General features: G+C 52.6%; 3 protein-coding genes and 2 long non-coding RNA genes across 8 annotated transcripts; 4 read left to right on the top strand and 1 right to left on the bottom strand.

Moving 5' to 3' along the window:
• The first annotated feature begins 55,776 nt into the window (after positions 1–55,776).
• On the top strand, positions 55,777–61,605 carry Duxa (double homeobox A). The gene is made up of 6 exons (XM_027921220.2): positions 55,777–55,801; positions 58,872–59,026; positions 59,745–59,859; positions 60,115–60,260; positions 60,891–60,996; positions 61,469–61,605. The coding sequence occupies exons 1-6, from the start codon at positions 55,777–55,779 to the stop codon at positions 61,603–61,605; spliced, it is 684 nt and encodes a 227-aa protein (XP_027777021.2).
• Positions 61,606–67,996: 6,391 nt separating this feature from the next.
• Zim3 (zinc finger imprinted 3) lies at positions 67,997–75,104 on the top strand. The gene is made up of 5 exons (XM_071604893.1): positions 67,997–68,027; positions 68,575–68,768; positions 71,812–71,986; positions 72,899–72,997; positions 73,900–75,104. Exons 1-5 carry the CDS (start codon positions 67,997–67,999, stop codon positions 75,102–75,104), a joined length of 1,704 nt encoding a protein of 567 aa, XP_071460994.1.
• Positions 75,105–80,079: 4,975 nt separating this feature from the next.
• On the bottom strand, positions 80,080–101,833 carry Usp29 (ubiquitin specific peptidase 29). The gene is given in 4 exon segments (XM_071604894.1): positions 80,080–81,819; positions 81,933–82,068; positions 82,196–82,535; positions 101,632–101,833. Coding segments are annotated over 4 exon segments (2,418 nt in total).
• A 14,732-nt stretch (positions 101,834–116,565) lies between these two features.
• Positions 116,566–120,945, top strand: LOC139702706 (uncharacterized). 4 transcript variants are annotated; one of them, XR_011705274.1, is made up of 5 exons: positions 116,566–116,716; positions 117,091–117,995; positions 118,621–118,780; positions 119,074–120,256; positions 120,440–120,945. It is a non-coding gene; the product is annotated as an uncharacterized lncRNA (long non-coding RNA). The 4 variants fall into 4 exon arrangements; XR_011705272.1 differs by having other exon boundaries at positions 119,074–119,221; positions 119,380–120,945; XR_011705271.1 differs by having other exon boundaries at positions 119,074–120,945.
• A 2,828-nt stretch (positions 120,946–123,773) lies between these two features.
• LOC139702707 (uncharacterized) lies at positions 123,774–126,377 on the top strand. Its single transcript, XR_011705275.1, has 3 exons — positions 123,774–123,947; positions 124,051–124,132; positions 125,523–126,377. It is a non-coding gene; the product is annotated as an uncharacterized lncRNA (long non-coding RNA).
• The last annotated feature ends 12,192 nt before the right edge of the window (positions 126,378–138,569 follow it).

Consider the following 138,569-nt stretch of genomic DNA (forward strand, 5'->3'; position numbering starts at 1 on the left):
TGCAGATGTCCAGGCTGAGCGACTTACATGCACACACAGAGGAGAAACAAAGGCAGGTCCAGCAAAACATACATGCTGGCGATTGTGGGGTAGTCGAATATGGGCTCATAGCGGTGTTGTTGGAACCTTGGGAAGGACATGGTTTCCACACTGAAAACATGGCCCTAAAACTACGCTTTCCTCGAGCACCTGACCTGAATGCCACCCAAGGGTTTTAAACAGGAAAGTTTGGATATGAACCCCATTAATTTAATTTCTTGCCACATTTATACAGTCTAGACCTGGATCAACATCCAGAGAGAGCTATGGAGAGATGGAAGAAGGCAGCAGATGGGGTAGGTGCCCAGTGGTTCTGGGATTCAGTGGCCCTCCGGCTGTGACTGCTGTCTGCCACCCTTTCAAGACTCGGCTTCTCATTTTCTGTGGAATGCCATCTTCTCTAGTTTGTGTGACTCTCAATTTTACTACCAGGGATTAAACTGAGGGGTACTCTACCACTGAGCCACATCTCTAGCCCTTGTTACTTTTTATTTTGAGACAGGGTCTTGCTAAGTTGCTGAGGCTGGCCTTGATCCTCCTTCCTCATTTTCACGAGCCACTGGGATTACAGGCGGGCACTAGTGCCTGGCTAGTTTATGTTATTCTTACTGGCACAATCAACATTTGGGGCAAAGCCTTCCAGGTTACATGATAATCGCTTATGCACCACTGAAGTCTTCCTTTGGGCAATGGGGTCAAAACCAGGCTTAGGCACAAAGAGGTACTTCCTGGGGCATCAGGGTCTGCCCTGATGTCCTGGCTGCAGGGCCCAAGGCTGAGGTCTCCTCCCCAGATGGCTGTTGGGAGCCATTCTGGACAGTAGCTAGGCACACATGTTTAAGTCCTGAGTAAAGGGGTACTACATAGTTATTGTACCTCACAATACATTGGATTTTTAGCCCCACTTGAATAATGAGGTGTGGTTCCAGGTGTGGGTGTCACCTGGTGAGGTTAAGTTACACTCACCTGCTCCTTTGCAATCCTAACCCTTTGCCCTTTTGGGATAGAATGTTCCATGGAATCTCCCCTTATGAGCTTAGGGGACTTTGGAAAGGTACTTCTGTGTGTTTGTGCACTTTCTTTGCTGTTTTCTTAAGTTATTGGAATAGTCGGATTCTGTGAACCCAGCATTGGATCTCCAGCTTGGATCATGGCAATAGATGGCTCCTGCCCTGTACAGCAGAGAAGCCGTGGGCTTCCTGAGCACTGGGGTTAGGGTTTACCTGAGATGTCCCCCAAAGCTCATATGTGAGATCATGCAAGAAAGTTTAGATATAAATGATCGTGTTTAATCCCCTACAGAGATTAAATAGGTGGTAACTGTAGGAAGGTAGGGTGTAGCTGGTGGAAGGGGGTCCCTGGGAGTGTGCTAATGGGGTTTATATTCTGTCCTTGTTGAGCAGAGCGCTCTCTCTCTCTCTCTCTCTCTCCCTCCCTCCTGATCATTATGTCCTGAGCTACTTTCATCCACCACACTCATCCCCCATGATGTTCTGCCTTACCTGGAGCCCTGAGGAATGGAGCCTGCTGTGTATGGACTGAGACCCCTGAAACCTACCCTGAGTGACTCCGTGGTGTACAGGACAGCAGTTATCAGGCTGCGCCTAACCCTGAGTGACTCCGTGGTGTACAGGACAGCAGTTATCAGGCTGCGCCTCCCTGAGTGACTTCCTGGTGTGTAGAACAGAACTTCTCAGGCTGCGCTTCCCCGAGTGACTCCATGGTGGATATAATAGCAGTTCTCTGGCTGTACCTCATCTGAGTGACTCCATGGTGGATAGAGAAGCAGCTCTCAGGCAATGACTCCTCTGAGTGACTCCATGGTGCGTAGAACAGAAGTTATTAGGCTGCGCCTCCCTGAGTGATTCCCTGGTGTGTAGGACAACACTTCTCAGGCTGCGCCTCCCTGAGTGGCTCTATGATGTCAGAACAGCATTTCTCAAGCTGTGGCCTGCTCATGGTGTCAGCAGGTCTCAGGTCTGAGCCTGCTCTAAGTGACTCCCTGCTGTGTAGAACAGCAGTACTCAGGCTGCCCCTGTGGTGAATGACTCCAGGGTGTGTAGAAAAGCATTTCTTTCTTTTTTAAAATCTTAATTTATTATATATGACAACAGAATGCATTACAATTCATATTACATATATAGAGCACAAATTTTCATATCTCTGGTTGTACACAAAGTAGACTCACATCATTCATGTCTTCATACATGTACTTAGGTAATGATGACCATTCCCGTCCGCCATCTTTCCTACCCCTGTGTCCCCTTGCTTTCACTCCCTCCCATTTTCCCCTTTGCCCTGTCTAGAGTTCATTTAATCCTCCCATCCCCACCCGACTCCCACAGCATATTGTGAATGAGCATCTTTAAATCAGAGAAATCATTAGGCATTTGATTTAGGGGGATTGGCCAGTTTCACTTAGCATTATATTCTCCAGCTCCATCTATTTACCTGCAAATGCCATGATTTTATTTTATAATGCTGAATAATCTTCCATTGTGTACATATGCCACATTTTCTTTATCCATTTATCTACTGACGGGCATCAAGGTTGGCACCACAGTTTAGCTACTGTGAATTGTGTTGCTATAAACATTGATGTGGCTGTGTCCCTGTAGTATGCTGTTTTTAAGTCCTTTGGGTATAGATGGAGGAGTGGGATAGCTGGGTCAAATGGTGGTTCCATTCCCAGAATTCCAAGGAATCTCCATACTGCTTTCCATATTGGCTGCACCAATTTGCAGTCCCACCAGCAGTGTATGAGTGCACCTTTTTCCCACATCCTCACCAACACTATTGTAGTTTGTGTTCTTAATAGCTGCCATTCTGACCGGAGTGAGATGAAATCTTAGAGAAGTTTGGTTTTGCATTTCTCTAATTGCTAGAGATGTTGAACATTTTTTTCATATATTTGTTGATTGATTGCATATCCTTTTCTGAAAAGTGTCTGTTCAGTTCCTTGGCCCATTTATTGATTGGGTTATTTGGTGTGGTTTTGTGTGTGTGTGTGTGTGTGTGTTAAAGTTTTTGAGTTCTTTATATACCCTAGAGATTAGTGTTCTATCTGATGTGCTTGTGGCAAAGATTTGCTCCCATCCTGTAGGCTCTCTATTCACCTCACTGATTGTTTCTTATACTGAGAAGAAGCTTTTTAGTTTGAATCCATTCAATTTATTGATTCTTGATTTTAATTCTTGTGCTACAAGAGTTTCATTAAGAAAGTTGGGGCCTAATCCAACATAATGGAGAATTGGGCCTACTTTTTTTTCCATTAGGTGCAGGGTCTCTGGTTTAATTCCTAGGTCCTTGATCCACTTTGAGTTGAGTTTTGTGCATGGTGAGAGATAGAGGTTTGATTTTATTTTGTTACATGTGGATTTCCAGTTCTCCTTGAAGAGGCTATCTTCTCTCCAATGTATATTTTTGGTACCTTTGTCTAATATAAGATAACTGAAGTTAGGTGGGTTAGACTCAGTGTCCTCTATTCTGTACCATTGGTCTACAGGTCTATTTTGGTGTCAATACCATGCTGTTTTTGTTACTATTGCTCTGTAGTATAGTTTCTGGAAGAGTAATGCCACCTTCATTCTTCTTGCTAAGGATTGCTTTGGCTATTATGGGTCTCTTATTTTTCCAGATGAATATTTTTAATTGCTTTTATTTTTAAAATACATAACAGCGTAATGCATCACGATTCTTATTACACACATACAGCACATTTTTTCATATCTCTGTTTGTATATAAAGTATGTTCACACCAATTCGTGTTTTCATACATGTACTTTGGATAATGATGTCCATCATATTACACCATTATTGCTAATCCCCTGCCCCTTCCCTTTCCCTCCCACTCCTCTGCCCTATCTAGACTTCATCTATTCCTCCCATGCTTCCTCTCCCTACCCTACTATGAGTCAGTCACCTTATATCAGAGAAAACATTCACCATTTGTTTTTTTGGGGGATTGGCTAACTTTACTTAGCATTATCTTCTCCAATACCATCCATTTACCTGCAAATGCCATGATTTTATTCTCTTTTATTGCTGAGTAAAATTCCATTGTTTATATATGCCACATTTTTAAATCCATTTATCTACTGAAGGGCATCTAGTTTGGTTCCACAGTTTAGCTATTTGAATTGTGCTGTTACAAACATTGATGTGACTGTGTCCCTGTAGGATGCTGTTTTTAAGTCCTTTGGGTATCCAAAAACATGTATTGGAGAAAAGAAAGCCTTTTCAACAAATGGTGCTGGGAAAACTGGAAATCATATGCAACAAAATAAAATTAAACCCCTATCTCTCACTGTGCACAAAACTCAACTCAAAGTGGATCAAGGACCTAGGAATGAAACCAGAGACTCTCCATCTAATAGAAGAAAAAGTAGGCCCTAATCTTCATCATATGGGATTAGGCCCCAACTTCCTTAATAAGACTCCTATAGCACAAGAATTAAAGCCAAGAATCAATAAATGGGATAGACTCAAACTAAAAAGTTTTTTTCTCAGCAAAAGAAACAATCTGTGAGGTGAACAGAGAGCCTACATCCTGGGAGCAAATCTTTACCCCTCACACATCAGATAGAATTCTAATCTCTAGGGTATATAAAGAACTCAAAAAGCTAAGCACCAAAAAACAAACAAAACAAAACAAACAAAAAAACCCAAATAACCCAACCAATAAATGGGCCAAGGACATGAACAGACACGTCTCAGAAGAGGATATTTAATCAATCAACAAATATATGAAAAAAATGTTCAACATCTTTGGCAATTAAAGAAATGCAAATCAAAACTACTCTAAGATTTCATCTCACTCCAGTCAGAATGGCAGCTATTAAGAATACAAATAACAATAAGTGTTGGTGAAGATGTGGGGTAAAAAACACACTCGTACATTGCTGGTGGGACTGCAAATTGGTGTAGCTAATATAGAAAGCAGTATGGAGATTCCTTGGAAAACTTGGAATGGAACCACCATTTGACCCAGCTATCCCTCTCCAGATGAATTTCATGATTACTTTTTCTATTTCTATAAGGAATTCCATAGAGATTTTGATTGGGATTGCATTGAATCTGTTTAGTGCTTTTGGTATATGGTCATTTTGACAATATTACTTCTGCCTATTCAAGAACAAGGTATATCTTTTAATCTTCTAAGATCTTCTTCAATTTCTTTCTTTAGTGTGTTGTAGTTTTCATTGTAGAGGTCTTTCACCTCTTTTGTTAAATTTATTACCAAGTATTTTTTGAGGTTATTGTAAATGGGGTGATTTTCCTTGTTTCACTTTCAGTGGATTTGTCACTGATGTACAGAAATGCCTTTGATTTATGGGTGTTGATTTTATATCCAGCTCTGTTACTGAATTCATTTATTAGTTCTAGGAGATTCCTGGTGGAATATTTTGGATCTTCTAGGTATAGAATCATATTGTGTGCAAATAGTGATAATTTGTGTTCTTCTTTTTCTATCCCTTTAATTTCTTTCATCTGTCTGATTGTTCTGGATAGAATTTCAAGAACAGTGTTAAATAGAAGTGGTGACATAAATCAGCATACTACAGAGATTTAGCCACACCAATGTTTATAGCAGCACAATTCACAGTACCTAGATGCCCTTCAGTGGATGAATGGGCAAAAAAAAACGTGGCATATATACACAATGCAATTTTACTCAGCAATAAAAGAGAATAAAATCATGGCATTTGCAGGTAAATGGATGGCGTTGGAAAAGATAATGCTAAGTGAAGTTAGCCAATCCCAGAAAAACAAATGGTGAATGTTTTCTCTGATATAAGGAGGCTAACTCATAGTGGGATAGCAAGGGGGATCATGGGAGGAATAGATGAACTCTAGATAGGTCAGAGAGTTGGGGGGAAAGGGGGGTAGGGGGTTACAAGAATGGTGGAATGGAATAGACATTATCCAAAGTACATGTATGAAGACATGAATTGGTGTCAACATACTTTATATACAACCAGAGATATGAAAAATTGTGCTGTATATGTGTTATAAGAATTAATACATTCTGCTGTCATTTATTTTTTTTAAATTTATTTTTCTTTAAAAAATGCTCAAATTAAAAAAAAAGTGGTGACAAAGAGTTTCCCTGTCTTGTTCCAGTTTTTAGAGAGAATGCTTTCAATTTTTCTTCATTTAGAATGAGGTTGGCCTAGAGCTTAGCGTAGATAGCCTTTAAAATGCTGAGGTATATTCCTGTTATCCCTTGTTTTTCAAGCATTTTGAACATGAAGGGATGCTGTATTTTATCAAATGCTTTCTCAGCATCTATTGAGATGATCATAAGATTTTTATCTTTGAGTCTATTTATGTGATGAATTACATTTATTGATTTCCGTGTGTTGAACCAACCTTGCATTCCTTGGATGATGGTGATGCACTATCTTTTTGATATGTATTTGTATTAAATTTTCCAGAATTTTATTGAGAATTTTTGCATCTATATTCATTAGAGATATTAGTCTGGCATTTTCTTTCTTTGATGTGTCTTTGTCTGGTTTTGGATTCAGGGTGATATTGGCCTCATAGGATGTGTTTGGAAGTGTTTCCTCTTTTCCTATTTTATGAAATAGTTTGAGAAGTATTGGTGTTAGTTCTTCTTTAAAGATCTTGTAGAACTCAATTATGTATCCCTCTGGTCTGGACTTTTCTTGGTTGGTAGACTTCTGATGGCATCCTCTATTTCCTTGCTTGAAATTGATCTGTAGAACAGCATTTCTAAGGTTGTTCCTGCACTGAGTGACTCAATGGTGTGTAGAACAGTAGTACTCAGGCTGTGCCTGTCCTGAGTGACTTCAGAGTGTATAGAACAGCAGTTCTAAGGCTGTGCCTTTCATGAGTGACTGCATGGTGTACAGAACAGCAGTTCATAGATTGTGCATGTCCTGAGTAACTAGATGTTGGGTACAACAGCAGCTCTCAGTCTGCACCTTCCCTGAGTGATTCCATGGTGTGTAGAACAATAGTCCCAAAGCAGTGCATGGTCAGAGTGGCTGAATGGTGTGTAGAACTTAAGTTCTTAGGCTGCAACTGCCCTGAGTAACTACATGGTTTAAAGAACAGCATTTCTCTGGCTGTGCCTACTGTGGTGACTTCATGGTGTGTAGAACAGCAGTATTTAGTCCATACCTAATCTTAGTGACTCCTTGGTGTACAGAACAGCATTTTTCAGGATGTGCCTATTCTGAGTAACTCCATGGTGTGTAAAGCAACAGTTCTCAGGCTGTGTCTGCTCTTATGACTCCAGAGCATACAGCACAGCTATCCTTGGGCTGTGAGTGACTTCTTGGTTTATAGAACAGCAGTTCTCAGTCTGCATCTTCTCTGAAGTGACTCAGTGGTGGGTAGAAAAGCAGTTCTCTGGATGTGCATCCCACGAGTGACTCCATGCTCTGTAGAACACCAGTTATCAGGCTGTGCCTGAATGTAGTAATGTAATGGTGTGGAGAACAGAACTTCTCGGGCTGTGCCTGCCCTGAGAGAATTCATGGTGCACACAGCAGCAGTTCTGTGGCTGCTCCTCCCCTGAGTGAGTACATGGTGTGTACAACAGAAGCTCTCATGCTATGTCTGGCTTGAGTGAATCCATGGCATGTAGAACAGCAGTTCTCAGGCTGTGCCTGCCCTGAGTGACTCCATGGTGTGTAGAACAGCAGTCCTCAGGATGCTTCTGCCCTGAGAGACTACAAGGTATATAGAACAACAGTTTCAATTTGAAACTAACTTGAGTGATTTCATGTTGTGTAGAACAGCAGTTCTCATTTCTATGCCTCACCCAAGTGACTCCATGGTGTACATACCAGCATTAATGAGTCTGCGCCTCCTTTGAATTACTCCCTGTGTAGTAGAACAGAAGCTTTCAGGCTGTGCCTGCCCTGAGTGACTCCATCATGTGTAGAACAGAAGTACTCAGGCTGTGTCTGCCCTGAGTTACTTTATGTTTTGTAGAACAAAAGTGCTCATGCTGCATCTCCCCTGAGTAATTCATGGTGTACAGAACAACAATTCTCAGGCTGCACCTGCCCTGAGTGACTCCATGGTGTACAGAACAGTAGCTCTCATGGTGTGCCTACCCTGACTGACTCCATGGTGTACAGGACCACAACTCTCACTTTGGACCAGCCCTGAGTGACTCCATGTGTGTGGAACAGCACTTCTCAGGCTGCACTTCCTTGAGTGACTCCGTGGTGAATACAAGAGCAATTCTCTGGCAGCTCCTTCCCTAAGAGACTCCATGGTATACAGAACAGCAGTTCTTATGCTGTGCCTTCACTGAATGACTCCATGGTGGGTAGAACAGCAGTTCTCAGACTGTGCCTCACCTGAGTGACTCCCTGGTATACAGACAGCCATACTCAGACTGCACCTTCCCTGAATGATTTCATGGTGTGTACAACAGCATTTCTCAGGCTGTGCCTTCCATGAGTTGCTCCATGGTTTGTAGAACAGCAGTCTGCAGTCTGTGCCTTCAGTCTGTGCCTGCATGTTCTACATAGTGTGTAAACAGATGTAGTCAGTGTATGCTTGCGGTAAGTAACTCCAGAGTGTGTAGAACAGCATTTTTAAGGATGTGCCTGTGCTGAGTGACTCTACAGTGTGTAGAAGAGCACTTCTCAGGAAGCTCCTGCCCTGAGTGACTCCAAGGTATCTAAAACAGCAGCTCTCAAGCTGCGCCCACACTGAGTGATTCCATGGTGTATAGAACAGCAGTACTCAGGCTGTGCCTGTCCTGAGTGACTCAGGGTATGTAGAACAGCAGTTCTCAAGATGTGCCTCCCTGGGGTGTATCCATGGTGTGTAGAAGAGAAGTTTTCAGGCTGTGACCTGCCCTGAATAGTGTCCTGGTGTGTGTAGAACAGCAGTTCTCAGGCTGTGCCTGTCCTAAAAGACTCCATGGAGTGTAGAACAGCACTTCTCAGGCAGCACGGGTCTTGAGTGTCTCCATGGTGTACAGAAAAGCATTTCTCCTGATGCAAATAGCCTGAGTGACTCCATGGTTTGTAGGACAGAACTCTCAGGTGCACCTGCCCTGAGTGACTCCATAGTGCACAGAACAATAGTTCTCAGGATGTGCCTGCCTTGGATGACTCTATGGTTTTTAGGACAGCTGTGCCTCTCCTGAGTGATTCTATCATATGTAGAACAGTGATTCTCAAGCAGTGCCTCCCCTGAGTGGCTCTGGTGTGTAGAACAGCAGTACTCAGGCTGTGCCTGTATTGAGTGACTTCATGGTGTGTAGAACAGCAGTTCTCAGGCAGCGCCTTCCCTGAGTGACTTCATGGTGTACTTAATAGCTGTTGTCAGGCTGTGCCTGCCTGAGTGACTCCATGGTGTACAGAACAGTAGTTCTCAGATTGTGCCTGCCCTCAGTGCCTCCATGGTGTACAGAGGTGTAGTTACAGGCTGCTACCTGCTCCGAGTGACTTGGTGATGTTTAGAACAGCAGTTCTCAGGCTATGCCTCCCTTAAGGGAATCCAAAGTGTGTAGAACTCAGTTTTCAGGCTGATCTTGCCCTGAGTTACTCTATGGTAGGTAGAAAAAGCAGTTTTCAGGCTGATTTTTCCCTGAGAAACTCACTCTATGGTATACAGAACTGCAGTTCTCAGGCTATGCCTACCCAGAGTAACTCCATGTTGTATAGAACAGCAGTTCTCATGCTGTCTCTCAATCAAGTAACTCCATGGTGTACAGACCAGCATGACTGAGTTTGTGCTTCTTGTGAATTACATCATGGTTTTTATTATGGAAGCTCTCAGGTTGTTTTTGCCTTGAGTGACTCCATGATGTGTAGAGTAGTAGTATTCAGGCTGTGTCTGACCTGAGAGACTTTATGGTGGGTAGAACAGCAGTACACAGGCTGTGCCTCCCCTGAATAACTCCATTGTGTACAGAACATCAGTTCCCAGGCTGTGCCTGTCCTGAGTGACTCCACGGTGTACAGAACAGTAGTTCTCAGGCTGCACCTGCCTTGAGTGACTCTAAGTTTGTAGGACAGCATTGCTCAGGCTGTCACTGCTCTGAGTGACTGCATGGTGTACAGAACAGCAGGCCTCAGGATTCATCTGCCATGATGACTCCATGATGAATAGAATATCAGTTATCAGGCTGAGCCTACCGTGAGTGACTACATAGTACGTACAACAGTGGTCATCAGGCTGTGCCTGCCCAGAATGACTTCATGGTGTGTAGAACAGCATTTCTCAGGCTGCACATGACCTGAGCGACTGTGTGGTGTACAGAACAGTAGTACTCATGGCTATGCCTACCTTGGGTGACTCCTTGGCGTGCAGAAGAGCAGCTCTCAGTCTATGCCTGCCCTGAGTGACTCCATGGTGTACAGAATAGTAGTTCTCAGGATGCACCTGCTTTAGGTGCCTCCATTGTTTTAAGACAGCATTTTTTCAAGCAGCTTTCAGTCTATGCCTGTACTGAGTGACTCCATGGCTGTAGAACAACAGTTTTCAAACTATACCTGCACTGTATGACTCCATGTATGTAGGAGAGCAGGTCTTATGCTGTGCCTGTCCTGAGTGACTCTATGTTGTACAGAAGAGCAGTTCCCAGGCTGGGTCTTCCCTGAGTGACTCCTTGGTGTAAAGACCAGCAGTACCCAGGCTTTACCTGTCCTGAGTGATTCCGTGGTGCATAGAATGGCAGTACTCAGGCTGTGTCTGCCATGAATTACTCCATGGTGTATAGAAGAGCAGTCTGCAGTCTGTGCCTACCTTGTGTGACTCCATGGTGTGTAGACAGCACCTCTCAGGTTGCACCTTTCCTGAGTGACTCCATGGTGTCTAGAACAGGAGTTCTCAAGCTGTGCTTGCCCTGAATGACTTCATGTTGTGTAGAATGGCAGTACTCAGGGAGTTCCTGTCCTGAGTAACTCCGTGGTGTGCCAAACAGCAGTTTTCAAGCTGTGCTGCCCTGAGTGACATCTTCATGTACAGAACAGTGGTTGTCAGGCTGCACTTGTCCTGAGTGACTCCATGGTGTGTATCACAGCAGTTCTCTGGCTGCACCTGCCCTGAGTGACTCTATTGTGTGTACATTAGCACATCTAAGGCTGGGCCTGCCTTGTTGGTGCTATGGTGTAAGTACAGCAGTTCTCTGACTGTGCCTGCCCTGACTGAATCCAGGGGGGGTAGAAGAACAGTTCTCAGGTTGCTCCTGCCCTTAGAAACTCCATAATGTACAGAATAGCATTTCTTATTCTGTTCTTGTTTTCAGTGACTCCATGGAACACAAGTGCTTATGTTGTTCCTAATGCTAAGTATCTCATTGTGTGTAGAAGAGTATTTCTCAGGCTGCACCTACTTGAGTGATTCTCTGGTGTACAGATCAGCAGTTCACAGGCTGCACCTGACCCTAGTACCTCTATGGTGTGTAAGAAAGCACGCTTCACCTGTCCTCAGTGCATCTATAATGTTCCAAACAGCAGCTCTCTGTTTGTGCCTTCCCTGAGAAACTCCATGGGGTGTAGAACACTAGCTATCCAGTTGCCCCTGCCCTGAGTGACTCCCTGGTGTTCAGAATAGAAATTCTCTGGATACACCTGTCCTGAATGATCTGTAATGTATACGGAGTATGCTGTCCCTGTTCTGAGTTGCTCCATGGTGTGTAGAAGAGCAAGTGCCAGTTTGCACCTCCCCTGAGAGATTCCATGGTTTGTAGGACAGCAGTTCTGAAGCTGCACCTGCTCTGAGTGACTGCATGGTGTGTAGAATAGCAGCTTTCAGTTGGTGCCTACTCTGACAAACTTTCTGGTGTGTAGAATATCAGTTCACAGGCTGTGCCTGCCCCGATGACTCACTCCATGGTATATAGAACAGCCGTTCTCAGGCTGTGCCCTCCTCTGAGTGACTCCATCCTGCATAGAACAGCAGTCATTAGGGTGCACCTGAACTGAGTGACTCCTTGATATGTAGAACAGCAGTCCTCAGGCTGTGCCTGCCTGAGTGACTCCATGGTGTGTAGAACAGCACTTCTCAGGCTATGCCTGCCATGAATGACTTCATGGTTTACAGAGCAGCAGTTCTCTGGCTGCGCCTGCCCTGAGTAACTCCATGGTGGGAAGAACAGCAGTTCTCAGGCTGAGTCTGCCCTCAGAGACTCCATGTTGTGTAGAAGAGCAATCCTCAGACTGTGCCTGTACTGAGTGACATTGTGGTGTGCAGAATGGTACTTCTCTGGCTACACCTGCCCTGAAATTCTTCATGGTGTATGAAGCAGCAGTTCACAGGCTGTGTCTCCCCGTGTGACTCTATGGTGCAGAGAACAGCAGTACTAAGGCTGTGTCTTTCCTGAGTGACTTTATGGTGTATAGATGAGCAGTCTTAGGCTGCACCTCCCTTGATTGACTTTATTGTGTGTTGAACTGCAAATCTCAACTGTTCCTGCCCTGAGTGAATCCATGATGTGTAGAACAGCAGTATTCAAACTAGGCCTGTCCTGAGTGACTCCATGAAATACAGAGCAGCAGTTACAGGCTGTATCCTGCTCTGAGGGACTTGATGATGTGTAGAACAGTAGTTTTCAGGCTATGACCTACCCTGAGGGTCTTCAAAGTGTGTAGAATTGCAGTCCTCAGGCTGTTCCTGCCCTAAGTGACTCCATGTTGTGTAGAAGCGCATTTCTCAGACTGCACCTGCCCTGAGTAACCTCATTGAGTACAGAATAGCAAAAGTTCTCAGCCTGTGCCTGATCTAAGTGTCCCCATGGTGTGTAGAAAATCAGCATTCAGGCTGTGCCTTCCTCAAGTAACTCTATGGTGTACACAATAGAACTTCTCAGGCAGTGCCTGCCCTAACTGATTTCATTGTGTGTAGAACAGCAGTCCTCAGGCTATGCCTGTCATGAGTGACTCCATGGTATGCAGAACAGCAGTTCTCAGGTTGCACCTCCCCTGAGTGACTTCATGGTCACTGCTGTCATTCTGTGCCTGCCCTGAGTGACTCCACTGTGTACAGAACAGCAGTTTTCAAGATGTTTCCTGCCCTGATTGTTTCCATGGTTTATATTACAGCAGTTCTCAGGCTACCTATGACCCTAGTGACTCTAATGTGTGTTGAATAGCTTTTCTATGGCTGGGCCTGCCCTGAGTGACTCTATGGTGTACAGAAGAGTAGTTCTCAGGCTGCACCTGACCTGGCTGACTCCCTGGTGGATAGAGGAGCATTTCTCAGATTGTTCCTACACTTAAAGAATCCATAATGTCCAGAATAGTATTTCTCAGGCTGTGCCTATGCTCAGTGACTCCATGGTGTAGAGAAGAGCAGTTTTTAGGCTGTGCCTGCTCTGAGTGACTCCATGGTGTATAGAAATAGAACAGCACTTCTCAGGCTGCACCTTCTGGAAAGGACTCCATTGTGTATGAAACAGCATTTCTCAGGTTTCACCTTTCTGAGTGTCTCCATGGCACTCAGGATGTACCTTTTCTGTGTGCCTCATTGTTGTGTAGAATAGCAGTACTCAGGTGGTGCCTGTTCTCAGTGACTCCATGGTGTATAGAACAGCAGTTCTCAGGGTACACTTACCCTGAGGGACTCCATGGCTTGTAGTGTATCGGTTCTCAGGCTGCCCGTGTGCCCAAGTGACTTCATTGTGTTTAGAAAAACAGCTCTCAATCTGTACCTCTCCTGTATGACTCAATGGTGTGTAGAACATCAATTCTCAAGCTGTTCCTGCCCCCAATGACTCCATTATATGTAGGAAAGTAGGTCTTAGGCTGCACCTGCCCTGAGTGATGGCATGGCATATAGAACAGCACTTTTCTGGCTTTGCTTTCCCGAGCGTCTCCATGGTGTATTGACCACCAGTACCCAGGCTTTGCCTGCCATGAGTGAACTAATGGTGTGTAGAAGAGTAGTTCTTGAGCTGTGCCTGCCCTGAATGGATCCATGTTGTGTAGAACATCAATACTCACACTTTGCCTGTTATTAATGACTATATCATGTTTATAATAGCATTTTTCAGGCTGCTCCTGTTCCCAGTGACTTTATAGAGTTCTCAACAGCAACTCTCAGTTTGTGCCTGCCCTGAAAGACTCCATGATGTGTAGAACAGCAGCTCTCCAGTTGTTCCTACCATGAGTTACTGCAAAAGGTGTAGGACAGCAGTACTCAGAATGTGCACCTGCTGAGTGATTCCGTGGTGTGTAGGACAGGAGTTCTCAGGCTACACCTCCTCTGAGTGACTCCACAGAATGTAGACAGAAGTTCTGAAGCTAAGCCTGCTCTGCTCTGAATGACTCCATAGTGTGTAGAACAGCAGTTTTCAGACTGCACCTGCCCTGACTAACTTCATGTTTTACAGAATAGCAGTTTTCAAGCTGCACCTGCCGTGATGTCTCCATGGTGTACAGAACAGCAGTTCTCAGCCTGTGCCTGTCCTGAGTAACTTTATGTTGTGTAGAACAGCAACTGTCAGGCTTCTCCTGCACCAAGTGACTCCATGTTGTGTTAAACATCAGTTCTCAGTCTACACATGCCCTGAGTGACTGTATGGTGTGTAGAACTAAAATTCTCAGGCTGGGCCAGTCCTGAATTACTTCATGTTGTACAGGACAGCAGTTCTCAGGCTGCACCTATTCTGTATACCTCCGTGGTGTTTAGAACAGCAGTTCTTAGGTTGGGCTTGCACTGTGTGACACCATGGTGTGTAGAACAGCAGCTCTCAGGCCTTGCCTGCCCTGAGTGACTATATGGACTGTAGAATGGCAGTTCATAGGCTGTGTCTGTACTGAGTGACTCCATGGTGTACACAACAGCAGTTCTCATGCCAAGCTTGCCTTGACTAACTCCAGAGTGTGTAGAACAGCACTTCTCAGGCTTTACCATAGTTTATAAAACAGCAGTTCTCAGGATGAGCCTGTCATGTTTTGTAGAAAAGCAGTCCTCAGGCTGCACCTGCACTGAGTGATATTATGGTGTGCAGAACGGTACTCCTAAGGCCACTTGAGAGGTTTCATAGTATACAGAGCAGCAGTTCATAGTCTCTCCTCCCTTGCATGACTCTATGGTGTGTAGAAAACAGTTCTAAGACTGTGCCTCTCCAGAGTTACTTCATAGTGTACAGATGAGCAGTACTCAGGCACGCCTCCCTTGAGTGACTCTATGGTGTGTCTAACAGCAAGTCTCAGGCTATTTCTTCCCTGAGTGAATCCATGGTGTGTAGAATACCACTACTCAAACTGTGGTTGTCCTGAGTGACTCCATGGTATACAGAGCAGCATTTATAGGCTGTGCCCTGCCCTGAGAGACTCAGTCAGATGTAGAGTGATGGTTTTCAGGCTTCACCTTCTCTGAGAGACTCCATGGTGTGTAGAACTGCTGTCCTCAGGTTGCTCTTGCGCTGAGTGACTCGATGATGTGCAGAACATCAGCTCTCAGGCTGCACCTTTCTTGACTCCATGTGAACATAATAGCAGTTCTCAGGCTGCGCCTTCCCTGGGTGACTCCATGGTTTATAGGAGAGCATGTCTCAGGCTTCGCCTTCCCTGAGTGATTCCACTGTGTATAGAATAGCAGTTCTTATACTGTGCCTGACCTGAGAGACGTCATGGTGTGTAGAACAGCAGTTCTCAGGCTGCGCCTCCCCTGAGTGACTTCATGGTGTAAAGAACATCAGTACTCAAGCTTTTCCTTTTCTGAGTGAACCCATGGTGTGTAGAACAGCAGTTCTCAGGCTGCTCTTTTCCTCAGTGACTATGGCATTTTGAACAGCAGCTCTCGGTTTGTGCCTTCCCTAAGAGGCTCCATAGTATGTAGAACAGCAGCACTCCAGTTGTGCCTTCCCTGATTGACTCCATGGTGTTCAGAATAGTGGTTCTCAGGCTGTGCCTACCCACACTTATGGTATAATGTGCAGGACAGCAGTACTCAGGATGTACCTCCACTGAGTGACTCCATGGTGTGTACAACAATAGTTCTGAAGTTGCATCTGATGTGAGTGACTCCATGGTGTGTAGAACAAAAATCACTGGACTGTGCCTGAACTGAGATACTCCATGGTGTGTAGGGCAGCATTTTGAAGCTGCACCAGTCCTGAGTGATTCCATGGTATATGGAACAGTCATTCTCATGCAGCACTTTTCCTGAGGAAAACAGAACAACATTTCTCAGGCTGTGCATGTCCTGAGTAACTTGATGTTTTGTAGAACAGCAGTCCTCATGCTGTGCCTTTCCTGAGTGACTCCAGGGTGTGTAGAATAGCACTTATTAGGCTACTTCTCCCCTGAGTGACTCCATGGTGTACATAATAGCAGTTCTCAGACTTGCCTGCCCTGAGTGACTCCATGGTGTTTAGAACAGCAGTTCTCAGGCTGTGCCTATCCTATGGGACTCCATGGTGTTCAGAATTGCAGTTCTGAAGCTGCACCTGGCCTAAGTAGTCCATAATGTGTAGGACAGCAATACTCAGGATGTTCCTTCCCTGAGTGACTTCATGGTGTGTAGAACAGTAATTCTCAGGATTCCCGTAAGAGAGTTCATAGTGTGTTGGACAGCATTCTGAAGCTACACCCATCCTGAGTGACTCCAAGGTGTACAGAAAAGTACTTCTCATGCAGTACTTCCCCTGAGTAACTCCATGATGTGTTGAAAAGCAGCTTTCATGCTGTGCCTACACTCAGTGATTATATGGTATATAGAATAGCAGTACTCAGTACCCCACTATAAGTCAGCCTCCTTATATAAGAGAAAAGATTCAGCATTTATTTTTGGGGGGGATTGACTAATTTCACTTAGCACTATCTTCTCCAATGCCATCCATTTACCTGCAAATGCCATGATTTTATTCTCTTTTATTGCTGAGTAAAATTCCATTGTGTATATATGCCACATTTTCATGGTGGGGTAGGAGGGAGCATGGGAGGAATAGATGAATTCTAGATAGGGTTGGGGGGAGGAAAAGAGAGGGGGCAGAGGATTAGCAAGGATGGTGGAATGTGATAGATATCATTACCCAAAGTACATGTATGAAGACACGAATTGGTGTCAACATACTTTATATACAACAGAGATATGAAAAATTGTGCTGTATATATGTAATAAGAATTGTAATGCATTCCACTGCCATTTATTTTTTTAAAAAAAGAATAGCAGTTCTCATGCCGAGCCTATCTTGAGTGACTCCAGGGTAGTAGAACAGCTTTTCTCAGACTGCACCTCCCTTGAGTGACTCCATTGTGTACAGAACAGCAGTTCTCAGGCCATGCATGTCCTGAGTAGCTTGATGTTGTGTAGAACAGCAACTCTCAGGCTGCTCCTGACCTACATGACTCCTTGGTGTATAAGACATCAGTTCTCAGACTGCACAGGCTTTGAGTGACTATATGGTGTGTAGAACTTAAGTTCTGAGGCTGGGTCTGTCCAGAATTACTCCATGGTATACAGAATAGCAGTTCTCAGGCTGTACTTGTTCTGAGTGTCTCCATGGTGTTTAGAGCAGCAGTTCTTGGGCTGGAAATGCCCTGTCTGATGTGTAGAACAGCAGTTGTGAAGCTTCTCTTGTCCTCAGTGACTCTATGGCGTTCCGAACAGGAAGTCTCAGTTTGTGCCTTGCCTGAGAGACTCCATGGTGTGTAGAACAGCAGCTCTCCAGATGTGCCTATACTGAGTGACTCCATATTGTACAGAATAGCAGTTCTCAGTTGCACCTTCCCTGAGTGACTACATAATGTATAGGACAGCAATACTCAGGCTTGTGCCTGTTCTGAGTGACTCCATGGTGAGTAGAAGAGCAGTTCTCAAGCTGCACCTCCTCTCAGAGACTCCATGGTGTATATATAGGATAGCACTTCTGATGCTGTGCCTCCCAATAGTGACTCCAAGATGTAAGAAATGCACTTCTCAGGCTGTGCCTGCCCCGAGGGACTCCATGGTGTGTATTACTGCAATTCTCTGGCTGCACCTGCCTTGAGTGACTCCATAAAATCTAGAATAGTACTTCTAAGACTGGGCATGCCCTAAGTGACTTTACAGTATACAGAATAGCAGTTCTCAGGCTGCACCTGCCCTGACTCTCTGGTAGGTAGATGAGCATTCTCAGGTTAAGCATACCTTTAGAGACTCTATAACACATAGAACAATTTTTCTCAGGCTGCTCTTGTCTTGAATGACCCCGTGGTTTAAGAATAGCCATTCTAAGGCTATGCCTGCCCTGATGACTCCATGGTATGTACAAAGGCATTATTCAGGCTGTACCTGTCCTGAGTGACTTCATGGTTTGTAGGGCAGCAGATCACAGGCTGCACCTCTCCTGAGTGACTTCATGGGATATGGAAGAACAGTTATTATGTTGCACCTGCCTGTAGGACTCCATGGTGTATAGAACATCAGTTATCAGGCTGAGTGACTCCATGATGTAGAGAAAAAGAAGTACTCAGACTCTGCCTTTCCTGAGTAATTCTTTTATGTGTATTACAGCATTTTTTTTGAGGCTGCACCTGCCCTGAATGACTCCATGGTATATAGAGCATCACTCTTCTTGTTGTGCCTGCCAGAAGTGACTCCATGGTGTACAGAGTATCAGTTCTCAGTATTTGCCTTCACTGAGTGACTCCATGGTGTGTAGAACAGCAGCTTTCAGGTTGCACCTGTCCTGAGTGACTCTCTGTTGTACAGCCCAGAAGTACTTAGGATGTGCCTATCCTGAGTGAATCCATGGTGTGTAAAACAGCAGTTCTCAAGCTGTGCCTCCTCTGAGATAATCCATGATGTGTAGAATGGTAGTTTTCAGCTTCACCTCCCCTGGGTGACTTCATGGTGTACAAAATAGAAGTCCTTAGGCTGCACTTTTCCTGAGTGACTCCCTGCTGTACAGCCCCACATTACTCAGGCTATGGCTGTCCTAGGTGAATCCATGGTGTGTAGAACATCAGCTCTCAGGTTGTTCCTGCCTTGAATATCTCCATGTTGTGTAAAACAGCACTTCTCAGGCTTTGCCTCCCCTGAGTGACATCATGGTATACAGACCATCAGTTCTCAGGCAGTACCTGCCCTGAGTGACTCCATGGTGTACAGAATAGCAGTTCTAGGCTGTTCCCTACCCTGAGTTAGTCCTTGATATGCATAACAGCAGTTCTAAGGCTGTGCCATGCCCTTAGTTATTCCATGGTGTTGTATTAGAGCAGTCCTCAGGCTGCGTGTGCCTTGAGTGACTCCATGGGTGATACAACAGCACTTCTGAGACTTCATGGTATACAGAACAGCAGTTCTCAGGTTGCACCTACCTTGAGTGACCCCACATTGTGTAGGGCAGCACATCTCATGCTGTGAGATGACTCCATGTTGTATACCTCACTCAGGTGACTCCGTGTTGTACAGACCAGCATTATTAAGGCTGCACCACCCCTGAAAGAATGCACAGTTTGTAGAATTGCAGGTCTCAGGCTGTGGCTGCCCTGAGTGACTTTATGGTGTGTAGAACAGGAGTACTCATGCTGTGCCACCCCTGAGTAACTCCGTGGTGTATAGGGCAGCAGTCCTCAGGCTGCACCTACCTTGATGACTCCATGGCATTCAGCACAGCAGTTCTTAGGTGGTGCTCTGCCCTGAGTAACTGCTTGGTGTACAGAATAACACATCTAAGCCAGGGACTTCCCTGAGTGACTCTATGGTGTACATTATAGAAGTTCTCAGACTGCTCCTGCCCTTACTGACTCCCTGGTGGGTTGAAGAACAGTCTCAAGTTGCACCAATCATTAGAAACTTCATAAAGTACAGATCATTGTTTTTCAGACTTGCTCCTGCCTGAGTAACTATATGGTATGTAGAACAACACTTCTCAGGCTATGCCTGCCTTGAGTGAATCCATAATATACAGCAATTCTCAGGAAGCACCTACCCTGAGTGACTCCATGGTGTGTAGAACAGAAGTTCTCAAAATGTGTTTGCCCTGATATCTCCATGGTATAAACAACAGCAATTCTCAGACTTTGCCCTGATTTGAGTGACTCCATAATATATAGAATAGCAGTTTTCATGCTGTGCCTGCTCTGAGACTCCATAGTATATAGAATAGCAGTTCTGAGACTGAACCTACCCTAGGTAACTCAGGGCAGGCACAGCCTGAGAGGTGCTATTTGAACACTATGAAGTACTAATTGAACACTATGAAGTACTATTTTGTACACCATGGACACATTTAGGGTAGATGTATCCTGAGAACTGCTGTTCTTTAAAGTAAAGTTCTCAGGATACATCTACCCTAAATGTGTCCATGGTGTACAAAATAGCAGTTCTCAGGCTGTGCCTGCCCTGAGTGACTCTATGGTGTATAGAACTCCCCTGAGTTACTTCATGGTGTGTGCTGCAGCAGTTCTCAATCGGCACCTCCCCTTAGTGACATCAAGGTATGAAGAACAGCAGTTGTCCAGATGCACCTACACTGAGTGACTTAATTTTGTACAGAACAGCAGTTTTCAGGTGATGCCTGCCCTGAGTGACTCTGTGGTGAGCCGCTTCTGCCATTTCTGCAGACTATGGTCGCCATTACGAGATGGCGCTGGCTCCGCTGTGGTATGTGACAAACAACTCCTTATCTGAGAGAGTTGGCACATGATTTTTCACCACCCTGTGAGAAAGTTCCACGCGGCAGCTTTGCATTGGGGCTTGGGATGCTTTATTAAGGCTGGGAGGGCATCCGGGAAGGAGAGAAGAAGAAAGAATAAGAAATATCAAGGGACCTGAATAAACTGCTGAGAGAAGATTCCTGAGTTGCGTCTTCCTTGCGGGCAAGGGGTCGCGACATGACTCCTTGATATGTATCACAGCGTTTGCTGGCTGCGCTTGTTCTGAGTGACTGCATGGTGTATAGAATAGCACATCAATGCCTGGGCCTGCCTTGAGTGACTCCATGGTGTATAGAACATCAGTTCTCATGCTAATTGTGCTCTGATGACTACATGACATACAGAATAGCTATGCTTGGGATGAGCCCTGCTCTGAGTGACTCCATGGTATGTAGAAAAGCAGTCCACTGGCTGTGTCTCTCCTGAGTGATTCCATGGTGTTTAGAACAGCACTTCTCAGGCTGCACCTGTCCTCAGTTACTCTATGGTGTTTTGAACAGTAGCTGTCAGTTTGTGCCTGCCCTGAGAGACTCCATTTGTGTAGAATATCTGCTCTCATACCGCCTGCCCCGAATGACTCCATGTTGTACAGAATAGCAGTTCACAGGATTGCCTGGTGTGAGTGACTCTATAGTGTGTAGAACAGCAATACTCAGGCTGTGCCTGTTCTGATTCCAGGGTGGGTAGAAGAGCAGTTCTCAGGTTGCACCTCCTGTGAGAGACTCCATGGTGTGTTGGACAGCAGTTCTGAAGTTGTGCCTCTTGTTAGTGACACCACGGTGTACAAAAATGCAGTTCTCAGGCTGCACCTTCTTGAGGGACTTGATGGTGTATGTAATAACAGTTCTAAGGCTACACCTGCCTTTAGTGACTCCATGGTTTGTAGGGTAGCTGATCTCAATCTGAGATTCATGTGTTATGGAAGAGCAATTCATAGTTTGCACCTGCCCTTAGTGACCCCATCGTGTATAGAACATCAGTTCTGTGGCTGTGCCTATTCTGAATGTCTCCATGATGTGTATAACAGCAGTACTCAGGCTGTGCCTTTCCCGAATGACTCTGTTATGTGTATTACACTATTTCTGAGGGTGCATCTAGCCAAATACCTTCATGGTATACAGAACAGCAGTTCTCTGGTTGTGCCTACCAGAAGTGACTCCATTGTATACAGAATAGCAGTTCTCAGTATTTGCCTTCCCTGAGTGATTCCATAGTGTGTATAACAGCAGCTTTCAGGCTGGACCTGCCCTGAGTGTCTTTATAGTACACAGAACAGCTGTTCTTAGACTGTGTCAGTTCTGGGTGACTCTATGTTGTGTAGGATAACAGTACTCATCTTGTGTCTGTCCAGAGTTCCTGAATGGTGGGTAGAACTGAAATTTTCATACTGTGCCTCCCCTGAGTAATTCACTGGTGTGTAGGACAGATGTTCTCAGGCTGCACCTTCCCTGAGTGACTCCATGGTTTACAGAAGAGAAGTTCTTAGTCTGCACCTCCCTTGCATGCCTCTCCATTGTACAGTCCAGCAGTACTCATGCTATGCCTCTCCTGAGTGAATCCATGGTGTATATAACAGCAGTTTCAGGCTGCACCTACTCTAAGATAATCCATGTTGTGGAGAACAGCAGCTCTCAGGTTGTTCCTGCCTTGAGTTTCTCCATGGTGTGCAGAACAGCAGTTCTCAGGATTTACCTTCTGTGAGTGACTCCATGGTGTTTACAACAATAGCTTTCAGGCTGCCTTGCCCTGAGTGCCTCCACAGTGTACAGAATAGCAGTTCTTAGGCTGTGCCAGATCTAGGTAACTCCATAATGTGTAAGACAGTAGTACTCACCTTGTGCCTGTCCAGAGTTCCTGAATGGTGTGTAGAACATGCATTTTCAGGCTCTGCCTCCCCTGAGTGACTCCATGGTGTGTAGGACAGGTATTCTTAGGCTGCGCCTTCCCTGAGTGACTCCATAATGTACAGAGGAGCAGTTCTCAGGCTACACCTCCCTGAGTGACTCTGTTTTTAAGCCCAGCAGTACTCAGGCTATGTCTGTCTGAGTAAATCCGTGGTGTTTAGAACAGCAGTTTTCAGGTTGCACTTCCACTAAGGTAATCCATGATGTGGAGAACACCAGCTCTCATGCTGCTCCTGCCTTGAATGCCTCCATGGTGTGTAGAACAGCACTTCTTAGGCTTTGCTCCCCTGAGTGACATCATGGTTTACATAACTGCAGTTCTCTGGCTGTGCCTGCCCTGACTGACTTTATGGTGTATAGAACAGCAGTTCTCAGGATCCACATGCCCTGAATGACTTCATAGTATGTAGAATAGGAGTATTCAGACTGTGCCTGTCTTGAGTGGCTCCATCCTTTGTAAGGCAGCATGTGGCAGGCTGTCTCCACTGAGTGACTTCATGTGGTATGGAAGGGTCCTGAGTAATTCCATGGTATCTATAAAGAGTTCTCAGGCTGTGCCTGTGCTGAATGACTCTGTCATGCAGAACCACAGCTCTATGACTGAACCTCCCATGAGTTACTTCTTGATATGTACCACAGCAGTTCTAAATCTGCACCTCCCCTTACTGACATCATCATGTGCAGAACAGCAGTTGTCAGGCTGTGTCTGCACTGAGTGAGTTAATTGTGTACAGAACAGCAGTTTTCAGTTGGTTCCTTGCCCTCAGTGACTCCCTGGTGTGTATCACAGCAGTTTGCTGGCTGTACTTGCCCTGAGGGACTGCATAGTGTATAGAATAGCACATCTATGTCTGGGCCTGCCTTGAGTAATTCCATGGTATACAGTGCAGCAGTTTTCAGGCTGTGCCTGCTCTGACTGACTCCCTGCTGAGTAGAAGAGCAGATCTCAGGTTGTTGCAACCCTTAGAAACTCCATAATGTTCAGAATATCTTTTCTTAGGCTGCTCCTGGCCAGAAGAGGACATGGTAGAACAACAATTCTCAGGCTGCACCTACCCTGAGTGACTCCATGGTGTGTAGAAAAGCTGTTCTTAGGATGCGTTTGACCTGATAATCTCCATGGTGTGTTGAAAACCTGTTCTCAGGATGCATTTGACTGATATCTCCATGGCAATCAGAACAGCAGTTATCAGACTGTGCTTTGCTCTGAGTGACTCCATGGTGTTTAGAATAGAACTTCTTAGACTGTGCCTGCCTTGAGTGACTCTATGGTGTATAGAACAGCAGTTCTCAGGCTATGCCTACCTTGAGTGACACCATAGTGTAGGACAGCAATAATAAGGCTGTGTCGGTTCTGAGTGACTCCTAGGTAGGTAGAAGAACAGTTCTCAGGCTGCACCTCCCCAGCCAGCAGTTCTGAAGCTATGCCTCCTGTTAGTGACTCCATGGTGTACAGAATTGCAGTTCTCAGGCTTTGACTTCCTTAGTGAAAAATCTGCTGTTAGCCTAACTGGTTTTCTCCTATATGTAATCTGCTTCCTTTCTCTCATGGCTATGAGTTCAGCTTGTTAGTTGGTGGTATTGGGTGGGAGAGGTTTTGCCTCTGTGATGGATGAGAGGGAAATGAAAGCATACCCCGCTACTTTAACCCCCTCGTGTATAAAGAAGCTACCACCTGAGAACCAGACGAGATCCGAAGAGGGCAGGGGTCCCTCAGAAATGGTGGTAGGGCAGGTTAAAATCATCATGGGCTGCTGCTAGGGCTCTGAGGCATGGGGGTCAGCCCTTGATGGTGGGGTCGAGCTGTTTGGATAGGTAGGCCACTGGTGCAAATGTGGGGCCATATTGCTGACCCAGAACGCCCAGACTTTGTCCCTGTTTCTCATGTACATAGAGGGTGAAGGGTCAGGAGAGGTTGGGGAGATGCAGGACAAGTGCCCAAAGGAGGGCCTTTTTAAAGGGCTTCCCTACCGCTGAGAGTTGGGATTCATCTTGGGGGCCCTTGGCCAGATTATATAGAAATCCAGGTCCTGAAGTACTCAGCCAAACCCAAGAAGGAGAGTCATCTTTGGTCTTTGGTGTAGGTATAGACACAATAAGCTGTTTTCTGTCTACTGTAATGGCCTTTTTCCCTTGAGAGATAGAGAACCCTAGATACATGCTATTTGGGCCTTTTGTGGAGAGGCCCAATATCCCTTTAAGGCCAAGAAATTAAGTAGGAGCACTCTGTCATCTGTTGAGCACCCTTTGGATGGGCTAGAAGAATTTGTTTGCAAGAGGTGCAGAGAGAAGGATTGGATTGGAGCAAGAAGAAAGCCTGGAAGAGACCTCTTAGAATGGAGTGATCCAGGGACCCAAAAAGGGGCCATCTGCTTTGGTTGTCTAAGGGATAAATGGTCCAGGCCTGGGTGCTATATTTGATTCAAGAGGCATTGTAGGGAAGAGTCAACCAGCAGAGAAGACACATTACCCATGTAAGGAGGAGGGAAGAGGACGCAGAGAAGGAGGAAACTGATTTATTGGCAAAAGGGGCATCCCCGCTACAGCCAAAAAATCAGGAGTGCCTAAGTGGCAAGTTCAAGCTGCAGAGATTGGTCATCACCAAATCCTGACAGTCGAAGCTCTCGTCCTGGATGGAGACAGAGCCATGGGAGACCTTGGCCAAGGCTTTTCAAGACCCCTCCTGGAGAGGCCGGATACTCCCAGGGCCAGAAGAAGCGAGAGGAAGGAGCGGGTAAGTGTCTCTCTAGTGGCCAAGTCTTAAGGTGAGAGGACTAGAACTTTTGAATCTGCCCAAGGAAGGAGTCCCTGAGGGCTACCATAGCCTTAAAGGCTGTGGTGGGGTGCTTTCATCCCTGCAGGTGGGCAAAGAGATTTGCCGGATGATAATCAACATATTACAAGAGGGAGGATTTGGGGCACTGTGGGTGAAAAGATTGGAGGTTGGAGGCCAAGGTTTGTCCAAAGAGGTGTGGACTATCTTGAAATCCCTGAGGAAGGACAGTCCAGGTTAAAGGCAAAAAGATATCCTTTAAATCTATGACCGAGAAGTGGATGGCAGTGTGGGGGATCTGAGACAGCAGAGTGTATGGGTTGGGAACCAAAGGATGTATGGGCCTAACGGAGGTGTTGATGAGTCGTAGGTAGGACCCGTTGGGCTTTTTTACTGCTACCCCTTGCTAAGAAGGTCCTGAATAATAGGTTGTAGGCCCAGAAGAGCTTTTGTGGTCAGGGGGTATTGAGCCTGATTTGGGAAGGTGTTAGGATCTTTGAGATAAATGTTAACTGGTGGGTAGTTAACATACAATCGAGTCAACCAGGTTAGTATGGTATTTCATGTCAGCCTCACAAGTGGAGCAGAAATATGGGATCAGAAATTAGTAAAAAACAAACTGAAAGAGTGTTAAGTAAATTGTTAGAGGAAGGAGGCATCCCAGTAAAATCAAGAGCAGTCAGGGCATACGTTGATACAATACAAAAATGTAGCCCATGGCTTTTTAAGGAGGAGTTGTTGAATATATCACAATGGAACCATGATGGTGAAGATTTAAAAAGAATAGAAAAGAAAAGCCCAGGAACTCTGCCAGTTGGCACATTGACATTGTGGGCGTTGGTATCTTGTTTGCTTAGTCCAAAGCCTTCAGTTCAGACAAAGAGGAAGGAGAAGACATATTGATTCAAGTAAAAGAGAAGGTCTCTCAAGTTAGTCAGAAAGAGGAAAAGATTCAAGTAAAAAAGATCTTTCGAGCTAGTCAGACAGAGGAAGGAAGTTTAGAGCAGAAAAAGCCATCAGGGGAAAAGTTACAACAGGAGACTGCTACTAACACCTTTCTATCACCAGAGGGCGTAAGTGTCCAACCAACAGCACCACCTCTACAGGAGACTGCTACTAACACCTTTCTATCACCAGAGGACATAAGTGTCCAACCAACAGCGCCACCTCCATATGCTGGGAGGCCCCCAACCCCCGCAGTTGATAGTTGGGATCCTGAGACAGGATCTCAAGTATTAACATGCCCTGTATTTGAGGCAGGAGGGCAGCGAATTCACCATGCTTTAAATTTCAAAACAGTGAAGCAGCTAAAAGAGGCTGTAACAACCTATGGTCCTCAAGCACCCTTCACTGTAAGCATGGTTGAATCCATTAACAACTTGAACATGACGCCAGCAGATTGGGCTAATATGTGTAAAGCTGTGCTAAATGGAGGTCAATACCTGTTATGGAAGGTTGCCAATGAGGAATTTTGCAAGGAGACGGCTAGGCGAAATGCAGCAGCTGGTTATCCTCAGAGAAATCTAGATATGTTGTTAGGAAAGGGACCTTATGAGGATCAGCAGCAACAAATTGCATATGATCCTGGTGTATATGCACAAATTGCTGTAGAGGCGGTTAGGGCATGGAAGACTTTACAAGGACATGGAGGTTTACAAGGTCAATTATCTAAGGTAATACAAGGAGCTAATGAACCTTATGCTGAATTTGTAGATAGGCTTATTCGAACAGCTACCAGAGTTTTGGGGAATACAGAACAAGCAATGCCATTACTAAAACAACTGGCTTATGAGCAAGTGAATCGTTGGTGCAGAGAAGTCATTAGACCATGGAAACATGAAGATTTAAACACATATATTAAATTATGTAGCGACATTAATGAACAAGGGCAAGTCATGGCAGCTGCAGTAAAACAGGCTTTAGAACAAGGGCAAGTCGTGGCAGCTGCAGTAAAACAGGCTTTAGATGCCAGGCCAAGAACATGCTACAATTGTGAACAAACAGGACATTTTAAAAGGAATTGCCTCATAGGAGGAGGGTTTAACAAAACTAGGTATCAAAGGAGTAGAATACCGGGTATTTGCCCACGATGCCATAGAGGGAGACATTGGGCTAATGAATGCTGCAGTCTGGCTGGGCACAATTCAGGAGCCACTTGTCAAAAGAAACGAACTTTATTTTTAGAACCACACACGCCAAACAAAACAGCTCCTCAGGAAAAACCTTCAGAACCCAACTGCCACCACTGGCTTCCCACAAGCCTCTCCACCTCCCCCACTCCTCCTGCTCTTGAGGCTGATTGGCTGGGTCACATGGGCAGAGCCAAAAAAGTCCCCCAATGAGCAGCTCCGTGGTCTGAAAGGGCAGGGAAACAGCCCAATGAGCATCACCGCAGAGGAGCCAATCAGTTGGCAGCTAGAAGTTGCTGGGGCCGCTGTGAGCCAATCATCAGCTGGCAGCTGGAAGTTTGCTGGCAGCTGGAAGTTTGCTGGGGCCCCTTCGGCTGTGGCTCTCAACAAGCCTCACAAGTGGAGCAGAATGGCCAGTCTTCTGCCAAAAGGGCCAGAAAAGATGAGCAGGCAGATTCTGGGGCCTGACTGATGCCAGGAGCCCGTATGTTGATTGTTGTATTGAGTTTAGAGAGAATATCTCGGCTGAGCAAAGGAACTGGACATTGGGGCATAACTAGGAACGTCTGAGAGAATGAGAAGTTGTCTATGGAACAGAGTAATAGAGGAGTCCTTTTTAGATAGATGGTCTTTCCTCCTACCCCAACAATAGGAGAGGTGGACAGCACTGTTTGCCCCCAGAATTCTGTCAGGACTGAGAAGGTAGCTCTGGTGTCAAGGAGAAAGTCAACCTTGCACCTATCCACCTGAATCCGCACCCTGGGTTTCTGTCTATTGATCGTTATGGCCGGGTACAAGGACCCAAGGCTCCGTCAATTGATTGCCATGCCCAGAAGGTCAGAGGATTCCCTGGCCATAGGCCTCCTATGGGATCTAGGAAAGACAGAGCCCCAATGACCTTGTTGTTGACATTTAGGGCATGGGGTATGCGGAATGCATGGTGCGGGGCATGCCCTGGCTTAATGTCCCTCCTTGCCACACTTGAAGCAGGCGCCCAGGGGGATTTTGGGTGATGGGCAGCGACCCAAGGAAGCACCCTGCAGGACCTGGGTGAGCATCTGAAATTTCTAAGTCTGGGGGGTGGCAGGGCCTTGTTTGAGCTTTTTTAGTTGGCCCAGATGTTGGGGTAGCTCTGCGAGAGGAAATATGTCATAAGGAAATGATGGCCATCTGGGGTTTTGGGATCTAGGTTACTGCTAAAGGGCCTTTGTAAGCAGATCCAGAAATTCTGATGGGGTCTCTTGTAATTTTTGGAAATTGACGGCCTACATGCCGCTTTTTTGAGCCCAGCAATAATACATATGGAGAATCGGTCCCTACTCTATATGCCAGCTTGTGTATTATAATCCCAGTTGGGAGTTTGATCTGGGGCAGCAAGTGGCCCCAGAGGGTGATTGGGATTAACTCAGTGAGTTTCATCCACATGGGCTCTGGCAAGTTTCCAGACTCTGGTACATTCCTCAAGAAGGAGAGTATTAGCCAATAACATATATATATATATATATATATCTCATGGTGAGTGAGGCTCTAAGCCTGGAGGGCTCATTGAAACTCTCTAATGTAAGTGGTGGGATCTGTAGTGAATGAGCCCAACCTTTGCTCTAGTTGCATGAGGTCATTCATAGAGAACAGAACATGTACCCGGATAATGCCCTCGGGTCCAGCAACCTCTCTTAAAGGGGCCATGGTTTGTGGGACTAGGGGCAGGACCTAGTTTGGAGGGAACTAAAGGTGCCGGCCGAGTCAGGGGGAGCACCTGAGGGGTGGACGGAGCTGACAGGGGAGGTCGGTAGGGAGGGGGTTCATCTGCCAGATAGGTTGGGGTGAGAACGAAGAAGAGAAAAAGCCTCAACATAGGGGAACTCCTTCCACTTTTTTGAGCACTCACAGAAGTTAAACAGATCTCTGTGAATTGCGGGATCTAGGGATCCTCCTGCGGGCCATTGACTTTGATTATCTAATTGATAGTAAGGCCAATCTTTTGTGCAGAATTTAAAAAGGGGGAGTCTGCAGGGAGGGAAGAAGAGGTCCCCACAGGTCAGGAGAGGGACAAGGGTGGTTGAGAGAGAGAGAGAGAGAGAAAGAGAGAGAGGAGTGCCTGTTCTTCCACCCCTCAGTACCTCCCACTCATGAACCGGGTTCCAGAGAGTCCACCGTGACCGTGAAGGTCATGGTGGGGTGCATTCTCTCCTCCAGATTGGGCGTCAGTGGTTTGCCAGACGATCATGGTCAAAGCCCCTGCATAGCCCATCTGAAGTTGGATACCCAATAGGGGAACTCACCTACTGAAGAGCCAGTGTTGTGTGAGTAGCAGCAGCACTCGAAAGAGTGGACCAGGACAGCAAGCCTTGAGAGAGGGGGCCCTCGAGCAGCGAGGCATTCCCCCTCCTGGGTTTCGGCATGAATGAAAGAACCATCAAGCTTGCCATCGGAGAAAATGCCTTTGTGGCAGCTATGAGTATATTGTGTCTATACCTACACCAAAGACCAAAGATAACTCTCTTTCTTGGGTTTGGCTGGGTACTTCAGGGCCTAGATTCCTATATAATCTGGCCAAGGGCCCCCAGGATGAACCCCTACTCTCAGCGGTAGGGAAGCTCTTTAAAAAGGCCCTCCTTCGGGCACTTGTCCTGCATCTCCCGACCTCTCCTGACCCTTCACCCTCTATGTACATGAGAATCAGGGACAAAGTCTTGGTGTTCTGGGTCAGCAATATGGCCCCACATTTACACCAGTGACCTACCTATCCAAACAGCTCGACCCCACCATCAAGGGCTGACCCCCATGCCTCAGAGCCCTAGCAGCAGCCCATGATGATTTTAACCTGCCCTACCACCATTTCTGAGGGACCCCTGCCCTCTTCGGATCTCGTCTGTTTCTCAGATGGTAGCTCGTTTATACACGAAGGGGTTATTTCCCTCTCATCCATCACAGAGGCAAAACCTCTCCCACTCAATACCACCAACCAACAAGCTGAACTCATAGCTGCCACAACTCATAGCTGCCACAAGGGCATTTTCTCCGATGGCAAGCCTTGATGGTTCTTTCACATTTCCTCTTCATGAAATATTTTTCCAAGGATGTTTTGTAGTGCTGGTTTTCTAGCTATAAATTATTTTAACTTTTGTTTATCATGGAAGGTTTTTATTTCATCTTCAAATCTAAAGCTTAATTTTACTGGATACAAGATTCTTAGTTGCACTCATTTTCTTTCAGAGCTTGATATATGTTGTTCCAGGACCTTCTAGCTTTCAGGGTCTGTGTTGAAAAATCTGCTGTTAGCCTAACTGGTTTTCTCCTATATGTAATCTGCTTCCTTTCTCTCATGGCTTTTAAAATTCTCTCCTTTTTCTGTATGTTGGGCATTTTTATTATAATGTGCCTTGGTGTGGGTCTGTTGTTATTTTGAGAGAATTTTTTAAAAATATTTATTTATTTATTTATTTTAGTTATCGGCGGGCACAACATCTTTGTTTTGTATGTGGTTCTGAGGATCGAACCCGGGCCGCATGCATGCCAGGCGAGCGCACTACTGCTTGAGCCACATCCCCAGCCCCCTGTTGTTATTTTGTACATTTGGCATCCTGTAGGCTTTTTGAATTTGGATTTCGAATTCACTCTTCATGTTTGGAAAGTTTTCTGATATTATTTCATTGAATCAATTGTTCTTGGTTTGGACCTCTATGCCTTCCTCTATCCCAATAACTCTTAAATTTGGTCTTTTTTATGCTATCCCATATTTCTTGAATGTTCTGCTCATGGCACTGTGTGGCCTATGTTCTTTTCAAGATTATATATTTTATCTTCTTTGTCTGATGTCCTATCTTCCAAGTGCTATACTCTGTTGGTGATGCTTTCATTTGAGCTTTTAATTTGGTTTATTGTTTCTTTCATTTCAAGGATTTCTGTTTTTTTAAGAACCTATATCTCCCTGTTGAGGTCTTCTTTTGCTTCCTGGATTTGTTTATGTAGCTCCTTGTTGAAGTGATCTTTCAATGCTTGTATTTGCTTTCTTATATCTTCCTTGAGTTCACAGAATATTTAACCATGTACATCCTGAACTCCTTCTCTGTAATTTTTTCTCTTGTGGCTGCCAATGATTCTAATGATGTGGTGTCTTGATTTGTATGGTGTATTTTCTTCCCTTGTCTTTTCATGTTACTCATATGTCTTCCTTTCCAGCTCTGTGGATCTGGTGTGTTATTGTTTTTACCCTATAGATTTATAGTGCTCTTGTAGGGTTCCAATATCCCTCTTTTGTGGGGAAGGACAATGTTAATAGATCCCAATATCAACAATGTATCACCTATGAGCAATTTGTTGTTATTAAGATGTTTACAGTTTAGTCTCAATGTACAGATATGTTGGATTCAATTATTATCAAAAAATCAGTAATTTTGTAAAAAGGTTTAAAGTTTCTGATGCTGGACAATGAACTGGGGGTGGGGTGTAGGATGATATGCTGAGGATGTAGGATGTGAGGATATAGAGTTAATATATCTTAGGAAATGTGAAAGAGAAATCTAATGAAGAGGGTAGTATCAAGAGAATAGACAGGAAGTAATTTAGGGTAGACAAGTATGTGGGAAGACAGTAGAGACATAAAACAAACATGCATATGTATTAAGAAAAATACAGGATGTTAAAATTGTAAAACTTGGAGGGGGAAAGAAAAATGAAAAAAGAAAAAAAGGGCATACACAACATCTCTATATTATATTATTTAGATAACTCAGTCCTCAAAATCCTATTTCATGCAAAGTTCTTGGTTTCGCATATATTGGGTATAAGAGGGCCAGAGGGCAGAGGGGTAGAAGATAAAGAGAAAAAAAAATACTCAAAAGAATAAACCAGGGTTGTAGCTAGTTTTAGAGATCCATATCTTTTCTGTTTCTCTTCTCATCCAATAGGTGGGGTTGTCTGTTTTAAGCTCTTCCCTCCGGATGGTGTAGGTAACCAGGGTGGGAAGACTGGTCCTGGTGTAGAGTATCTGGAAGTGGGGAGTGCCACCCGCCAGTCCCTGCAGAGAGATTGCACTTCATGGGTCTCTTTTTAGGATCGTTCATCTGACTTGATTGCCTGGTTTTATCTCCCTCTGTTGCCTGGAGATTTTCCCAGTTCCTGGTCTCTCTCTTAGGCTCCAAACTTTAGTCCCATCTCCATCTCACTTATCAGTTACCAACTGTGGGACTTCTCACACCAAGACTCACACCAGGTGGGCGGTGGCCTGGTCGCACTGCACACCTGCCCAACTGAGAGTTGTTTTTGTGTTGGGTGGTCACTGTGCTGAGTTATCACCACTGGGGATGGGGGAGTTGGATACCTTGTACCTGGCCAGATGGAGATTCAATCTACTGTACTCAGGCTGCGCATGTCCTGAATGATTCCATACTGTCCAACAGAGCAGTTCTCAGGATGCAGCTGCCCTGAATGTCTCCATGGTGATTAGAATAGCAGTTATCAGGCTGAGCATAACCTGTGTGATTTCATGGTGTACAGAACAAAAGTGTTCAGGCTGCACATGTACTGAATGAATCCATAATGTTCAGAAAAGCAAGCTTAAGGCTATGCCATGTCCCAAGTGACTCCATTTTGTGTATTAGAGCAATTCTCAGACATTTTTAGTCTGAGTGACACCATAATATACAGAACAGGGGTTCTAAGCCTGTGCCTGACCTGAGTGACTCTATGTAGCCTGTTGTTCAATAGTTCTCAAGCTGTGCCTGCATTTTGTAACTCCATAATAGGTAGAACACCATTTCTCAGGCTGCACCTGCCCTAAGTATCTCCATTTTGTATAAAACTGCACTTCCCAGACTGTGCCTGTACTGAGTGTCTTTGAGGTGTACAGAAAAGCAGTTCTCAAAATGCACATGCCTTGAGGACTCCATGGTATACAGAACAAATGTTCTAAGGCTGTGCCTTCCCTGAAGGACTCCATGATATGTAGAATAGCAATTCTCAGTCTGTGCCTTCCCTGTGTAACACCATCATATACTGAACAGCGGTTCTGTAGTTGCAGCTTTTCTGAATGACTCCATGGTGTGTAGGAAAGTAGCTTGTCCTGAATGACTCCATGGTGTACAGAACAGCCATTTTCATGCTACACATTTCCTGATGGACTGTATGGTGTGTAGAAAGACAGCTCTCAGGGGACACCTACCCTGAATGACTCCATGTTGTACAGATCAGTATTTCTCAGGCTGCATTTACCTTAGTGACTTTAGGGTGTGTTGAACAACAGTTATCAGGCTGTTCCTTTCCTGAGTGACTTTATGGTGTACAGAACATAGTAATCAGTCTGTGACTGTCCTGAGTTACTCCATTATGTATATTATAGCCGTTCTGAGGCTACGTTTGTCCTGAGTGACTCCATGGTGCATAGAACAGCAGTAATCAGGCTATGTATCTCCCAAATGACTCCATGGTATATATTCCTGCAGTACTCAGGCTGCACATGCCCTTAATGACTCCATACTATCTAGAAGAGCAGTTCTCAAGTTCTTGAGTGTCACTACAGTGTGAAGAAAAGCTGTTCTCAGGCTGAGCATGCCCTGAGTGACTTTATGGTGTACAGAGCATGTACTGAATGACTCCTTGGTGTACTACAATTCTAAGGCTGTTTTCTGTTCTGAATGACACTATGGTGTGTATTAGAAGAGTTGTCCTATAGTGATGGTTCTGGTGCATCCAGAAAACTGTACAGAATAGGAATGTACAGTTCTGTTGTACAGAAAAGGATGTACAGAATAAGAATTCTAAGCCTGCACTTGCCCTAAGTGACTTCATGGTATTCAGAACAGCAGTTTACAGGCTGTGCCTGCCCTGATTGACTATTTCTTGTGTAGAATAGCAATTCGTTGTTTGTTCCTGCATGGAGTGTCTTCGTGATCTATAGAATGGCAGCTTTCAAGATGTAAATGCTGTGAGTGGCTCCATGGTGAAGAGAACAGACCTTCTAAGGCTGTGCCTGCCCTGACTGACTCCATTATATGTGGAACAATTCTCAGTCTGTGCCTTCCCTGAGTAACACCATCTTATGTAGAACAGAAGTTTTCTGGATGCACCATCTGACTGACTCCGTGCTGTGTAGGACAGCAGCTCTCAAGCTGTGCCCACCCTGAATGACTCCATGGTGTACAGAAGAGCAGTTCTCATGCTGCACCTTTCCTGATAGACTCCAGTGTGTGTAGAACACCATCTCTTAGGTGGCACCTACCTGAGTGACTCCATGGTATACACATCAGCATTTCTCATGCAGCATCTGCCTTAGTGACTCCAGGTTGTGTAGAACAACAGTTTATGGTGTACAGAAGAGCAATAATCAGACTGACTGTCCCAAGTTACTCCATTATGTGTATTACAGTAGTTCTGAGGCTGCACCATCCCTGAGTGACTCCATGGTGCATAGAAGAGCAGTTCTCTGGCTGTGCCTACCCTGAGTAACTCAATTATGTGTAGAACAGCAGTTTCAGACTGTCCACCTTCCAAGTGACTCCATGGTGTACAGACCTGCAGTACTCAGGCTGCGCATGCCCTGAACATCTTTATTCTGTCTAGAAGAGCAGTTCTCAGGCTGCGGCTGCCTTGGCTGTGTTCATAGTGTGTATTAAAAAAATTCTCAGGCTTAGCATGCCCTGAATGAAGTCATGTTTAGTCTGTGTACATTTAAATGACTTTATGGTGTACAGAACAACAATTCAAAGGCTGTGTCCTGCCCTGAGTGACACCATGGGGTTTATTAGAGGAGTTCTCTATAGTGACAGATATGAGTGTAACCATGATGTACAGAACAGATGTTCTAAGCCTACACTTACCCTAAGTGACTCCATGGTATTTAGAACAGGACTACTCAGGCTACACCAACCTTGAGTGATTCCATGCTATATAGAAAAGCTGGTCTCAGGCAGAGCTACCCTGAGTGACTCCATGGTGTATAGAATAGCATGTTCAGGCTGTGAATCTCCCAAGTGACTACATGGTGTACAGATGTGCTCTACTCAGACTGCACACGTCCTGAATGACTTCATACTGTCCTGAAGAGCAGTTCTCAGGCTGCACTTTCCTGAGTGCATCCATGGTGTGTAGAACAGCACATCCCAGACTGTGCCTCTTAGGAGTGACTTCATGGTGTACAAAACAACAGTTCTAAGGTTGTGCATGCCCAGAATAATTATGTAGCAGTTCTCAGGCTGTGCATCACCCAATGACTCCATGGTGTTCAGACCTGCAGTACTCAGTGTGCACATGCCCTAAATGACTCCATACTGTCCAGAAGAGCAGTTCACAGGCTTCAGCTTCCCTGTGTGTCTTCATGGTGTATAGAAAAGCAGTTCTCATGCTGAGCATGCCATTAGTGACTTCATGTTGTACAGAACAGCAGTGTTTAGGCTGCACATGCACTGAATGACTCTATGGTGTACAGAAATACAATTTTGAGGCTGTTGCCCTGTTCTGAGTGACTCCATGGTGTGTATTAGAGCAATTCTCACTTATTGACAGTCTGAGTGACACCATGATGTACAAATGTGACTGCCCAGAGTGACTCTGTGTAGTATTTAGTTAAGTAGTTCTCATGCAGAGCCTGCCTTGAGTAATTCCATGATTTGAAGGACATCATTTCTAAGGCTGCACCTGCCCTAAGTATCTCCATGTTGTATAGAACAGGAGTTCTTAGGCTGTGCCTACCTAGTATCTTGGTGGTATACAGAACAGCAGTTCTCAAGATGTGCATGCCCTGAATGACTCCATGGTGTACAGAACAGATGTTCTAAGGCTGTGCTGCCCTGATTGACTCCATGATATATGGAAAAGCAATTCTAAGTATGTGCCTACCCTGAGTAACTCAATTATGTGTAGAACAGCAGTTTCAGACTGTCCATCTTCCAAGTGACTCCATGGTGTACAGACCTGCAGTGACACCATCATAAATAGAATAGCAGGTCTCCTAATGCACATTCCCTGAGTGACTCAATGGTGTGTAGGACAGTAGCTCTCAAGCTGTGCCTGTCCTGAATGATTCCATGTTGTACAGAATGCAGTTCTCATGCTGCACCTTTCCTGATGGACTGCAGGGTGGTGTGTGTAAAACAACAGCTCTCTACCCTGAGTGACTTTATGGTGTTCAGAATAGCATATCTCAGGCTGCATCTCCCTAGTGACTCGAGGGTGTGTTGAACAACAGTTCTCAGGATGTAACTTTCCTGAGTGACTTTATGGCGTACAGAAGAGCAGCAATCAGACTGTCTTGAATTACTGCATTTTGTGTATGACAGCCCTTCTGAGGCTGTGCCTGCCCTGAGTGACTCCATGGTCTATAGAACAGCAATTCTCAGACTGTACATCTCCCATGTGGTTCCATTGTGTGTATTCCTGCAGTATTCAGGCTGCACAGGCCATGAGTTACTCCATACTGTCCAGAAGACCAGTTCAAGAGGTACAGTTGCCTTGTGTGTCTCTACAGTGTGTAAAAAAGCAGTTCTCTGCTGAGCATCCCTGAATGACTTCAGGGTGTACAGAGCAACAGTGTTCAGACTGCACATGGACTGAACGACTCCAAATGTAGAGAACAACAATTTAAGGCTGTTCCTGGTTCTACATGACTCCACGGTGAGTATTAGAGCAGATCTCCTATAGTAACTGTGCTGAGTGTCACCTGATATAAAGAACAAGAGTTCAAAGCCTATACCTGCCCTGAGTAACACCATGATAAATATATCATTTCTGCCTTGAGAACTCTGTGGTATATAGAACAACAGTTCTCAGGTAGCACCTATCCTTAGTGACTCCACAATTTATGCAACAGCAGCTCTCAAGCTGCACGTACCTTGAGTAACACCATGGTGTAGAGAAAAGCAGCTCTCATGATGCACCCTTCTATCAGACTCCATGGTGTGTAGAACAAAAGCTTTTAGGAGGTACCTAATCTGAGTGACTCCAGGGTGTACAGATCAGCATTTCTCAGGCTGCATCTGCCTTAATGACTCTAGGTAAGTTGAACGGCAGTTCTCAGGCTGTCCCTTTCCTCAGTGACTTTATGTATACAGAACAGCAGTAATCAGACTGTGATTGTCCTGAGTTATTCCATTATGTGTATTCAGCTGTTCTGAGGCTACACATGCCCTGAAGGACTCCAAGGTGTGTAGAACAGAAGTTCTTAGCTGAGCATCTCCCAAGTGACTCCATGTGTACAGACTTGCAGTATTCAGGATGCACAAGAACTGAGAGACTCCATACTGTCCAGAAAGCATTTCTTGGGCTGCAGCTTCCTTGAGTTTCTCCATATTGTTGTAGAAAAGCAGTTCTAAGACTGAGAAGGCCCTGAATGACTTCATGGTGCAAAGAACAGTCATATTCAGTCTGCACATGTACTGAATGACTCCATGGTGTACAGAACAAAAAAATCTAAGGGTGCAACTTGTTCTAATTGACTCATGGTGTGTATTGGAGCAGTTATTTTAGAGTGATGATTCTGAGTGTCATCATGATGTACACAACAAGAGTTCTAAGCCTGTGCCTGCCTCGAGGGACTCCACAGTATTAAGAACAGCAACTCTCAGGCTCTACCTGCCCTAGGAAACTCTATGATACATAGAACATTTCTCATGATGACCTGCCCTGAGTGACTCCATGGTATACAAAACAGCAGTCCACGGGCAGAACATACCCTGAATGACTCCATGGTGTGTAGAGCACCAGTTCTCAGGCTGTGCATCTCCCAAGTGACTCTATGGTGTACAGACCTGCTGCACTCAGGGTGCACATGCCCTGAATGGCTCCATACTGTCCTGGAGAGCAGTTCTCAGGCTGCGGCTTTTCTAAGTTTTCTCATGGTGTGTAGAAGAACACTTTGCAGGCTGTGCCTCCTATGAGTGGCTTTGGTGTTCAGAACAGCAGTTCTAATGTTGAACATGCCTGGAGTGACTTCATGGTGTGCAGAACAGCAGTTCAAAGGCTGTCCATCTCCCAAGTGACTCCATGGTGTATGGTCCTGCAGTATTCAAAATGCACATGCCCAAAATGACTTTATACTGTCCAGAAGTACAGTGCTCAGGCTGCTGCTGCCCTGAGTGTCTATACAATATATTGAAAACCAGCTCTCAGGCTGAGCATAACCTGAGTGAATTCTTGGTGTACAGGACAGCATTGTTCAGACTGTGCAAGGACTGAATGACTCTATGGTGTACAGAATGGCATTTTGAAGGCTGTGCCCTATCTCAAGTGACTTTATGGTGTTGATCAGAACAGTTCTCATACATTGACTGTCAGAGTGACACCATGATGTACAGAACAGAAGTTCTAAGCCTGAGTCTGCCCTCAGTAACTCTATGTAGAATGTTGTTCATAAGTTCTCAGGCTGTGCCTGCCTTGAGTAACTCCATGATATGTAGAACATCATTTCTCAGGCTGCACCTGCCCTGAGTGTGTCCCTGTTGATTAGAACAGTATTCTCAGGCTGTGCCTACCCTACTGTTTTGGTGGTGTACAGAAGAGCACTTCTCAAGATGTGCATGCCCTGAGAGATTCCATGGTGTAGAGAATAGAAGTTCTAAGGTGGCGCCTGTTTTTACTGACTCCATGATATGTGGAACAGCTATTCTCAGTCTGTGCCACCCTGAGTGACACCATCTTATGTAGAACAGCAGATCTCTGGATACACTTTCCCTGAGTGAATTAGTGGTGTGTAGCACAGTAGCTTTCAAGCTGTGACTGACCTGAATGTCTTCATCATGAACAGAACAGCAGTTCTCATGCTGCACCTTTCTTGAGAGACTCCACTGTGTGTGGAAGAGAGATCCTAGGTGGCGACTACCCTGGTTGACTCCATGGAGTCGACATCAGCATTTCTCAGGCTACATCTGCCTTAGTGACTCTAGGGTGCATTGAACGGCAGTTCTCAAGCTGTCCCTTTCCTGGGTGTACAGAACAGCAGTCATCAGATGGTGATGGTCCTGAGTTACTCCATTGTGTGTACTACAGCCTTTCTGAGGCTACGCCTGCCTGAAGGACCCCATGCTGCATAGAAAAGTTCTTAGCTGGGCATGTTACTCCATGGTGTGCTGACCTGCAGTCTTCAGGCTACACATGCCCTGAATGACTCCATACTGTACAGAAGAGCAGTTCTCAGGCTGCGGCCACCTTGAGTGTCTCCACAGTGTTTAGTAAAGCAGCTCTCAGGCTGAACATCCTCTGAATGTCATTATGGTGTAGAGAATAGCAGTTTTCCTTCTGCACATATACTGAATGACTTTATGGTGTACAGAACAGCAATACTAAGGCTGTGTTCTGATTGACTCCATGGTGTGTATTAGAGCAGTTCTCCTATAGAAACAGTTCTGAGTGTCACCATGGTGTACACAACAGCAGTTCTAAGCCTGCATCTGCTCTGAGTGACTCCATGGTATTTAGAATATCAGTTCTCAGGCTGTGCCTTCCCTGAGGGACTCCATGTTATGTAGAATATCATTTCTCATGCTGCTCCTTCCCTGAGTGACTCTATGGTATATAGAACAGCAGTTCTTAGGTAACACCTACCCTGAGTGACTCCATGTTGTGAAGGGTGGCAGTTCTCAGGCTGTGCATCTCCCAAGTGACTCAAGGGTGTACAATCCTGCTTCACTTAGGATGCACCTACCCTGAATGACTCCAAACTGTCCTGAAGAGCAATTCTGGGGCTGCACCTTTCCTGAGTTTCTCCATGGTGTGTGAAACAGCACTTTCAGGCTGTTTCTCCATGAGTGACTCATGATGTACATAACAGCAGTTCAAAGTCTATGCCTCCCATAAGTGACTCATGATGTACATAACAGCAGTTCAACATCTGTGTTCTGTCCTAATCAATTCCATGTTGTGTATTAGAGCAGTTATTATAGTGTTATGTGCCTGTTCTTTGTGACATCTCGGTGTATAGAATAGTAGTTCAAAACTGTGCCTGCCCTGACTGGCTCCATGATATGTAAATCATTAGTTCTTTGGCTATGCCTTTCATAAGTTACTCCATGGTGGGTAGGCCAGCAGCTCTCAGGCTGTGGCTCCCCTGATTGGCTCCATCTTGTGAACCACAATTCTCTCCCTGTACCTTCCATGAGTAACTCCATGGTGTACACAATGATATTTCTCAGGCCCTGCCTTTCCTGAGTGACTCTAGGGAGTGTAGAACAACTCTCAGGTGGTTCCTACCCTTACTGACTTGATTTTCTACAGAAGAGCATTTCTCAGAATGACCTATCCTGAGTAACTTTAACATGTGTAGAACAGCAGTTAGCCTGTGCATTTTCTTTGTGACTCCATGGTATACAGACCTGCATTACTCAGGCTGCACAAGCCCTGAGTGACTTCATGGTGTACTGAAGAGCAGATCTCAGGCTGCAGCTACCCTGATGTCTCCATGGTGTGTAGGAAAGAAATTTTCAGGCTGCAACTCCCCTGAGTGACTTCCTGGTGTACAGAACTGCTGTGTTCAGGTGGCACATATACTGAATGACTCCATGGTATACAGAACAGTAGTCCTAAGGCTGTGCCCTGTCCTGAGTGACTCCCTGGTGTGTATTAGAGTGGTTATCATACTGCGCCTTCTCTGAGTGACACCGCAGTGTACAGAATATCAGTTTAGGGGCTGGGGATGTGGCTCAAGCGGTAGCACGCTCGCCTGGCATGCGTGCGGCCCGGGTTCGATCCTCAGCACCACATACAAACAAAGATGTTGTGTCTGCCGAAAACTAAAAAATAAAAAAAAAATTTAAAAAAAGAATATCAGTTTAAAGGAAGTGCCTACCTTGACTAACTACATGTATGTAGTAGAGCAGTTCTCTGGCTGTGCCTGTCCTGAGTGACTCAATCTTGCGTAAAATAGCAGTTCTCTTGCTGCACCTTCCCTGAGTGACTCCATGGTGGGTAGAACAGCAGCTCTCAGGCTCTACCTGCCCTGAGTGACTCCATTTTGTGTAAAATAGAAGTTCTCTGGCTCTGCCTTCCATGAGTAACTCCATGGTATACAGAATAGCATTTATCAGGCTGCACCTGTTTTTTTTTTTTTAATTGATTTGATTTTTTAAATACATGACAGCGGAATGCACTACAATTCTTATTATACATATACAGCACAATTTTCTATATCTTTTTATATAAAGTATGTTCATGCTAATTCATGTCTTTATACATGTACTTAGTGGGGGTTTTTGTATTACAACTCTTATTACACAAATACCACAATTTTTCATCTCTGATTGTATATAAAGTAGGTTGACACCCAATTCGTGTCTTTATACATGTACTTTGGATAATGATGTCTATTATATTCCACCATCCTTGCTAATTCCCTGCCTCCTCCCTTCCCCTCCTACCCCTCTCCCCTATCTAGAATTTATCTATTTCTCCCATGCTCCTCCTCCCTACCCCACTATGAGTCAGCCTCCTTATATCAGATAAAACATTTGGCATTTGTTTTTTTGGGATTGGCTAACTTCACTTAGCATTATCTTCTCCAACGCCATCCATTTACCTGCAAATGCCATGATTTTATTCTCTTTTAATGATGAGTAAAATTCATTGTGTATATATGCCATATATTTTTTTAATCCATTCTTCCACTGAAGGGCATCTAGGTTAGCTCCAACAACAGTTTAGCTGTTGTGAGTTGTGCTTCTATAAACATTGATGTGGCTGTGTCCCTGAAGTACGCTGTTTTTAAGTTCTTTGAGTATAGTCCAAGGAAAGAGATAGCTGGGTCAAATGGTGGTTCCATTCCCAGATTTCCAAGGAATCTCCATAATGCTTTCCATATTGGCTGCACCAATTTGAAGTCCCACCAGCAATGTATGAGTGCACCTTTTCCTCCCCACATCCTTGCCAACACTTATTGTTGTTTGTCTTCATAATAGCTGCCATTCTGACTGGAGCAAGATGATATCTTCGAGTAGTTTTGATTTGCATTTCTCTAACTGCTAGAGATGATGAGCATTTTTTTCATATATTTGTTGATTGATTGTATGTCCTCATCTGAGAAGTGTCTGTTCAGGTCCTTGGCCCATTTGTTGATCGGGTTATTTGTTTTTTCAGTGTTTAGCTTTTTTGAGTTTTACCCCTCACACATCTATCCGATGTGTGAGGGGTAAAAATTGCTCCCAGAATGTAGGCTCTCTGTTCACCTCTCAGATTTTTTTTTCTTAGAAGAAACTTTTTAATTTGAATCTATCCCATTTATTAATTCTTGGTCTTAATTCTTGCACTATAGGAGTCTTATTAAGGAAGTTGGGGCCTAATCCCACGTGATGAAGGTTAGGGCCTACTTTTTCTTCTATTAGATGCAGAGTCTCTGGTTTAATTCCTAGGTCCTTGATCCATTTTGAGTTAAGTTTTGTGCATGGTGAGAGATATGGGCTTAATTTCATTTTGTTGCATATGGATTTCCAGTTTTCCCAGCACCATTTGTTGAAGATGCTATCTTTTCTCCAGTGCATGTTTTGGGCACCTTTGTCTAATATAAGATAATCGTAATTTTGTGGATTAGTCTCTGTGTCCTCTATTCTGTACCATTGGTCTACCAGTCTGTTTTGGTGCCAATACCATGCTGGTTTTTTAAACTATTGCTCTGTAGTATAGTTTAAGGTCTGGAATAGCAATGCCACCTGCTTTGCTCTTCCTGATAAGGATTGCTTTAGCTATTCTGGGTCTCTTATTTTTCCAGATGAATTTCATGATTGCTTTTTCTATTTCTATGAGGAATGCCATTGGGATTTTGATCAGAATTGCATTAAATCTGTATAGTGCTTTTGGTAGTATGGTCATTTTGATAATATTAATTCTGCCAATCCAGGAGCAAGGTAGATCTTTCCATCTTCTAAGGTCTTCTTTGATTTCTCTCTTTAGGGTTCATAGTTTTTATTGTATAGATCTTTTACCTCTTTGGTTAAATTGATCCCAAGTATCTTTTTTTGAGGTTATTGTGAATGAGTTAGTTTTCCTCATTTCCTTCTCAGAGGCTTTGCCACTGATATACAGAAATGCCTTTGATTTATGGGTGTTTATTTTATATGCTGCTTCTTTGCTGAATTCATTTACTAGTTTTAGAAGTTTTCTGGTGGAGTTTTTTTGGGTCTTCTAGGTATAGAATCATATCATCAGCAAATAGAGGCTGCACCTGTTTTGAGTGACTCCAGGGTATATAGAGCAACAGCACTTGCTTTGACTGACTCAATCATGTACAGAAGAGAATTTCTCTGGCTGCACCTGTCCTAAGTGACTCCAGAGTGTTTGGAACAGTAGTTCTCAGACAGTTTCTCCCATGACTCATATTATGGTACACAGAAGAGCAGTAGTCAGGTTGTGCCTACCCTAAGTTACTCCATTATGTGTATTACAGGAATTCTGTCTTGTGTCTGCCTCGAGTAACTTCATGGTGTGTAAAGCAGCAGTCCTCAGGCTGCACCAGTTCTAAATAACTCCACTGTGTACAGAAGAGCAGTCCTTCAGCTGTGCCTGCCCTGAGTGACTCCATGGTGTGTACAACAGCACTTCTCAGGCTGCACCTGCCCTGAATAACTCCATGGTTACAGAACAGCAGTTCTCAGACTGTGCCTGCCCTGAGTGACTTCATGGTGTATACAACAGCAGTGCTTAGGCTCTAACTAATCCTCAGTGACACCATGGCATGTAGAACAGCAGTTCTCTGCTGTATCTGCCTTCAGTGACTTTATGGTGTGCAGAACTCAGTTATTAGGCTACCCATGCCTTGAGTAACTCCATGGTGTTTAGGACAGCAGTTTCTTGCCCTACATGTTCTGAGTGAGTTCATGGTGTCCAGAACAGGAGATTGCTGGGTTTCTGTTCTCGCAACTAAAAGGCTCAGGGGTCACTCCAGTTAAACTGGGCTAACTGGGCTGCACGAAATAACCACACAAGAGACACAATACCTTTTTCTTTCGGGTCACTGTGATGGCTCCTCTGACCTTAAGGGTCTGCAGAAAGAGAGAGAGCAAGAGCTTGAGCTGACCCCTTTTATTGAGGAGAAGCTATTCAAATGAGGCAAGGGGTCAGGTTTCAGGGGCTGAGTCTATCTTCATGATGTCCACTGTCAGCAGGTTGACTGACACCTGGGTAGGCCACACCCAAGGGCACAGTAAGAGAAGGGGACACACACAAGGCACTTCCATGGAAGATTCTATCCTAAACAGGGCAAGGGATTATATTATAAAGGAACAGTGAGCGTAGCTTCACCCATGGGGCTGTAGGAAGACACATCCATGCACGAGACACCGACCCTCGCACCCGAGAAGGGCGGGGAAAGCTCTGCCACATTTCTGCGACTGAGCACCTCAGCACCCAGCCAGGGAGTGTGACTCAGTCACGTGTAAGGTTGGTCTCCCACAGGAGATCTTAGGCTTCACCTGCCCTGAATAACTCCATAGTGTACAGAACACCAGTTCTCAGGCTTCACCTGCCTTGAGTGACTCCATGGAATGTAGAACATTAATTTTCAGTCTGTGCCTGAATGAGAAACTTAATTATATACAAAACAGCAGTTCTCAGACTACACTTGCCCTAAAGGACTCCGTGATGTACAGCACAGCACTTCTCAGGCTGTGCCTGACCTGAGTGACCCCACAGTGTACCAAACAGCATTTTTGATAGTGCACATGCCCTTGGTGAAGTTCTAAGGCAGCTATCTCCCTGAGTGTCTCAATGGTATGTAGAACAGCAGTTCTCAGACTTAGTCTACCATGAGTGACTCCATACTGTACAGAAGAGGAGTTCTTAGGCTGCACCTGCCTGAGTGACTGCATGGTGTGTTGAAAAGCAGTTCACAGGCTGCACCTGTCCCGAGTGACTCTGTGGAGTACAAAACAGTAGTTCTCAGGCAGCCCTGCTCTCAGTGACTATATAGTGTACAGAACATCCATTCTCTGGCTATGCCTTTTCTGGGTGATGCATGCTCGGGAGAACAGCTGTTCTCAGGCTGCTCTTGCCTTGAATTACACTATGATTACAGAATAGCTGTTCTCAAGCTGAGCCTACCCTGAGATCCTCCATGGTGTACAGTATAGTAGTTCTTGTATGTGTCTGAGCTAATTAACTCCATGGCTAATAGAAAAGCAGCTCTCAGGTTGTGTCTGTCCTGAGTGACTCCATGGTGTGTAGAACAGGAGTTGTCAGCTGCTCCTCTCCTGAGTGACTCCATCATGTGTTGGAGAGCAGTTCTCAGGCTGAGATGTCCTGCTTGACTCAAAGAACAGCCCTTCTCAGACTGCCCTTCCTCTGAGTGACTTCTTTGTGTGTAGAACAGCAGTTCTCAGGCTGGGAATGTTCTCTTTGATTTCATGGTGTACAAAACAGCAGCCATCTGGCTATGCCTGAATGACTCCATGATATGTAAAACATCTTTTCTCAGGTTGAATCCACCCTGAGTGTCTCCATGGTTTGTGAAACATCAGTTTTCAGGCTATGCCTCCCCTGAGTGACTTCACGATGTACAGAACAGCAGTTCTCAGGCTGCACCTTCAGAGTGACTCCATGGTGCACAGAATGGCACTTCTCAAGTTATGTCTGCCCTGAATGACTCCACTGTGTGTAGAACATAAGTACTCAGGCTGTGCCTGCCCATAATGACTCCATGTTGTATAGAACAACACTTCTCAGCTTGTGCCTCCCGTGAGTAAATCCATGGTGTACAGAACAGCAGTTCTCAGGTGTTCCCTGCCTGAGTGAATCTATGGTGTGTATTAGAGAAGTTCTGATGCTGCTCCTGTAGTGAGTGATGTTTGGATGAGTAGAACACCAGTCTTCAGGCTGTGACTGCCCTGAGTGTTTCTATGGTGGGTGGAACAGCATTTTGCAGGCTGCATTTATACTGAGTGATTCCATGGTGTACAGAACAGAATATCTCAGGTACTGCCTACCCTGAGTGGCTCCATGGTGTGTAGAACAGCAGTTCTCAGGCTGTCCATCTCCTGAGTGACTCCATGGTATACAAACCTGCAGTACTCAGGCTGTGCATGCCCTGAGTGACTCCATGGTGTGCAGAACACAGCTCTCAGGCTGCACTCCCCTGAGTGACTCCAGGGTGTATGGAGCAGTAGTTCTTAACATGCACTGCCCTGAATGAATCCACGGTGCATAGAAAAGCAGTTCTCAAGTGCTCCTGCCCTAAATGACTCAACAGTGTGTACACAGCCTTTCTCACTTGGCACCTGACTAGTGACTTTATGTTGACAAAACTAATGTTCTCAGGCTGCACTTGTTCTGTATCACACCATGGGGTACAGGACAGCACTTCTCAGGCTGAGCCTGATCTGAGTTCCTCCATGGTGTACAAAATAGAAGTTTTCAGTGTGCACCTGACCTGGGTTACTACATGGTGTGTAGAAAAGCAGTTCCAAGGCTGCTTCCCCCCTGAGGGACTCAATGGTGTGTAGAACATCAGTTTTATGACTTCACCTGCCCTGAGTGACTCCATGGTGTATAGAAAAGCAATTCACAGGCTGCATCTTCCTGAGTGACTCCATGGTGTATACAACAGCAGTTCTTAGGCTGCACATGCCCTGGATGACTCCATGGGGTGATGGACAGTAATTTTCAGTATGTGCCTGCCCTGAGTAACTCCGTGGTGTGTAGGACAGCAGTTCTCAGGCTACACCTTCCCTGAGTTACTCCATTGTATACAAAAGAGCAGTTCTCAGGATATACCTGGCCTAAATGACACCACAATGATAGAATAGCAGTTTCAGACAGCCCATGACCTGAGTGACTTCATGGTCAGTAGTACAGCAGTTCTCAGGATGCACCTGCATTGAGTGACTCCATGATGTACAGAACAGCGGTTCTCAGGATGCACCTGCCCTGAGTGACTCAGTTATTTGTATAACAGCAGTTCTCAGGTTGAGCTCACTCTGAGTGACTCCATGGTGTGCAGAACTCTAGTAATTAGGCTTCATGGGCCCTGAGTTACTCCAGAGAGTGTAAGAGATCACTTATAAGGCTACACCATTTTTTAATGTTTTCATGGTGTATAGAACAGCAGTTCTCAGTCTTAACCTGCCCTGAGTGACTCCATGGTATGTAGAACAGCATTTCTCAGGATCTATCTAACCCTGAGTAGCTCTATGGTGTGTAGAATATTATTTCTCTTGCTATGCCCACCCTGAGTGACTCTATAATGTACAGAGCAACAGTTCTCAGGCTGCACCTCCCCTGAGTGACTCCAGGGTATATTAAATATAATTTTTCAGGGTGTGCCTGCCCTGTGTGGCTCCATGAAATGTAAAACAACAGTTCTCAGTTTGTGCCTGGCAAACTTCATTGTATACCAAAGAGCAGTTCTCAGGCTGCATTTGCCCTGAATGACTCCATGATGTACAGCACAGCACTTCTCAGGCTGTGCCTCACCTGAGTGACTCCATGGTGTACAGAACAACAGTTTTCAGGATGCATCTTTCCTGAGTGACTCCATGGCATGTAGAAAAGGAGTTTATAGGATACACCTGACCAGAGTGACTCCATTGAATACAGAACCATAGTTCTCAGGCACCCCTGCCCTGAACAACTCCAGGGTGTACAGAAGATCAGTTCTCAGGCTGTGTCTGCCTGATTGACTCCATGGGGTGTAGGAAAGCAGTTCTCAGGATGCATCTGCCCAGAATAACTCCATAGTTTAGATAACAGAAGTTCATAGGCTGTGCCTGCCTGAGTGATTCCATGGTATACAGAATATCCATTCTTAGGTTGCACCTGCACTAAGTGACTCCATGTGTAGAACAGCAGTGTTCAGGCAGTACCTAACCCTGAGTGACTCTGTTTTGTAGAACATCAATTCTCAGGCTTCTTACATCCCAAAACACTCCATGTTGTACAGAACAGAGGTTCTGAGGCTGTGACTGCCCTGGGTGATTACATGGTGTGTCAGACATCAGTTCTCATGCTACATCTGCCCTGAGTAACTCCATGGTAGAACAGCAGTTCTTGGGCCACGCCTGCCCTGAGTGACTTCATGCTGTATTAAGCAGTATATCTCAGGCTGTTTGTGCCCTGAGTGACTCCATAGAATGTAGATAATCAGCTCTCAGGCCATGGTACCCTGAGTGATTCCAAGTGTGTAGAATAGCAGCTCTCAAGCTGTACCTGCCCTGAGTTACTCCATGGTGTGTAGAACAGCAGATCTCCAATTGCACATGACCCAAGTGACTAAATTTTGTGTAGAACAGCAGTTTTCACTCTGATTCTGCGTGGGTGACTCCATGGTGTACAAAACAACACTTCTCAGGCTGCATCTTCCCTGAGTGACTCCATGGTGTGTAGAACAGTAGTGCTCAGGTAGTACCTAACCCTTAGTGACTCCCACACCCTGAATAACTCCATCATGTATAGAACAGAGGTTCTCATGCTGCACCTGCCCTGGGTGACTCCATGGTGTGTAGGACAGCAGTTATCAGGCTACACCTGCTCTGAGTTACTCAACAGTGTAGAGAACAGCAGTTCTCAGGATATGCCTGCCCTAAGTGACACCACATGTGTAGAACAGCAGTTCTCAGACAACCTGTGCCCTGAGTGACTCCATGGTCAATAGTGTAGCAGTTATCAGGCTTAACCTGCCCCCAAGTGACTCCATGGTGTGTAGAATAGCAGTTCTCAGACTGGACCTGCCCTGAATGACTCCAAGGTTTACAGAACAACACTTCTCAGGCTGTGCCTGCCCTGAGTGACTTCATGGTATACAGAACAGAGGTTCTCATACTGCCTTGTTCTGAGTGTCTCCATGATGTGTAGGACAGCAGTCTCATGCTATGCCTGCCTGAGTGACTCCATGGCGTACATAACAGCAGTTCTCAGGATGCACCTGCCCTGAATGACTTTATGGTGTACAGAAAAGCAGCTGTCTGGATGCGCGTGGCCTGAGTGACACCACGGTGTATAGGACAGCTATTTTCAGATTTTACCTGTGCTGAGCGACTCCATGGTGTACAGAACAGCAGTTCTGAGGCCACACTGGCCCTGAGTGACTCAATTGTGTGTATAAAAGCACTTCTCAGGCTAACCTCACACTGAGTGACTCCATGGTGTATAGAACTCTAGTAATTAGGCTACATGGGTCCTGAGTTACTCCTTGGGTGTAGGAGAACACTAATCAGGCTACATTATCTTTTAGTGACTCCATGGTGTATAGAACAGCAGTTCTTGGGCTGCATCAGGCTGACTTCATAGTGTATAGAACAGCAGCTCTCAGGCTGTGCCTGCCATGAGTGATCCATGGTATGTAGAACAGCAGCTCTAAGGCTGCATCTCCCCTGAGTAACTTCAGGGTTTACAGAACAGCAGTTCTTAGTCTGCTCCTAACCCAAGTGACTCCATGGTGTGTAAAAATCCAATCTCAGACTGTGCCTTCCCTGAGTGAGTCAATGGTACATAAATGCACTTCTCAGGCTGCGCCTGCCTCAGTGACTCCATCATGTACAGAGCAGGAGTACTGAGGATGGACCTGTCCTGAGTGACCCCATGTTGTTCAGAATAGCAGTGCTCAGCCTATAACTAACCCTGAGCTACTCTATGGTGTGTAGCAATGAAGGTTGCTGGCTGTGTTTACACTGAATGACTCCATGGTTTAGAGAACAGCAGTTATCAGCCTGCACTTGCACTGAGTGACCCCATGATGTACAGAACAGTAATTCTGAGGCTGTACTGGCCCTGAGTGACTCAATTTTGTATGTAAAAGCAGTTCTCAGGCTGACTTCACACTGAATGATTCCATGGTATACAGAACTCTAGTAATTAGTCTACATGGGCCCTGAGTTGCTTCATGGGTGTATCAGGCTACACCATTTTTTAGTGACTCCATGGTGTATAAAACAGCAGTTCTCAGGCTGCATCAGGCTGACTCCATAGTGTGTAGAACAACACCTTTCAGGTTTTGCCTGCCCTGAGTGATCTATAGTGTGTAGAACAGCACCTCTAAGATTGCACCTTCCCTGAGTGACTCCAGGGTGGACAGAACAGCAGTCTCAGGCTTTTTCTGCCTTGAATGTCTCCATGGTGTGTAGAACACCATTTCTCAGGCTCTACCTAGTCCTGAATAACTCTATGGTGTTTAGAACAGCAGTTCTCTTGCTGTGTCCACCCTGAGTAACACTATGATTTTCAGAGCAGCAGTTCTCAGGCTGCCCCTGCCCTGAGTAACTCCATTTTGTGTAGAACAGAAAAGATCAGGCTGTACCTAACCCTGAGTGACTCCATGGTGTGTAGAACAGCAGTTGTCTGGTTGTGCCTGCCCTCAGTTACTATATGGTGTACAGAACAGCAGTTCTCAGGATGCCCCTGTAATGAGTGACTCCATGGTGTGTAGGACAGCAGTCTGGCTCCACCTGTTCTAAGTGACTGTTCTGCTCCACCTGTTCATGGTGCACAGAACAGCAGTTCTCAAGCTGAACCTTCCCAGAGTGACTCCATGTTTTCTAGAACAGCAGCTCTCAGGCTGCACCTGCCCCAGTGACTCCATATTGTAGAGAACACCAGTTCTCAGACTGTGCCAGCCTTGAGTGACTCTATGGTGTGTAGAACAGCAGCTCTCAGGCTGCAACTCCCCTGAATGACACCAGGGTGTACATAGTAACATAGAACCTGCCCTGAATGGCTTCATGATGTGTAGAACAGCAGTTTCCCATCTGTGTACTCCCCTCCCTGAGTGACTTCAAAGTGTGTAGAAAAGTAGTTCTCATGTTTTATCTGACCCAAGTGACTCTGTGATGTGTAGAATAGCAGTCCTCAGGCTTTATCTGCCCCTATTGACTCCATGTTGTATAGAATAGCCATTTTCAGGCTGCACCTGCCCTGAGTGACTTCATGCTGTACTGAACAGTAGCTCTCTGGCTGTCTTTCCCTGAGTGTCTCCATAGAGTGTATAATATCAGTTCTCAGGCCATTGTGCCCTGAGTGACTCTAAATGTGTAGATCATTAGCTCTCAGGCTGTGCCTGCCCTGATTGATGCTAGGGTGTACAGACAGCAGTTCTCAGGCTGCTTCTACTCTGAGTGACTCCATGGTGTGTAGGACAGAAATTTCAGACTCAGCCAGCCCTGAATGACTCCATGATGTGCAGAACAGATCTCAGGCTGTGCATGCATAGAATGACTCCATGATATGTAGAACAGCAGTTCTCTGGCTGCTCCTTCCCTGAGTGACTCCATTTTGTAGCGAACAGCAGTTCTCAGGTTGTGCCTGCCTGAATAACTCCATGGTATACAGAACAGCACCTCTCAAGTTGCCCCTGCCCTGAGTGACTCTGTTGTGTGTAAAACAGCAGTGCTCAAGCTGTGCCTCCACTGAGTTACTCCAAGGTGTACAGAACAGCCGTTCTCAGGATGTGCTCTTCCTCAGTGACTCCATGGTGTACAAAACAGTGGTTCTTAGGCTGCTTCTGCCCTGAGTGACTTCATGATGTTTAGGACAGCAGTCTCAGGCTACACATGCCCTGTTTGACTCCATAGTGCACAGAATAGTATTTCTCAAGCTACACCTACCCTAAGTGACTCTATGGTATATAGAACAGCATTTCTCAGGCTCCACCTCCCCTGAGTGACTTCAGGGTGTACAGAACAGCAGGTGTCAGGCTGTGCCTGCCTTGAGTGACTTCATGGTGTGTAGAACAACAGTTCTCGGGCTCTATCTAATCCTGAGCAACTCTATGGTGTGTAGAACAGCAGTTCTCTGGCTGTGCCCACACTGAGTGACTCTATGGTGCACAGAGCTGTCAGGGTTCTGTGTTTGGTACTGGGTGTCTGATAGCTTCATGACTGTGGCATGCTTGGTGGCAAAGGACATTACTGTACAAAGGAATAGAATGTCTGGCTGTTGGGAAGTTTCAGTGCAAAGGGACAGAATGCCTGGCTACTAGGAAATGCCTGGCTGCTGAAGAAATGCCTTGCATAAGGAGGCTCTGTGCTAGAGTCTTATCAGCTTTGACCTTGATCTCAGGCATAGAGCTCCTGGGAATAAAGGAACTTGTTATTAGATAACTACAGTGTTTCACCAAGCTCTGGTGCTCCTGAACCTACCCACTAACAGTAACTTTAAACAATGGACTTTCTTGAGAGCTACACAAATCTCCTAACATTGCCGCAGCCCGGCTGGCTGGGCAAACTAACCGGGGGGTGACAAACAACTTGTGTACATTGGTACAGCAGGAGTGGGAGCCGTTTATTGTAGGACAGGAGGGGTATATATACATTCCACGCAGCTTATCTTAATTAACATAAACTACACAGCAGTCAACCAATAAGGAATCTCCACACTTAATGGCTCGCTGGCGTTACTTCACAAACCACTCCCTCTGGCAAAATGCCAGGCGCCATCTTGACTTGCTTACAGACCCTAACATAACATTGCATATTTTAACTATAGAATGAAAATATGGAAAAATCAACCTTACTGATACAATAAACAATCATGTGGTGATGACACTAATTGCCTGATAGAACCTAAAGGTATAAATAAACATGGCCGCTTGGATGAGCAGCCATTTTTCCTGCCTCTGCATCTTGTCTCTGTGTCTCTTCTTATTTTCCTTATACAGAGCAGCAGTTCTCCAGATGCTTCTGCCCTGAGTGACTCCATGGTGTCAAGAGGAGATGTCAGACTATGTCTGCCCTGAGTGCCTGTATTGCATAGAGAACAGCAGTTCTCAGGCTGTGCCTGCCTGAATACCTCCTTAGTGTACAGAGCAACACAACTCAGGCTGTCCCTGCCCTGAGTGACTCCACTGGTGTAGAACAACAGTGCTCAAGCTGTACCTAAACCTGAGTGCCTCAATGGTGTAGAGAGCAGCAGTTCTCAGGCTGCACCTGCCCTGAGTGACTCCATGCTCTGTAGGACAGCAGTCTTAGGCTCCAACTGTTCTGAGTGACTCCATGGAATACAGAACAGCAGTTCTAAGGCTGCGCCTGTCCTGACTGACTCCATGGATTAGAGAATAGCAGTTCTTAGGCTGTGCCCATCCTGCATAACTCCATGGTATACAGAACAGCAGTTCTCAGGCTGTGCCTACCCTGAGTGACTTCATGGTGTGCAACACAGCAGTTCTCATTCTGTGCTTGCATGAGTGACTCCATGGGGTACAGAGCAGCAGTTCTCAGGCTGTGCCTGCCCTGAGTGACTTCGTGGTGTGTAGAACATCAGTTCTCAGGCTTCTCCCTGCTCTGAATGATTTCATCTTATGAATCAGTAGTTTACTATGAGCTACTCCTTTTGAGTTTAAGAATTCAAATGTGTTGACACATTTTCTTAGTACTAGTAAACAACAGCAATCTGTCTGGCATAGGCACAAACTGATAAAGACATTGATCGTGTTAATGATCATGACCACTCATGAGCTTATCAAATTAATCAGAAGGACATGGATGCATGGGCATATGAAACCCACGTCAGTGAAATCAAGCCCATGATCTTTGTCTGTTGGTGTTAATGGGTATCGAACCCAGGGGTGCTTACCACTGACCCACCTTTCAGCACTTTTTATTAAAACGGGATCTCACTAAGTTGCTTTGGAGCCTCACTAAATTGCTGAGGCTGACCTCCATCTTGTGACCCTTCTGCCTCAGGCTCCAGAGCTGCTGGGATTACAGGCGTGTGCCACCACACCCAACCCCATGAGTTTACTGAACATGTCAGACTACCAAATAATGCAGCCCCCTCACTCAAGATCCATAAAAGAAAGAGCACACTGAGACTGGATAGGAGGTACCCTGATCCCGTCACCTGGACACTCATCATGAGCCTTGCTCAGGGAAATCTCCACAGTGACAATCTTGAATCTCTGTCCTCGGACTTTAGCACAGTAGAGTTCCTCCTGCCCATGAAAACTACACAAGTTCCACTCTGAGAGGACACTGTGAAGCTGCTTTTGGTGGGGACATTGGCCTAGAGTAAGCGCTTGTGCTTTGACAGCTGTGCTCCCTGAACAGTACTTGGGCTGCTCCCTGGTGTTATGGGACCAACTCCAGGGACTCTGCTTTCACGTCTGCTCTTGGCCTTTGCTCCAGGTCAGCTTCCTGAAGCCCCATCGCTGCCTCGGCCCTCCCTTAGCCTTTGTGTAACCTACCTATCATTGTGCAAAGTGAGACGTGTGACCCAAGTGCTGTAGATGTTAGAGATCACGATGGGAACAGAAGAGCCTGTGATGACCCGACATGACCACCAGGTCAGTGACTGCCCTGATAAAGCGGTGTGGCCTGAGACTCTGCAGTTAATCAGTAACTTCTGACACTGTGGAAAGAAACACATGCTTCATCTAGGTAACAACATAGCAGGCTCACAAGAACAGCACAATCATAAGACAAACTGATAAACTGAGTCATGCTGATTAAAAAAATGACCACCTGTAGCCAGGTGTGGCGGTGCATGAGTGTGATCCCAGCAGCTCAGGAAGCTTAGGTGGGAGGATGGCAAGTTTGAGACCAGCCCCAGCAACTTGGCAAGACTGGGTCTCAAAATAAAAACTAGAAAGGGCTGGGATGTGGCTCAGTGGTAAAGCACCCCTGGGTTCAATCCCTGTATCAAACAAACACTGTTATCTGACCACCTGCAGTGGCTCTGCATTTGTGTCTGCCTTGCCTCTCGAAGCCCTAGGACGCCCTTGTCCCCACTTAGCCTTTCTGTAACCTGTGCAGCTCATGTGTGATGGGTGACCTGCAGGAGTGTTCTGGATATCAGTGATCATGTTTGGAAAGGAACACGAGAACATGAGACAGCCATAGTCCTGGCCAAGGAGCCGGTGTCCTGTTCAGCGGGCATTAGGGACTTCAGAGGGGGAATGGGTGTCACATTCATCAGCCAGGATGGCCCTAAGAAAGCAACACACAATGCAGGACTTGGCCAGTTTGTCTTCTCGCAGTTCTGAAGCCTGGAAGTCCAAGATCAGACCTTGCACTCAGCCTTTCCCTGGGCTTCCATCCCTCTGGGGCTTACCAGTGGCCCTCTGGGGTCCCAAGGACATCATCCCTGCACAGACACCTTTAAGAGAAGAGGAAATCACTTCCAAACAACTAAAAGGAATATCCTGTGTGTAAGGAACATGTAACACGTGTCGGCACGATAAGCTACTATATGCTAAAATGTTCTTGTGGTGGTTTAGGTGTAGGGATTCCTGTGAATTTGTATAAGATTAAATCCCTATTGATTGGACAGGAATCCTATCTAGACCTTAGATTAAGAGAGAAATGATGAGATTACTAGAGGAGGAACTTGAGAATGATCCAAATGATTAACTTAGGGTGGAGCCATCTGGGTTGACCATATAAAACCCAGCCTCAGCCCAGCGACTCATCTCTTGGATGGATTCTTGGTCATTGAGACTCTCTTCCAACATGGCACAAGACAGCTCTTCAAACAGTAAGTTCACAGCCCACCTGACAGATTATCCTGGTTTGGGGAGGAAATTGGGCCTGTTAGAAGTTATGGAAATTCTGTTGGTTAAGTATTTGAATATCCATCCTGGGGAAAGAAAGAAAAGGCTTCCCTGATGTAGTGTTATGAAGAGACGCCATTTGCTGAGCATGGTGGTGCACACCTGTGATCCCAGCAATTTGGGAGGCTGAGGCAAGAGGACCATGAGTTCAAAGCCAGTCTCAGCAACTTAGGGAGGCCCTCAGCCACGCAGGAGACCCTGTCTCTGAATAAAATACAAAAAAGGGCTGGGGATGTGGCTCAGAGGTTAAGGCCCCTGGGTTCAACCCCTGATATTAAAAAACCTTCCATTTTCTGCGCATTTGAGCATTGGGGTTTTAGGAAGGTGCAAATATTCAAGAGTCCAACAGGACAAACTTGCTTCAGGAAGGAGGAAGGGAAAAGCAAAGGGAGACAGACTCAGTAAAGGAGGGATCTGTGGGGCCTCTCTGAGCTAGGCTCCAAGTGTCGGTTCAGAGCCGCTTCCAGAGCTCTTCTCCTGAACTTTGGTGTGCCCATCTGATGGCCTACTGCTCTCACAGATGTCTCAAACCACGGTGTGCCCAGCCGAGCGCCCCATCTTCTCACTCAACCCATGCTTCAGCCTGCCCTAGCTGGTGTGATGCAATTACACTGTTGGTGGATGGTCACAGCCTTCGGTGACTGCCTGTGTCACCGAATGAAAGTTCCTGTCCCTACCATTGTCCATCTAATTTGGCTCCCTGGAGGGTCTGTGACCTCATATCCTGTCCCTGTGTCCTTCTCCAGACTTTCTCTGGGTCTTTACATTGGCTGCGTCCCTTCTGGAAATGGGTGACTCCCAGATGTCACCACAGCTGTCGATCATCACATCTTTGCACATGTCATTTTCTCAGTGATCCTATTCCTTTTTTGGTGTGTGTGGTGGGGACTGGGTGTTGAGCCCAGGGGTGCTCAACCCCTGAGCCACCTCCCTAGCCCTGATGGTATTTGAGACAAAAGTCCCACCAAGTTGCTTCGGGTCTTGCTAAGTTGCCCAAGCTGGCCTCAAACTTGCCATCTTCTTGCCTCAGCCTCCAGAATCGCTGGGATGGCGGGCGCGCACCACCTCACCAGCTGAATGCAGTGTATTTTAGATGGATCTATCTTGCTAATCTAATTTTCCCCCATGAGTTTGGTCTAATGCATAAAATTCTATCATGCACCACACTTTGTTTATATTCCCTTGGTGATGGTCAACTTAAATTTTGCCAACTGTTTGCTATTACAACATTCTCCTAAATGTACCATGGAGAGAGCCAGCCACAATGGCGCACACCTGTAATCCCATCGGCTGGGGAGGCTGAGGCAGGAGGATCACGAGTTCAAAGCCAGCCTCAGCAACTTAGCAAGATTCTGTCTCAAAAAATAAAAAGGGCTGGGGGAGTGGCTCAGTGGCGAAGTGCTCATGGTTCAATCCCCAGCACCAAAAATAAATGAATAAATGGGTGGGTGCAGTCAAGGCCCCCCAAGATGCAAATGAGGCACAAGATGGGTGTGACCTGTGAGGGGTTTTTTGTTTTTTGAGAGGGGTCTCTGCCGCCCTCTAGGGGTTGCCTAGCTGGTGTTCCAGGCTGGTCTTGAACTCTGGGCTGGAGAAAGCCTCCCTCCAGAGTGCACAGGGCCACAGGGGGGCCCCGCCCACCCCCCCAGGGCTTCCCCCTGCAGGACCCCTGGCAGACGGCTAGGAACCTGTGGTGTCATTGTCCCTGAGTGTCACTCAGCCTCGGTTCACAGGGGCGATATCAGGCGCCACACATTGTCAGGGGACCCTGAGCCCAGAGGGGCCAGGTGCCTGGTTTCATGCTGACTCTGTCTAGTGTTCCCCTTGCCCGGGACTCCAGGCCCAGGCGGGTCCACTGGGATTTCCCCAGCCAGGCAGGGGCCGCCCTGTGGGAGGAGGGAATGCAGACAGGACCCAGGCATCTCAGCTCCGAATCAGGCCAAGGGAGAGGGAAAGGAGGCTGCAGTGAGAGCGCCGCTGGGACACGGTGACCTTAGGAGGGAGGGGGCAGTGCGAGGATGTGCAGCAGCCGGGCCAGCTGGGCTGGGGGCACAGTGTGGAGCCCTGTGGAACAGCAGGCCCGGCAAGGGCTAAGCCGGGCAGGGCATCACCACGGCTCCCCGCAGGGGCCTGGGCCCATGTCAGAGCCCGCGGCATGAGCTCTGGAGGGTGGGCCTCCCTCTGTGAGGCGCAGTGGGCAGGGGGTGGTGGACCAGCATTGGAGGGTCAAATAAAGATGCTCTCAGGCGTGCCCCCAGAACTCCAGTAGCCCAGCAAGGCTTCGCCTCAGTTCACTGCGTCCCATTAGGTTACAAACGGTATGCTCCAAAGACTCTCCAGATTTGGCTACTTCAAGGAGATATCCTGTATCTAAAATCACTTGATGTGGTGTTTTCCTTTTGGAGATTCTGGGCAAAGTATGGAATCCTTTTAGTCCTCCTTTTGGGGGTCCTGGGGGCTCGGTCCAGGGCCTTGCACCTGCTAGGCCAGTACCTCACCACTAAGCTGCATCCCCAACCCCTGGAACTCCTTTTGTGATTAATTTTGTGCACGTAACATTTTTTTGGACTATTTTGGAAATTGATCTAGTTTGCCTGCGATGGTGAGTGATAAGGACAGACCCAGGGATCTTGACCGGAAAACCTGGAATGGCTTAATGGCCCCTGTCGCAGGCTTTGCTTCTGGGTTCAGTTCTTCATCCCCAGATGGACCCGTCGCACATCCTCTTAGCCCATTGCTTATGATCTACACGAAAATAGCGCGACCGTTTTCTATGGGGCTTGAAAACGGGACCCTGCGTGTCGGGTTGCAGCATTTGGGTCAGCTGGAGAAGCTGGAAGATCAGCTGTGTTGACGGGCGTGGTGGGGAGGGAAGGAAGCCCTTCCCTGCTGGGGGCTCTGGGTTCCAAAAGGGGAGAGAAAATGAGAGGCAGGACCGGCGTCTCCAGGTAAGGTTACCCACTTGATGGTGCCTATTTCCTGATCTTTCCACAGGGCCCATGCCAGGGAGCTGTAGGCGTGATCGCACTAAGTTCACCAAAGAGCAGCTGAAAATCCTCATCGACACCTTTAACCAGATGCCATACCCAAATTATGCTACCAAACAGAAACTTGCTGTGGAAGTCAACACTGATGAGTCGAGAATCCAGGTGAGTTACAAATCCTCTCTTTCTTTCTTTCTTCTTCTTTCTTTCTTCTTTCTTTCTAGTACTGGATTGAACCCAAGGGAGCTCTACTACTGAGCTACATCCTCTGCCCTTTCTAGTTTGATCAGGGTTCTTGCTAAGTAACCCAGGCAGGCCTCAAACTTGCCGTCCTCCAGCCTCAGCCTCCTGAGTCACTGAAGTTACAAATTCTGTATCTCCCAAACTGGAATTGGAAAGGAAGAAAGGAAAATCACTGTGACGGCACAGGTTCCAAGCATGCTGAGGGCTATGTGTGGACTCTGCTGGACTCAGAGTCAGCCCAGAGAGCTGTTGCCCTTGGTCTGGCATGGTAGTGTACCACCACAGTTCCCGCAACTCAGAAGGCTGAGGCAGGAGGGTCACAAGTTCAAGGTCTCGGCAATGTAGAAAGACCCTGTCTCGAAATAAAAGATAAAAAGGGCTGGGGATGTGATTCAATAGTACAGCATCCCTGGGTTCCATCCATAATATCACCCAAAAGAAAAAAGGAATGAAGAAATGAAAGGAGACAAAGCAAAGCATGCAAAAATAGGCGCTCTTTTCTCTCCTAAGATGGCATAAAGTTCATCATCTGATCCAGATGGCTGCGTCCAGCTTGGTTGTGGGGTCACGGCCCACCTTGGAGCTGCCAACGTGAACCTTGTGCTGTTCTTCAGGGTCTCGCTTTCTTTTCTCCACATAGGTTTGGTTTCAGAATCGCAGAGCTAGACACAGATTCCAGGAGAGACCAGAACTTAAGGAGGCTTTGGAATCAAGCCAAGGCCCTGGGCGAGATGGACTTCCAGAACAGATGCGAAGTAAGCAGCCTGTGCAGATCTGTCTCCACGGGGAGCCAGCTGCTGCCAGGAGCAGGGACACAGCAGGCCTGCACTGTGGGCCGTGGACACTCCTGCAGGCCAGCTGCCGGGGAGGCCGACCCTGTCTCACACACACACAAACACAAGCAGGAGGGATGCAGCTGGGTGGTAGCCAGGGTCCGGCAAGGCCCTGGAGGTTCTGCCCTGCCCGTGGGTCACCGTGGCCCCCTGCTAATCTTCTCCCACCCACCGTAGGTGAGGAGGCCCGACGGTGCCGCACCACCTACAGCCCCTCTCAGCTGCACACCCTCACCAGGGCCTTCAGGAACAACCCCTACCCCGGGATCCATTGCAGGGAACAGCTTGCGAAGGAAGTCGGAGTTCCTGAGTCGAGAGTCCAGGTGAGTGATGAGGCCTGCGGCTGCTCCGTGTCCCAGAGGGGAGACGTGCAGGAGGACAGCCACGCCAGCCTGGCCACTCCACTCCACCGCAAGGCCCCCAGGGCCAACCGCCTGGTTCTGCCCCCCAGCCCCTGCCCTCGGGGCTGGTCCCTCAGCCCCTGCTGGTAGTTCTTCTTTTTACCCAGCCCCACCCCAGACCTTTTCTAAATTTTATTTCTGGAGGTAGTCTTGATAAGGATCAAACTTGAGGTCCTCCTGCCTCGGCTTCCAGAGCAGCCGGGACTGCGGTGTGCACCACGTGCCTTGCCTAGGACACGCACGGCGAGGGGAGGCGGCGGCCGTGGAGCCAGGGTTCCAGGCCTCGGGAAGGACTGCACCTGTGACGAGGGCCCTGGGGGCTTTCAGGACAAGAGCCTGTCACCAGATCGGGACAGGACTGGATGCCAGGTTCAGAATTGGAGTTTTATTTTCAGGCTTAAGGAACTTTCACAATGTTACAGGAATGGGCAATGGTGATCTGTGATCAGGCCTGCAAGGAATCACCTGTCCCTCTGGTTTGCCTTAAGAAGCAACTGCAAATTTATATGATGTCCACTGTTTTAATCAAAATCCTTTGATTTACTCACTTAGATTTGGTTTCAAAATAGAAGATCTAGATTACGTGTGCAGAAAAAAGAAGAACCCGACGAAACCTTCGAACACGGCCAGGGACGAGATCTCTCACACGGAGTTCAAGGTAGGTGGCTTGTGGGTCCAGCACAGCACAAGGCAGGAGCCCCCTGTGGGTCCATGCCTCCTGAGGGTGGGGCCAGCCACTCCCCCCGGGGAGGCGGAGGACACCCCCACCCCAGCTCTCAGGGCCCAGAATCAGGAGGTTGACACAGACCCTAAAAGTTCTTTCCACCTCTGGGGAGCTGCCAAGGAATTCCACTGCCCACTTGTACAATGAGCCTAGCAACCCCATTTTTTAAAATATGAATTTTGGCCTGGGTGTGGCAGTGCACGCCTGTAATCCCAGCAACTTGAAGACTGAGGCAGGAGGATTGCAAGTACTTGACCCGCCTCAGGAGCTTGGCCAGAGGCAGGCTGCGAGGCGGCTTGCTAAGGCGGTAATAGGCTCCATGTGGGATTTGGAAGGAGCAAGGCTGACCTTCACGTCTGATTGTTAACTGGCCCCCTGTTTTTCCTCCCCTGTCTCTCCTCCTGAGGTCTGGGAGGCACCTCTGAACATGGCACACCAGGAGCCCAGCCTTGCAGGAACCTTCCAGATCTCCACCACAACGGCCATGTTGACGCTGAGCAGCTTCCTTCACCCACTGAAGAGCGCTGTGCTGGTCCCGTATGACAGGCACTGCTGGTGTGCCTCGTCCTCCGCCCTCTCAACCTCTGTTAACCGGCTCTGGAGATGTAAAAGGTGTTTCAGCAAAGACAGGAGCAAGGACAACGCCCGAGAGCCAGGAAGGCAGGAAGCCTGCCTGGGAAGATCCTGGGGGGTCTTGTTCAGGCCAGAGCAGAGCTCAACTCTGACCTCCCGTGGCCAAGGGTCCTGCCACCTGCCTCGGTGGCCACTGAGTGGGGGCAGGCACCAGGGAGGGGCCTGGAGACGCACTTGCAGTACCTGAAGTACCGTGGGCAGCCCTGGAACACTTCCCACAGGAGTCCCACGGCACCGGCTTCCGGCAGCTGGAGCCAGATCTCGGTGGACACAGGCAGACCCAGCTGCCCGGCATCGCCAACATGGCCCCGGGCTCTTCAGTCCTCCTGGGAGTGTCCCCTGCTGCTGGGACTTCCAGCCAAAAATAAACAGTCGTGGTCATTTCTCAATCCTCACAGTCATGACCTGAGGCAAAATCATCAACTCATGTGAAAACCATAAGATGAAAATTTGAAGAATGAAATCTGTACACCATCGGGAAGAAGTTCCTCACTCACCATTTTTTTTTAGTTAAAAATTGAACATGGTTATGGAGGAGCATGTGATTTCAATACGTAGACATTGTGCGATGTTCCAATCAGAGCAACGTCTCTCTGCTTAGACTTTATTGTATTTGTGCTGAAATGTGCACTATCTTTCCTAGTTTTTTAAATATACAGAGCATTATATTTTATTATCAATTATCACCTGTAATTGTCCTACTGTGTCACAGAACACCAGAACTCACCTCCTAACTGGCTCAGCATGCACTGGCCAGCCTACCCACCCACTCCCTTCCCTCCCCAGCCTCAGCTGTCCACCATTCTACTCTCAACGTGTGTGTGTGTGTGTGTGTGTGTGTGTGTGTGTGTGTGTGTGTGGTACAGGAACTGAACCCAGGGGTGCTTAGCCACTGAGTCACATCACCACTCTTTTCTATTTTTTAAAATTGTCTCACTAAGTTGCGGAGGCTGACCTTGAATTGTGATCCTCCTGCCTCAGCCTCCCAAGTAGCTGGGTTTACAGGCGTGTGCATCATACCCAGCTCTACTCTCAACTTTTATGAAGTCAACTCTTTGAGGTCCACGTGAGTGTGGTCATGAGTAGTTTTTCAGAGCCTAGTTTCTTTCACTTGTATAATGACCTCTAGTCCCATCCACGCTGTTTCAAATGGCAGGATTCCCTCCTTTTGTATGGCTGAAATAGCATCCCACTGTATGATCTACCACGTTTTCTCCATTGCCCCATCAACTGGTGGGCGTGAGGCTGGTTTGGTTTCCTGGCTGCTGTGCTAACAGTGCCGCAATGAACACAGAAGGGCAGGTGTCTCTTCAACGAACTGATTCAGCTTTATTTGCACGTACCCTTGGTAGTGGGGTTGCTGGAATACGTGGAAGCTCTATTTTTATTTTAAGGAAATGCCACAGTTTTCCATAAGGGCTGTGGGTTACATTCCTACCCACAGTGGACAGGGGCTCCTTTTCCCCACTCCCCTGTCAGCACTGGTCATCTTTTGGCCACCCTGGGCATCTTTGTGAGACTCTGTTCCCCCAAAAATAATAAAGCTTGGGATATAGATCAGTGGTGGAGTGTTTGTTGGCAAATGTGAAACCCTCAGTTCAATCCCTAGCACAGCAAAATAAAAAAAAAAATACCTAGGAATAAATTTAATCAAAGAGGTAAAATATCTCTATAATAACACTATAAAACATTGAATGAAATTGTGAAGATTACAAAAAAGGAAAGATATACCATTTTCATGCATTGAAAGAATCCATACTATGAAAGTATCCATGACACCCAACGTGATCTAGATGTTCACTGCAGTCTTTCAATGACAGTCTTCATACCCTAAAGCTTGTGTGGAACCACAAAAAATAAATGATGAAAGTGATTTTGTTTTGGGGGGGCATATCAGGGATTGACTTCAGGGGAACTTAACCACTGAGCCACATCCCCAACCCATTTCTGTATTTTATTTAGGGACAGGGTCTCAAAAAATGAGTTGCTTAGGGCCTTGCTAAGTTGCTGAGGCTGGCTTTGAACTTGTGATCTCCCTGCCTCAGCCTACTAAGCATTGGGATTATAGGTGTGCACTGCTGCACATGACCTCAAACTAACCTTGAGCAAAAACATGAAAGTCATCACTCTGCTTGTATTAAAAATATGTCACAAAACACGGCCTCACTATGTTTCCCAGGCTGGTCTTGAACCTGGGCTAAAGTAACTCCGGCCTCAGCCTCCCAGGTTGCTGGGAATAGAGGTGCAGGGCACCACACCTGGTCCTGGGGCCTGAACCCAGGGTCTTGTGCGTGCTACACACTCACCATCCCACTGAGTTACATTCCCAGCCTATAAGGTGTGTGAGGGGAGAGTATGGGTGTGGGGGGGTGGTTGTTTATGTTTCATACTGAGTGTTGAATACAGAGGGGCTTTGCACTGAGACACATCCCCTGTTTATTTTATTTTTTTTAGTTGTATGTCAACACAATACCTTTATTTTATTTTTTATATGTGGTGCTGAGGATGGAACCCAGTGCATCACACATGAGAGTCGAGTGCTCTGTCCCTGAGCCATGTCCAAAGACCTACTTTCAGCAGTTTTTAATATTTATTTCAAAGGAGAGTCTTGCTGAAATTCTGATATGGGACTTGAACTTGGGATCCCATTTCCTCAGCCGTCACCGTCACTGGGATTACAGGTGTGTGCACATATATCCAGCCTCTAATGTCCATGAGAGAACGAAAAAAGCTTGATATCGCTATGAACATTTACAATTTGGGATTAAACAATTCCACACTGAGAGGAAGACCCACTGAATGATGGATTCTTGCTGCCTTGCAGTTTTGGGAATTGACACAGGGTCCATGTGGCTGGCAAGACTCTCCCATGCAGCTACATGTCCAGATCTGAAAGAGGGTTTTAAATTGTAAATCTATATAATATTCAGAAATAAGAGGGCACAGGTGCACACCACAAGTTAGAACTGCTCTGGAATGAAGTACATGGTGTTCATGTTAGAACTGCTTTAAGGTACAGAATAAGGTGTTCATTTTAGAAGTGCTCTGGGGTGAGGTGTAAGGTGTTCATGTCAGACCTGCTCTGAGGTGAGGTGTAAGGTGTTCATGTCAGAACTGCTCTGAGGTGAGGTGTAAGGTGATCATGTCAGAACTGCTCTGAGGTGAGGTTAAGTTGTTCATGTTAGAACTGCTCTGGGATGAGGTGCAAGGTGTTCATGTCAGAACTGCTCTGAGGTGAGGTGTAAGGTGATCATGTCAGAACTGCTCTGGGGTGAGGTGCAAGGTGTTCATGTCAGAACTGCTCTGGGGTGAGGTGCAAGGTGTTCATGTCAGAACTGCTCTGGGGTGAGGTGCAAGGTGTTCATGTCAGAACTGCTCTGGGGTGAGGTGTAAGGTGATCATGTCAGAACTGCTCTGAGGTGAAGTGTAAGGTGTTCATGTCACAAATACTCTGGGGTGAGGTGTAAGGTGTTCATGTCAGAACTGCTCTGAATTGAGGTGTAAGGTGTTCATGTCAGAACTGCTCTGGGGTGAGGTGCAAGGTGTTCATGTCAGAACTGCTCTGGGGTGTGGTGCAAGGTGTTCATGTCAGAACTGCTCTGAGGTGAGGTGTAAGGTGATCATGTTAGGACTGCTCTGAGGTGATGTGTAAGGTGTTCATGTAAGAACTGCTCTGGTTTGAGGAGTAAGGTGTTCATGTTAGAACTGTTCTGTGGTTAGGTATAAGGTGTTCATGTCAGAACTCCTTTGGGGTGAGGTGAAAGGTGTTCATGTCAGAACTGCTCTGGTGTGAGGTGTAAGGTGATCATATCAGAACTGCTCTGGGGTGAGGTGGAAGGTGTTCATGTCAGAACTGCTCTGGTGTGAGGTGTAAGGTGTTCATGTCAGAACTGCTCTGAGGTGAAGTGTAAGGTGTTCATGTCAGAGCTGCTCTGGGGTGAGGTGAAAGGTGTTCATGTCAGAACTGCTCTGGTGTGAGGTGTAAGGTGATCATATCAGAACTGCTTTGGGGTGAGGTGTAAAGGGTCCACGTTAGACCTGCTGTGGGGTAAGTTTGAAGGTGTTCATGTCAGAACTCCTCTGGGGTGAGGTATAAGGTCTTCATGTTAGAACTTGTATGAGGTGAGGTGTAAGGTGTTCATGTTAGACCTGCTCTGGGGTGTGGTGTAAGGTGTTCATGTTAGACCTGCTCTGGGGTGAGGTGCAAGGTGTTCATGTCAGAGCTGCTCTGGGGTGTGGTGTAAGGTGTTCATGTTAGACCTGCTCTGGGGTGTGGTGTAAGGTGATCATGTCAGAGCTGCTCTGGGGTGTGGTGTAAGGTGATCATGTCAGAGCTGCTCTGGGGTGAGGTATATACAGGTTTGGATTGGGTCAAACGTATTTGGGCTTTGAATCTTGGGACAGCCGCAGTGTGGACACAGAAGGTAATGTCCTCCTCACTTGCCGTGAAGCCTCATAATCTGTAGGACGGTATGTGGCCAGGGGAGACCCTTTGGCCTGAGAGCCCCTGGCTGTCCCCCCCACCTGGGGAATGTGTGACAGGACAAGAGGGTCAACAAGGCTGCAGCCGCTCTGCCACAAGGTCTTGCAAGAGCAGAATATGAGCTGAGTGCGGAGGCTATGCCTATGATTCCAGCAACTTCCGAGGGTGTGGCAAGAGGTGTGCACGCCCGAGTTCTGCCTCTCCAAGGTAGTGAGAGCTGGACTCAAAAAATAAAATGGATGGTGGTGTCGCTCAGCGGCTGGGCACTCAATCCCTGGTCCCCCCAAAACAAGAGTGGAATGTTCTACCTGGGCAAGGTGGTCCTCTCCTGTCTTCCCTGAGACTTGAGAGGCTGAGGCAGAAGGATCCCAGGTTCAAGGCCGCCTGGGCAATTTAGCAAGGCTCTCAGCAACCTATAGAGACTCTGTCTCAAAAGAAAAAATAAGAAAGTCTGGGGAGGTGGCTCAATGTTTTAAAGCCCTTGTGACAAGCAAACAGACGCTCAGTGGAGCAGAGTACGGGCTGAATCAAATCTACCTGTAGACTGCTTTGGACAGCATGGAATTTCTCATTTGATATTTTTGTAGCTGTCGATGGACAACATGCCTTTGTTTTATTTGATTATTTTCATGTGGTGCTGGGGACAGAACCTGGTGCCTTACCCATGCCAGGCAAGGGCTTTGCCGCTGAGTCCCAGCCCCAGGCCCTCCTTTTCATTTTTATATAAAAGTTTTTATTAGTTTAACTCAAAACTTTGTTCTCTGTCTCTCTCTCTCCTGGGATTGAGTCCAGTGGTGCTCTACTAGACTGAGCCACACTGCATCTTTTTATTCTGAGACAGGGTGGTGCTAAATGGCTGAGGCTAGTCTCAACCTCGTGATCCTGAGATCATAGACATGAACCACCATCTCCACCTTGTTTTCTGATTTTTTTTTTACGTTAAAAATTAATGTCGATGAGGTTAAAAAACACGACATCTTGTGAGTTTTTCACTTTGCCTTAACTTAATTTCAATGGATTTTCCATTATCTGGATAGATCATGGTTTTCTCCGTTACTATCTTTTGTATTTAAATTTGTTAGGATGAAGCTCTGTGGCTGGGAGGTTCACTGGCACCAAACCCAAACAGACTGAGCCCAAACCCTGAAGCTGCCTACTTCAGCTGAAGATGAGGATTTTTGCTTCCTGGCTTTCTTCACAGGTGCTGAGGACCCCAGGGTCCCCAGGTTGCTCCTGGTACTGGGCTGTGCCCACAGCCAGGATTTCATTTCATGTATTTAGCAGTGTTCGGACTTGTTTGAAGACAGGCCTCTCTAAGTCGCCCCCGCGGGCTCGGAGCTGGTGACCTTGGGGGCTCAGCCTCCCAGCAGCGGGGCTCAGGGGTGTGGGCACCAAGGCCACTTCAACAGAGGCTGCTGAACGGGGTCTCACGGGGCTCCACCACCGAGCCGCACCCCAGCCCCCAGAGCCAGGGGCTGTTTTAAATGCCCAATGAAAATAGGTTGGATGGATTTAAGATCCATCACGGCTCCTAGCCAGGTGCGGTGGGGCCGGCCTCTCATCCCAGCCCCCGGGGAGGCTGAGGCCGGAGGATGGAGTTTGGGGCCAGCCTGGGCAAGTGAGCCGACCCTGTCTCAAAGTAAGTAAAAAGGACTGGGACCGTGGCCCCCGGCAGAGCCCCGCCAGGTTCAAGAAAACCGGAACTCTGGGGGAAGTCTCTGTTTGGGGAAATTGAGGGAAGAATTGGGGCTGGGAGGGGCCGACGGGATCAGGCGGGGCTGGGGCCGGGATCCGGGTGGGACGCAGGGGGAGGGACTGATGGCGCTGGTCTGGGTGGTTCGGCCGCTCGGTGAGCGCACTCACTTCATTTCCCGCCTCCGAGGAGGCTCCACTCCTTCCCCAAGCCCGGAGCCCGCCTTGCAGAGCGCCCCGCGGTTCGGCCAGGTTTTCTGTTTTGTGCTTTGGGTGCGGGATCGACCCAGGGGCGCTCGGCCGCAGGGCCAGTCCCCAGCCCCATTTTGTACTTCGTTTAGAGACCGGTCTCACTGAGCGCTCAGGGCCTCGCTGAATTGCTGAGGCTGGCTTTGAGCTCAAGATCCTCCTGTCTCAGCCTCCCCAGCCGCGGGGGATTACAGGCGTGCGCCCAGGCGCCGGCTTCGTTTCTCTTCGCTACCGGGTCCGGCCCGGTTGCCCGGGATGGCCTCGACTGCAGTCCTCCCTCCCTAGCCTCCGGTCACGGGGGTGGGGGGTCCCAGGCCTGCACCACGGGCCTGCAAATCTGCGCTTGGCAAGGAGCCGCCTTCCGGCCCACTCCGGCTGCCCGGGCCGCGGCGGGGTCTCTGCTCCGAGCTCCCGCGTGCCCCCCCCACCCCCCGTCTTTGCGGGGCTCCCTTCAGAGGAGCGCTGGGCCTCCGCTCGGCCTCCGCGGTTCCGCTGGGCCTCTCCTCCCCGCAGCCGGTCCCCCCCAGGCCCGGCTCACTGTCGCTCTGTCCTGCAGGAGACTCCCCCTCGGAGCCTGGACCGTCCTGCGGCCGTCGAAGCCGGGCGGGCCCACGTCTGCCGGCCGGTGGCCTCCGCTGGGCCTTCCCAGGTGAGACCTCAGCTTTCTGATCCACCTTCTGGGTTCCTTGTCCGTTTTGTGTGTGACCCCCCAGTGTCCCCCCCGGGGAGGCGGCGTGGCGGGCTGGAACCCGACGGTATTCCTAGCTGGGCGTGGCTGGGAATGCCTGGAATGACGGAGGCTGGGAGGCTGGGAGGCTGGGAGGCCGGGAGGGAGGATCAGCAGTTTAAGACCAGCCCCAGCCACTTAAGGAGACCCTGGGTCAGAATACAGCTGACAAAGGGGTGGGATGCAGCTGGTGGTAAGAGCACCCGCGCGTTCAACCCCAGCACACAAAAAAATGTTTTTAGAGGTATTTTTATGTATTCTGTTTTCTATTTTTTCTTGTTTCTTTCTGATTTTTGTTTGATTTTCGGTTTGATTTTCAAATTGTGCTTTTAAGGTCATTGATTTCCATGACAGTTTCGTTTTTAGATTTCTGGAGATATGTCCGTTGATTTTCAAATTTTTACTTATTTCTACTTCTTTTAAAAATGTATTTATTGATATTGGGGATTGAACCCAGGGGTGCTCTACCACTGAGCCACACCCCCAACCCTTTTTATTTTTATTTAGAGACAGGGGCCAAGTTGTCGAGGCTGGCCTTGAACTTGAGATCCTCCTGCCTCAGCCTCCTGAGTCACTGGGATTACAGGTGGGCACCCCCACGCTGGGTTTAGGTCAGTGATTCTTCCATGGTGCTACCTAGGGGGCATCTGCGTTTTCTAGAGACATCTCTGTGGTGACAAGTGGTTTATACACTGGTGGCATGTAGGGGTGTAGGGCAGGGTCACTGCTCAACATTCTACAGTGGACAAGACAGACCCTCACTGCAGAATAGCCCCATCCAAAATCCCAGTAGCCCCAGAGTTGAGAAGTCCTTGTTTACACCCATTGAAAACATCTTCCTTCCATATCCTAAATCATGGATTCTTTTTCTTTATTTTTTTTTCCTACTAAAATACATTAATGAATGAAAATGCAGTTGACCTGTTAGTAAGTGACACTTAGGAGAGATTCGTAAGGACCAGTTCTTTCATTCCTACAGGAAATGCCTGGTTTCCTTCTCCCCGGCCCAAATGCTAGCACATAAAGAGCCTCTAGGTAAAATGCAGTCTCCACAGTGAGCAGGAAGCCCTGGCTTCACCTGGGGGGCCTCAGGGACCCCACCCCTTTGTGCCACGCCCCTGCAGAGCCAGCCTCAGGTCCCTCTGCCACACTGCCCGCACCCTCCAGGGACGAAACCCAACCCCCTGAGCCTGGCAGCTCCTGAGGCAGGCGAGGTGGCTTCTGTTCTCCCCAGTCTTGCTGTCCGGCTTCCTGCCGCTGGACCTGGCCTCCTGTGTGCGGTGGAGGCCCTGAGCCTCTGCTCCCTGGGTGTGGCCTCGGCTCATGGGGGCCCAGATGGAAGGCCGTCCAGAACAGCTGGAGGTCACTGGGCTCCGCGCCCTCTCACAGGCACACTCACGGTGTCTCTGGACGTGGCCTCTGTTGGTACAGGTCTGGGGGTGGGTCTGCGAGCCGGTGGCTCTGTCCCTCCTTGTTGGCATCTTTACCAGCAGATGGGCATCACCGGGCCGGGTTAGTGCTGAGAGAAATCTGTGCCTGGGAAACCGTCTCCCGCCCAGGCAGGCCGCACCATCCGCCCTGGCTGCCGCTGGTCTTGCTTCTGCCCTGGCCACGATCTCCTCGGTGACCTCACCGAGGGGCTTCCTGCCGTCACCTGATGGGCGTGACCTGTGGTCAGAACTGGAACAGGAAGACAGGCAAGCTCCCAGGGAAAGGCCGTACCTTTGAATCTTTTTTTTTCCGTTTTCATAATTATTTTCTTCAAGGCCAATGATTAGAAGTAGAATGGGTCGTAACTCTGCAGAGGTCACTGCACGGCACAGCCCCCAGGGACATGGGTGACCGTGACAGCGAGGTCGCCTCTTCAGATGGGTCCTGGGGGCAGAAAGGCGGGAAACGCTGGGGCGCCCTGGGCCTCTCTGCACATGCTCTTGAGCATGGTGAGGAGGAAGGCGCTGGCCCTGGGCGCTGTCTGCAGGGAGCCCAGAGTGACCCTGGGTTTAGTGGCTGCTTTGTGTCTCCCTCAGCGCCTCCTTCCCCAGATTGTCTCAGCCTGAAGAGGCCAGGACATGAGCGCGTCCCAGGTGAGTCCTGTTCAACCCCGCCGTCTGGTCAGCGCCTCGCTCCCCCCAGGTCAGCACCGACCCTCCCAGTGCCTGGGCCTTCTCACGCTTGACTCCTTCCTACCAAAACTCCACACCTTCTGGCCGCCGCCTGCCCGGCGAGAGGGCCCTTTGCTGAGGGCCAGGTGTGAAGTGTCCTCGCCCAGCTGGCAGCTGCTGGCCCCTGGCTGTGTCTTGGCATCTGAAGCGAGTTCCCGGCACCTCCTGGGGACACTCAAAGCAGAGCTGGCACCCAGGCACCAGGCGGGAGAGGAAGCAAGTGGAGGCCGGTGTTGGGATCTGACCTTGGCAGAAGCCCGCTGACACTCAGTGCCACCTGGAGGCTCTGCCAGGGGGACAGCATGTGCCGACTCCTAGGTGAAGGGAAAGCGAGGAACAGAGGTGGGCGGGAGAGAAATGAAAGACAGAGACCAGGCAGAGCTGAGACAGGAAGGCCGCCCGCCCTCCAGGAGAGAGGCAGGACAGGGCTGCAGTTCTGGGCCTCTAGGGGCAGGCTCGGGGGTCAGAGCCGGGGGGCCCCAATGTGGAGGTGAAGGCTGCGGTTGGTATGGGGGGGTGAGCCTTTGTCACTTAAGATGGCCGTCCAGACCTGAGCAAGGACCTTCCCCGGGCCACGCTGAAGGACCGGCTTTGCAACGAGGCAGGGGCACGACATGCTGATTAGAACAGGAAGAGGAGCGGGAGGTGGCGGGGTGCGCGCGGAGGGGCCGCGGGGTGCGCGCGGAGGGTCCGAGAGCTGCCGGGAAGGGCAGGCAGACCTGGCCTCCTGGTCTGATGGCTTCTCCGGGCTCACAGCCCCACACTGGCCTGATGGAGACAGCCTTCTGTGTCCTGGGTTCCAGGCCTCGAGGCCCCACAGTGTCCTTATGCAGAAGGGGAATCTGCCACCAGGAGGGCTGACCTTCGAGGACATCGCTGTGAACTTCACCCGGGACGAGTGGCAGGAGCTGAGCCCTGAACAGAGACGTCTGTACCAGGAGGTGACGCTGGAGAACTACCGCAACCTGGTCTCCCTGGGTGAGTGGGCAGATAGGAACTCACACACCTCACACAACACACACAGACTCACACCCACAAACACACTCGTGATCACACAACACACACAGACTCATACCCACAAACACACTCGTGATCACTCAACACACACAGATGTCATACCCACAAACACACTCGTGATCACACAACACACACACAGACGTCACACCCACAAGCACACTCGTGATCACACAACACACACAGACGTCATACCCACAAACACACTCGTGATCACACAACACACACACAGACGTCATACCCACAAGCACACTCGTGATCACACAACACACACACAGACGTCGTACCCACAAACACACTCGTGATCACACAACACACACAAAAGTCACTCACAAACTCACATTCATAATCACAACACACACAAACTCATAACCACACAAGGCTCACACTCACACAAGCTCCCACTCATTCACACAACACTCACAAACTACTTTCATAGTCACACAACATACACAAAAGTCATTCACAAGCTCACATAATCACAACACTAACACACAAATTCACATTCATAATCACAACACTAACACACTCATATAACACAATACTCTCACACTCACAGAAGCTCACAATTGCACAAAACTTACAAAACTCATACCAGACTCACTCATGATCATATAACACAACTCATACACACAAACACACAGAAATTCATAGTCACACAATATTCACATATTCACACTCTTGCACAAACTACAGTCTTAATCACACAACACTCACAATTCATACACACAAACACAGATTCACACATCATCACACGACACTTACCCTCACACTTACACTCTTGTACAAACTCACACACACACACACACAGAGTCACACACACCCTCACGTTTTCACACGCAGAAGCAAGCCTAAGCCCTGTGCTCTTCTCTCCAGGAGGAGAGGAGACCGTCAAGCCCGACGTGATCCTGAGGCTCGAAAGAGGCCAGGGGCCGTGGTCAGCGGAGGAGGCCGGGGCGCAGAGCAGCGGCGCGGGTAAGTGACAGGTGGCCACCGGCGCAGGGCGGGTAGGTGACGGGTGGCCGCCCGCCGGCTGGTTGTGCGGCGGCGCCCTCTGGCGGCGAATGGAGACCTCGTCACCTCCACAGCTCCATTCCCCGTGTCCCCGGGCTCTCCTCTGGCTGCTGTGACTCCGTGGTGTGTTGTGTCCTTCGAGATGGACCAGCGGCCTCAGAGGCTGAGCTGGGCGCTTGCCCCACCAAGTCTCCGGGCTCGGGACCCCTGCACAGGGTGTGTTCATTCCAGGTCCCTGGCATTAGACGGGTGTGGTGTGGACTTACAGGCTTTATTGGAGTTTCTCAAGATGCACTCCCATTTTTTCGGGGGCATTCGTCTCTGTACTTGTGTTTCCTGCCCCCATTTCTCCAGTTCTACTTCTCTTCGCAGACTCCCTATGGGGTTTCCCTTCATATTTGGACCTATTAAAGAGACAAAAAACCTAGACCCAGGTGAACAAGCCCATTCAAAAGTGCAGAATTATTCAAAAACAGCGATTTGTAAGCTCAGAAGTTCACTGTCGGGGAGCGTGGTGCAGACGGGCGGCCAGAGGCGGGCAGGGCCAGGGAGGCCGAGCTCTGGCTGCTGACGCTGGAGCTGTGCCCCAGGCCCTGGCCCTCGGGGTTTGGTTGAACACTGTTTGGCAGCACGGGGGACTGACCAGGGCTGTTCTGAGCTGCACCCCACCCTCCCGTCTTTGTGGCCGAGGATGGAACCCCCGGCGCTGACCGCAGGGCGTCTCTTGCCTCGGGATCCCCAGAGGCAGAGTGGGCCCTGCCCCCCGACCGTCGGTGGAAGCCAGGGGGGCCACAAGGATCGGCGTTTCATCCCAGGCGCGGAGAGGAAGGCTGCAAGGGAACTTCTCTTTGTATTCCCTTTAGGAAAAGCCTGCCAGGTCCCGGGGCAGGTTGGGCGGCCACGGACCACGCCCAGGGCTCTCCGGAGAGAAGCTGTGCGCAGCGACAGGGCAGCGCTGACCCGGGGCCGGCCGCGAGGCTCGCGGCACCCGGAGAGGGTGCTGCCCAGCGCAGGGGAGGCTCCCCCGAGTCGCCGGCTCCCCCAGCGCGGCCCGGCCCGGCGCGGTCGGCCTCGGAAACGCGGTGTGGACCGGGAAGACGGCGCACGGAATGGCTCCCCCGAAGGTCGTAGGGCTGGGAAGTTAAGCGGCCACGAACCGTTCCCGGCTGTGGGGAAGCCCTTGGACTGCGACGCCTGTGGACAGTCGGGCTGCGGCCAGTGTCTGCGCCCGCGCCAGCCCGCGCCGGCCGCCGGGGAGAAGCGCCACCGGTGCGCCCAGTGCGGCAAGACCTACAGGCAGAAGGCCAGCCTCGTGCAGCACCAGGCGACGCACGCCGAGCAGAAGCCCTACCGCTGCAGGGTCTGCGGCAAGGCCTTCGCCTGGCAGTCGGCCCGCATCAACCACGAGAAGACCCACAGCGCCGAGAGGGCCTACGGGTGCGGCGCGTGCGGCAAGGCCTTCAGGTTCAAGTCGGCCCTGGCGCAGCACCAGCGGGTGCACGCGGGCCAGAGGCCGCACCGCTGCGCCGACTGCGCCAAGGCCTTCGTGTTCAGGTCCGACCTGCTGCGACACCGCAGGACGCACACCGGGGAGAAGCCCTTCAGGTGCGCCGTGTGCGGGAGGGCCTTCGCCCAGAGGTCCAACGTCGTGGACCACGAGCGCATCCACGCGGGCGAGCGCGCCTTCGCGTGCGAGGAGTGCGGCCGCACCTTCAAGCAGAGGAAGAACCTCCTGCAGCACCGCGGCGTGCACAGCGGGCACAAGGCGCACGCGTGCGACCGCTGCGGGAGGGCCTTCCTGCAGAAGTCCAACCTGCGCAGCCACCGGCTGACGCACCTCGGGGAGAAGGCGCACCGCTGCGCCGAGTGCGGGAAGGCCTTCAGCCGCAAGCTGGGCCTCCGCCTGCACGGGAAGACGCACACCGGGCAGAAGCCGCACGTGTGCCCCCGGTGCGGGAGGGCCTTCGCCGACAGGTCCTACCTGGTGAAGCACCAGAGGAGGGTGCACCCCGGAGAGGAGCCCGCCAGCGACCAGGGCGGCCCAAGCCCCAAGGGGCCCGCAGTTTGACGGCCTCGCAGAGGGCAATGGGGACGTTGGCTTCTCCTTGGAAACTGATCAATGCAGTCAGCCGACTTCGTTAGTTGTCTTTCTTTTTTTTAGTTGCTGATGGGCCTTTATTTATTTCCTTATTTATATGTGGTGCTGGGGATCGCACCAGCACCTCACCCATAGGAGGCAAGCGCTGTGCCGCTGAGCCCCAACCCCAGCCCCTGTTAGTTGTTTTTCGTTTGTTTATTTGGGGGTCGTTTTTGTTTTGTTTTGGTTTTTGGTACTGGGGATTTAACCCAGGGGTACTTAACCACTGAGCCACATCCCCAGCCTTTTTTTTTTTTTTTTAAGAATTTAACCTTTATTTTACTTACTGGTTTGTATGTGGTTCTGAGGCTCAAACCCAGGACCTCACCTGTGCAAGGCGAGTGCTCTACCACTGAGCGACAGCTGTAGCCCCCCCCCCCCCCCCCCCGAACTTTTCATTTTTTATTTTGAAATTGGGTCTCACTAAGTGGCTGAGGCTGGCTTTGAACTTTCGATACTCCTGTCTCAGCCTCAGGAGCCCCTGATTACAGGGGTGAACCACCACACCTGCCACTTAGCCAGCATTTATTGAGGACCTCGTCTGTAACAAGCCTTGTAAATACCAAATGCACAGTAATAAACAGAATGTGCCAACCCTTTGTGGAATGTGTTCTTGTGACTGATGGCCAGCAGTCTGCGTGCCTTTGGAACCGAGGCACTTTCACTGATGGAGGATAATCAGCACAGAATGTAACCAGATGGTCGTGTCAAAGATTCCCAGGCTCCTACGTGTCCTCTGGAGCTCTTCTGTTAATGAAATAAATTTAGAAGCCGAGGTGATTCCGTTGCCCCTTAGAAGCACAGAAGTTGGGAGAGGAGGAGGCAGGATGTGGTCTAACTGGGTCTCCCCTCTCCCCACCTCCTTGCCACTCATCTCACCAGGTTGGCAGGAGGAGAGCCCTGAGCTTCCCATTTCCTGGCACCCACCCTGTCACAGGCAGGAGAAAGGGTGAAAGGGGACAGACAGGAAACCTGGGCTCCTCCGGGCTCAGGGCTGAGAAACTGGGCACAAGCCAGGCTCATCGCGGCCAGGCCGACTGTGTGAGACCAGAGAGGGAAGAACTGACCGTGAGACACCCACTGCCTGGCGCCCAGACCCCACCAGAGAAGTGGGTGTGCGCGGTGGCTGTTGGCCCAAAGAGCACAGGAGAGCTTGGGGACACCGGGGGCTGGTGACCGCAGCCTGCGTCCCACACAAACCCTGGCACAGCAGCCACCCCTGGGCCCCTCTCTGGGGAGCCCTGCTTTCTTTCTGTTAAACCCTGTCCCTTTGCTCTCCCCCTTGTGTCCATGGACTCCCCCCGATTCCTGAGGCGAGGAGCCTGACCCCACGCCGTGACTTACAGGAGGGTCCCTGGGTTTCTGCTCAGGTCTCCCACACATGCCTACTTAGCAGAGCCAAGGCCACATGGGGACCCCTGGGGTGCAAGGTGGCCAGGAAGGAGCGCTTTGAGGACTGAGACCTAAGCGGTCTGCGTGACTCAGGGAGGTGAACTAAAAGGCAGATAAAGGGGCCTTGGTGGGCTCATCTCACCGCGCTCTCCGCAGATGCCCCCGTCAGCGGGGACAAGAGCACCTTCTGCCTGAGCAAGGAGGCCGTCCCCGTGCAGATGGACCGCCCACCCTCTTCCCCGAGGAGCTGCTCTGAATTCCTCCTGCCTTCCTCCAGGGTGCGGGTGGCAGCCAGCACGTCAGGCAAGCACAGCAGCGCTGAGGTACGTCCCCAGCCTGAGGATTGTCCCTTCTGTGGCCCTGCCACTAAATACCAAGAAACAGCACCATATCCATCACAGCAAGGGAGAGGGGTTAGGACGGTGTGAGTGTCACCAGGAGAAGGCACAGAGGGAGACAGCACCTGAGAGGGCCACGGTGGTCACAGCTCCGCCCGTCCCGCCTCCTTGCTCTTGGCCAGTGTCTGCGGACGGACGGAGTGACTTCTGCTGGGTGGGGGCTGTCCTTGGCTCCGAGGACTGAGCCCTGCTTTTCTTGATCCTTCCTTCCATGGCACCGTCCCCGTGCTCTGGGGGGACAGGAGGCCCCAGGGGATCCTCTCGATCCAGGTGTGGGTCACTGTGTACCTTCTGGCCTCAGGAGGCCTACAACTGTGTGGGGTGGCTGTGAAGTGACCACCGAGGGTGGGACCCCTCCAGCCGCTGTCCCCGGCTTGTGGATTGCCCATCCTCCTCCGCTGACCTGTGTTCAGGGTCCTCCTCCCGTCCATCCCTGGGCAGTGTCTGTCCAGAGTCCCTCTTACAAGGTGGTGCTGGATCGGGGACCGCGCTCATGGCCATGACCTCTGACTGGGAAGGCCCCACCACATTCTGAGCTGTCGGTGGTCAGGACTCCAGCCTGCGGACAGGCCACATGGGACAGGCAGCCCCCTTCCCTTTGGGCGACATTTGGGTCACGTGAGCAGGGATGGGTTAGAATGGGAGAGTCCCCACCCCTGGGCTGGATGGTGGAGGTGTCCCCACCCCTCCCGTCCCTGAGCTCCTGGACCGGGGTCGTCTGGCTGGGCCACTGCTGGGTGGGCCTGTGTGGGTCGAGTCCAGACCCCACACCTCACAAGTGGCACCATGGACTCTCCGTGGCCACCCTGCATTCCTTGACCCCAGGTGGCATGTAGGCTGTGGATCCTACGAGCATGTCCACTGCCTCGACCGGCACCTCCCTAGTCACAGGGGATGGTGTGGCATGCTGTGAGGGGGCAGGGGCTGTCCATGGGTGCCGGCCTCCAGTGCTACCGCTGGGCACCACCACCTGCCCGGAGCCCCGCCAAGTGTGCCCGCGGCTCCCCGGGTGCCCGTGCTGCAGCAGGGGGAGAAGCCCAGGCAGAGTGTTGGAGGTGGAGGGACGAGGTGGGGACCTGGAGGACCAGGGTGGAACCCAGTCAGGCTGTGTAAAAAGGTCAGGTTGAATCGAGTGGTCAGTGCATTCTCAGGTGCCGCCCTCGAAGCCCTTTCTCTAACCTCTCTGTGACCTGATCAGTTGGAATGAACTAACAGGGGAGGGTGCGCCGGGCTCTGAGTGTCCCTGGGGCACTGCTGTGTCAGAGGACCTGGTCGAGCACCTGGGGTCAGGCTGCGGCTCTCAGTACCCCTGCCTTAGGTGAGGCTCCGCAAGGCCAAATGCACTCGGAGCCCGTAGGGGCAAGGCAGGCCAGCTGCACACAGACACACGAAGCTGATGAGTTGTGCTTATTTTAATTTTAATTATTGATGTAATTCACCAATTCCTGTATATACAGAATATGAACAAATTTATTTCATTGTGTGAGTCTTATAATACACCAAAATATCACGAGTAGAATCATGGTAGATCTCTGTTTCCTTTTAAAAAATAATTTTCTTATTTTCCTCTTAAATGTTAAAACTGATATTTTAAAAAAGCCTCACACATATGTTCATGTGTCCCTGAGCGCTTTCCCTTCCTGCCCCCCTGGCTGGTCTGGTCCTACAGTCTCTTCTGGTCCCCCCAGCCAGGTCCACTCAGGGTCTCTGGGCTGAGCGGCCTGTTTCAAAGGTGGGCTGTGGCGTGCGTGCCCCCAGAGCGGACTCCTGCCGCTGTTTCCCAGTGCTCCTGGGAAGACAGCCGAGCAGCAGGGGTACTCTCCACACGCACAGGGGCAGCTGCAAGAACAGTCGTCACACTCCAGGGAACTGGAACCCTGGGCCACCGAATCCCTGACCCTGTGTTGACAGAATAAGCCCAATGAGTAGATAAAAATACTTTTAAAACGTTACATCACATCAAAATGAGATGGAAAAAAGGTATATTTGGTTCCATAATATAGTGAGATAACAAAAGTCTGAATCAAACTACAGAGAAAGAACTTCTGAAAACATCCCATATCCTTCAACACTCTGCCCGCCTCCCACACCACCCCAACGTGCCCACAGCTCCCAGGAGGATGCGGTCACTGGCTGCTGAGCAAAGTCCACTAGTGATGAGCCAAGGCTCATGGAGAACTCAGCCAATGGTGCATTCATCTGCTGGGTTTTTATTTTAATAAGTTTACAAAAGAATGATATGAATAAACTTAAGAAACTTAAAAATACAATGAAAATCCTTTTCACAACGTGAGCGATACATATATACAATGGCAAAACGAGCGAGATGCTCCCCACACTGAAGAGCGCTTCTCGAACTTTTAGGGCACCGCCTCTCCGAATGCTGGGCTTATTTCCCATTCTGAATCAGCCATTCTAGACGGGGATCTCAAATTTTGCATTTCTTTCTTCTTGTCCTGGTACCGGGGATTGAACCCAGGTGTGTTTTACCACTGAGATACATCCCCACTAATTTTTATTTTTATTTTGAGACAGTGTCTTGCTGAGTTGCTGAGGCTGGCCTTGAACCTCTGATCCTCCTGCCTCAGCCTCCCTAGTCACTGGGATGACAGTCATGTGCCCTGTGCCTTACTTCAGATTCTGTATTTCTGATCAGTCCCTTGCTGCTACTAGGTTGCTGGTTCAGGAAGGATCTTTTCACACCATCCCATTAAAACTTGAGAAGCCATGGGTGCCGTGGCACAACATCTGTAATCTCAGTGACCTGGGAGGTTGAGGCAGGAGGATAGCAAGTTCAAAGCCAGCCTCAGCAACTTAGCAAGACAGTCTCTAAATAAAAAAATAAAAAGTGCTGGGGATGGGGCTCAGAGTTTAAGTGCCCAGGATTCCATTCTCAGTACCCAAAACAATCACAACAAAAAAGCAAAACTCAAGCAGCACCATTTCTGACCTCGTAGGAGAGAAGGGTGCATCTCTCCCGAGTCATGAGATCCAGGTTTCTGTCCTCAGAATAAAACTTCACTTTGAGTCATGTGCTCCTACACTCTGGCCCAGCTCAGTGTTCTACCTCCTGAGAGGAAGTGGGACTGAGCAGGCCACAGGCAAGTTGGCTGACGTCACAAGTTGTCCCAAGGGGTCTCCTCTGAGTCGCTAAGTTTCTGGGAACCCGCTGTCATTTCCAAGGACGCCTCAAAAATCTCATTGTGCATGTAAAACAGTAGGTACCCCGTGCGCTCCCTGGCCTCCCACACCAGGGCCTCTGGGATCTGCGACACCTTCAGGTCATTGTACAGGAACCACGCCTGCTGCTGAAAGTCGAACACGTCGCTGATGTAGTGGCCCGAGTCGTGGGAGCTCCCGACGTGGCTGACCACGCTGACCAGCCTGGAAGCCGGAGGAGGACCTCCCGACCCCTCAGCGTCTGGTGCCCGGGCCTCGGGGATAGGGTCCTGGTGTTCAGGACCCCTGTCAGAACCCGACGCGCCACAGACGTCGTGGTGGGCTTCTGGAGGTCTGGCTTCTGTGGGTCCACTCGTGTCCTTCTCTGGACATCCCTGGACGCCCCCGGAGTTGGTTTTCTCACTGTTCTGAGGTTCTGCGTTCCCAGGCACCTCTGCCAGCACTGAGCGGGGGGTGCTGACTGGCTCCCCTCTGTCCCCATGAGGCAGGGGGCGGCCTTCCTCGGCCGCCGCGGAGTCTGCGGTGGCCTGTCCCCGCTCAGGCGCCCTGCGTCCGGGGTCGGTCAGCTGGGACTCCAGGCCTCCCTGCCGCTGGGTCCTGCCTGCTCCTCCACGTGTGCTGCGGACTCCTCGGGGCCCACGGGATGCGGGGCTCTGCGTCTCGGATGGCGAGGACAGGCAGGTGACCGCAGGAAGCGACTCTTGAGAGACGGCCTGCAGGTGGTTGGCGTCCCCCGCAGGCGCCCTTCTGACCACGGGGAGGGGCGGCTTGGTGTCTGCGCTGCACGGAGACGACAGAACCAAGGACGGGGAGACGAGGACCCGCTGGGCATTCTTCACCAGCAGCCGGGCGTCGTCGAAGCCGTAGCGTTTGAGGTGGACAATGAGCACCCGGGGCCGCCTGCCCAACCGGCACCTCAGCACGGAGCGCCTGTGCCGGCACCGCTCACACCTGCACCGCAGCTCCTCGGCCGCAAAGAAGAGGTCCAGCGCGGTCTGCACGGACAGAGGCGGCGGTTCGGTCCCGCGGTGCAGGTCCAGGGACAGGTGGTTGCTGGGCTCTGTCTTGAGGACCACCCAGCCACACGCTTGGCACGTGATGGAGATCTGCATCTCAAACTCAAAATTCGCACTAACAGGGCAGTGGGATGCTTGGGTGGCGGGGCTGCCGGCGCACAGCTCTGGGGCTGGGTCCCCGCCAGCCTCCCCGCCAGCCTCCCCGCCAGCGCTGCAGGTGGCCTTTAGATCCTCAAACTCGCGTTTGAGCTGCTGGAAACACTGGCCTAGAAATTCATGCGCGTCGTTCTGCTGGCTCCCCTGGAAGGGCTCCGCAGCCGCCGAGATGGCACTTTTGAGGCTCAGGAGCAGCCCCTGCTTGGTCTCCACCTTGCAGAAATCTTTGAAAACCAGCAGCCAGCTCAGGGGCGTGAGGAGAGCCCCCGAGGGCGCTGTCCCCCAGGAGACGCCCTGCAGGAGCAAGCCCTCGGCGAAGGACGGGATGGCCAGCGGCGCCTGCAGCACGGCGTCCCTGTAGCAGGTGTTCCCCAGGTTGGGGAGGCCGCGCCACGCCCACCTCGGCTCGGCCACCTTGTCGGGGGCGGCCTGGGCTTCCTGCCACCCCGGGTTGTCCCCGTCCGACTCCGGTGGAGACCCCAGACTTGTTCTGTCGGAGGGCGTCTGGGTTGGAGGCGCCGCCACGCGCAGGCCAGGCCCTGGGGTGGGGCTGGTCCCGGCTGAAGGCCCAGCGTCCCCCGAGTTTCTTTCTTTTCCTTCGTCGTCGCGAAGCTCACGGGTCGCTCCCCGCTGCTTCCTGCATACTTCCAGGGCTGGGCCCGGCATTTCTTGCTGGGTACCAGGTCATCTTCTCCCAGGGTGTCCTGGCTCCTCTTCATCCTCTTCTTACCTTCACATTCTAGCAACCCTTTCCTACCAAGAGTCGGTGGTTTTGACATTAGCCAGGGCGTCTTCTGAGAAGGAAGGGTTCACTTCTGCTTTGGGTATGAAAGGACCCACAAAGTGGCTTGAGGCTGTAAAACAGGGTTTTGTCAGCTACCGGACAGACCAATCACTCTCCAGTTCCATGGGATTTTGAAATCTATTTTGATGAAAAATGTCCAGAAATGTTTTCGATTGTTCAACCCCTATGTAGGATGATTTGCCAATGAATAACAAGGTCACGTCCTGCATCCAGTGAGGACACTGGCAATGTCATTGCTCAGCTGAGAAACCCACGCACTCTCCGGGTCTGGAAGTGACTGCCAGCTTCATTTCCTTTTCTCCTTCCAGCGAGTCAATGACGGTTCCTCTCCACTTCCTTGTCCCCGTCCTCTTGCTCCAAATTTGTGTTTGTCTTTGGAGGAAGCATCCTTTATTTATAAATGAAACACTGTACCCTAAAGGACAAAAAGCACACACCTACATTTTAACCACCATGTTCTAGCCATGACGCTTGGTGTAAGACCCTATGGAATAACCATTTGCTATCGGTCTCAAGTCCCAAGTGAAAGTCGCTTTTGAGGAGCTGCTGACGTTCTGAAGCCATGCCAGCCTCTGGAACACATTTGCCCTCCTTTGGCCATTTTTAGTGCCTTATGAAGACGTGGTTAAAATGGACCTTTGTGCTGGTGCGGAAGGTACATCACCTCCTGACGGACCTGAGAGTGGAGGGTCTGACGTGCCCAGAGTCACTCACACAGCAGGTCTGAGGACTGGCCTCCCGGGGGCACAGAGGGCCACTCAGCAAGCAGCAGGGGGACACATGTGGATGTGGTGGAGGGCACACGAAGGTGCAAAGGAAGGAGAAGGCAGAAGATGAGACAGAGGGGCTCAAGGACACCGTAGTCCGCAGGGAGGAGCAAACCAGACCCACAGTGAGACGTCACCACAGCTGCTCTGACAGCTTGTATGGAGAAGTCAAGAGATGCTCAGTGTCTTCCAAGGAACCTCCATACTGCTTTCCCGAGTGGTTGCAAAACTGGGAATGGAACACCATTTGACCCAGCTGTCCCTCTCCTCGGTCTATACCCAAAGGACTTAAAGTCAGCACACTTCAGGGACACAGCCACATCAATGTTTATAGCAGCACAGTTCACAACAGCTAAACTGTGGAGCCCACCTAGTGCCCTTCAGTGGATGAATGGATAAAGAGACTGTGGTATCTAGACACAGTGGAATGTTACTCAGCAATAAAAAGAATAACACGATGGCATTTGCAGGTAAGTGGATGGAGTTGGAGAGTATCATGCTAAGCTTAGTAAAGTCAATCCCCAAAAAACAAAGGCCAAATGTTCTCTGATAAGTGGATGCTGATCCATGTGGGGGAGGCGTGGGAAAAACGGAGAAACTTTGGGCACAGGGAATGGCGGGATGGGAGGGGACCTGGGGCAGGAAAGGTGGTGGAATGAGATGACATCCTCACCCAGGTACACGTAGGACTGCACGTGTGGTGGGACGCTCCGTTGTGTACAACCAGAGAAATGAAAAGTCCTGCTGCACTTGTGTACAACGAATCAAAATGCATTCTGCTGTCATCTATGCCTAATTAGAATAAATCAATTAATTAAAAAAAGAGATACTCAGTGTTGATGAGGACCTGGAGAGAAGGGACCCTGGTGCTGTGGTGGACTGCAGACAGACATGGCCATCCCAGAAGGGTGCCCAGTCTGAACCCCCAACAGACAGGTGCACGCCCTACTCCACTGTTCCTTTTTTCCTCTTCCCTCCCCACCCTTTGTTTCTTTTTCTTTCTTCAGCTACAGAGATTTTTATCACAGGGGAGACTACCAGGGAGCTAGTCAAAGCCCATTTTATTTTTGAGACAGAGTCCCACTAAACTTTCAAGACTGGCCTCAAATTTGCAATCCTCTCACCTCAGCCTCCCAAGTTGCTGAACTTACAGGCATGGACCCTGTGCCCAGCTTGTACTCTACTTTCTACAAAACCCAAGATAGGAGATGGCCTAACTGTCCATCAACAGACGAATCGATAAGGAAATCCAGGTTGTTGTGAATATTATTAGGCCTTCACACAGAAGGAGCCCTGCCACTTATGAACAAAAGGACAACCTCAGAGGATGCTGTGGAAGAGAAGCAAGTCAGATAGAGGGTGAAAGCACCGAGTCATCTCACGGACGGGTAGAACCAAACTGGTAGGAGCAGAGAGTGGAGTGGTAGGTCCAGGATTGGGGGTGAGGGAGATGGGGCGGTGGCAAAAGGGGACCCATGCTCATTTCTAAGGTGAACAAGTTCTGGATCTCCAAGGTGCAGCACGGTCACGCCTATTGATGATGACACATTGCACCTTGAAGTCTGAGTCTGAGTAGATATTACGTGCTCTCACACACACCCACAAGAGGTGAACACGTAGCGATGGACAGATGCACCACCTTGACTGGGGAAATCATTCCCTTCTACAGTGCATTCACCCATCAACCAGATGCACAGCCTATGCCCACACGCAGCATCTGCCTGTCAGCTGCCCAACCACAAAGCCGGGGAGTGGAAAACATAGTGGGATGCACTTCAGGAGACGTGGGAGCCACAGCATGGGCACGGCCAGTCTCAGCTCCTTGGCAGGGTGAGGCGGGAGCATCTGTTGAGCCCGGTGCAAAGCAGCCTGAGCAACAGCCGCAACCACAGAAGAGGGCACGAAGAGAAAGGGGTTCACCTCTCACGCCTGAAGCTGCCTCTGGGGTCCCGCAGCCCTCAGCAGTGCCAGGATCTGAAGCCATGGAGTGCCTGGGAGGTGGCAGAGGGAGCAGTGTGCCCCGAGTGGGCGTCCAGGATCAGACCTCCCTGTGTGGGGCTGGGACTGGCCTCGGGAGTTTTCACACCTGTGCAACTGGCTTAATGTAGCCAATTTGGTGAAGCTGCTCACAGGTCTCTGAATTTTCCATCCATAAAATGCAGATGTATAAGCCAGCCTCAGCAAGGGCCAGGCGCTGAGCTGCTCAGTGAGATCCTGTCTCCAGATAAAATGCAAAATGGGGCTGGGGACGTTTGGCTCCGTGTTTGAGTGCCCCTGAGTTCAATCCCCAGTACCAAAACAAACAAACGAAAACCCAAAAACAAAAAAATCACAGACGTGTAGTTTCCCAGGGCATAAATGTAGCCTGTCCCTTCAATCATTTGAGTCCTCCTCAACCTGACCACTCACTCTGTAAGCCAACATTTCTCTTTACCGCAATGCGGTCTTCGCTCTTAGCCCCTCAATGTTCTAGCACCCGCAAAGAGAGAGACTTAGTGCCTCACTGCCCGCAAGTCCGCTGCAGCAAGGGTTGCAAATACCACATGTCCATCACTTGACCTGCGACTGCCAGCTTTTCCTGAGGTTGCAGAAGGGTCAACATGTGAAGGGAAGGAAACTAGGACACTGCTGGGAAATCAGGGAGGGAAGTAACTGGTGGGCATGGAACCCGGAGGGTCAACCTGAGGGACAGGAAACAAAGAGGAGGCGAGGTGAGGTGCTGGGTGACCACTAGAATGGAGACAGAGGGATGGAGACGATGGGGTGGGGGAGAGGAGAGAAGGAGGGAGGGAGAGAGGGAAGGAGGGAGGGAGAGAGGGAAAGAGGGGGAAAGATGGAGGGGGAGAGAGGGAGGGAGGGAGGGAGGGAGGGGGAGAGAGGGAGGGAGGGAGGGAGGGAGGGAGGGAGAGAGAGGTGGTGGAGGAAGGAGGAGGAGCACAGAAGCACATGGAAGGGGACATGTATCCCCAAACAGAAAGCAGTTTCAGAAAGTTTCAAAAAATCCTCTCTGGAAAAAATTTTAAAAAGGGGTGGTGGGCATGGGTCTCTGAAATCAAAGAGAGAACAGTAATAAATAAATAGAGTAATGAATCAAAAATAATCATCAGGGGCTGGGGATGTGGCTCAAGCGGTAGCGCGCTTGCCTGGCAGGCGTGCAGCCCAGGTTCGATCCTCAGCACCACATACAAACAGAGATGTTGTGTCCGCCGAAAACTAAAAAATAAATATTAAAATTCTCTCTCAAAAAAAAAAACAAATGATAATGATCCTCTGAGGAGGAAGCACAGGGTGCGGCGCTCTCTGGCGCCCTGGGGCCTGTGTGCCAAGCCCAGGGGAGGAGGCCGGTGGTCTCCACGGGGTCATCTCTGAAGGCATTTCTGAATGCCCCTCCCTGATCACACAGAGGAGATTACAACCCAGGGAGCAGCAGAGAGATTTTCTCAGAACCCTGCCTCACTAGCTCCTCTGGCAATGTTTGATTGCTAGAGAAAACTCACACTTTATGAGGTTCTAACTTAAAAGCTGATCATGATCTTGTTTATCCTGCATTCTCAGCATCTTTAGTATGTTTTCTTGTTTCAAAGAAGCAGGAGAAAAGATGTATGAAGACCAGGTGCCATACAGTCCAACTGCCAGAGTTCAGAGCGTCCCTTCAGCACTTCCTGCTTCTGCCACACCCAACTCCTGGCTGGGGCTTGGTTTCTGATATGTCAGAGAGTTCTGCTGATGACCACAGCTCCTTGTTAGGTGACAATGTTGCAGGTGATTGTTTCACCACCACAGGCTCTTGTGTGTGTGGCCGGCCAAGGCTGTCCTCAAATTGAGATCCTCCTGCCTCAGCCTCCCAAGTCGCTACGATCACAGATGTGAACCACTGATTCCTGTGTTAAATGTGAGCTCCTTTCTGAAAGGGCCAATTTCCAGTCACAGAAAACTAACCCCAGATCAAAACCAACTAAGGCGTCCTGATCCACAACTCACACACGTAACGGGTGAAATAAGAAACCCCCCTCACCACAAGATCTGACATCCCACCAACCCAACAAGCAAACTCCACCGTCTGAGGAGACTTACAGTTTGAAGAGCTGGGCCCAGGGAGGATGGAGGAGGGCTCCGATCAGGTCTGGCGGGAATCCTGGGTATTCATCAGCCCGGCCGCTCCACCCTTTTCTAAAACACACCTCTTTTGACTAAATCCGGTCCTAGAGCCAGGCCCCTGGTCCACTCACCATGTTTCCTTTAACCCACTGTGTGCCAGGTACACTTTGGAGAGAGCTTACTTCCAGCAGAGGGGCCAACCCAGAGTTGTGTGAAACACTCCGTTGTCCTGTTTCTTTAATATTCTTTGATCTTAAAATTCCCTTGAGCTTTCTTGTGCCTTTCTTTTGCCCCCCTCTCCTGCTCTTTGTCACCACTGAGCTGCGTCCCCCTCCATCGCCTGGATTGCGGGCCCCAGTCTCCCACCTTCCTAGTCTTTCTTTCTCTTTATGACACTGGTATCTTTGAAGAATATACTCGTGTGTGTGTGTGTGTGTGTGTGTGTTTTACTGAGGCTGAATTCAGGGGTTCCCTTCCACTGAGCCCATTCCACTTCTTTTTGGTTTTTGAGATAGGTTCCCGCTGAGTGTCTGGTTTTCCCCAGGATTACGTTGAGTTCAGGCACATTGGGCTGGAGGATCCCGGAGGAGGGTCTGTCTTCTGAGAATATCATTTCCAGACACAGATGACATTAATTTGTCCTTTATTAAGGATCGTGTACTTAAAGTATTTGTTTCCACTATGCAAATGACACTTTTCTTGGGTGATTATATATCTGTATGGAAATCATTTAAGACTGCAAATATGCCATTTCTCACCAGATTATCCACCAGTAGAAAGATCATTTAAATAACATCACTTAGCAAAACAACCTTACTACCTACCATTTTACATGGCTTTTAGTTTGTTGGTTGGTTGGTTGGTTGGTGGGGATTGGCTTACATCCACCGTTTCTGTGGGCTACACCCCCATGTCTTTATTTCCTGGGCTAAATGGATCCAGTTAAGATTCACAGCTACTTCCAGATCAGAGTTTGAAAGTGTGTGCCAGTTTTTTCTTGTTACAAAGAAGCAGGAGAAAGTCTGCCTAGTACTCGAGTGTAAATTCCATAGCCCCTGGGTATTATATTTTCATCTTTGTCAATAAGTTAGCTGAAAGATACCTCCTTTGTAATTCCAGTTAACTTGAACATTTCCCTCCAATTTGGGGAACACACACACACACACACTCACACACACACATTGGTGGCTAATTCATGCTTTTACTATATATCTGCTGAAGTATAAGCGGACCTTCATTAATCTAAAATAATTCTTTTAAAGTGAAGGACATCACTAGGTGCAGTGATGTCATCTCAGCAGCTCCAGAGGCTGAGGAAAGGCAATCCTAAATTAGAGGCCAGCCTGATCTACTTACGGAGCCCTGTCTCAAAATAAAAATAGAAATGACTGGGGGTGTAGCTCAGTGGAAAGCACCCCGGGTTCATCCCCAGTGTGTGGTGGGTGTGGAGAGCCGGGTCCTGAGCCAATGTAGGCCACAGGAGCTGCATCCCAGGCGTCTCCCATCGCCCAGGCGGGACTCGGCCTCCCACGTGGCTGGGATCACGGGCCCACCGCGCCCCACCGGGCGTTGTCCACGTTCCCTACAGTGGTCCCAGCTGACATTGGTGACTTCAGACCACTTACAGGTCCAAGGTGGCTTCTTTCCCATTTCTACTGGGTGCAGTGTATTTTGAAGGACGCTCGTGTGTTTACACAGGAGGGGCCGGAGCTGTAAGGACCCCCCCCCCCCCCCGTGGGTCCTGGGATCCACCCCGGGCGCTGCCAAGTCCCACGCGCACATCAGAGGTCAATGTGGGGTCCCCCTCCACGGCAGGAGGGGACCCCACAGTGGGGTGCGGGCTGGGAGAACCCGGTGCCGCTTCACCCTGGGGTGGCCCGGTCAGGTCGCGGTGTCCCACGGGTGCTCCCCCCGGGGGGAAGGGGAGGCTGCACACTCCTGCGCCCTGCGGCCGCTCGGGCGCCACTTCGCACACGTGTTTCCCCTCTCCACGCGAGTGACCCGCACTGTGCGAGGCCAGCCGCCTGCCCTCGGGGCTCGCCGCCCGGCTGCCCTGCCGCCCGGTGCGGGGCTCTCTACCCGCGGGCTCACCCCTCACCGCGGGGCACCGCACCCGGCGGCCGGCTTCCCACGGGCCTTCCCGCGCCCACGGGCCGCAGCGCGCGGAGGCCCCTGGGAAATGCGGCCCGGCCCCGCCCCTCCGCGCTCGCCGTGCGTGGCCTCCTGGGCCGGTGCCGTGACTTCCGGCCGCCGCTGGCGGGCACGCATGCGCACCGACCCAGCTGGCCTCGGCCCCTGGGGTTTGGGGGTCCGACGGCAGCCCAGCGCCGTCCTGTACATCTTCTGGGGTGAGCGGCCGGTGACTGCTGCGCCCGTCGATGCCAGGAGTTAATGACTAACTGTCCACGTGGCCAAAGAGTGGGCAGCACCAGGCTTGGACCCTCAGGCCTTGGGACAGACCCTGGAATGTCCTCCACCTCGTGTGGAAGGGAGTAACTTCCGGGATCGGGGCGGTTCTTTTCACCTTTGCGCTGTTTGCTATGTGACAGTAATTAATAAGATTAATATGTTATCTTTAGAAAACATGATTTCTCTTAAAACATAAAAGACGGGAAGTTCCTCTGCCAAGATGTTAGATGATCACTGATGGTGGACACGTGATGAGTTATTTTCTTCCTTGCGCTTTTACAACATTTGTGAGCAATCAGATGCCGAATTCAGGTAACAAAGTGGTACAGCCTGCTGTGCCCCCACCAAGCCTCCCCGGTGGTCGGAGCTGTTAGGTGCAGGACAGGCTGAGTAAGCTGTCTGCAGGGCTGGCCAAACAAAGTTAGCTGCAGGGTGACCTGGCCTCTCAAACCCTCTGTCTGGCTCTTTATCATCTGATTGCTTCAAGCCCAAACGCCCAAGCCCCCGCTCAAGGCTGAACACTCAACCCCCTGCTCAAGGCCGAACATGTAACCCCCCTTGTGCCAACAAGGCAGCTTGCAGACCCAGAGACCTCATTAGATTTGGGCTATAAAAACTCCCTCCTGCCGGGCCCCTCTCTCTCTCTTGCTCTCTCTCTCTCTTGCTCTCTCTCTCTCTTGCTTTTTCTGTCTCTCTCTTGCGCGTGCTTCCTCTCTCTCTCTCTCTCTCTCTCTCTCTTCTCCTCTGTTGCACTGCCGCAATAAAGATCTTTTGGTTGCTCTGAGTGTTGTGGTCACTTTCCTTTCATTGGTGCCGAAAACCCGGGAGAGGGTTAAAACCCACTTTTGGGTCCCTCTTCCTTCGGAAGTGCCACTCACCGGTCAACCTGAACCCACTTTCTCCATCACCAGAACTACATCCACCACCGACCTTCGATTGGTGAGTTTCCCCTTCCTGGAGTCCTAAACCCAATGGTGGTGTCTGGAGGATTTGACTGTTGATCGTCTGGCAAACCTCTCTGCCCACCTGTGGGGAGGAAAACACCCCACCACAGCCTTCAAGGATACGGTGGCCCTCAGGGACTCCTTCCTAGGGCAGAATAGACTCCTGGGTTCAAAATTATTCCCTTCCCTTCCCAGCTGTTAATTTACCAGCATAGGCTTTGTAGGTCTCCCTCAAAGGACTCTGTAACCTCCGGGGACACATAACAGAGAACTGAACATCACACCCCACCCAGACCTTCATGGTCTCGGTGGTTCATAAAGTCCTAGTCCTCACCTTCAAGACTTGGTCGCCAGAGAGAACCTTACCCTCCCCTTCCTCCCTCTTCCCCTGTCTCTCTTTCCCTTCTTTCCGGCCCTGGGAGTATCCGGCCTCTCCAGGAGGGGTCCCGAAAAGCCTTGGCCAAGGTCTCCCACAGCTCCGGCTCCGTCCAGGACAAGAGCTTCGACTGTCAGGATTCGGTGATGACCAGTCTCTGCAGCTCGAACTTGCCACTAAGGCACTCCTGATTTTTGGCTCTAGCAGGGATGCCCCTTTTGCCAATAAATGAGTTTCCTCCTTCTCTCTTATACTATCTTTGCGTCTCCTTCCCTCTCCCTTATACTACGTTTGCGTTCTCTTCCCTCCTCCTTATACTACGTTTGAGACATGGGTAGTGTGTCCTCTCTGCCGGTCGACTCTCCCCTACAATGCCTCTTGGATAACCTCAAAATCCTCTCCTTGACACCAGACATCAAACCCCAAAAATTGATCAAATATAGCACCCAGGCCTGGCCCACTTATCCCTTAGACAACCAAAGCAGATGGTCCCCTTTTGGGTCCCTGGATCCCTCCATTCTGAGGGATCTCTACAATTACTGTGAGTATTTGAAAAAATGGGTAAAGATCACTTTCTTCTTGCTCTAATCCAATCCTGCTCTCTGCACCTCTTGCAACCCTCTACAAATTCTTCCAGCTTGCAAACCAACTCCCCCAACCATGATCCCCAACTTTCTCCTCCTCTGGACTCATCCACTACTTTTGACCCTGCTAATAAACCTCCATCCTATTGCCTGGCTTAAGTAAGTCCTCACCCTCAGCCATCTGCCCCAGACTCTCCGTCTTCACTCCCACCTCAGTAACCTGCTTTCTCTCTTCCAATCACTAGATCAAAAACGTACACCACCGCCCTTCCTCAGACTGTTGCCCCCTTGCTGAGGTAGCAGTTACTGAAGGAATCCCTCCACCCACTCACTCCTCTCTTCTACTGTTAGCACCCACACCAGGTCCCACCAGGTCCTCCTACCAGCTAACCGAAAGCTCAAATGAGCTGAGGAGAGCCCTCAGACCCCTATCCAAGATCTGGTGAAAATGGCCTTTAAAGTTGCTTTGTCATCACTGAAAACAGGTTACTAAGAATTAAAGTTCCCTATAGGCTTTGGGGGATATTCACTCCTGTCTTCCCCTCTGTTCTACCTGTTCTACTGCTCAAGTTTCCTTGCTAGGAAAATCCCAAACCCTTTTCCCATTTTCTTTTACATCTCCTTCCTCATTCTCAGATCCACCCTAGATGCTCTCAGCCCCACCTTCCCGTCTTCCCCCTCCCTACCAGGCCCACAGAAAAGTCTTAACTGACCTTCTCCAGAATCTTCACCATGGCTGATTTTAGGACTGTCAGCAAAAGAATCTCTATAAAAGAGTTCATTGTAGATAAACTTCCACTTTTCATGTTGCCCTGTTTTACTTGACCACTGGCTGGAAAAATCAGCACTCCAGGTGCTGGACACCCCCTTACTAGTTTTTCACAAAATATGTAAACAAGGCCTTTGGCCTTGAGCTGGGCTGAACAGTGATGACTACATTTTGAGGATAAGGAAGTTACCAACTGGGCTCCATGGTAACATCTGGCAGGGGGAGGAAAGAAAAGAAAAAAAAAAAAAAAGTTTTCCCCTTCCCAGGTGTCCTTGAAGGGTTAACTTGCCCAGAACAGAGAAAACAACAAAAAACAAACAAACAAAAAAAACTGCTTTTTGTGAACTTCTGCAGACTGTGAACTTCTGAGCCCCTCCCTTTACATGCTGGATGCAAAATTCTGAAACTACCTAAACTCGGGGTTCAGGGGATTAATTGATAACAGCAGAAGCTGTGCCCTCTGAATCTGGCTGCAGCCAAATATAACTGTTTCCCTATCTTCGCTGCTATCTTAGGTGCCTTGCCTTGTCCGTCCCTACAACAGTATAATTCTATATACTTAAACATTGTTCATGTTTTCATGAAATGGTAAACAGATGTGATTAATTGTGTACCGCAAATAACAAAATATCTCTTATTAAAATGGAATAATTTACCTAAATTCAGAAATTTACAAGGATTGGTTCAAAGTGTGAATAAAGAAGGAGTTAACAGATGGGAAAGAGAAATTCGAAGGTTCTAGGTATGGATTTAATAGAAGGAAAAGGTGTTTCTGGATAAGAGAGTCTATTAAGTAAATAAGAGGGTTTAAGCAAGTGATAAAGAAGGTCTATGTACATTGGCTATATAGGTTTAAGTAAGTGATAAAGAAGGTCTGTGTATGTTGGTTATATATGTAAGTTTTCTGAGCAAGTAATCTTGAAGGAATTAAGGATTAAACAACTATGGTTAAACAACAACTGTTATTTTGCAATATTGTAATATGTTATTTCTTTAAGAGCTAAACTTGATTAATATAAAAACATCAATGTAATTGTTGTACTATTACTCTTCTTTGTATATTAAATGTGTTCATATTTTCCAGGTATATAAGTCTTTAAGATAGAAGCTTTAAAAAAAAAGCATTATATCAAGCTGGTCTTCTCCAAAAGGTTGCATGGTAATTTTAGGCTTATAAAAATAACATATTGGAGATTTATTTATATCATTTAATGTTTATAACTGTTCCTGTTATCAATAAGATTAATATAAAGTTTTATAAACTGGGTACAATTTAAATGTAATATCATATTGTGTTAGCTAGTATTCATGTGACCTCGAACAACAATATATGTAAACTTTATAAAATGATATTTAAAAACAAAGATCAGCTTCAATACTAGAACACTTTACCTAAGATTTATGAAGAGCCCTGGCTTACCTGAGATAAGGCTCTGCCTTCCATCTTACTACATGTCAGAATGACTCCAAAGTAGGCCAGACTTCAGCTAAAGCCCAGTACTCTTAATTTAAGGTGAAACTGACTTTGCTGGATGTTTACGATCAAGACTTAAACTTAAATTAAAATGGCCAAGAAAGCCAATATTTGGCTCTTGCCCTCTGAGTCAGTCTGAAATCCAGGGAACTTCTCTAAAGAGCTTTGCCACTCTGGGCCACATAACCTCCTGATCAGGGAGATTAATGAGACCACTGGAGAATGAAAAGCCAATCAGTGCATTTGCTGTGAAGAGGAGGGTCATCGGAAAAGGGAGACATCCCTGATGCTTCCAAGGGAAGCCAAATGGTCAAGCAAGACCTGGACCCATCCTAGCGCAAATGGCACTAGCAGAACTAAGAAGCTGCTCTCAGGTTCCCCCATGAGCACCCCCTATGGGAACTCGACTGACTCTTAACAATAGATAGAAACAAAGTCAATTTTGACCAGCTTGATCTTAAACACCTACCAAAACCAGTTAAGCCAAAACACAGTTATTCCTGGGAGCAATGAAGGACAAGAACAGCTAGAAAAGAGGAGACAGCAACAGCCAACAGTCTCCATGGGGAATGTTCAGTCAAGTGTGGCCTGGGCTCCTCCCCCTCACAGGACCCCTGTTAGTCCTCTTTATGTTTCTCCTAATAGGACCATGTCTATTAAATTGCCTTCAGAAGTTCCTGCAAGATCAGATACACAAATTCACCAACCAGTCAGTCAATCAACTACTTCTTTAAGACTACCAGCCCCTGATGCCCAAGACGGAGACCTAGGACTCATGACCAACTCCTCTAACTCCAGAGACTCTGCCCCCACATAAAACCCTCTCTAGCCTCTTTTCCAGATTTTACAACCCCTCTTTTACTTCCTAGGAATGAGAACTACTCTCCAGCAGGTCCACTCTGCTTGTTCTGTCTGCTCTACAGCATCCCCACAAGGAAGCATCAAACCTACACTCCCCACACCTCAGATGAGGAGCCACCAGCCAGGCGAAGACTGGTAGATCAACTCCACCCACGTGCCTAGGCACAGAGCTTCACTGCCTACTTACTTTGGTTGATACTTTTCAGGTTGGAGAGAAGCCTTCCCTACATCCAAGAAAACTGCTGACACTGTGGCCTCCATCCTCATTGAGGGGATCATTCCCAGGTTCAGACTTCCCGCCTCCATCCAGTCAGACAACAGTCCGGCCTTCACTTCTCAGGTTGTTCAACTAGTCTCCAAAGGCCTCAACATCACTTGGAGGCTCCACATCCCCTACCAACACTGAGTGTTATTTCCTCGGGTAAGGTTGAGAGGCCTAACGGCATTCTCAGGATCATCTCACTAAACTTGCTATTAAACTTAGGCTCTTCTGGCCTAGTCTCCTGCTGTTGGCCCTCACCTGAATTCAGGCAGCCCCTTGAGCTCCCTCAGGCCTTAGCCCCTTTGAGCAATTCTATGGGTGCCCTTTCTTAACCACCCAAAGCTTTTCAATCACTCCTCCTCCCCTTGTGTCCTACCTGCCCTATCTCACACTTCTACACAAACTCCTAAGGGAACACGCAGACCACTGCCTTCCTGCGCCATTCATTGCCTCAATCCCAGCACAACCACAAACTGAATTGGACCCTCTTCAACTGGGTGACTCAGTCTTACTTCAGGAACTGCATTCTCAATCATTGGAACCTCTCTGGACGGGACCCCATATGGTCATACTTACTACCCCAGTGGTGACCAAGCTTTTAGACACTATCCCTGGTATTATGTCTTCTGCCTTAAAAAGGCACCTGTTCCAAATGTCCAATCCTGGACTTCCACCACGACCACCAAACTCAAAATTTCTCACCAACCCTCTTCTTCTTTTACTAATCATTATTCTCTCTCAAGTTTTTATCTCAAACCACAGATGCCGCTACTACAACCAAGCCACCAGGATGACACCACCCACTCTCAGTTTATGGGTCGAGGCAATTGCCCTTCCACTGGCTGCAATTGGGCTGTCACCCTTAACATTACTGGATTCAACCAAGCCACCAAGCCAACTCTGATACTTCCTAGAGTCCCTGCTACAGGACCAGTGGCTGATACCAAGAATCTCCTCCATCCAGGACTGTTTTGATGCCATCGACGAGTGTCTTTATGGACTTTACCACTACTGAAGTAGTTATCTATAGCCACTGAGTGTTATTTCTGGCTGCCCTGGTGTTCTCAGACCTGTCTCCCGAACATTCCTCCACTTCCCCTTCTAGGTCCAACGCCGCCCACCATTAAGCAGGAAGTAGCCAGAGGACTTTACACCGTCCCCCATGTCACTTAGAAAAACAAAAAGGGAGGAATGTTAGGTGCAGCACAGGCTGAGTAAGCTGTCTGCAGAGCATGCCAAACAAAGTTAGCTGCAGGGTGACCTGGCCACTCAAACCCTCTGTCTGGCTTTTTATCATCTGATTGCTTCAAGCCCAAATGCCCAAGCCCCTGCTCAAGGCTGAACACTCAACCCCCTGCTCAAGGCTGAACACATAACCCCCCTTGTGCCAACAAGACAGCTTGCAGACCCAGAGACCTCATTAGATTTGGGCTATAAAAACTCCCTCCTGCTGGGTCCCCCTCTCTCTCTTGCTCTCTCTATCTCTCTTGCTCTCTCTGTCTCTCTCTTGCGCGTGCTTCCCCCCCCCCTTTCTCTTTCTCTCTCTTCTCCTCTGTTGCACTGCTGCAATAAAGATCTCTTGGTTGCTCTGAGTGTTGTGGTCACTTTCCTTTCAGGAGCCGTGGCGCTCCCCGGGACCGCAGGAGGCGTGGAGAGGCCTGGGCCTGCAGCCTCCCAGAGCTGGGAGTCTGGTCTAGCTAGTCCTGCAGGAAGGGAGCACGAGAGGATGTGGTCAGGACCATGGACAGGTCTCCTCCCATAAGTAGGGTTCAGATTCCACCCAGTGACTCTGGGATTTGGAGGGCCAAAGTCTAATCACCCAGTAACTGAAACATCAACGGAACAACTGAGCATTAAGATGAATTATGCCGTAGACCAAGTCAGAGACCCGCAGCAAGGTCACGGCATGGAGAAGCACACGGAGGAGCTCGCTAAACAGACTGCTCTGAAAAGAGAGAAAGCTGAGAACAGTGAGATTTATTGAAGTTTAAAAATATGATTATCCAAACAAATCATTCATTACAAGGGACAGATATAGCACCAGAGATCTTGGATTGGATAAAGGAAATCGAAATACATGTTAGAAACTCGGGGATGTGATCATGAGTTGGGCAAGAAGTCCTTGAGTAAGACATCCCATGACAGACCAAAGCCACCATCTCTGGAGTCCAAGACCTGGAACACTTTTTTTTTTTTTCAAATGACACTTTTGAGGATCAGTTTTTATTAATGGAGAACCACAAAGCTGGTAGCCCTGGCGGTATTCACTGAATAGTGGAGGGGAGAGAAGGCCATCGCCCCCTTTCCAGATCAGAGTACCTGAACTGTGGAGAGGAGAGAGGACTCCTCCTTCTGCACCCTTCTCTGTGACTAGTTATTGTGGCTGACAGACTGACATTTCTTTGGCAAGGTTCTGAATACCATTTTACTGAAGTGAAGCCCTTTGGCGTTCAATACTAAGTGTTGCTAAGTGAAATAAGCACAGAAAGAAACATACTCATGATCTCATTGATATACATAACTTAAAAACCACATTGAACACGTGGAAACAGAATAGATAGATGGTTACCAGGGTGGGAAGAGGAAAAGGGGAGGAGTAGGTCAGAGAGCACCAAAGTACAGTTAGGTACAGTCTTGTGGTGGCTGCAGTTAATGATATTGTCGTACACTGGAATCTGCTAAGAGATCGGAGTCTGGGTGCTCCCCCCACACTCACACACCTGCACAAAGATGACTGTGTGGGTTGTTGGATACGATGATTGACATGACCGCAGCCCTCACTTCACTATGCGTCCCAAGTTCCTGTGGAGTTGAATCTTGATAAATGCCTTGTAAATTGACCATATGGTCCGTAAAAAAAATGCAACACACCTAGCCTCCAAACGCTGTAGCTTAGCAGCGCAGCATGATGGACAGCATTTGTCGTTCACCCTGGTGGTCATGTGGCTGACCAGAATCAGGAGGGGTATACCACAAACCACTAGCCCAGGAAGAGATCAAAATTCAAAATTGAGGGGCGGTTTTGATTGAGTGCAAGTTGCTTTTGCATTATCTGAATTGAAAAATCATGTCAAGCCATTTTAAGCTGGAGAGCATTTGTACATCAAAATACCATGTGTGTATCTTAATCATTTACAATAATAAATTTACTAGAAAAAATAAAGACCGGGTGCAGGTTTTATTGAAGATAATGAAGGAGAGCCTGAAATGATGATCCTCTATGGTGCTTAATGAATGCTGGCTCTCAGAAGGGACAAGGTACACGGGGCAAAAGTGATGCATAGATACATACCCGCCGAAGGATGTGTGTCTGAAATTTATTTCCATAAGCAACAGTGGGAAGTTTCGCAAGTGACTGATTCTGTATTCCATTTCAGGAGAAGACTGGAGAGTAGGACGCCAAGTTGAGATGCACCAAGGAACTAAGGAGAGGCCACTGAATTGGAATGGTGGACTCCATCCCCGAGAGAAAGCCCACTAAGCAGGGAGCTCTGTGCAGACCTCACGGAGCACAGCAGGAGGGGCACCCCACGCACCCAGGCTGCATGGCTTGCCTGTGCTGCAGACGCCTGCCCTAGCCCAGAAAGCAGCACAGGGTTCAAGCAAGCACAGGAGAGAGCCGTGGAATCAAGAGACCCACACACAGGACGCTTGGGGTGGTGGCCACCCTAGGCCGGCATGCTCTCTCAGGCAAACTTAGTCCATAAGTAGAAAGCATACTCTCCAAGATGGCTGTCAAAGGAAAATCCCCAAATAAGACAACAGTTGTTTGCCACCATTTTCAAGCATCAGGTGGTGTGTGCTTGGGACTGGCCTCTCGGGAGGTCACCACAGTGGGCAGTGACACCACAGTGGCTGCTGTGTCATAGGAGTCATTTAGGTCCTTTGTGACCCTATGCATGCAGTCTGCCATGAACCAAACATCGTCCTGCAGCACTCAGTGGCCAGAAACTAGGCCGAGTCACCGCAGTGATGGGGGCTGGGCTCAGCTTGGTGGAGCAACACTTGCCTCCCACATGTAGGCCCAGGGTTGGCCCCCAGATAAGTAAAATAAAATGCAGCCTCAGTCGAACCTGGGCTGGAGTCAAAGACATTTGGGGATCTCTGAGAAAGGAGATTTTAAGTGTGCTCTCCACACAAGTACAAGTATGTGGGGGTAGTGCATGTGCAAAACAGCTTGATGTGGCAGTTCCACGACCTGCGTATACATCACGCTCTGCACCACAAACACAATTTTATTCACCAATAAATACCGAAACACGAAAAATACCAAAATGCCTTATTCTACTTTATTACTTGGCTTCTACCACCATCTAGTGGCCACATGTAGCCACTGCCACGGAAATTCCTGGAAAGGCCCCTCTGGCAAGAGGGTAACAGGAAGGCAGTGGGATCCTGTCAGGAATGCCGGCACTGCCCCGTCTTGAAGGCGGTCATTGAGGCTTAGAAATGCACATGTTGCCCAGTGCAGTGGCACACGCCTAAATCCCAGGGACTCGGGAGGCTGAGGCAAGAGGACTACAAGTTCCAGGCCAGCCTCAGCAACTTACTAAGACCCTATTACAAAATACAAAATAAAAAGGGTGTAACTCAGTGGTGGCTCACCCCTGGGATCAATCCCCAGTACAGAAAGAAAAAACGGGGACCAGAACATGTTCCCGGGACTTTGTAAACACTTCCCTGAGCAGGTGCACAGGGAGGCAGAGAGGGGAATTTCTGATCTAGCACAGAGGGTTCTCAAGGTAAGTTCTTTTTTTGATTTTTTTTTATTTGTTGATGACTTTCATTTTATTCATTTATTTACAATGTGGTGCTGAGAACTGAACCCAGGGCCTCACACATGTGAGCAAGCACTCCACCGTGAGCCACAACCCCAGCCCTCAGGTAAGTTCTTACATCTTGTGCACTGTAACTCAGAGGGGAGGCCAGCATGGGTCCAAGAGTTGGCTGAACAGTTCTACCAGCTTCTTTGGGGCCCGTGGATGGTTCCGTCCTGCAGAGCAAGTGTAAGCCACTCTCCCCAACTCAAGTGAAGCAGGACCCTCCAAAAGGTGTATCTCAGAAGACAGTATTTGAATTTCTCTTCAAAGACCTAGATTTCCATGGGTGGTGTGGTGACCCTCAGGTCAGCATTCCTTCATGGCTCCCAACAGCAGTGGCCTTCAGAGCGGGGGAGGGCCTCCCAGTTCTCACATTGGACAGAGGGATCTGGTGCCTATTTCAACACATCACGTCTTACAATATAAATGTTCACAATTTTTATTAATCAACCAAAACTGAATTCTTAGAAAAAGGGATGGGGGAGCAGGCAGAGCATGAGATGGCGTGTCTTGACGTGATTGGCTGGTGGAAGGAAAACTTGTGGCCAAGGTTAGGTTGTGGGTTAATAAAGCCAAACAGTGATGTGCAGGGGTTCAGTGGGGTCCTTATCTTCAAGGAAATCAGACAGGGTAGAAAATAATGTGCAGAGAGAAACACAAATGCAAAGTAGCCCCCCGCAGAGAGGCAGCCTGGGGAGGGGACAGCAGCCAGCCTGCAGGTGCCCCCCCAGAGCTGGGATCCTGGGGGTCAGCCAGGACTCTCCACACAGGTTCCTGGGCACCAAAGGAGTGAAGTGTGCAGAGCTGGAGGGGAGCAGATGTCCTCAGGGGAGGGCCAGAGGAGCAAACAGGCGAGGCCCGTGGCCTCCAGCACGCTGTGCCGAGAGCAGGACAGCCCAGTGCCGGGGGAGCCCCAGGGCAGTCAGGGCTTGGATTCCGTGGCTCCCACCGTCAGGAAGCGGTACTCGACATTTTCCAACTCTCACTCCAGAGTTCTAGACGGGCCGGTGCCCACTCAGGCTGCCCACGGGGGTCTGGACTGCCCTGACTCACAGCGAGGGGCTGGGTAAGGAGGAACAGGGAGCCCCCTTCTCTCAGGGAGCCCTGGAACTGTAAGCCGAGGCTCCTCTGGACCGGGGCAAGGGACCGAAGCTAACCCCTGACACTAGAGACCCAAGGGCGGGTCTGGGGCTGGAGCCGTGGCCACAGACTCGCTGTAATTTGGTCTGTGTGGCCCTTGGGAAAGGATAAACAATCTTCCTAAGCGTAAAATGTGGGGAATTTCTCTTCAAAGACCTAGATTTCCATGGGTGGTTTGGTGACCCTAAGGTCAGCATTCCTTCATGGCTCCCAACAGCAGTGGCCTTCAGAGGGGGGGAGGGCCTCCCAGTTCACCGTCCCACCCCCCTGCCCGGTCCACTTACCCTCTGAAGTCTGCCGACTCTACTTATCCATGGGGCGGGCGGACCCAGGAGGCAGGAGACACAGTGGTCCCTCCACTTGCCCACCCACCGGGAAGGGGTGGGTGCCCGAGCCGCAGAGGCCCAAGTCGCTCTGCAGAGGCCCTAGCATTTCGTGTCACCTGCAGACCTCCTCCTGCACCTCCAGATTGTAATACCTACGTGTGTGGGTAGCCACTGCACAGTACTGGTAGGGACAGTGTCAGGGAACAATCTGTCCGTGTTCAGTGCAAGGCAATTGTTCCCCACGGTCGGTGGAATCTCGGGTGAAACCTGTGGATATGGAGGCCCCTGGGCGCGGGAGGTGCAAGGCCTGGGCCGCCGCCCCACCGCGGGCTCAGAGGCTCCCCTCCACGTGGCTGCGTGGTTAAACCTGCGATGCGGACCTTATATCTTTAAATAAAAAGTTAGAGGGACGCCATAGCTACCGTTTAGGATCGCTGGGGTCACATCCTCCCCAAAGGATGGGGGGAAGCCGAGTTGTAAGGCGCACCCCCTTATTTGGTGTCCTGGGGTCGGTGCTTGTGGCGGGAGCCCCTAGGTGGCGGCGGGGAGGGAGTCACCCCCAGGGCCAGGGTCTGCGCTCGGGGCCTCCCCCGCGGCTGTTGTGCTCCGGACGTTTCTCTATTCAGTTTTTCCCCAAAAAAGGGGAACGGAGGAGCTTAGCGAGGGAGGCTGGGGGCCCACTCCGCGGGCCGCGCCCGCCGCCTGCGCCTGGGTGCGGGGACGGTGCAGGGCGCTGGGCCGGCGGCTCTGGCCGGGCCCAGGCGTGGCCATGGCTAGCAGGAGCCTCCTGGGGCTGGCAGACGGAGAGGGCTGGCGTCCCCCCAGCCCTGGTGCGGGGTGCCATCAGGCTGGCTCGGTTCCCGCGGCCCCCGCAGTTGCGCATCGCACGAGGCGGGACCCCGGCGGCCAGGCAGGCCAGGGAAGTCGCGACCAGAGTTAAACGGCGGGTCCCCGGGCCGACGGGAGGAATTTCAGTTGCAGCTTCTGTCCCAGGGCCCGCTGCGCTGGACTCGCACCCGGAGGCCCCGGCCGCAGGCGCGGGACGCGGCGGGGAGCGTCAGAACGTCCCGGGGCGGCGGGCGGCGGGCGGCGGGCGGCGGGCAGCGCAGGACGCGGCTGGGCCGGATCCCATGGGTCTGGGATGGGAAGAGCGGACCCGGCGAGGACCTGGCGGGAAGGCCGCCGCGCCCTGGGCGACCCGGGCCTGGCAGGGACCCAGAGACGGCCGCGCAGCTGTCCTGGTGCAGGAGCCAGCGCCCAGGGCTAGTGAGGCGGGGACCCGTGGGGGGACAGGAGAGGGCAGGGGACGGGGACAGTCTTCAAACCTGGGGGGCCTGAAGCCAGGCACAGGACAATGCCTGGGGTCCCACTGCCCCGAGGCCTGTGGAGGCCGGCCCGGGAGGCAGGGTGCGGGCCGGTCCAGGGCGCAGAGTCCCCGGGCGCCAGTGTCCCGGGACTGCGGGGTGGACGGTGACCCAGGAGCTGCAGGGGTCCTCGGGCGGCCTAAAGGCTCACGGCAGCCCGCACCCGCGGGGTGGAGCAGGAGCTGGCCGGCTCCGGTGGTCGCCGGGCTGTGTGGCCATCAGAGCGCGCTGTCCCTGTGAGTGTGTAAATGGACGCACACGCCTACGTTTGTTGATTTTTTAGTGTTCACAGTTTATTGTGCACTGGAGACTCCTTTAGGAGTCGGGGCGCTCAGAGCAGGGCTCCCCCTCTGGCACTGGTGATGAGGTGGGTTAGCGCTGATGGCCACCAAGGCCTGGGGACAGCGACTGCAGCCCTGCCTGCCCGCCTGACGGGTTCTGTTCTCAGGCCCTCGGGCTTGGTCAGCATTTTATTTTATTGACTTGTGATTGTTTCTATGGAGCCGGGTGGGAACCCAGGGCCTGCCTTGGGCATGCTAGGCCAGCCTGACCGCTGAGCTGGCGCTACTCAGTGCGGCTCCCAGGAGGGTTCTTTTGTTGTTGTGTAGAGTGTATTTTGACATTTCATACATCCGCGGAGTGTAACTTCCCATTTCTGTGGTTGTACATGACGTGGAGTTTCACTGGTCGTATGTTCACATGGGAACTTCGGAAAGTGAGGTCCGATTCATTCTACTGTCTTCCCATCCCCGACCCCTCCCCCACTTCCCCAGTCCCATCTGGTCAATCTCCCCTTCTCCCTCCCCCTCCTATTGTGAGCCAGCTTCCACATATCAGAGAACATTTGGACTTTGGGGAATTGGCTTATTTCAGTTAGCATGATAGCCTCCAGTTCCAACCATTTACCGGCAAACGCCATAATTTCATTTTTTATGGCTGAGTGATATACCATTGTGTATATGTACCACATTTTCTTTATCCATTCATCTGTTGAAGGGCACCTAGGTTGGTTCCATAGCTAGCTATTGTGAATTGAGCTGCTGTAAACGTTTATGTGGCTGGATCACTGTTGTATGCTGATTTTACATCCTTTGGGTATAAATCGAGGAGAGATAACTGGGCAAATTGGTGGTCCCATTCCAAGTTTTCTGAGGAATCTCTCACTTCTTTCCAGAGCAGTTACACCAGTTTGCATCCCACCGGCAGTGTGTGAGTGTGCCTTTCCCCACGTCCTCACCCACATTTATTGTTACTTGTATTCTTCGTGGAGGGTTCTTAACAGGAGAGTGTCTGGCTCTGTGGCCGGTCCCTGGTGCCAAGGGCAGCTCGGCCAGGAGGGAGGTCCGACAGTTTCAGGAAAGAGCTCTTGGTGGCTTGGCCTCTGGCAGTGGCATAGGGCGTGGTGAGAGCTGTTGACATTTTAGGGGTATTTTGACCTGACCTGCTGGTGGCCGCTGGGCGGGGTGAGATGGCAGTAGGGACAGCTCCAGGGTTCTGGGGCCTGGCAGAGTGAGGTGGCCTCGTGGGACATGGCGTGGGAGCGGCTGGCGGTGGGGTGGGTGGGTCTCAGTGGCCCCAACTCGGATTTCCCTTGAGAGTTCTGCAGGACACCCAGGTGCAGTGAACGGATGAGGGTGGCTAATCGGGGACCAGGGGCTGTCTGTGCACCTTTCCTCCCAACTTACTGAGGCAAAGGCTCACTGGCTACGTATCTGGAGCCCTCATCTAACGGGCACTCTGTCCTCTGGCTTCAGGCGGGGCTGAGGGAGGCGCCTGGGTCCCGGGGCGCCCAGGCGACCTCGGAGGCCAGAGTGAGGGACGGTGGGGACCGGCTCACCTCGGGCAACCTCAAGCCTGTCTCCTCTGGCAGGGGAGAGAGGGGACTTTGTAGGGAGGACTTGTCACATTTGTGTGCAGAGAGCAAACAGCGAGTGTAGCAGATGCGGAGCTCATTACGCCCAGTCCCTCTGGTGAACCGCACGCGGGCTCCTAGGGCAGGGCTTAGCAGGCGATCCGCATGCAGATTGATCTCCGTGATCCAATTACAAGGATCACACCATCATGTGGATTACGAGTGACTAACTAATCATACGCTCCAAGGTAGTACCTATGACTTATGGGCATCTTTATGTGTGTTTTCATGTGTATTTTGATAGTTAACACAAATCTGTGAGTACGTGTGTAATCCATGTGATTGAATCACACACTAATGTAATTTAGAAGCATTAAATCGATCATGACATCAAGACCACATGCACACTTGCGCCATATTTTATTCAATTTTTTATTTATTTACTCATTTTTTTGAAGAGAGAGGGTGGATCAGGGGATGGGAAGCGCCTGGCCCTGGCTGGCGAGGCCGGGCGGTTCCGCGCGCTCCGAGCTGGGCCCCGTGGTCAACACGTGTGAAGGAATGAGGCCTGCAGATTATAAACCTGCATCTCGTCAGCTCCCAGATTCTGGATGACAAGTGGCGGGGGCAGAATGGGATGATCTACAGAGCAGATGCTGTTTAGACAGTGAGACGCTGAGCAGACGCAGAGCCCGCCACGCTGCTGGGCGCCTGGGGACCCTGCTCCGGCCTTAATCACGCAGGAGGCACCTAACTCCTGGATTCGAGCCGGTCTTGAGCTCAGTGGAAAACCGCGGGCTGGGGGGCCTGGCTGCTCTTCTGCCTCCCACACGCTTCCCACGCCCCAGCTCCCTCCCCGTCCCGGCCCCCTCCCCTGGTGCGCCCGGGTGAGGTGAGGTGTGGTGACGGCTGTGCATTCCAGGCCCTCCATACCTGTCCTTCCAGGTGAGGACTAGCAGGACCCCCTCGGGCCCCCCACGGGGCCTCTGCATCCCATCCATCTGCAAGTCCCTGGGCTCGGCTCATGGTCTCCAGGTGTCTAGTTCTCACAAATATGGTGAAGAGTTTCTCCCTGGACCCCCCAGACCACCCTGCTGGGGGCCGTGAGGTCAGCCGGTTCCCCAGGGAGACCAGTCCTGAGGAGGACTGTGGACGCAGGAGGAGGGAGGCAGGGATTTAGAGAGCTGGCTCCCGGGGCTGTGGGCTGCCAGGTCCCAGCCTCTAACGGTGCCTCCAGCTTGGAGGTCCAGCAAGATCTCTGTTTTAGAGTCTGCAGTCAGACTCTTCCTTCCTTGGAAACCACCATCTTCATTCCTAAGTCTTTCCTCTGATTGGGTGAGGCCCACCAGGCCACGGAGGGTCGTCTAATCACATCTAGAAAACAGCTTCGTCCTGATACCTAGAGGGGTGTCTGGCAAAGCCACTCGACCCCACAGCCCAGCGGTGGACACAGGAAGTTAACCATGTAGCCCGAGTCACAACAAGATGGCCTCTGGCCTTCCAAAGACCTGAACTGGCAGTGGGGCAGGGGAGGCAGGCTCTCCCGGGCCAGATCCGGTGGCCTGGCTCAGGAGGACCCCAGCGCCTGCTCCGAGGCCTTCACAGACGGGCGGAGGTCCCTCACAGAGGCAGTGTCCCGAGGCAGTTCTGGAAGACCTGGAGGCACGGCTGTCTGAACCTCTGTTTTGTTTGTTTTTAGTTTTAAAGTTAATTTGTTTTTATTTTCACTTGAGATCATTTCATGGATGCAATGTGCCTATCTGGAGGGCAGGGGGGGGATGCCATACCTGCACAGGAAGTAGGCTGGTGACCAGGGCGCCACCGCCCGCCTCCTCAGACGGCCCCTCCCTCCGCCAGGCTGCCGCTGCAGCCTCCTCTGCCCCCAGCCTCAGGGACCGGCCACTGCCCTCCCTCTATGAAGTCCCTTGCAGGTTTCCACACCTGAGTGAGGACACGCGGTTTCCATTTCTCTGCGCCTGGCTTATTTAATTTACAACGTGTCCTCCTTTCTGGGGGCATCTGTGTGGGTTGCAGTGCCGGTGGGCCCAGGAAGCCCCTGTTGGCAGGGTCCACGGTGCCCGGGGACCAAGTGTCCTCTGCCGTTGACCAGCCTTTCGGGTCGGCCTATCATGTTATGATCAGCCATCCATTTTGCTTATTCGTTCAAAGTTCTTTACATCAACTTTAACACAAAAATAATTTCCCCAAAATGTGATAACGGGTAAGTCCAGGGGAGGCGTCCTGCTCTGAGGTCCAGGGGCTGCCAATCACAATCCACGTGGGAGCTGCTCGTGGGCATCGGGGCGCTGTCCCCAGGCCTGCATCAGACTGACCGTGTCTCACGTTCACAGTGGCCCGGCATGCACACAGAAAGCGTGTGCTCCCACGTGTGCTGCCCCAGGCACGCAAAGGGATTCTGGGCACACGGATGCGAGGCCAGGAATGTGACTTCCCAGAGGGAGGGGCGGCGGCTGGTCACTGAGGCTGGGGCCAGAGGAGGCTGCGCATCCGTGAACAGTGACTCTGCTCGGGCGTCAGGAAAACACACGAGCAGATCCGTGTCTCCCTTCACTCTCCAGGGCCCATTCTTCTTATAGGGTCCAGTCAGGCCTGACCAGGGCCCACCCAATGGCCTTCTCTGAGCTCAGTCACCTCCAGAGAGGCCCTGTTTCCACGTGCGGTCACACTCTGAGCCTGGCAGGTGAGGACTCAGCCGAGTAAGTTGGGAGCCCAGTCCAGCCCAGAGCACAGGGACAGACGGCTCACGACAGCCGGCCCAGTGATGGTGGCCACCCCTGTGACCCCGGAGCTCTGGAGGCGGAGGCAGGAGGATCACGAGTTCAAAGCCAGCCTCAGCCACTCAGCCAGGCCCTGAGCAGCTCAGGGAGACCCTGTCCCTAAAATACAAACAAGGGCGGGGATGGGCTCAGGGGTCGAGCCCGGATTTAATCTCCAGTAAGCCCCTTGGAGTGTCTGCACACGTCACGGAGATCCCTTCAGCCAGCCGACTTCAGCGGACACTTCTGTGACCTGACCCCTCAACAGGACCCTGAGAAGAAAAAGGTACAGATAGATAAGAAGCAAGACTGGACAGGTCAGTTCCCGCCTCCTGCCCCTGCAGCCCCGTCCGGGGAGAAGCCAGCTGGGCCAACGCCCCAGGCACACACCCATGTCCCTCGCTGTCTCTTGACACAGGCAGGTGACCAGCCCGCTGAGGGCCCGCGAGGCTCTCTGGAGGCCTGGTGCTCAGGGGGGTCTCTGCTCACTGTGGGGCCTGTGATCGGCCATCGGCTGTGGCTGCCGTGAGCGAGGGTGGCTCTGACCCTGCGGGCGACGGGCGCCAGCTTGCTGATGAGGCCCAGCGTGGCAGGACAGCACCGGGCCTTCTGCAGCCCAGAAGAGGGCCAGCAACGGAAGCCCATGTCTGCCGGGCGCCGTCACTCAGCACCACCGCTGTGCCCAGCCTGAGCCACCAGGAGCCGGCCAGCTGCACATTCCAAGGGCCCCCGCGGCTTGAGAGAGACGGGGGGAGGGCAGAGCCCTCAGTCGGGGAGGAGGACCACTCACGGTGCCTGGGCCCCTGTCCCTCCCAGATGCTGGTGTCCACCCCGGGGACCCACCCGACTTACGTGGTCTGGGGAAACCACGGCGCTTTGTTTTCTTAGGGCTGGGCCCTGAGGCTGGCCACGAGGAGGCGCAGGGGTCTGCACGTCCCTCAGCGAGCAGCTGGTCTGCTCAGGGACTGCGAGGTGGCCAGTCTGCCTCCATCCACCCCAGTCTGCCACCCCAGAGAATGCAGCACCCGCAGGGGCACACAGTGAGATCTGTGTACACCAGGCTGTGAGTGTGCCTGTGTGTGCGTGTGTGTGCGTGTGTGTATGTGTGTGCGTGTGTGCCTGTGTGTACATGTGTGTGCCTGTGAGTGTGCCTATGTGTATGTGTATGTGCCTGTGTGTGCATGTGTGTGCATGTGTGTACATGTGTGTGCCTGTGAGTGTGCCTATGTGTATGTGTATGTGCCTGTGTGTGCGTGTGTGCCTGTGTGTACATGTGTGTGCCTGTGAGTGTGCCTATGTGTATGTGTATGTGCCTGTGTGTGCATGTGTGTGCATGTGTGTATAAGTGTGCACATGTGTGTCTGTGTGTATGAGTGTGCACATGTGTGTGCAAATATGTGCCTTGTGTATGGGTGTGCACATGTGTGTGCATGTGTGTACGTGTGTACCTGTGTGTGCCTGTGTGTATGTGTGTGCATGTGTGTACGTGTATGTGCATGTATGTGCATATGTGTATGTGCATGTGTGCCTGTGTGTATGAGTATGTGCATGCGTGTGCCTGTGTGTATGAGTGTGTGCATATGTGTGCCTGTGTGTACATGTGTGTGCCTGTGTGTATGAGTGTGCACATGTGTGTGCAAATGTGTGCATGTGTGTATGTGTGTGTCTGTGTGTACGTGTGTGCCTGTATGTGTGTGTGCCTGTGTGTACGTGTGTGCCTGTGTGTGCATGTGTGTGCCTGTGTATATGCGTGTGTGTGCGCCTGTGTGTGCATGTGTGTGCCTGTGTCTGCCTGTGTGTGCGTGCGTGTGTGCATGTGTGTACATGTGTGTTCCTGTGTATGTGTGTGTGCCTGTGTGTGTCTGTGTATGTGTGTGTGCTTTTGTGTGTTGTATGTGCATGTGTGTGCCTGTGTGTATGTGTGTGTGCCTGTTTGTGCTTGTGTGTGCGTGTGTGTGCCTATGTGTGTATGTGTGTGTGCCTGTTTGTGCTTGTGTGTGCCTGTGTGTGCCTATGTGTGTGTCTGTGTGTGTGTCTGTGTGTGTCTGTGTGCCTGTTTGTGCTTGTGTGTGCATTTTTGTGCCTGTGTGTGTGCCTGTGTGTGCGTGTGTGCACCCTCCACCCACTACATCCACACCCATAGCCACGTCACGTGGATGTTGTCCCCATGTCTCTCTCTTCACTGTCTCTTTGGATAGGACCCCAACTCCAAGGAGAACAAAGACAGCGTCCGTCTGGGATGCCCACCACCCACCTTGGATGCCCACTGCCCAGAGCAGGGTCTGGCAAACAGGAAGTGCCCAGCAAGGGCTTGTTGAGTGGATGAGTCAGACAGATGACCACTTGGGGACAAGAGCTGTCTGTGTGGTTGGTGTCGTGGCCTCCGAGAAGCAGGAACCCGTGCTCCGACCCTGTCTGCAAAGGTGCAGGTGGCCGGGTTTGACCCTTCTGCAAAAACACCATTTTAAATGTCACATCGTAAGTGGAAAAGTGCTCAGCCATGTCCCCAGTGTGGGTCCCAGGCGGGGCACGTCAGGACCTGCTCCCCCGCCTGGCCCCTGACATCCCCTGCTCCGCGCGTCCCCGGGAACATCTGCTGGCGTCAGTGGTGCGGCCGGCTGTCTGTTGCCGTGGAAACTGCCTAGGAGCGGGAGGAGGCCAGACACTCAGAGGATGGAACTTTCCAGACTCTACGGGGTTAGAATCCAGCCCGCCATGTAAATCGTCCCCAACAAATATTTGTGGGGGAGTTGATTAAAATGGGGAGGGAGAGAGTGACTTATTTTTCTGAGCCTCAGTTTTCTCTGGTGAAAATGGGGAGACACAGGAGACGCACACAGTGCGAGTACGTTTCCCGCTCCTTGGGCATCGCGGGCACCGCGCCTGCCGCCATGTGCCCAGGGTCGGCAGCCCTCTGCCCCAGGCTGCCCCGCCTCGGGTGGGGAGGAGGGGGGTGGGAGGAGGGCAGAGTCCGGCCTCCCGCACCCCTCCACCCACCCTGCTGTGCTCTATGCACGACGTCCGTCCTGTGACCTGGAGTGGTCTCCTTGGTTTCTCCCCCTCAGTGGGCAGCCAGCTCCTGGCCCCCTCCTGGCCCCTCGTCCCATCCCCGTGCCCAGCCCCGTGCTTCAGCACACCGTCATCCCTCAGTGTGGGGAGGGTGGCCCTGAGGTCCCCGGGGGGGACGGAGTGGGATCACCTGTGGTCTACGCACTCAGGACACCTGGGGGAAGAGCCACCCTGTGTCACCTAATGACCAGGGAGCCTGCAGACACAGAGGCTGGCCGCGCGTCCCAGATGGACAGGTGGACACGTAGGGACTACCTGGGGCGTGCAGAGCTTCTGACGGGTGGACTGACCTGGGGATGGGGAGCGGTGGGAGGGTGACCGTGGAGGGCGAGGCACTGGGAAGGCAGCGGCTGCGGCAGCGTCCCCAGACCAGAGCCCACGCAGGAGAACTTCCTCCGACAGAGTCCAGGGCAGTAGCTGGGGCAGGATTCCTGGGGTGAAGGACCTCTGAGGTGCACAGTGTCAGCCAGGACTCCCACCAGGCCCTGGGACCAACGGTGGCCGTTTCATCTCCCTGAAGACGCCTCTTGTCCTCGTCAGGACGCGCGCCACCGCACACTCACCAGGACGGCCGACTTTGGAGAGGGCAGCAGTAAGTGTGGGCGGGGGGCTCAGAGCTGGAGGGGTGTGAGAGTGTCCTTCCGTGGCCCTCAGCCTGGCCTCAGTGTTCCCACGGTGCAGAGTGACATCGCCCAAGGAGGGGAAGAGTCCCCTCAGGCCTTGAGCATGCTGATGACGAGCCTGGGTGTGGGGACCACAGGGAGCGTGAGCCGTGGCCAAGGGCAGTGGCTTTGCTGAGGGGCAGCAGCACCAGGGGCTCCCAGCGTGGGGCCCGAGCTTTGCTAGAGCTTCTGCTACTTCAAGAGAAACCGGAGACCCCCCGCCGTGGATTTAATGTGCCGCGGCCCCGGTGTGGGCCACTGGTGGACGCTGTCCCCTTCCACTCAGTGGCTCCACTCCCAGGAACCTGGCGACGGGTGCTCTTGGGACGCTGGAGTAGCCACCCGCTCCCTAGCAGGGAGGATGGCCATCCTCGGGGCCAGCAGGCGGCTCATGGCTGCGGTGGGGACGCACCCGCGGGTGCCGGCTCGGGGGCTCTCCCCACCCTGCCTGGCCCACCCGCCGTGGTCCTGCTGGCCGCCAGGACTTGTGGGTACCGGCTCCCGGTCCTCGGGAAAGTTCCCACCACCGAGGAGCTGAGGAAATGGGGGCGCCCAGGAGCCGGGCCGGGGCTCCAGCTGGGGGGGGCAGCTCCCCTCACGCCCTGGCTGCCCCCCACTGTCTCCACCTGAAGTAAGACGTGGAGCGTGGAAGAGGGGGCGGACGCACCGCGTCTGGAATTACTCATCATGGAGACGTCTGGATGTGGCTTCCAGGAAGAAGAAGACTCTTCAAATTAAAATTAAATTTAGTTCAGCACAGCACAGGGGTGCGGCGGCCCCCCAGGCCCCCTGCCGGCCAGTCTCACACCTCCTGGGGGGACTGTGTGTGGCCGCAGGGAGCCTGCAGACACAGAGGCTGGACATGTGGACGCGTAGGGGCTACCTGGGGCGGGCATGAAGGAGCAGGCGTGGCGTGGGAGGCTCGTGAGGCCCCCCGTCCACCCGGGTCCCTAGGACAGGCCCCTGCTCCAGGTCGACCGAGAGTCGGTGGCCATGCAGTGGTGCCTGTGGGCTGCCCTGCTGCTCCCCACAGGGTCCACAGGCAGGTGAGCTGGGCTCTGTCCAAGACTGCACAGATGCCACCGATGTCCCTCCCCTCCGCAGAGACCCCTCTGACGTGCTGCTGATTGCATATTGCAGGACGGAGCCCAGGCCCAGCCTCCCCCCACCTGGCTACTTGGGAGGTCCTGATCCCCCTGTGGTCCTCCTCAGGGCCCTCGCCTGGCGACGGGGTTTCCATGGGAACCGCAGCCAGACAGAGAGGAGGAGGCTGCGGCGAGCGGGAGGGATGGGAGCCTGGAATTTTCCAGGCTCCGGACTCGGACTGTAGACGTGCCTGGACTCGCCACGCGGCCTCCGTGGAGATCTGGGGACCGGGAAGAGGGGCTGCAGACCAGGGGCTTCCCCTCCTGCCCCCCGAGGGGCGGGGCAGGCGCAGGGTCCCCCGGGCCGCGGGGACCCTCACTGGCCGGCTGCAGCATCCCCACTGCGGAGGCCAACACCCACCAGACCTGCAGCCCTGGCTGCCCTCGGGAAAGGGCTCCTGAGCTCCCACCTGCCCCCAGGCTGGCCCTCCACTTCCCAGGTTGCTCTGCCGCTGGCCCCTGGACCCCGCCCTCTCTGTGCTCAGCATAAGTGGCTTCTAGGGCAGCCTGGGGCCGCCTCATCTATCTCACAGAGCCCAGCACACAGTAGGCCCTCAGTAGCGATAACTGGGCTGAAGGATGGAGGACCAAGCCGCGCTCTCCAGTCAGTCACACCACTGCCCACAGGAGGTCGGTGCACGTCCTCCCGGGGCTGGTCACCGTGTGGGGCACACTCATCTCCTGTCTGCCAGCGGCTTGGCCTGGACTTGAGTCAGGCCGGCCACCAATTGCCAGTCACTTAACTTTTCTGTGTCTCGGTTTCCTCAGCCGCAAAATAGGGATGATAGCAACCTCCGCCCCCCAGTGTCATTGTTAGGACTGGAAGGGACGGGCAGGCCGGCACGGTGCCACGCTGGCTGCCGTGGGGCTCAGGAGCCCCCGCCAGGTGTCACATGCCATCTCCTTTTGGAGACACGTGATTTCCTATGTTTATATCGATCGTCTCAGCTGGAAGCCCCCCACCCGGGTGTACCTGGCAGTGTCTGGAGACCCTGTGTCCTAAATGGAGGGTGGGACACCGGCATGCGCCAGGTGGAGGCCAGGGTGCTGTCCATGTCCCTGAGTGCACAGGACAATAGCTGTGGTCTGCACGTGTCCCCAGTGTCCACGAGCAGGAAGCCCACCCCCAAGGCAGCAGTGCAGGAGTGGGCACGGGGCACCTGGTCCCGAGGGCACTGCCCTGGGTGGACCAGCGCCATTGTGGGGGTGGGCTGGCCACGGGCCAGAGGGCTCCTGCGCAGGGCGACTTTGACTCTGTCCCACTCTGTCCCCTGCTCTTTTGCCTGTCCACCTTCAGCGGGGACAAAGCCAGAGGACCCCGCCAGATGCAGCCCCTGAGGTGGCCTGCAGCCCCCGAGTGTGAGGACTGAGTGGCCCACCTGCAGCGTCCAGCCCCAGTCCTGCACTCCCACGCAGAAGGGCCTCCAGCCCGGCCAGGGAGGGGCAGAGGGAGAACAGGGCCCGCGGCCTTCGAAGCTCCAGGATCTGCGCCAAGAAGTGAGGTCAGCCACAGGGGAGGCTGCGTCCTGCTGAGCCGCTCAGGACACCTGGGAGGGGCCTTAGGGCTCCGGGCAGGTCCAGCAGGCTTTTGGCCGGCCCCTCAGTGGGCGGTAGGGCACTGTGGACGCGTGGCCAGCAGAGGGCGCCTGGAGTTGCTCTTCGGTCTGTGCGCAGAGTCGTGTCCACTCTCGCTGCCTGGACTCCCACGGGCCTGCCCTGCCCTCCCGGCAGGCAGCTTGGATGCGTGACTGGCCGGGCCCCCCTGCCGTTGTCCCCTGGGCACACAGCTGGTACCCAGAGGGGCAGGGGCTCAAGGACAGGGCCAGGCCACCTGCCCCTCCCGTCAGCACCCGTGAAGTTGCCAGACACAGCAAATCCAGGGACTGGAGAGAGTGTGGGCACAGACGGGCTCTCGGCCTCTGAGCTGGCCTCCGTCCACCCCAGCAGCACCCCACCTGGCTTGTGAGGTCACACCCTCTGTCTCCTGGGGGCGGGGGCACCGAGTTCCAGCTCCCTCCCTCTCCTGAGACAGAGGGACTCCAGGTGGACAGACGGCACAGCCTCCTCGAGCGCCCCAGCCTCTGCCCTGCAGCCTCACCTCCACGTGCAGCTGGAGGCGCCCTGTGAACTGTCCCCTGGCCCAGGAGGCCATGCCCCACCCTGACCTGGTCCCCAGGTGTCTTGACTCTGCAGTTCCAGTCTCAGAGTTCGTCCAGGAGTCGGGGCAGCACGGGTGACAGAGCAGCTGTGGGGCAAGAGCGTCCACCCAGCACGGGGCTGGTGTGCTCTTCATGTCCCTAACAGAAACACGAGAGAGACTCATGGGGGGACTGGTCGTGAAATCAGTGGCCATCCACGAACGGAGCACTCCGTGGCCATGAATGACGATTTCAATGTCTTTTTTTAAAATATTTTTTTAGTGGTGCATGGACCTTCATTTATTGATATGTGCTGCTGAGAATCGAACCCAGGGCCTCCCACGTCAGGGAAGCGCTCCACACCTGAGCCACAACCCAGCCCCCAATGCCGCTGTGACACGTGGTCCTCCGTCACGAAGACACGGTGTTCAACGGCGACAGCAGAAGCCCGATGCTGGGCGGCTCTGTGTAAACCCAGCAGAAGGAGACAGGCACAGGGGACCCTGGCGCCACCCAGCACCCTCTGCGAGGGCAGATGGGAAGGGAGGAGTGGGACTTCCTGTCCAGGGAGCAGAGGTGTCTAATGAGGCTCCCGGAGGGAGGAGAGACCGCAGCAGGGTCAAGGGGGCCTTCCGTGTTGCCTCAAGGAAGAAAGGGACGTTTCCTTGGATGGAACCCGGGGTGCTCTATCCCTGAGCCACATCCCCCGCCCCCTTCAAATTATTCCACTCAGAGACAGGGCCTCGCTGAGTGGCTGAGGCTGGCTTTGAACCTGTGGCCCTCCCGCCTCAGCCTCCGGGGTCTCAGGGGTCACAGGCGTGCCCACCCTGCCTGGCCACTGTCCGTTTCTGAGGTCTGCTTTGGGTTCTGGGGGCATGGTGGGCCTGGCCGCTGCTGCCCACTGTGTGTTCGCTCCCACCTCTAGTGCGCGTGTGCCACCGTTTGTCATCTGGTCATCCATCGGCGTCCACTTCTCTGGAGCATCTCGTGGGCGGACACCGCGTCCCCACTGCCCTGAGTTCTGGAAAAGGGTCAGTGACCCGCAGACGCTTGAAGAACCAGACCATGGCGCACCTCACCCCCAGGCAACAGGCGGGTTCACTGGCCCAGCTCGGTGGACGAGGGGCCCGGCTGCTGCTGGTCCTGCCGGGGACGTCGCCGCTGGTGGCCGCCCCAGGGCAGGTCTGGTTGGGTTCCAAAGGTGGCTCTGCTCAGACTCTGAGAAGCAGATACTGAAATGTGTCACCGTAGGATTTGCTTCAGAATAACACGTGCTGTCGGGTCAGAACCAGCAGCCGGGGACCGGGGACAGCGGTGGGGACGAGGGGTGTGCAGGGCGCCAGGGCTGCGGAGCTGCCCCTGAACACCTCCCCCACGGACCTCCTCCCCCCAACGTCAAAGTGGTCCTGCCCCGGGGACCGGGCCGCAGCCCCCAGGCCCACCTCTGGGCCCAGCCAGCTGAGCCCCCCAGGGTCGGCCTCCACAGGGAAGGGAGACTTCTCCTGACGAGGCCGCACCCTGCGCTCCCGGGAGCCCCCTCCCCACGCGTGTCACACAAAGCGGTTGTGAGGGGCGGGCCACCGCGGGCCCCCAGCTGCCTTCCCCGGTGGCTGCAGAGGGGTCTTGGCACAGCACCCCCCACCGGGCAGCTGCTGGGGTGGGGCCTGGTGTTGAGTTCTGTGTCGGGGTACATCCAAACTCGCTGCACCGCGACTCCCCCGGGACTCGGGAACAAAAGCCCCCGTCTTCTGCAGCCCCCGTGTCCTAGAGTGGGACCTTGAAGGTCACGTGAAGGTCACGGTTCCCGGGGGCAGACATACCGAGACCATTTGTCAGAGGGTCGGCTTTCCTCGCAGCTAATCTCCCCAACAGCTGGGCGGGCGCTGTGTCCAACTGCTTCCCACGGCGGCCGCGGGGCTGGCGGCCCGGGCCAGGCAGCTGCTGCAGAGCTGGGGAAGGCCCCCTGGGCCAGGCCGCAGCACCCCACCCTGCGGCGCCCGCACCCTGGGCTCCGGGGCCGTGGCCCTGCCTGGGTCGGCAGGCGGGTCGCTGCGGTGTGACAGGCAAGCGGTGCAGAGGTGGCCCTGTGTGGCCCCTCCTGTGCTCCCCCACCTCGTGGCCAGCAGTGCTTCCCCGAGGGCTGAGAGGCCTGCTCAGGCGGGCGCGGGGCCTGGCCTAGGTCCCCACCCCTGCGCTGTCCTGCAGTTGCCTTGCAGAGGGTCCTGGGCCCACGCCAGGTCCCCGGTGCCTGTCACCCCTTCTGCTTCAAACCACCCCCATCCTGGGGCTTGCTACTGTCATATTGAACATCACGTCTTGGTGGCAGACGATCACGCGTCATAAGGACGTTTGAAATCGTCATCCACGGCCACGGAGCGCTCCGTTCGTGGATGGCCACTGATTTCACGCCCAGTCCCCCCATGAGTCTCTCTCGTGTTTCTGTTAGGGACACGAAGAGCACACCAGCCCCGTGCTGGGTGGACGCTCTTGCCCCACAGCTGCTCTGTCACCCGTGCTGCCCCGACTCCTGGACGAACTCTGAGACTGGAGCTGCAGAGTCGAGCTATTTCACAATCGCAGGTTCAAGGCTCTGCGCGTGTGCAGGTCGGAGCGGCTGTGTGCAGACCCAAGGCCGCGCGCCGCAGTCTGGGTAAACACTGACCCGCCGCCCTCCGGCTCCGGAGAAATGTGCTGGTGATTTTCCTAGATGAAGCAGATCCTTCCCCTGGGTGTGCTCACCGGGGAGCTCGCGTTTCACGGTCAGTTCTTGGGAGGCCCCTAGAAAGCTGGAAGCCCGGGGGGCGGGGAGACAAGAGCCGGGGTCCATGGCATGCGCCCAGCTCCCACAGGGGTGCAGCTGGGGTGGGAGCCCGCGGGCGGCTGAGGCCTGGGCCTGGTCTGGGGCGCAGCGGGTGCCCTGGTCTGGGGCGCAGCCGTGGGGCCAGGGTGAGGTGGAAGGGGGTTGGTGGGACGTGATGAGCAGGATGCAGACAAGACGGGGAGCAGGAGCAGGGGTGGGGGTGTCCAGCCCCCAGGCCAGGACCTGGGGCTGAGGACGGGGTGATCCAGCAAGGTCAGGGCCCTGAGGACGCGTGGGCATCTCCTGAACAAAATGGTTCCCGGTATTTACCAGAACGAGAGCTCGTAGGTGGGACCGGAGCACTCAGCCCGTCTGCCTGACCCCGCTGGGCCCTTGGCTCTGGGGCCTCCCTTGACCCGTGTGACCTCTGTGACCTGGAGAGAGATGGGACAGTGGCGCTGTCACTACTGTGGGGGGCAGCGCCCCGGTTCCGGTCCACCTGCGCCTCAGAGGTGTCATCTGCCAGATGTGATCAAGGGGACTTGGATCCCTCGGCACGGCCCAGTAAGCCCAAGGACCCCGAGGGACAGGCCAGGGGTGACGGAGACAGACGGGAGCCAGGCGTCCACAGGCCGCGGTGCCAGGCGCTGCCAGCAGGCGGCAGAAGCAGGAGAGGGCAGGGGACAGACTCGCCCTGGGAGGCCACCCTGGGCACTGTGGCGCCTTGGCGCCCTGACTCCAGAGCGCCAGCCCCAGGACGGTCCTCCGAGCAGCCCGGCGGGCGTGGGCCAGGTGGGAGCAGCAGCCTGGGGAAGCTGAGGCTGCTGAGATGGCGGATGAGGCCAGCTCCTCCTGCCCGGAGCTGGACCTTGGCCGTGCTGGGCCTGGTGTCCGCCACCTCTGGGTGACGTCTTCACAGACGGGACACGCAGAGCGTGACCTCCACGGGAGGCCCAGCCGTCTGTCTTCGTCCCTCGCTGCCGTAGCAAGCCTCAGGCTGCCGACTCTACACAAGGCTCACTTCTCGCTCTTCCGGAGGAAGACAGGACAGGAAAGGGCCCGCGGCTCTGCCCCGCCCCAGGCAGTGGCCCTGGGGATCCGGTCTGGGCCGTGAGTCCGCTGGACGCCTGTTCAGACTCGGCCAGGCCCTGCTGACTCTCGCCATCCTGAGGTGACTCTCTCCCACTGGCCCAACTGGGCCACCAGCTGCATAGGGAGTCTGCCACCCAGCACTGCAGGTGCGGTGGCCGTCCCATCCAGGGGCGGGAGGCCACCCAACGTCACGGTGCAAGACGTGACCCAGGCTGGCCCGGGGGGAGGCTGCCTGGGAGGCCCGTGGGGCGGGTGCTGGGGCGCAAGCCGGAGGCCGGGCACCAGGGGAGACGTGCTGGGGGTGGAGACCACCTGGGCTGGAGACGCCTGGGCAGCGGCCTGTGAAGAGGCCTTGAATGCCGCTAGCGTGGACGCCCTGGGCCCCAGACCTCTCACACCCGCCACTCACCACTGCCTGGGGCTGCACCGGGCTGCACTGGGCCGGGAGCCACAGCGGAGCCGCAGGAAGGCGCTGGACAGGGTCAGAGCCTGAGGCCTGGCCAGGCCTGCCCGGCTCACGCTGGCTGGAGGGCTCGCTGGGGCGGGGCTGACCGCCCAGGGGTCCAGGGCCCCTGAGCCTCCGGCAGGTCGTGCAGGGCCGGGGCCAGCGGGCGTGGGCCTGGCCGCCCTGGGCTTTAACACCTGGACCAGCGGCGCTGGGCAGCCAGGACAGGGAGTCACCCTGGCAAAGCACCAGTGTCCCGGTTGGACTTGGGGACCTGGGACTCTCGGGCCGCCTCCTGAACATGTGTTGCCCTCATTATTTTCCAGTGACCTTTGGTTTTATTTTGTGTTCCGAGACCCACCTTCTTTCTTACTTGGCGACCATGTGGCAGAGGGCTAGGTACCGTGTGATGTTCAGATCCACCCACGGAGGGTCCAGTCTCCGTGGCTGGCGCACACAGGACCTCATGTTTACCACTGGGTTGTGGTAAGAGCATTTAAAACCTTTTATTCGGCTATTTTGAAAATACGGCATGGTATCATTTGGGAGGGTGGGGATTGAACCCACAGACACTTCACCACTGAGCCACATCCCCAGCCCTTTTTATTTTTTATTTTGAGACAGGGTCTTGCTAAGTTGCTGGGGCCTCGCTAAATAGCTGAGGCTGGCCTTGAACTTGCGATCCTCCTGCCTCAGCCTCCCAAATAACTGGGATCACAGGCGTGCGCCACCAGGCCCAGCCAGCGCCATGATAACTACCCTCACCGCTGTGCCCACAGGGACCAGAACTTATCCTTCCCTCCTGGACTTCGCTCCTCCTGAGCAAACGTCTCCTTCCCTGCCCACCCAGCTCGGCCTCTGGAAACCACCAGGCGACTCTGCTCCTAAGAGACCAAGGCTGTGTTCAGCGCACAGCGTCACGTGCAGGTGGCTCCCTCTGCTCACCCTGGTGGCCTCAAGGTGCCCTGTTACCACCACAACAGAGTTTCCAGTTATTTACTTATCTGTGGTACTAGGGATTGAACCAGGGACACTTTACCACTGAGCTACACCTCCAGCTCCTTTTATTTTTTATTTTGAAACAGGGCCTTTCTAAGCTGCTGAGGCTGGCCTTGAACTTGTGATCCTCCTGCCTCAGCCTCCAAGTTGCTGGGATGACAAGTGCGAGCCCATCTACTCTTTCTTTTTAAAAGCTGAATTGCATTCTGCTGTGGGTCTGCACCACATTTTCAAGTCCATTCCTCTGCACACGAACACGGGGTCATTCGGTAGGGGACAGGGACCCTGTCTGCTCCCTGCAGTTCTTCTGTGGTTCTTCAGCTAGAGCTGATCACGGGAAAAATGAATGAAACCTCTAGTAAGTCTGTGTGTCCACGAGGTCTTCACAAGACAGGGAAGTCTGAAGGAGCTCCCCAGGTGGGGTCCTGCCCAGACCCAGAGCCGGGGTCTGAGGGGCCGAGGGCCGGGCTGGGCCTGGGCGGGAGCTGGGAAGGTCAGCTGGTCGCAGCCCTGAGGACCGGTCTCTGTGGCCGGGTCCTTTTCCAGCCGGCACTGGAGGACCAGCCTCCCGAGAGCAACGGCACGGCCCGGGGCTGCAGGTGGCGAGGGCCTGGAGGTCCGGGCCTGGCCTCTCACTGAGCTGACCATCGGCCATCGGCCACGGTTCTCTGACGAGGAAGCTAGTCTTTCCCCTAGGAGACCCTAGGTCACTGTGGGCCCAGCTGGGAGCCCAAGGCCACCCCCACCTCTGTCACTGGGCGAAGTCCCCTGACCCTGGAGAACCGCATTCCCCATGTTCTGGTCAGGGCGTGGCCACCCTCTGGGTGCCTCCTAAGGGCCGGCTGGTGCAGGGGGGCAGGAGCGCCTCCACGCAGCGCTCTTCACGAGGAGGAGCACCCCACTGAGCGCTGGGCGGCCTGCGGGCTCTTCTTCCCTGTGGGAAGGTCTGGTCCACGTTGTCAGGTTGGTACCAGCAACACCGCCCCGTGGGCCCAGCCTTCTGTCCTGTAGACCCTGGCCTCCCCTCCTCTGCCCAGCCTGAGGGAGGAAGACCATCCCCTGGGGCTTCCCCGGGCACCCCTCAGATCACTGGGAAGGAGGAGATGCTCACATTTATCTCACGATCGCCGTCTGCTTCTGCTGCAGATGCTCACCGTCTTCATTGGATTGTTTGTTTTTTGGAGTTCTTTATATATGAAGGCATGATCTCGTTCTTATACGGGTTACGATGGATGTTTTTGGTATGTTGATTACTTTTAAGTGACTCCTAGACAGGCTTATTTTTCTCAAGAATGAGAACACTTGTTTTCGTTTGTTTTAATAATCATGTCTGCCTTGAATTTTTCTGAAAACATTTTTGGCATAAGCCGTAAGGCTAGACTCCAACTTAATATTGTGTAAGAAAATAAGAATTTCTGCCTACACTGCACTACAGCAGCCTCACGCTCTAGCATCTTGGCACAGGCACCGAATTCCTTAACAAGACCCTGAAAGTTCAAGAAATAAAACTGACAATCAGTAGTGGGATGGCATCAGATTGGAAGGTTCTGCACCACAAGGGAAATAGTGAGGACTGGGGAGGGCCTGGGGGGGGACGGCTGCGCCAGCTCCCCCCGACCTGGGGAGGCTCAGAAAGTCCAGGCCCAAAGTAGGAGTGAGACTGACCCAATCAGCAGAGGAAGGGACGAGTCCCTGCTCCAGGGGAGACACAGGGGCCCCAAAGTGTGACAGAGCGTCAACGTCCGCAGCAGTTGGGGACAGCGCCTCCAAACTTGAGGGGGCAGAATGGACAGACGGACTTTCCCACGTCCACGCGTGACCACTCGGCCAGCGTGGCCCACGCCCCGGGCACCCACACGGGAGGGAAGGCACACACCAGTGTGCGGGATGTCAGGATGCACCAGTGACGTGAGTGCCTGAAGGGACAGTAGGAAATGGCCTTCGGGTCACCTCACTCCAGTCAGAATGGCGACGGGGACGATACGAATGGTGAAGAATGTTGGCGAGGACGGGGTGGGGGGACGGCCCCCTGTACCTTGTTGGTGGGCCACGCGCTCTAGAAAGCACCCAGGGACCGGACCCCCGTGACCCGTCCCACTTCTGAGTCCTGATCCAAAAGGTGGAAATCAGCACCGGACGGTGGTACAGCCGCGGCAGGATGTCACAGCAGCACACCTCGCAGTGGACAGGACGTGACCCGGGCAGGACGCCCAGCACCAACCGAAGAAGGGGTAGATAAAGTGTGTGTGCGTGCGCGCGCGTGTACACGTGTGTGTGCGTGTGTGCATGTGTGTACACGTGTGTGTGCGCGCGTGTGTGTACACATGTGAGTGCGGGTGTGTGCGTGTGTGCATGAGTGTGCGTGTGTACACATGTGTGTGCGAGTGTGTGCGTGTGTACACATGTGTGTGCGAGTGTGTGCGTGTGTGTGCATGAGTGTGCGTGTGTGCGTGTGTGTGTGCGTGTGTGCACATGTGCGTGTGCGGTTTCGCTCTGCCATTTAAGAAGAGAGGAGCCGCGTCCCTTGCTGGTGAGTGGAGGGACCTGGGCACCGTCCTGCTGGTGAACAAGCCAGACTCAGAAGGTCCAGGCGAACGTCCCCGTCATCTGAGGAGGCTGGAGGGAAACCAGGGCGTCCTGCAGACGGGGAGGGGGCTGGGGGAGCGGGCAGGAGAGGGGAGGACGCAGAGTGGGTGTCCAGGCGCACATTCATGAGGCACGGGAGGCCAGCAGGGAGCGGAGGGCAGCAGGGAGGAGGTGCCACTGGGGACGGCGTGTGCCTGCACTGTCCTGTGGGCTCCGGGCCGCAGGCCCCTGTGGGGCACGGTCAGCGGGGGGGCCGTTGGGATTCCCAGCAGGATGAGGACATCGGGCTGGGGAGGGCGGGTCAGCCCGCTCCTGCTGGCCTCCTGTCCACTCCTCCCCGTCCTCCAGGGCTGTCCCGGGCCGTGTCCGTGGGCCTCTCTCTGACCATGACCCTTTCTGACAGCAGAACGGCGTTGGGTGGGGAGCATCTAGGACCTGGCCTGCCCAGCACCGGGCCCCGGGGACCCTGCCGCGGCCTCCGCCCACCTCACTGAGCGTGGCCAGCGCTGGCGTGAGCCCGGGGATGATGGACCCAGTCGGGCCCCACTGAGGGCAGAGGGGGGACCAGGACGTGAGGTGAGTGGGCCTCGTCCAGTGAGCGCTACCCGTGCTTTGTGCACATGAAGCTGTGTCCTTGCTGGGGCTGCGCAGGAGGCCAGAACCAGCCCAGTCTCTGCAGCCTCGGGAGTCGGGCTGCAGAGGTGGCCACGTGTCCCCTCCCGTCGGCTGGTCCACACCGTCCTTCCTGCCCTTCTCCGGAAAGGGCGAGCCCCTTCCTACGGAGTGCCCGGGCCAGCTGCAGGGCAGCAGCATGGGACACAGGGGACTCCCAAACCCAGCAGACGGGAGGTCCCCAGGCCACAGGAAACCCAGGGGGCTGACCAGCGGGGCAGGGGGGAGAGTGGTCACACCCCGGTGACACCCTGCGTGTGCAAGCTCTGTGCACACTTGGTGTGTGTTTTGTATTTCGTATTAAAACTGTTATGGAAAATTTTCAAAATGTGAGCCACCTCTCACTTAGGAAGACAGTCCTGTGACACTCGGAAGGAAAAACAGGGTGAATAATGGCCTCGTGTCGGAGGGGCCTCTGCTGGGGGCTCTGGAGTGAGCCTCCGGCAGGACACAGGCTGGTGACTCACTCTGTGATCACCAGGAACATCAGCAGGTGGGGAGGCCAGATGACAGCCTCTGAGTCATCAGCAGAGCGGGCCTGGAGCTGGTTTGGAGACACGACATTTGTCATTTAAATGTCAAAGCCTTCGCTGGAATGCCGCGGGCAGACAGCAATTACCAGGCAGAGCGTGCCGCCCACCTGCGCCAGGAGAGGTCCGTGGGAGCAGCCCAGGAAGTCACGCTGCCTCACGGAGCTCGGTCGCCCCGCCACCTGGGTCCTCCGCCGGCCCCGGGGTTGCGGAGGTGTTCCGTCCCTAACCAGTGCGGGGACACAGGACTTTGTTAAGTTGCCGTGGGCCTCCCTAAGTTGCTGAGGCTGGCGTTGAACTTGCGATCCTCCTGCCTCAGCCTCCCCAGCGGCTGGGACGACAGGCGTGGGCCACCCTGTCTACCTCGGTGCTCGTGTCCTTAAAGGCGTATTTTGGAAGGGAGGTGTGTCCTTCGATGTTCCCAACTTGCTTTCTAAAATGGTGTCTGGGAAATGTTTGCCACTCCCACATCCTGAGGATGGTCCTCGGGAAGGCCCCACGGCCAGGTCTGCAGTGCGTCCTGTTTTAACCTGCGCCTCGTCCAGCGCCGCCCGCCGGGTGGCTGGCGCCCTCGGGGCTGGCTGCCTGCGTCCTCTGGGCCCTGGGCTGCCCTGCTGTCTCCAGGGCTGGCCCTGCCCAGCGGGTCTTAACCCAATGGTAAGCCCCCGATTCTGTTCCTCTCTGTTCCAGTGGCTGTGTCCCTGGAGTCTGAGGGACGGTCACTTCCTACAGAAAACGGTGCTGGGTGTGACCTGGTGTGGAGGCCAGCGTGGGCAGAATGACCGGCCAGCAACCCATGCACGCCACATGAGCCCTAACTCGGGGCTCCCCCGGTCTCCGGTCCTACGGCCGTGGCCTTTGGTCAGGTCTGCCCTGGGGACCAGGTCACGCAGGTGTCGGTGTGGCTGACCCTGGTTTCCTGATGGACCGTGGAGAGTCAGGTCCACACCGTGTTTGTCTCCCTCACAGACACGCGCGAGATCACGCGGGACCGTCTCAGTGCCATTGCCCTTCACCCGTGACGATGCTGTCAGGCGCGGACCTTGTGCAGGTGGGTCCCCTCCACGGGCAGACGTAGGAACCTGCTCGCTCCTTTCTCACGGTGGCCGAGCCTTCCACAGCGCGAGGACACGGGATCGTTGAGTCGGTTGCCCTCCGAGGACAGTGGGACTCCTTTACGGCCTTGTCCCCGGGTCCCAGAGGCTGCATGAAGTACCTTGTGCGCACTGTGGGCCACGGCAGGATCGTTCTGGAAGTGACGCCGTGGAGCCGATTCAGACCAGCTGTCATGCCCCTGCATCTGTGATCAGCGCTGACCAGCCCCGGGGTTCAGGTCGGAGGCACAGTGGGCCTGTGGAGAGGACCCCTGTCCTCTGGCCGTAACCAGTGCCCAGGCAGAAGCAGGGAGCTGGACAGGCTCAGACACCGAGGATGACCCCAGACCGGAGGGGCTGGGCCGCAGAGGGTGGCAGAGGCCTGCCTGGCTGCTGAGGGCGTGGCTCCATCCCCGGCACCACAGGCAAAGGAAGGCGAGGGTGGAGGCCAAGGGGCGGAGGCCGGGAGGGGCCTCTCGAGGCAGAGGTCTCCCGCAAGTTGTTAAACTGCTTGTTTAACAACTTGAAAGGGATTTTTAGCAAATTTAAAACAAAAAACATTTAAACAGTTGTAATGCACTTTTACAGTCTCCCACTACTCGGGGACCACAGTTACCCTGTTGGGAGTCACTAGACCAGTGTCGAGCAATTTCATCAATTTTTCTCCATGAACATTTATTGAGCACTTAGTGTGTGCAGGGGCAAGGTTTGGGACAGCCACAGTCGGCTGCGTCCCGGAGCTGGGAGAGGTAGGCTTCAGTGACTGCCTCGTCCCTGGCCTCCACCTCCCCACAACCTTGTGGTTTCCATGGGAACCCCCTGAGGTGCCCCTCCCTGCTCTCCGGCGTCCAGGGCTGGGGTGAAACGTGGGTGAGAGGCCTCCTGATCTGGTCTGGCTTTACTGGGCCATTGCGGTTGGCGTCTCTGCAGAGACCCGGAGAGCCACGGGCCGGGTGCTGCTTCGCCACCCGCTGGGTGGCTGGCTCCGGTCACCTGGAGGCTGGGGCTGGAGGCCCGTCAAGGTGTGGCTGGCTGGTCCCTTCCCAGGCCCCTCGTGGCTCCGGAGTCTGCTGGGCCTCTTCCCGTTGCCTGTCTCCACTGGATCAAGTCTTTCCCGGTTTCCCCTTTATCAGGACACCCGCTATGGGTGACTAGGCTCCCTCCGAGGACCCCGCCTGAACCATCTCCCTCTGACGTCCTGGGGGCCACGACGTCACCACCTGGGTGAACTTGAGGGCCCGGCTCCGCCCGTGGCAGACTCCTGCAGAGGCTAAGTGTCCCTGCAGCTGGGACCTCCTGGGCCACAGGACCTCTGCGTCCACCTCACCCACTCACGGCTTCTCGTAGGTGACAGGCACCGATGGACACAGACCACGACAGACACGTTCACAGGCCCTGGGACGCTGACCGTCCACCCCCCAGGGCCGAGGACCCCGCTGCTTGGGACACTGGGTTTTTACCTGGCATTTTGGAGCTGTCCCATCCGCAGAGTCAACTTGTGTCACGAGCCACAGTCCAAATTACATGTCATCGCATCCGACGGGCCCGGATGGGAAATCAGCCAGCACCTGCGGCTTCCACGCTTCTAGACACGGGGCCGCGGGTCAGGGGCACCAGCCTTAGAACGGGACGTCCCGCGCGGCAGCCCGTCACCGGGGGCACCCAGGGGACAGAGACCTTGCCTTCCCCAGGTTGTCTTCTTCCTCTCCCAGAGGACAGGTGTCTGCAGGGTTCCAGGGACCGAGGGCCAGTTTAGGAGGTGGAGCCAGAGCCTGGCCGCAGAGATCGTGGTCCTAAGTGATGCTTTTGGGGACCGAGTCACCAACAGACATCAGGTCCTCGGGCCAGCCCAGGGAAGGCCGGGAAAGGCTGCTAGGCCCCGCACACGCCCAGAGCCCCAGACGGTCCCCTCTGCCCACGTTTAAATGTCCACCAACAGCGTCCTTCATGGTAGGAGAGCGTGGTATGGCCAGAAGTCAGGACTTAAACCCAAGCAGTGGAAGGCGGCGCAGCCTGTGATCCCCGCGGCTCGGGAGGCCGAGGCAGGAGGATCGCGAGTTCAAAGCCAGCCTCAGCAACAGCGAGGCGCTAAGCAACGCAGTGAGACCCTGTCTCTAAGTAAAGTACAAAGTAGGGCTGGGGGTGTGGTCAGTGTCAGGAGTCCCTGAGGTCCATCCCCAGTACCTCAAAACAGATAAAGAAACACACAAGCGAGCGGTGGTGCTCCCTGGAGTGTCCGCCGCCACAGGAAACGGACATCTTCCCACGGGCTTCTCTCTCTCAGAGCCGAGCTTGCTGCCCTGTGGGGACGCCGGCTCACCTCGCACACAGACGCGAGTCAGGTCTGCGATGACGGTGCAGGAAGGGTGGCGGCCTCTGGGCGGGCAGCCCCAGGTGAGGGAGCCGGAGCCACCCCCTGGGCAGGCGCTGTCCATTCTGTGTGGCTGTGACCCCTGAGTGGCAGGGTTTGAGGAGGCCAGCGGGGAGGATGGACGTGCGGGGATCGGTGCGGGAGGCTGTGGAGGAGGCCCCCACAGGGGGAGACGGTGGGGGGACAAGAGGCTGCCCTGAAGGAAGTCCCCCTCCTGGGCTCCCTGCTGGCCACTGCTGACAGGTCACACGAGCAGAGGACACACGCTCCATAACGACCACACGACAAAGAGGGGACAAGGTCCAGGGTGCGGCAAGGGTGGGGGCAGGCCCTGCTGGACCTCTGCTGGCTGCCCCGGTCCTCTGCGGCCACTCCTGGACCTGGGCAGCATGGCCTCCCTCCAGCTGCTGACGCCGTGGCCAGGCCAGCAGCGCCCCGAGGGCTGCCCTGCAGAGCACCCCCCAGACAGGGCCACAGGGCCACAGCCAGTGACCACAGTGACCACAGTGACCACAGTGACCACAGTGACCATAGTGACCACAGGTGCAGGTGCAGACCCTCAGCACACACAGCACCAGAGGCCACACCGCACCACAGCACACCACACACCACACAGCACCACAGCACACACCACACACCACACACCACACACCACACACCACACACCACACCACACACCACACCACACAGCACCACAGCACACAGCACCAGAGGTCACACCGCACCACAGCACACCACACAGCACACAGCACACAGCACACAGCACACCACACAGCACACACCACACAGCACACCACACCACACAGCACACCACACCACACACCACACCACACAGCACACCACACCACACAGCACACCACACAGCACACACCACACAGCACACACCACACAGCACACCACACCACACAGCACACCACACCACACAGCACACCACACAGCACACCACACCACACAGCACCACACAGCACCACAGCACACAGCACCACAGCACACAGCACCACAGCATACAGCACACCACACAGCACACAGCACACACCACACAGCACACACCACACAGCACACACCACACCACACACCACACCACACAGCACACCACACACCACACCACACAGCACACCACACCACACAGCACCACACAGCACCACACAGCACCACAGCATACAGCACACCACACAGCACACCACACAGCACACCACACCACACCACACCACACCACACCACACACCACACCACACAGCACCACACAGCACCACACAGCACCACACAGCACCACAGCATACAGCACACCACACAGCACACCACACAGCACACCACACAGCACACCACACCACACCACACCACACACCACACCACACAGCACCACAGCACACACCACACCACACACAGCACACAGCACCAGAGGCCACACCACACACCACACACCACACACCACACACCACACCACACAGCACCACAGCACACAGCACACCACACAGCACACACCACACCACACAGCACACAGCACCAGAGGCCACACCACACACCACACAGCACACAGCACACACCACACCACACAGCACACAGCACACACCACACCACACAGCACCACAGCACACACCACACCACACACAGCACACACCACACAGCACACACCACACCACACAGCACACACCACACACCACACACACCACACCACATACCACATACCACATACCACACAGCACACACCACACCCCGGTGCTGTGTGACCCCTAGATTCTGCGGAGCGGCCTTCAGAGGCTGGGGAGGGCCGCAGGGCCTGCCTGACCCGTGTGGCCCCTGCGTTCTGCAGAGCGGTGCCGTGGCCTCCCGGGCAGGCCCTGGACAGCTGGCCCCGGGCACAGAAGGCAAGGTGTAGCCCTGGGGAGCGCTCTGCCTGGCCACCTGGAGGGCACCTGTCTCCGAGGGTGACTGCTGGTTCAGCCACCAGGGGACAAAGGACCTGGGCTGAGGCCCGAAGGGTGGCCTGTGGGCAGTGGGAGTCGGGCTCTGGGGTCCCCGGCTGCCCCTGTGGCCAGGCTGGTCTCCTGGGGGCCCACTCGCTCACGCAGGTTGCTGCCACCCCTTCCCCTGGCCTGGCCCAGGCCTTGCCTCTGGAGCCCTCCCTCCCAGGTCCTCTGGCCAGCCAGGAAGGACAGCCTGCAGGCAAGACAGTGACACCGCGCCTCTCCTCGCCGCCCCCTCAGCCCAGGGGGGGCTGACACAGCTCCGGGAGCCAGGTCCAGGGCCTTCCCACACTGCCCTTCCATGCTGACCACCCCTGGCTGGCCACCCCTGGCTGGCCCCTGAGCCCTCCCCAGCGGCCTGTGTAGTCCCCGTGAAACCGCTTTAGCAGAGCCCCGCTAGGTCACTGTGGCCAGAGGAGAGAGGGCAGCCAGGCCCCGGACACTAGGAAGCAGCCAGTGGGCATCTGCAAGGGCAGCCGCAGTGGGCATCGCCCCACAGCTGGCCACTCCCCAGCCTCCGCCAGCCGGTGACGGTGAAGGCTGCTGGCTGTGCGGCCCTCGCCAGGGGTCCCGGGAGGCCCAGCGGGCAGACTCCCCACTGCTGAAGCTCCCCCCAGCCCTCCCCGGGGCTGTCCACAAGCCCCCGCAGGCCCTCGCCAAGGTCAGGTCCGGCGCCCTCCCCCGGACAGTCCGCGGCCTGTGCGTGAGGCCCGCAGGGGCTTCCTCACTGGGCGACACCCATCGCCCCGACTCCCTGCTCTGAGGAGACACCCACAGGATGAGCGTGTCCAGCTCTGGGTGGACAAGCAGTTTCCCGCGGAGGGGACTCTGACGAGGCCCGGCTGCCAGGCTCAGCTCCCCTCAGCAGCCCATGTGGACGTGGGTGGGGGACACGTGAAAGGTGCCCAGGCCAGGAACCCTGCGCGTGTCCCGGGAACCCTCGGCCGTGACTCCGTGGAAAGCGCTCCTCCTGGCCAGCTGTGGGCTTGTGGCCTCCTGGCCAGCTGTGGGCTTGTGGCCTCCTGGCCAGCTGTGGGCTTGTGGCCTCCTGGCCAGCTGTGGGCTTGCTGGGGGGGGACCCGCCTTCCCTTCACTTCCCGGGCTGGCCGCCCGGGCTCCCCGGGGACACACAGCACGCTGCCCTGCACCCGGGGGGGGGGCAGCACACAGCTGGCTCTCGGGGAGCACAGCTCACGTTTCTGCACCGTGACGCAGACCTGGCTCTGCACGGGAGCTGCTGGCTCCCTCAACCTGGGCACCGGGGACCTCCCGACCCCGACAGGCCCTGGGGGCTGCCTGGGCCGCAGGGTGCTGGCCGCGGAGACCGGATCCCGCTTTCCATTAGCTGACGCCCTGAGTTGTTTCACCTTATTCTGTTTGGGGCACTGGGACTGAGTCCGGGTGCTTTACCGCGGAGACACACCCGCCTTTCATTCTCTATTTAGGGCAGGGTCTTGCTGAGTTGCTGAGGCTGGTCTTGAATTTGGCTCCTCCCGGCTCAGCCTCCTGGGTCACTGCCACCGTCTCGGGCTCTGATCTCACTTTAAAGGTTGGGTCACCCCGGCCTTCGAGTCTTCCTGGCCCCAACCCAGTGGAACAGGGAGAAATCCTCCCTCCCTGCTGCTTTCTGGACCTTTAAAGATAAAAACAGTTGTCGATGCTACTAAGACCGGGTGTCCGTCAAGTAGTGGCCAGGACACGCGCGTGCGCGTGCACACACACACACACACACCGTGCGACGCCTCCTTTTACAAATTTAAAGCCACCAGTTTCAAGAAAAGCGCTGCTAGCTGTTGCCCCCCCACCGGCCAGACACCCCCCCGTGGGCCCTTCCAGAGACCACTGAAGAGCCTCCACTGCGTCCTCAGGGTGCCCGGGCCACAGGAACCCGAGAAGGACCAAGAAAGAGTGTTGGCCACGTTTCACATGCAGAGGGTGAGAAAGGTGGCTGCAGCGACCAAGGCAGGCCTGTGGGGACAGCAGTGTCACCGGAGTGTCATCCAGGGGGATGTGGCTGGGCTGCGTGGCCCATGTCACTCAGGCAGGTGGTGGGAGGGCCCAGCCACGAGGAGGCTGGCAGCCCACTACTGTGCACCAACACCCCTTCAGCAGACCCGAGGCTCACCCCTGACGTACCCGCAGGTGGCCAGCGGCTGCTGGGAGCTGCCCGCTCCCCTGCGCTCTGAACCCCACCTCCCTCCCCTTCAGTCAGGGGCACCCATGGGGGAGCGATGCCACTGGGTGCTGCCGAAGCCCCTGAGTGCTGTTGTTCTTGTTTCGCGTTATACCCCTCTCAAAGGTCTTTGCTCACACACCATGCTTGACTGGTGAGCAGGTCACCTGCCGTCACCCCCAAGCAGGACATTCCTGGGTGGGCGGTGCAGGCAGAACACAAGGGGCTTCTGGAATCCAGAGCTGATTCTCAGAAGGAAAGGGGCTTATTGTCTGTAATATGCATCCAGCCAATCGGCCATTCTTCAGACATCCACCAGGCCCCACCCGTGTGTCCATCCAGGTGTCCACCACATTCATGTCCTTCAGCAATCCATCCCAAGTTCTCCACCCACGATTCCCCCACCAAGGCAGGAGGGCCTCACCAGGAACCGAGAGCGCCTTCGAGAGAAGCTACATCTGGCCCAGCTGTCAGCCAGGGCCCAGCTCCGCCTAGTCCACCTCCACCCGCTCCTCCCTCAGCAGGACAGCCACGTCCCCCTCCAGGGCTCCAGGGAGGCGCCCTCTGTTCCTGCAGGCAGCCCAGCCCCTCCAGGGACCCCCGCCCCTCAGCTCGGGGAGCCCAGCGCCCCCTGTTTGAAGGGAAGCTGTTGAGGAGCCCAGGGAGGAGAGAGGGACCCTGTGGGCCGACTCTGCGCCTCGCAGGGGTCTTCAGAAGGGACACAGGGAAGGCTAGACCACCAGCCCCTGGACAGGAAGCGGCCCCTGTCAGCCTGTCCAGAGTCCTGCTTCCTGGGTGCAGACCAGGGCACACCACAGAGGGCAGCGCGGTGACCACGCCTGGCCTCACGTCCACCGGTTCTCTACCCGCACACTGGGACTGTCACCAAACAGGTGGCATCAGCAGCCCTCACGGAGCTTAGAGTGGACTCCTGTTCCAGCCCGAGCCCCCCAAGCCCCAAGATGGCTCCTTCTCCTCTCTGCAGAGGCAGGACCATGACGCAGTCCAAATGCACAGCTCACGCGCGGGCAGGGCTGACGCAGGGGCCGCGGCCACGGCCTGGCGGTGGCGCGAGGCTGACGTCCACCCTGCTCGCTCCCAGCCCAGGAGCCCCCACTGCTGCAGTGACAGAGGCGGGCTCAGGCCGCTGCCATGGCAACCGCAGCAGGAGGGGGACATGCGGGCTGGAGAAGAGGCCCGAGCCCCTCTGGGGACAGAACGTCCTCCCCTGCACAGTCGCGTGGTGTGCACACCCACGACCCAGCCCAGCACACAGTAGGCCTTTCACCTGCTGAGGGCACAGTAGGCACCCACCCACCAGGGAGGCGCAGCTCCAGCACCGTGAGGCCCCCTGGCCTGTGCCGTGGCTCGGGCTGGGCAGGCGTCTGGACCCCAAGCCTGAGGTCCTGAGATGGCTGGACGCCTGGCCCCCTCCCCAGGGGACTCTAGGAGGAGCAGAAATGGGGACGAGTGGGCGCTGAGGCTCTCCCCAGGCGCCCTGCACCCTCTGCACACCTCTCAGCACGGCCTGCCCCACCCACTTCCCCAGGGGGCGCCGAGGCTCTCCCCAGGCCCAGGGCCGGCCCTGCAGCTGAGCTGCGTGGGCAGAGGGTACCTCAGTGGGGCCCTGGGCTGAGGCTGCTCAGGGGCTAAGCAGGACCAGCTTCCTGTTTTGCAAGAGCAGGGTCACAGGGGAGGGGCGGGTGGCTGGAGCCAGGACCAGCAGGGCCTCCCGGGGGCCGAGCAGGGGTCTGGGCCCTTCTGCCTCCATCTTCACGTCCTCAGGGCCCTGGGGCTTGGTGAGCCGCAGCTGCCATCTCAAAACTTGAAAATTTCAGCTTTGAATTTGTGGTTTGGACATGGAGTCTCTGGGTCACAGGACCAGGCACCTTGGAACCCTGTCACCTCCAGAACCCTGTCACCTCAGCCACCACCCCCTGGCTGCTCCCTCAGGGTCTAGCCACTGTGCATTCTGGAGACTGCCAGGTGCTTGCTTGGAACACACCTGCCTTGGACAGCTGCTCAGGATGCGCGTGCCCGGGCCGCCCGGCAGCCGCACAGACCTCGCCTGAGCATGCGTGTTTGGGAGGAGCCCCTCCAGGCCTCTGAGTGGGGTTTGTGTCCACTGCCCGCTGCCTCCCAGCAGAGGTCACTTCTGTGGCAGAGCCCCTGGGTGGGCATCAGGCCCAGGACTCAGGCGCGTGCACCCTCCCCCGTTCAGTGCTCCCGCCATGAAGCACGCTGCGCCCGCCCGGCCCCCAGAGGGCTGACCCTCCGCCATCCTCACCAGGACCAGCTGCACAATACGCATGTCCAAAAAGAAAGTCGCAGGACCCCGGTCCCAAAAGGCAGACGAGGCCGCCTTTCTTGTCCATCCTGGCCACCCGCCATGTGGGTTTGTCCGCCATGTCCCCCTGGCTCAGGATGTAGGAAGACAGTGCTGGCCCTGACCCAGCCCTACCCACAGCTGCACCCAGGACCAGCTGGGCAGAGGGCAGCTCGGGCCCCTGGGTGGCAGAAGAGAGGAGAGGCCCTGACCTGGCCCCGCGGGCTGGGGGTGGAGCCGGGGTACAGCCTGCAGGAGCAGCTCCAGACCCAGAGGTCCCTCCCTAGCAGCCCAGGACTTGGCTTCCAGAACATTCAAGTTGGAACTGCTGAGGACGTGAAGATGGAGGCAGAAGGGCCCAGACCCCTGCACGGCCCCCGGGAGGCCCTGCTGGTCCTGGCTCCAGCCACCCGCCCCTCCCCTGTGACCCTGCTCTTGCAAAACAGGAAGCTGGTCCTGCTTAGCCCCTGAGCAGCCTCAGCCCAGGGCCCCACTGAGGTACCCTCTGCCCACGCAGCTCAGCTGCAGGGCCGGCCCTGGGCCTGGGGAGAGCCTCGGCGCCCCCTGGGGAAGTGGGTGGGGCAGGCCGTGCTGAGAGGTGTGCAGAGGGTGCAGGGCGCCTGGGGAGAGCCTCAGCGCCCACTCGTCCCCATTTCTGCTCCTCCTAGAGTCCCCTGGAGAGGGGGCCAGGCGTCCAGCCATCTCAGGACCTCAGGCTTGGGGTCCAGACGCCTGCCCAGCCCGAGCCACGGCACAGGCCAGGGGGCCTCACGGTGCTGGAGCTGCGCCTCCCTGGTGGGTGGGCGCCTACTGTGCCCTCAGCAGGTGAAAGGCCTACTGTGTGCTGGGCTGGGTCGTGGGTGTGCACACCACGCGACTGTGCAGGGGAGGACGTTCTGTCCCCAGAGGGGCTCGGGCCTCTTCTCCAGCCCGCATGTCCCCCTCCTGCTGCGGTTGCCATGGCAGCGGCCTGAGCCCGCCTCTGTCACTGCAGCAGTGGGGGCTCCTGGGCTGGGAGCGAGCAGGGTGGACGTCAGCCTCGCGCCACCGCCAGGCCGTGGCCGCGGCCCCTGCGTCAGCCCTGCCCGCGCGTGAGCTGTGCATTTGGACTGCGTCATGGTCCTGCCTCTGCAGAGAGGAGAAGGAGCCATCTTGGGGCTTGGGGGGCTCGGGCTGGAACAGGAGTCCACTCTAAGCTCCGTGAGGGCTGCGTTGTCTGAAGCTGCAGATGAAATGAGTGCTCTTTTTCTTCTCTGAGGGTCAATTCTGAAAGCTCTAAGTCCCCCTCCTTTCTGTCAACTGTCCACCTGAGTGCACCAGCCAGGGCACAGGTGGCTTAGGACACGCGCACTCTCAGCACAAAGCGGGTTGCTGGACCTCGCTGCCCCCTGCAGCCCAGCACCTCTGGGCTGAGGTCACTTTGTCGGGCCCCATCTTTGTGATTAGGTGACACTATGGGTGCTCTCCTCCCCCCGCCCCATCTCCCCAGTGACCACAGCGTATTCCTGGTCACCGTGGCGTCCACACAGATGGTGCCCTGGTACGGGGCAGCACATGGCCCTGGGGTCCGAGGGCCTCGCCTCCCAGTGCTGGTGTGGGGGCTTCGGGGCCAGTCGGAACCTGGCGTCCCCAGTTCCAGTGCACCAGCTGCAGGCCAGCCGTCCCCCGGGTAGTGGGCACCCTCTGCCGGCATCTCTCTCCAACCCTGCGGGGTCCCCTCCTCACCGCCATCCCGCCCTGCCCAGGTCAGCAGGTGAGAAAAGGGCAGGATTCCTTTCCCTCCTAACTCTGCCCTCAGGGAGGGTCGGCCCTCGGGGAGGTGTGGGCGCGAGTGCCCGCGGCCGCCGCCATTCGTCACAAGTACTAGCGAAACCTCCTGGAGTCTCTGTGCCAAAAACTGTTTGCAAAACAGGGGGGTCAGAAGGGTTAGTTTGTGTCTCTGGTCACACACTCTGGGGTCTCGTCCCTAAAGTGGACACCAGCACACCGGCGGCCCTCAGAGCCCTGCCGAGGCAGGCCCAGCCCGCTGGCCGGGTCTGCAGCCCAATCTGCCAGGTGCCGGGTGTGCCAGGAGCCAGCTGGGGCCGCCCTGACCCGCGTTTCCTGGGGCAGCCGCCCGCAATCCATGGCTTCCTCTCTGCAGGCTCAGGTGCCTGCGATCATCCGTGGCCCCAAACTATTAAATAGAAAATCCCAGAAATCAACAGTTCTTAAGGTTTCTGCCCCGTTTTGGAATGAGCACTGAACCCACCGCTCTGCCCGGGCCACATGCCCAACCTGGTTTATTTCTGTTTTTTGAGACAGGGCCTCGCCCAGTTGCTGAGGCTGGCCCTGAACCTGTGGCCCTCGTGCCTCCTGAGCAGCTGGGGTCACGGCGTGGTGGCCACCGTTCCCGGCTGATCCGTGACTGTTCTGAGCAGAGTCACGGAAGTCTGCACTGTCCTGTCTCGTCCCCCGATGCCAGGGCCTGTGTGCAGCTCGTCCACCTGGTACCTGCAACCCACCTGGGGTCTTGGCAGCCATCTGGGCCACCAGGTCCAGTGACGTGGTGTAGGAGGGCTCCTCGCCGTCACAGCGGAGGTCTGGGGACGCCCGTCCAGGGAGAGAGGGGCCTTCTGTGTCAACAGGGGCAGCGTAGAACAGGGACGAGCCAAGGAAGGCAGAGCAGGGACGAGGGACAGGAGCGGCCGGGCTGCTGACAACCCCCGCGGTGTTCCTGAACCATCCAGGGGACACGGCTGGGGAGGCCTGGGCACAGAGGAGCAGCTGCAGGCGGGAAGCACCCCCAGACGGCTGCCATGACTGGGAAGGGGCTCGGGCCAGGGTGGGCATGAGCCTGGGGGAAGAGGGCAGGGGACAGGCGGGTCCAGGGGACGTCCAAGGAGGTAGAGAGAGGAGCCGGCCTGAACCAGAGCAGGGGACACAGCAGGGGGCAGTGGGACTGAGAGACTCGGGTCAGTGGGGACGTGGGTGAGGACAGAGGAGGGTCCTGGGGTCAGTGGGGACGTGGGTGAGGTCGAGGAGGGTCCTGGGATCAGTGAGGACGTGGGTGAGGACAGAGGAGGGTCCTGGGGTCAGTGAGGACGTGGGTGAGGTCAGGAGGGTCCTGGGGTCAGTGGGGACGTGGGTGAGGTCAAGGAGGGTCCTGGGGTCGTGAGGACGTGGGTGAGGACAGAGGAGGGTCCTGGGGTCAGTGGGGACGTGGGTGAGGACAGAGGAGGGTCCTGGGGTCAGTGGGGACGTGGGTGAGGACAGAGGAGGGTCCTGGGGTCAGTGGGGACGTGGGTGAGGTCGAGGAGGGTCCTGGGGTCAGTGGGGACGTGGGTGAGGTCGAGGAGGGTCCTGGGGTCAGTGGGGACGTGGGTGAGGTCGAGGAGGGTCCTGGGGTCAGTGGGGACGTGGGTGAGGTCGAGGAGGGTCCTGGGTTCAGTGGGGACGTGGGTGAGGACAGAGGAGGGTCCTGGGGTCAGTGAGGACGTGGGTGAGGACAGAGGAGGGTCCTGGGGTCAGTGAGGACGTGGGTGAGGTCGAGGAGGGTCCTGGGTGAGTGGGGACGTGGGTGGGGCTGGAGGACTAAATCGGGCTTTGAACTTGGAGCCCACGTCCACAGCAGGGCCTGGAAAATTCCACTCCCGGCGGCTCTCGGGCCTCTTCCCCAGCCCCTGCTCCTGGCTCCCGCCGGGGTTTCCATGGCAACAGCCTGAGCTCCCGGACCATTCCCTGAGAAGGTGGGAGCCCGCGGGGGGAACATGGCACAAGACGTCACAAGTCGCTGCGCCGGCGCCCGCGTGCGTACTCTGCACACGTCAAAACGCGTGGGCACCACCCGTGTCTCTGCAGAAGGTGAAGGCTGGACATGACCCAGATCCCAAGTGCCTCCCGGCACAGTGTCACCCCCACTCAGTCGGAAATACTGACTGAGCCCCTGGGCGCTCCAGACGCGGCCCCAGACGTGCAGAGTAAACTGTCACACAGGGGCCAGCACTGCCCTCCTGAGCCAAGGGACAGGGGAGAGCTTTGGATGCCCCCGATGTCTGCCACCCCCGGGGCCTGTGCTGCACTGGGCCACGGTCCTGGAGGCAGCAGGAGCCAGCAGGCACAGGCCTCCACCCTGAGCACGTGCTGGTGGGGCATCATGTGGAGGACGTCAAGCAGAACTTCCGGTGGCACTAGGCCTCTTGGAGAGGGTGACAGCTGAACAGGGTGACACTGGGATCTGGATAGAGAGGAACTGGATCCAGGGACATAGGGGAGAACAGCCCAGACAGAGGGAAGTGAACCTAGAAAAGCTGCACTGCTGGTGGCCACCCTGCCCAGGCCCAGCAAGGAGCCCAGTGAGGCTGGAGTGGGGGAGTAAGGGAGCAAGTGGGTGAGACCATGTCAGGGCGTCGGGGACCCCATCCTTCAGGCCAGGAGGGGGAGAATCTGGTACAGGAGTTGCAACTGGCCCACCCTGGTTTTATAAAGTACAGTTTATCGGGACGCAGACAGACCCATCATTTCCGTTCTGCCTGTGACCACTTTTGTGCTACGATAACAGAGTTGAGTTCTCGTAACCCAGACCATATGGTCCACAAAGCTGAAAACATTATCTAGACCACTACAGGAAAGGCTTGCTGACTTGCAGGTAGTGCATAAAAAATGATGCATAATTAATGCACCCATGTTTTCTTAAGGAAATACTTCCTTTCTTTGTTGGATGGATGAATAGTGGGGAGATGGGTGAATGGATGGATGAAGGATGGATGGGTGGATGGATGGAGGATGGATGAATCGGTGGAAGGATGGAAGGATGGATGGATGATGTGTGGATGAATGCATAGAAGGTTGGATGAATGGATAGATGGATGATGGGTGGAGAGATGGATTGATGGGTGATTGGATGGATGGAAGGATGGATGGATGATGGGTGGACAGATGGATTGATGGATGATTGGATGGATGGAAGGATGGATGGATGGATGGATAGATGTGTGCTGTAAGCAGGTGAATGGGTGGATGTTCAGAGAGTTGATACAATGGATGGGTGGGTGCTGAACAGCTTCCTATTCCTGCCATTACAAAATCCACAAACTTAGTGATTGTAAACAATACAGATTTATCCTCTGACAATTTTAGAGGCCAGAAATCTGAAGTAAGTCTTCAGAAGTAGAGTCCTGACATTAGCAGTGCTGGTTTCTTTTGAGGCCTCTGAGAGGAGAATCTGTTCACTTCTTTTTTAGCTGAGAGCAGCCAACTGTGTCACTTGGCTGGTCCTCCCTCCATCCTCGAAGCTAGCAGCATGGCTTCCTCAAGTCTCTCTCCTTTCCCCCCACTGCTTCTTTGTCATGCCATGTCCTTTTTGGGGGGGTCAAATCTCCTCTGTCTCTCTCTTTCAAGGAAATTCGTGGCCAAACTTATGACACATCTGGTCGATCCTGGATACCCTTTCTACCTCAAGATCTTTGACATAACCACACCTTTTCTAAACCCGTTTCTAGGAAGTAGGTGAGGACCATGGGGGTCATTATCCAGCCCACCAAGAGTGATGAATGGATGCACAGGTGGACATTAGGGTGGA

The sequence above is a fragment of the Marmota flaviventris genome, chromosome 18 (assembly GCF_047511675.1).
Source record: "Marmota flaviventris isolate mMarFla1 chromosome 18, mMarFla1.hap1, whole genome shotgun sequence".
NCBI classification, from domain to species: domain Eukaryota; kingdom Metazoa; phylum Chordata; class Mammalia; order Rodentia; family Sciuridae; genus Marmota; species Marmota flaviventris.

Coding starts and splice junctions, on each gene's coding strand:
- Duxa (XM_027921220.2), top strand. CDS start 55,777: ATGGCACAAGACAGCTCTTCAAACA. Junction 60,261..60,890: donor TTCCTGAGTCGAGAGTCCAG/GTGAGTGATGAG, acceptor TTACTCACTTAG/ATTTGGTTTCAAAATAGAAG. Junction 60,997..61,468: donor TCTCTCACACGGAGTTCAAG/GTAGGTGGCTTG, acceptor TCTCCTCCTGAG/GTCTGGGAGGCACCTCTGAA.
- Zim3 (XM_071604893.1), top strand. CDS start 67,997: ATGGCGCTGGTCTGGGTGGTTCGGCCGCTCG. Junction 68,028..68,574: donor CTGGGTGGTTCGGCCGCTCG/GTGAGCGCACTC, acceptor GGCTCCCTTCAG/AGGAGCGCTGGGCCTCCGCT. Junction 68,769..71,811: donor CCTCCGCTGGGCCTTCCCAG/GTGAGACCTCAG, acceptor CCTGGGTTCCAG/GCCTCGAGGCCCCACAGTGT.